This window comes from Botryllus schlosseri, chromosome 4 (assembly GCF_051294905.1).
Source record: "Botryllus schlosseri isolate E-star chromosome 4, Bs_hap1, whole genome shotgun sequence".
Classification (NCBI taxonomy): domain Eukaryota; kingdom Metazoa; phylum Chordata; class Ascidiacea; order Stolidobranchia; family Styelidae; genus Botryllus; species Botryllus schlosseri.
The window spans coordinates 26722819-26844011 of NC_137239.1; the positions used below are offsets into that span (position 1 = coordinate 26722819).

A 121193-nucleotide genomic window follows, 5' to 3' on the forward strand; every position below is an offset into this window, starting at 1 on the left:
GTTACTTGAGTATATTGCGGGTCTGCTGTTTGGCGCTGCGCTAAGGTCGCAAGGATTTGACTATTGGGTGCTTCGGCCAACACGCGTCAATCAATTTGTGCTTATAGGTTTCATCGTCGACGGTCTTTCTGCGCGCGCAAACGCAAGGTCGCATGTTGGACGACATTTTGTCTCGTAATTGCGAATATAGTTACACTCGAACTGGTACATTATGCGTTCTTTCATTTTCAGGGGAGGTGTAACAATATATTAAAAGCAAGGAATCGAGTGAGATCATATTGCGGGAAGCGGGAAGAAAGTTACACTTTAGATAAATCTACCGCAGAATATCTTGCTTTATTGTGATGTACGAATATCTACCAAAATGCGACTGGCTTATGGATCTGCCAAGTGCCAATGAGTCGAACTGATATTTTAGTCGTCACATCCCAAGTGTTGCGGCCAGACTTACCAAATCTTTGGTTAGTCTTGCAAGTTCACAATATGGGCAAATCCATTTTTGATAATATTTCGAAAATTACCTCACGGGCCAAACGAGGCCCGCGGGCCCCTGGTTGGCCGGCCCTGCTTTAAAATATATAGATTCATTGATTTAGCTATTCTCGTTTAAATCATACTAACATGTGACTTACAAATGACAATATATATATATATATATATAAAAAACTTAAAATGATGATATCAAATATCCTGATTTACAATTAGTAATATACCAACATGCAATAGAATGGCAAGACATCGAAGACGTTGGATACGGCGCACTGCCTATACAGGCGACATGACGGAATGCCATCCGCGATCTTCTAGAAATGGCGGGGGGTTCCGTTATGGTAGCTCGATGTCAAGGACAATGCCAGAGTAGTAAACAACATTAGTATTCGGTAGAAAATAGCCGTGAAGTACTAGTAGATTTTCAATATCTGTATGCCCATTACGTAATGCATCTTTTGACACAGCTTGCTTCTCTTACACTCAACGCAATTTAGTACCATGTTTTTAACTTTCTGTAATCGTTGCTGCTGTTCGGTATAATGAAATCTGTCGTGTCTGGATGGTGAACAGTTGGAGATTGAAATTGTAACGCTGCAAAATGACCTACACCTCAAAGCCCACCAGGCTGCAGCAAACTTGTCGTCCCTTGCTGACATGGAAAAGTACAGTGTTGTATGCGCAGCAGCTATGAAGGTTGCAAGCGTGTTTGGTTCAACTTATCGTTATGAATCAGCCATTTCGGACATGACCTCCGTCAAAAACAAACACAGAACAGAACACGCCTCGCTAATGCACATCTGGAACACTGCAGTGTCAAGTTACATACCAGAGTACAGTGCACTTTGCACTAGTTAATAGCATACAATGCCAGGCTTCTCACTTACTTATATAGTAAGGTGACCACATTTTGGAATCGGGAAAGGAGGACACTTTTTCAAAATTTTCAGACTTACAATACTGGAGTAAAATCCGAATAAAATGGTAAATTTTTCCCGACTTTGTGGTTGAAAAACAAGGTTAATTACTCGAAGCGCATTTAAACTGCACAGACAGGCTTACCTCACAAATTTACCCACGACGAATTGTGAATTAGCAGCTGGTCATTGGTCATTGAAACACGATAAATCAAAGCGAAATGAATCTTGTAATATGTAAGCTGCTGTGTAATTAGAGTTTATCTTCATTACTTACACAATTACAGAGACTGTAATCATGATTTCCCGCGAATCGAGTTTTATTGTTCGCTGATTTCATCGAGACACTTCATGACTCAAGTGCATATACTTATGGCAATGCTAATCTACGGCGTTATTCTGCGAAATATCGCTGTGAGTAAACAATCTGTAACTCGAAAAATAGCGTGTCATCGATGATATGAGGAATTATATTGTGGACTCGACAATGGATAGTATTGATGGTATATTCATGGGTGGTATATCTCACACGGGTGTAGGTAGATTAAGATAATAATTATGGAACGATAGTTTGATAGTCCGAGAACATGTGAGTGGACTTTGCAAAGTTTTATATCCGCATGTAATGGATTATGTGGTTCGAGCGATAGTATGTTTCTTCTATTTAAATGGCCTTTTCACGATTGCCCGACGTCGCCTTACAAGTCTTTTTGCTGATTGCAGTTTTATGAAATCTTCCGCATCGAAATATCTGTACTTTCGCACTCTGATTGATATGAAAACCAGATTTGTTTACCTTAAAACCATGCATTAGTCACACAGTTCCGATATATCATTGAGCATATGACAATACGTCAGTTTTACGGAGCACACGTTGTTTATGACAGTGATATTGACTTTACACGACAGAAAAAATGCAGTTCATTGAAGAAGCAAGTAAGAACATACACACAATACAAAAGCATAAATATTTTCCTCCCTATTAACTCTTACTTTTGACGGAAAATCGTACGACTTCGCCAACAGTGACGCCAATAATTCGCGACATACATGACCCATGCTATTCTAATTAGGTCAGCGCAATCGACCAAAATATGTCAACCAAGCAGCAAGTACTACGTGAAAAACATCAGTCCGAAGAAATGCGACTTGGACATAACGTGGTTTTCAGGTTTTGTACATCAATGTCAGGCTATTTCGCAATACGTTGAGGCGAACTGTAGTTCCGCAGTAGGAGTCTGTACTCTGTACTGCTCTGCCATTGCAATTCGCTGATGAGAAGCATTTGCTAGCATGACAGTGTATTGCCCCCCCCCCCCCCCCGCCGCGGCATGATTTCTTCACGCTATCGAGTCCGTGGGTAGCACTTTCGACTGTCCATCCAACGTGTGTTCTGATTCCGGCCTCTCTTTTCGTCTGACTTTCCACGGCATCAATCGCGATTTCCAATCGGGAAAAGACATCACGGTGCAGAATGCGTTGAAAACTATATTCACATCGCATACAAACGTTGACATAGTCACCGCGTCTCTATCCGCAAAGAATATCAACAGCGCAAAACCGATATCAGTAGCAACACTCAAAATTGTAGTGACAGTGGCTCGTTGCATAAGATGGATGATAATGTCGTTTTTCTTAAAAGCAATACTGCGCCTTACGCCTCTCTTGTGTTTAAGTAATGGGTATATAAAAAGTGCTAGTAAAAATACTTGAAATACGCTTGTGCACCCTATTAATATAATCCAGCGATACGAGGTAACCGGACCTTGTATGGTACACCCCGTCGTAAGCCCTGCGTATTTTCCAACGCCCAAAAAGATCACAGAAACCGCCAGCATTCCGCAAATCATTACAACACATATCGACCAACTTACGAAACGAATAAATTTCGAGCTTAAATGTTTCAGTCTGGGATGCTGATAAAATACGCGTTGTCTCAACCACGACACCATGTATATACTTATAAGAGATAAAAAATATATTGCGAGCTTGAATTTGATTGCTAGATTGCATCCGAAATCGTTATGGCGCCCGTAAAAGAGTCTTAGATCGATTCCAGCTTGTAAAAATGCGCAGACAGCACCGAAGGCGCTCATTGAGTTCAGAATCACAGCGTTATTCTTCAAGGCTCGGCGGGTCTTCTTGCGTGTTGAAGGGCCATTCTTTCGCCATTTTGAGGAGCTATTACATCCGAAATATTCCTTCTCGAATAAGAATATGATTTGAGTGACGCTGAGATACAACGCCCCCAAACTTAACGGAACGCAGAATCCTGTATACACCCAGAATTCCAAATCTTTGTCAAAGTATTCTTGATCTGATATATTCCCGTACATATTCAACGTTTCCCGTCGTCCTCACCTCACCTATCACCAGTTACCAATTCAACCTGGCGTCGAAAATGCCCGATTTTTGCTATGCAGCTATTTTATTGTGATCAGTCGAAAGCTACTTACGCTCACATTTCTCAGGTCAAGATGCCTGGTAACCATTGCTCATAAGTGAGAGTGGATTATTCTCAGAAATATCGAGTTTTGGTGAAGTGCAGGGATGTCATATCTATCAGACGATGACATCAATTACCGCCAGAGGGCTTCGATCGCGAATGCTTGAACGTGCCAAAGCATAAGAGGCACCTATTTACTTGGAAAAACAAAACGAAAAACAATGCACTATAGACAGGATCAGAGGATCTTGAACTTTACTAGCCCGCGGAACATTTACGCTAATCTGGAAGCCATCGCGGAACCACAAAGTCCTGAGTCATGAGAGAAAAATCTGCAACAATATACACACCTAATACATTACTACTACCCCCGCCCCACCCCCCTTGCGTACATCACCATGCACGACCTCTGTCGACCTACCAACACAGTAGTCACAATTCGGCATGATCATGCCTAATTACCTCCAACCAATGATGGCTGTGACGAGCGTATATGACTTCAGGTTAAATTTAAGAGTTGAGCGTGTTTCTTGACCTCCAGTGAACCCCGAGGCTAGTTCAGGGAACACCTCATGTTCCATGGACTACAAGTTAGCTCGTTTTACCAGCCAAATTGCCAATTGACTGGTACTGACACAAACATATTGCTGTTTAGAGATGTTTTGTTGGGGTTTTTGAATAAATTTGTTTGCAAAAATCCGTTTTCTCCTGTGATAAACATAACCGGTATTCCAGAATAGCTTCTATATGTCTTCTAGAATCTAGATAGAAATGACTAGGCTGGACGTTATATTGGTGCCATATATGTTGCTATAATTCCCAAAGATGTTGTCTGTAGCGTAACGCGTCTCCACGAATAAATGGATTGTCGGCATTCGTTCATTTCAAATTGACGGCGCGTATATTTTCAAGACACGACCGTGTATTTCAAGAAATCCAACTACATTTTTCGCTTTGAAATAATAAAGTCTTACCAATTTCTACAAAAATAGTATGCCGTTATTTTCAAAACAGTTCATTTTGTTGCTGTTTATCACTAGACTACAATTAGTATTTCCACAAGACAGATGACAGTTGCACGATAATAGAGATGAATTTGAACTAAAACTTGGGGGTATGCGGCGGTCCGTGACGATCCAAAGGGGTCCGCGAAGACAAAAAGGTGGAGAAACACTGGACTAGACCTTAAACAACGAATATATGAATACTTACGATGTATATGACATAAGATTGATAAAACTGATCTCGCAACGAGTTCAGAGGTTTGAAAAATATTTATATCACATTTAACACTATTTTGCCGTGCCTGTCTCGAGAAGTACACACACGGCACACACCCGTGTCCTCTAATAATTATTGAGAACTCGTGAAAGGTTTTAGTTCACGCTTCAGTAGAGAATTCATCATGAAGTATGCTATATCCAAGTCTCGACAGTTCGCAAAATGACAAACATGATATTTTGTATTGTAGTCAAACATTGACACGTATAGGGTGGTGCTTATATGAAGCCAGAAGCATAATATATTTTATTTTCACCTATTAAATTCTACTTAGTGATGAAGTAGTTTCGCAATATCAGCCAAATCACCGGATGCTGTAGTGACATTTTGTGCGAAATTACTCCGAGTCATAAGTAACGACAACGGCAACAATTACCGGCACTTCGTACATCGATGTTTATGATACAGCTATCTTTATCAGCCTATCTATATTATACCGGCTTGTATTGAATGCGGTGTTTTCGTATTCTCCATATCATTAGTCATTGTATATCATCGTATTGTCATTGCTAGGGATGGTGTGAACGTGAGGTTCACGTTCGCGTTCTGGGTGTGAACCTCCTAAATTTAGAGGTTCACGTTCACAAACGAACCTTGGTAGGTTCTGCGCTGTGAACCTTATATATTACTCTCATATATTACAATTTTCACTTCATTATGCCATCTTTGATTGAAATTTATTGCATTTCAACTGTGGGCCACTCTATGCATGGCGTTGGCAGCATTAAAAAACCAACACTATACGAGCATGCACCTTGGCAACTGAGAAATTTTAGTTGCTTTGTTACAAAAGTTGGCTCGAAATATTTACGGGATCAATTTTGATTTCATTATGTTTATTGTATCATAAAACCCAAATCCATTCGATTGCGGTGTTGCCTACTGCTGTATATCGGTATTGAGTATAGAAACCCGTTTTACACTCCGCTCAATATCAACGTCGCCGGGGCCTGCGATATTCGTATGCTCCGACTTAGCAGTACTCAGACGCCGAATACACCGTTTGTGCGTAAGCTTATATTCCCTTGCAAATCCTCGTCGGAATTGTTGGCAAAGTGACGGAAGATCATGATTTTATGGGATTATTAGAGAGAGAGAGAGAGAGAGAGACATGATATTTTTTTTTCGCCTGCACCATCGAGATGCTTTGACGACGGAGTTGCGATACGGCCCCATGAGGTCATCTAGTCTGCGCCCCCGTTTTTGTCTTCTCCTCCATGCTATCCGTGATTGCTGAGCGCCTAGCAGGATAGCTGCGGATACCAATTTTTGAGTCTTTGGTATGACACGGCCGGGGATCGAACCCACGACCTACCGCGCGAGAAGCCGGACGCATAACCATTACACTATCTCGCCCGGTCATCATATTATATCATGTGATTGCCCAAGTTGATACATTTGACGACGTTTACAACGTCAATATGTACTTCAGCATTGTGGCATTATGCGTGGCGAGTCGTGGGTAGGTATAGTGACCATCACTTCACTGAAATGTAGGGTTAGAATTATAAATTTGACGTCACGTGACGTCATGACGTTCGCGTTCGCGTTCACACAGAACCTTTCAAAATGGTTCGCGTTCACACGAACCTGAACCTTTCAGAGGTTAACACCATCCCTAGACTCATTGCCATGTAAAGTCGGATATCGCCAACCACCCCGTCGCCAAGTAAATCACGCTTCGCTTACAATAGTAATACGCAGCAAAATATGTTCATATTACCAAATTTATTCCACTCGCGGCTTTTCGACTGACTATATCATTAGGAGCGAACGTCAGTGAATGCGGATAATCAAGCTCCAAATATAGAAAGAAATTTCTCGTTATGGCAAGTACACTCGAGTCGCGAACGGCATATAACAACGCAGTCGCACATAGTTATGGTAGGCATACAACAGAGATGAATTAATCTATAAAATAACTGAATAACAACACAAGTAGGACAAGACATCCGACATATTTATACATATATCAAGGTCTCGGCCAACATGCGGCGGTTATTTTCAGCCAAGCTTTCGTCGCCTCTGATGTTTTGGCAGCACACTTTGCGGAGTCTCATGTTGGTCGAAACTTTATATGTCCTGAAGTGTCGTGGGGAGGGCATTCATATTAAAATCAAGAAATACAGTGGAATTAAATCGCGCAAGCCGCTAAGAAAATTTTCAAGTTTAATGATTCTATCAAAAATTACTATGAATTTATGTTTATTTACGATACGTAATAATGTTTGACCCACTTCGATCTCGCCTCCCCGAATTGGGGGTTTTGTGGTGCAGCAGCTACGGTCATGGGTAAAACAATGAGATAAATATGTATATTACAGGGTCGTACACCGGTCATGCGATGATGTGATTTTCTCCACCTTGTTTTTGTGATAATGAATAATATTGATTCCACTTCATAGTATTACCGAAAGGAAAATGTCTGGTTTGGGTTACTACACAGCCTGTCGTGGCCGATCGTGAAATTTACCCTACCGTAACTGCTATACCGATGCAGCATCATTCGCTTCACTTCTTGCCTGTCCGTTGCTGCCATCAGCTTTCTCTTGTATTCACCAGGGCATTAGTCTATCCCTCCAATTGCGAAATTACATTACCGTGCAGAAGACATTGAACACCATGTTAATGTCATACAAGAATGTGTACAATGTGACTGACATTCGTGGCATGGCAAGCGCCAATGCGGCTAACAAAATATCAGTCGTCATGCATAAAAACGCTGACACCATCGCTCGACGAATGAGAGGGGCAATAATATCGTCTTTTTCATCATCTGTACTCTTCACGATGGATCAATGTTTAGCAAGCGGATATATGAATAGGGTTAGAAGGCAGAGTTGAAATATTGTGGTGCAAGACACAATCAATATCCAGCGAGCAACTCTGAACTCCTTGTCCTGACACCCGTTTGGCGATCCAGGGTAATATCCGTAAAAGAACACCGCCACAGTTGTATACCCAGAAAGCACTACTACCACTATTCCCCAACTAACGAATCTGATGAATTTTGTACTGAGATGCTTCAATCCAGGCATCTGATAAAATATCCTCTGTCGAAGCCACAATATGAAATAGGTACTGGTGAGAGAGAGCAAATAGTTGAACAGCTTGAAATGTATGGTCAAATTGCAGCCTGAATCAGTGTTCCTTCCGAGAGTTAGTCGAAAGTCTGCAGCCGCGCGAAAAAAAGCGGACGTAGCTGCAAATGCGCTCACCACGTTCAGAACGTGGGCGTATTTCTGCTCAATTTTACCACTATCATCACGAGCGGTTTCCGTTTTTTTCGTGTTGGATTTGCCATAGCGTCTCTTGCGACGGCAGAATACGATTTGAGTGATGCATTGATAAAGGGCGACAATCGATAGTGTTATGCTGATCCATGTGCACACCCAGAACTCTAAATCATATAGTCATAACCGCCTCCTGAAGAATTAGATGCGCTCACTGTGGCGTTTCCATGATATTCCATGCGTTGTGTTGCGTTGTTGGCGTTATGTTGACTGAAGCGAAAAGTAAGAATATAACCGGAAAGTCCAGTATACTGCGTATATCCCACTATATACATACGATACACATCGTGCAACCACTATAAGCTGGAGTGAAGCTGGAATTGTCAGGAAATACCCAGTCCTTACTGTACGAGACATTGCTCGTGTTTCGATCGCGTCGCTCATAAATCAATAAAATCTCAGAGCTACAGCTGTATTCATAGCACGAAAAGTACATGTATAGGATTATTGAGTAGACCCGGTATCTACGCCAGGTCCTGAGTAAACCAATACACTATATATATACACGCTGTCGTCACATAATAAAAGATTTATTCAAAATACCCAGTCTTTAGGTCTTATAAGCATTCTCACTTCTTTCAACGATGCTTTTACTCTCCAAGTATACCAGTACATAGCATATTCTCCATACTGCCGGCTTTCTGAAAATGATTTTGATGATGAAATTATCAGAATAAAAAGAGGAGTACACGGCACTGAGTCGACACCAATAATATTCAAAATGGTCTAGTGATGTGGCCCTAACCTTAACATCAACCCATAGAACTGTACTCAATTACCAGAAAACTTCGCATTCAAATTTGCGTCGGTACACTGGCGATGCCACCATGCCGCGCCGGTCAGTTGGGCACAATTGTCCTCGATATTTCTGTCCCGGTCGCTGTCTCTCGTTGTGAACTAAAATTGATCAAGATTTGTGAATATGTTGGTCGAATAGTATATTCATATTGAAACAACCTCGAATATTTTCGGCTGATACTCGTCATCGTAATGCGATTGTTGATATAGTACATAGCCTACAATGTCAGCTGAAAATATCCGGGTTTATTTCAATATAAATGTGCTATATTCAATTGCATATTTAAGTTCTGTACCTCCGGAAAAACTCATCGAATCTGTTGGTGTTATAGATCCATAGTCCATCATAGTTGACTTATAATATCACGCAATATGATGTTTACTTTAAAAAAGTTTCTGCGGGTACAAAACTCGGCCTACTGCTAATAACCTGTTTCGGACAATTACGGGATACATGTCAAGGGAATTACCTTCAGTATGCAGCTTTACCAATACTTTTCATGTGCGTTATTTTCTATATCGACATGATTTATGTTACAGATAGCTTCACAAGAGCTATCCCTCGCGCAATACTCCCACTCATACCAGTCACCAATTTAATTAAAATAATGATTTAATAGACCTCTAAACGCCGTTGGTCTTTGAACACTTTTCAAAATATGTGATACAACAAATCACATGATTAATTAACGATTGAGGTAGCCTGATACTTGGAGGTGGGGCGCTTCGGTTACCTGCATGTCATTGGACGGGGTCAAGCTATCGCCAGCTTCCAAATAGCCCTCAGGGAGCTGGGTGTCGTATTCTGAAACTTTCATTTGGTATCCCGTATCGCGCGACTCGACCTGGAAGTGTTTGTAATGGGCTGCTACTCTGAAACGCTTCTTCTGATCGTAATTCCAATCGGTCATTAGAATCTGAAGCACATGAACATTGAACAATATTGTACACAATTGGAATTGTCCTCATGGTCTGACTCATGCAGTCACTCTTCGGCCATCAAAAACGTTTTCTGTATAGTAAACTTACCAAAAGAGATTGCGCATTTGCTTTGGAAATTAAATGCAGATTTTCAAGGCCCAGCCAATAATCTGCGTCGGGAGACCCGAAGTATTGTTCGAACTCTTCAAAATTCCGATAGAAGTCAGTCTTACCGGATACCCTGAAGCAATAACAGCGATTGAAATGTTGATTTGATACACATATACTAATAGCTGCATTCACTGGACAGTTGAACACCTCAATATAAGCGTGATTGTTTGAATTAAAATCTGAATAAAATGCTGTTTAAACATGATAGTCACGAGAGCATTACAGTTTTGGACCATACGCTGCAGCCGGCTCGCAGATAAATGCATCATAGGCTATCAGGCATGGTATAATCGTGATTTGCAACCTTCTTAATCGATTACGACGTTACATCATTTTCAGGCAATCGAAGCGATTACATTCGATAAGATTCCAAGATAATACTACAGTAGCAATAATATATTTCATTTTGCGTGATCGGTTACCTTGTAAATGTGCGATAACTAAAAATTTTAATTTTACAGGAACTCTATAAAATATATTGAAAACTGAATAGTGCGATGTATCAAGTTAGGGATGGGAAATCAATTTTGTGAACCGCGCTGCTCGCTATGTCTCAAATAATACTTTGTTATGCTATTGATTGCGTCGTAACGAATTGTCCACACGCAGTCACAGTATAGTCGCAGTCCGTATAGGTAATCTTGAGGTGAGCTAGTATGTTTAGGTTTAGGACAACCTTCTTTCTGTCTTGTTTCTAGTAACAGCAAGCACGGCAAGCTCGTAGATTCGAGTCCCGCTACTTGCACGGATATAGGGCAGGTTACCTTGATTGTACGACTGTCCAACCTCCGCCCATAGTCGAGTCGTCGCAAATAACCGGGAGAGGTTCAAATGTGCGACAATTCACCAGGAGATACGTTCCATCTTCATTGGGTGATGCGTTTTCTCGAAATAAATTCGCGCAATCTCGGTCTTGCACTGCCGTTAAAATAATCGTGTTAACAGTCTGTGTGTATATAGAGCACAACACAATGTATAGGAAGGAAATTAATGGGTAAAATAATCGATGATAAATTAGAATTACCATATTTTGAGATCCTAAAAATGGGACATTTGTTATAAATTGTGAAAGCTCCAAGAAACTGGTGATTTTGAATATTTTTCGACTGATAGTACGGTCTTGACTAAAAAAGGTCATCACTTTGACTCGGCTCCCGATTTACCCGATTTTTTACTAAAATCAGACGTTCGCTGCGTTAGAGTCGCATTTTCAGTGGCATTTTAATCCTTTCCAGAGAAAAAGAGGACAAATTCCCCAAAAACAGGACATTTACGCGTCATCTAAGGACACTTTCAATTTATTGAAAAAAGAGAATAAATCCTCTTAAAAGAGGGCATGTGTAAACCCTAGGTAAGATACTACCGTAAAAGGTGGGGGTGACGAATATAGGAAAGATATGTGCGTTAAGAATCACCGCATCTTGATCGATACCTTCACTGCATTGCACCTCGACGCAGGTTAGCGTCAAGATTTCTTCCTGCTCCATATTCCAATAGCCAGAGGCTAAACAGGAAACAGTCAATTTCGGCATGGGACGATGCCACTCCTCGCATGACAATCTGCAAGTGATCCCTGATTTGCACCTTTCTAAATTGAAACGTGCGTGTTATAGATTTGGGGAAATCTATTTCACATCCATGCGTATATAGCCTTTAGCCTATAGCCCGATACAGTCATTTCGGGTTGTGTTCTGGCCTTCGAGTAGGCCTACACTTTGTTAAACTTATTCTGCAAGAGAGCAAAAAGAAAATACACGGTACGTATACCGTATACCGGCGATATATGACGAGAGAGAGGGAGTAATCACCGCGAAGCAATAAAGAAATTAAGACAAATTGAGGTATGAAATGGTGAAGGATGTGGATAAGCATTGACAATTGAAAATATAGGGTAAATATAGCTCCTTTGACGAGATATCTGTACTATTAATGTTGAACTGCTAATGTTGCGGGTTCCAACCATCCCATATCGATATACGTCGGATGTATTGGGTGTTAATTGTCCGTAGCCTCATACAACATGTTTTTTGGAAAGTATTTACATAATTATAGCATAATTTTTCAACTTAAAAAAACGCAATTTTTTAGAAAGGCCTTTATTTAAAACACTGTTTAAAACATGTTTTTAACAAAGCGTTTTAAAACACCGTTTGTTTTAGATGCAACCCTAGTTGTTATAGTTGCAGAGAAATGCACTTGATAACCTATATCTAATATGGAAGATTTGTCACACCTGATGAGTCGCAGGAATTGTCGGGGCAAATAAGGTTGATCCCGTCCGGAGGCTCAAAGAGTTGACAGTATACATCTTCTTCTGGTACAGTTATATTGTGGCAAGCTGCCAGGATATTTGTATAAGCTTCAGACTGCATGTGACGCACAACAGCTGTGGAAAGCAGATATTGGGTCTGGAAAATGAACTCTACAATCCTACTGGAAATTGCAGTTTAGAATTGCATCCCATTTCTTGTCAGAAAGGTGCTGACAAATTGGGTATAGTCAAGAATGAGTGTAGCGGCGTTCTGAGGCTGCCTTTCACCAACTAATATATGCTACAACTAGCATGAACATGAGGATATTCATTATCTGATATTAACAAAGTCCACACAAGTTTAAATATAGGTTTAGGACACATTTCCAATGATGTACTCTACTGAACTGTACTCTACTGAACTGTAATGAATATAGTTTCAGAATCTGCATTCACTTTGACTTACCCGTAATATACTGCAGGTGAAAAAGGTGATAAAAGATGACCCCGTAAGCGAACAGAATGACCACGAATGGGAATAGCGCGAACACAAATTTGGATCCGATATGCAAATTTAATCGTGGCGTTTTCTTGGGCTGGATGATCTCTTGCGGATCGATTACGGAGCTCGTAACGCTGAGACTTTTACCGAAACGTTCTCTCCGATTCGTCTCGTCTACTTCGGATATATTTTTGAAGGACTCTTTCGGTTTCTGCAACGCGTTTGCTTGGAGAATATCAAAGGTTACGTATTTCACGCTGTAAAACTTACCGCCGGCTGCGACACGCCTTTCGGTGAAATAACAGAAGTTGTAGAAGGCAGCATCATAATCTTCTCTCCAGCTATTTATTGAAATTATGGATATTCGTTTTAGGTTAAGCGTTCACGACCAGCAAGGAATATCACTCTTTGTCAAAGAGTCTTTGATAGAAGTATCAAGTAGGCTATGGTCAAAATAGTCAGCGTTGAACCTCAAGTGGAAGTAGAAATGACGCCTTAATTTCTGATGACAATGAAGTAAAAGTGTATAATTCCATGTCATGCCAAATCTACTAAAGTAGAGCTAGAAACGAAGGCGTGAAAAGTACTCGAGTACGTAGTTTCAGAAAGTAGAAGGCAGTTAATTGTAGGTGGCTACTTCTAGAACTTCAAGATGCGTGCTCGCGGCTATCGCTAAAAGATTAACGACATTGTAAATCGATGCAATTTCCAAGAATATATTCAGATACTGCGATGCGTGGGTTGTTTCGCTAGTAGTTAAGACGTTTTCAGTCATAAAATGAACGCAAACACATCCCAAAACTGTTTTCTACCTTACAAAATCAAAGATGCAAAAAGTAAGTATACTTTGCCTAAAAAGCTGAAGTGGAAGTGTCCCATGAACATGACGACTTGAGATAGTGATGCCAGCACAAGCTAAACTTATTCTGAAATATTAGAAGTACTTTTTTACTGATCACATCTGCCTTTTTACGACAAAACAACATCAAGTATAGCATAGGTCTGCTACGACACCATTTTTCGAAACAATGCTATTTCCGTCCTGATCATCTGTGCTTTTGGTAGTTAACTTGGGTAGGCTATATAGGGAGCTTTTAATAGTTTAATTCTGTATATAGCAATATTTGATGCTTTACTGAGAACAGAATGCATAACGTAACATCCATTCAGATGACAGAACGATCATTTGCAATTGCCGCGATTCGTAAATCGCAACTTCGTTTAAGCATCTATACAAAGGACTATACCATACGTCCTCCTATAGGAGGATTTGTCTTCCTTTTCAAAGAAATCGAAAATATCCCCCGAGGACTCCCTAATGTCATCCTGTATGGCAACTCATCCTCCTCAATAGCTTTGACAGCCAGGCGATTGTACACTGTACTTGCATACATGTACGGCAGTAGGGCTGTTCAAAAATAACCTTTTTTCCGGATTCCAGCCATTCATTGATTAAATTGTCAGGTTACCCTGAAAAACGCTGCACACCAAATTTGGTTCAATTCGAACAAGTATAAGCCTCCACAGAACAAATTAAAAATTTTAATTTATTAGGGAAAATAAAAAAAAATCAAATTTTTCTGTCAACCCCATCAAATTGTTGGGTTGTCTTCAAGGACGATGCAAAACAAATTTGACTCAATTCCAATTAGCAGAAGCGGAGTTATTGAGCTTTTTCTTTGATAATTCTCGGATTATCCACCAATCAAAGATTAAAAGTTATTTTTGAACAGCCCTAATGTACAGGCACAAATAAAAATCACCGTAATTGACGCATAATCTGGATTTCGACGGCAGTGACTTAAAAATATGGTCACCCACAACCTTATTTACGCTGGAGCCGGACTTTCGGGAGTGAAGCTGGAAAATTGAACTTTTTTTTATTCATTTTTTAGTCAACACAACATTATTTCCCGACAAAATTTTCAAATAACCATTTATAACTTTTGTGATTTTTAAGAAGCGTCCTCTTTCCGAATCTCAGAATATGGTAACCCTAATTCATATTGCCAGCGATAGTTCAGATTTTAGTACCCTTCTGAAGCATAGTCGTGAGTTCATCCAATCCCGATGACTCGCGAATCGCTGATGTCGTGAATTCGATCACAACGTCTTGCATTGACGCTGTTTGAATCTCCTTGTCGTATTTTGTGAATTGCGGATCAGACGGCCTGACCTGAATCAAATAGCTGTGATTTTCAACCCCGCCGTATCACTATTGAATCTTCACAAGGGTAGCTGACAAATGTAGCCAAAGTAGTCAAATGCCGATTTCTAGCTAGATCTGGTTATCCAACCGTGCAGTCACGTGTTCCGCATCTATCCTTAAGTTAGTTATCTATATTGAAACAGGCGCGTGGATTATACCTGAACTTTTTTCCTCTTCACGTCCTTCCGTTTCGCGAGTATCTTCCGCGCACTCTCCTCCTGTGCCTTCCGACAGATTCCTATGCCGAAGTCTACGTAACGTAAACTCTTTTTCATCGCGTCGACTTTCTCGCTCATGGACTCATTTTCGTTGATTAGCTTTTGTAGATTACGCGCCATTGCCATTACGTGATCGCGGAAGTCGTGAATAAACGCGCTGTCTTCGAGTTCTGGGAATTGCACGTAGCTCTCAGCGTGGATCCCGAGTCGGTTGTACAGGTCGGAGTTGACATCTTGTATGAAGCCTGAAAGACAATAATATAACTTCACTGTAGCGATCAGTTTATATATGAAACATGACATCCGTTGGTGACAAACGACTGGCAGGATAGATGATGCAATTCATTGGCATTGGCTATACCCGCATGCATCCAGTGTTCCATGTGCTTTTGTATTGTGCAAAAATGCGCTCTAATAGACTAGAGACAAGGTGGAACTACGAAATATCGTTTACTCAACTGGTTTCGAACTCTATGTAACATGCCGTTTCTATACCTGCCTGGCGTATCGCCCTGTCGTCCAACGACGATGCATCGTCTTCCGACTTAATTACGTCACTGGCAGAAATAGTTTGTTTTGATTTTGATTCACTGGAACCCATCCTGAACGCTCATTTGCCCAGGGAAGGAATAAATATTGAATGTTACTGGCGGTCTTTTACGAACATCTGAATGTTACGTCATAATTACTCAAAATAATCTTCGGTTCAATCACGGAGAAAGGATACTTGTTTATTCCGATGCCAAGGAGACGTTATAAAACAGGGGCGGGCAACTTCTGCAGTCGGCGGGCCGGATATAGGAAAATTAAGTAGGCCTACTTGGAGGGCCGGATTGATGAATCGATACATTATTCGTCCATTTATCCACGTATACAAGGAATAAATTGTATGAATGAACTTCATCGACAGCAATGTCACTTCAAAGTCATTTCTCGCCGATAATGACGAAGACAATGCGGATTTGAGAATAGTATTGTCACACAGGCGCCGTCAAATGTGCTTCCAGCTGATCAATGAACACACGGTGCAAGGTGCAATCCTTAATTAAGACTTCAAGGCGTTCGATAAGCCAGGTACCCCAAATTTACCAGGATATCAATATAGTAGGGTCGAGTAGGTGACGAGATAGCGTCGTTGTTCAACTGCGTGACCTAATTGTTTGTTTGTCTCTTTGGGTATTCATGGTGTTTGTCGACTACCATGGTCATTTACACCAGGCCGATATTCTTCTTATTTTCCGTAACTGCCGACTTATAGCACGGCCCACCTCTAGGCTTTTGTAAGACACCGCTGACGCGGATGAGGTGGCGAGGAGGAGCCTAGGTAAACCTCCAACACTTAGGTATCAGAATTCGGAAGTCTACCTCGGTCGTGGCCTAATTAATATTGATGTTGAATTCTTGCGGCACGCGTCCTCCACGAAATTTGAAAAGTGGCCGCGACCCGTTTCGAGTTGGCGACGCCTGGCATAAGCGATGTCTTACGAAAGCCTAGAAGTGTGCCGTGCTACAAGTCGGCGGTTACGGATTAAAAAATAAGATATACCAGCCTGGTGTAAATGATCATCGTGGTCGACAAACACCGTGATTACCACAAACGACATTAGAGCTGAGTACATCGTAAATGCCGATAATGCAAGTCTGCTTCTCGCTTCGACGAACTTTCGCGTGAGCTCCACTCTCGCACGCTACGGATACACGCATATAATAACATACAGTCACTGAAATTTGACGTAGTAAAGCAAGTAATGGGGAATCTCGGCAGACTGGGGCTGCGGGCCACATTATCATGTAAGACGGAAAACTGTCCGCTGCCCATGTTATAAAAGCATGGAGGACACCAATAAAAATCTTACGGTTATTTTTGCATTTTATTGTCTGACAGTGATTGCTTACAAGGATGGCGTTATATTAGTATGGGTACTATCATATTATGTCCTATTTCAGGAGGATTTGTCCTCTTTTATCAAGAAAAGTAAATGGTCCACGGAGTACGCCCAAATGTCATTTTTCGCTTGCGCTTGTACTTTCATCGCGACTTTTATGTTGGACCTATTAGACAGCGTTTTGACTATTACACGGCAATGACTACTCGAAGATACCGGAAACTTTCGTGCTTATCTGACAGATACGAATATAGTCTATTTAAAAATAAGTTGGAACTTATTGTTTTCGTGTCTTTATTGCCTAGCAAAGAAATGTAAACCTTCATCAATCTCAAACCTGACAATGCTACATTCGTTTTAATTGCCGCAAATGTAGGCTACTCTTTTTGTGTTCTGACAATATGGTGGGCCTAATAATTACGGTTACGGTTATTCACAAATCGAGGTTTGTATAGAAGTGAAATAAAGTGGCACCACGTGTCTGTATAGACGAATTCAATAGGTCGGCTTATCCCGAACACTGACTAGATCAGTAAAAATTGCTTGGATTTCGATTTGAATGAGGACTGGACAAGGACATGCTCGACGACTATAGGATCTATAGCCGGTGATATCTTGGCAATTTCTAGTTACGTCATATCTCGTAGGTCTAGGTCAGTGATTCTCAACCGCGGCTCTCCGAGCCGCATGCGGCTCTCGACTGCTCTCCGTGCGGCTCTCACTAACGATGTGAAATCATTGATGCTTCTACGGAAATTCTAATTATTCATGATCATAAATAAATCGCGCCTTCAACACAACAAATGTACGTTTATGTTCACGTTTACTGACGCGAAGGTCATTCCCTGATCACAATAGAATCCTACGTAATACAAGTTGTACGGGTTGTGACGTAACATTACCGATAGTAATTTCGGTAGGCTTTAAATCCGAACCTTTACTGCTTTACTGAAGGCTCTGACCGTCTGACCTAAGCCTAATCAGGTGTCTGTAATGAGACGGGCGAAGTTTATTTCGCTCGAGACGGCGGCTCATATTAGAATACGGGTGACAAGAGACTCGGTCAATAAGACAATCAACGTTTGGGGTAACTGCAGGTACTTTATTTTCTTACTCTTTGCTTTGATCTTGATAGCGTTAGAAAATATCGGAGACTTTGGTTCAATGATAATGTCAGGTTCAGATCAACCTGCAAAGAAATCTCGCACCCTTGTGCAAGAAAATCGGGCCTTTCAAAGTGAATGGGAAGAGGCGTATTTTCAAATTGAGGAAAACGGCAAAGCGAAATGCCTTCTGTGCCCTATAATAATAAACGGTGTAAAATCTTTCAACGTTAAGAGGCATTATAAAACACATGCGGGAAAATACGACGTCTATCAAGGTGAATCAAGGAAACGGAAGTTAGAATGTCTGAAAGCAGAGCGTAGCAAACAAGGAAAAATGTTTTTAAAAAAAAAAGAACCCGAAGAGGTAACAATAACATCATATAAGATCAGTCATCTATTGGCCAGCAATATGAAGCCATATTCTGATGGCGAAATTACGAAGCAGGCTATTGTTTTGTTTACCGAAGACAATTGTTCTCCTGCCATTCAGCAGAAAGCTAAAAAATTGCAGCTTAGCAATGATACAGTAACGCGTCGTGTCGATTGCATATCCCAAGATCTGCATGAGCAACTTATTCACAAGTCGCAAGATTTTTCTTACTACTCGCTTGCTCTTGACAGCACTAACGACATTACCGACATAGAGCAATTAGCTGTATTCATCCGGGGAGTCATGCCAGATTTCAAGATTTGCGAGGAGTTTCTTACTTTGCGATCTATTCATGGCACAACGAAGGGAACCGACATGTTTCGTGAATTTCATGCTACTCTTCAAGAAGCGCATTTAGACCCATCGAAATTATATTCATTGGCGACAGATGGCTGCCCAGCAATGCTCGGCAAAAATCTAGGTCTTCAAGGACTCGTCAACAAATGGCGTGCTGAACAGAATCTTGACGCTGTGACTTGGCAACACTGCATTATACACCAGGAAAGTCTTGTTGCTAAATCATTAAAGATGTCCAATGTGACAGATATAGTAATATCGACCGTAAATTGGATTCGAGCAAACGCACTTAACCATCGAAAATTCAAGGCTTTTCTCACCGATATTGATGCTGACCATGGAGACTTGATCATGTTCACCGCTGTACGATGGCTAAGCCGAGCTGCATGCCTCAAAAGATTTTACGCGCTACTTCCTGAGATTAAAATATTTGTCGAAGGAAAGAAAGACATCCCTCAGTTGGGAAACGAACACTGGGTTGCTGACTTGGCGTTCATGGTGGATATTACCTCACACCTGTCGTCACTAAATCGGAACTTACAAGGAAATAACAAGCTCTGTCACGCCTGGTACGGGACAGTGTCTGGTTTCATTGAGAAATTGTGTCTTTGGAGAAAGCACCTAGAGGAGGGTGTTACGACACATTTTGTAACGCTTTCAAACCACCGACAGAATGGATCATTCAAAACATATGACCAGGTTATTAGTACCTTGATTGACGGGTTTAAACGTCGAATAGAGGGAATGCATCATTCCGTACCCCTGATGAATATATTTTCAAACCCAATGGCAGTAGATGCCGCCACTGCCCCTGATATTTTTCAGATGGAACTGCTGGACTTGCAGTCCGATATAGAATTGCGACTGTTGTTTCAAAGCAATGGACTCCTTGAATTTTGGGGTGCTGTTCCTGAAGAAAAATACCCCAACCTGATAGCTAACGCATCGAAGAATGCCTGCATGTTCGGTTCAACCTATGTATGTGAAGCCCTTTTCAGCAAATTAGTGAGGATCAAAAGCAAATATCGCAACCGATTGACTGATCGTCATCTGAAACAGCTCTTGTGCACAGCTTCCTCCACGATGAAACCTCGTTATGACAAACTAGTGAAAAATCAAATTCAATTTCAAGTTTCGCACTAAGTTGCAAAATAGATAGTGATCACCACAGATTTAGCGTCACGCCTTGTTCATCCAAACTCAATTCACATGCTCTCGGAACTCAGAAAGATTGTGGATTAAGTCTCAATAAACATGTTGTGACGCTAAATCTGTGGTGATCACTATCTATTTACTATCTGGAAGAATGTAAATTGTAAATCATCCGCAATCGGCTTCAACGGTGAAGGGTATACCTCGGTATACCATCGGTGAAGGGACGTGGCTGGGTAACGTCGTTTCGGAAGTTGTCCGTATGGGGAGTGCCCGCTGTCACAGTGTCGTCTGGGGAAATTGTCGTATTTGTTTTGGCCGTCGCTGTTTGAGCCAATCGCGGTTTTGGCCGTCGCTGTTATGGCCGTCGCTGTTGTGGCCAGTCGGTGTTTTGGCCGTCGCTATTAAGGCCGTCGCTATTTTAGCCGTACACCATTTCGTTGATACCATTTTTGATGATATTTTTCTATTCTCAATAAATTACGTTATTCGTGCCATCATGCGGCTCCCGACAGAGTTGAGGTTCATAAAATGGCTCCCACAGTGAAAAAGCTTGAGAACCACTGGTCTAGGTCCATTGAATTGAGAATTTTTGGATGCACAATGCACATCATCATCATTCTTTGGGGCCCCTCTCAATGGATCAGGTGCATTCTCGCCGTTAGCAGCCCCGGAAAATAATGCCATTTGAAGACTTGTAGGTATCAACCAGTGGTGGCTTTTGGGGTGGGCGAGGTGGGCGGTCGCCCGGGGCCCCCCTGGTCGAAGGGCCCCCCTCTTTGGTTTTACCGCTTTTTTCAAGGGTTGTGGTGAATAGAAGTGGAAATCCATGTACCAATCAAGAAGATGATTACGTCCATATGAATAAATCATCAAATCTCCGCATTTGTTATTAAGTCCCATATCACGACAATCATGAAGTCTCTGCATGCCTGTTAAGCTGGTAGGCGAAAGGGTGGTCTGGGGGGCGGAGCCCCCAAGAAGCTGCGATTACATACTTATAGGGGGCCCCGGAAGTCTCGCCCAGGGCCCCCAATCGTAGGACCACCACTGGTATCAACATAATCCTATATGACAGGGAATGAATAACACGCATAAACAGACTATAGCCTGGTAAAGGCTATAACGGCCCCGTTCCCTGATAACTTTTGCGTATAGGCTATTTGAGGGGTGATGAAAGACTTAGAAAGCCCTGCAAGGCTATATCTGCACCTTCCTTGTCCAGCGGCATATGCCCATCATGCACTCATGGTATGCATATGCAATGCACAGATCGTGAGTATATGTATCTCATGAGTCGGCGTATATGCCGCAAAAACATCAAGGGCAAAAATCAACTACGTCCTTTTTTCCTTTCCTGCTAGTGACATAATTCCAGTTCAGTTCAGTTTATCATCAAATTTTCACCCAATCAATACACCACAACATTGCGATAAAATGAAAAGATAGGATGGTGCAGAAAAGACCTGAAGTACTCTTCAAGGCAGACACCCACCGAGGCCTAGAGAGCATTTAGATTAGAGACATATACCCTGTACCCATCTCACCTATCTCGCAATGTATTAACGCCAAAGATGAATCCAGCTGCAACAGCAGCAATTCACGTTTCTTCATGTTACCAAACGATCACGATAAACGAGATAAAATGGAGTATTCTAATTAAACCGTGAATGATTGACAGGTTCTAATCATCTTCTATGATCAGATGATTTGGCGCGAACAGCACCATGCATAATATATTTTGCAAATGCCGCTGTTGTCTGTAAAGTAATGTGTGTTTGTTCCAGAGATGCCACTCCTGGGTTTTTCCACCCAGATCTGGGTTTTTTGAGCATCACCTGGGTTTCTGGGTTTTTATCCTTGAAATCTGTTTTTTTTCAACATCCAGTTCGCCAGGTCAGTTTTACGCTCGAAAATTCAATGTTAGATTAGTATGGTCGCAATAATGTAAAATGCACGCACTTCAGTTCGCCATTGTCGATGGATTTTGCTATTATTGTTACGACAGAGTGTTGAGAATCTATTTCACTACTAAAATGAGAGTCTTCGGCTTGATGCGATGGAGCTTCATTGAATGGTAACTTCCAAATCGCAGAAAGTCATCTTCATATAGGACGATTGCCTGTAGCGAACTCGGCACTTGGTGAACTTATGGTGAACAATTCGGCATGTATCGATGAATATCATGTAACTGTATGGTATGCACATTGCACAAGCATATGAACAGACCATAGGTGATGATCCGACTAATATAATCCTTATCCTACTGTTATCTGAGTATATTTATAGTTCCACAGGGACACTCAGAGAGAGAGAGAGAGAGAGATAGAGAGAGGGTTGGTTAGTTGGACACCACTTGCAAGCATTGGTTATCAGCACATTCGAACCCTAACCCTAAGTCCCTTACCCTAACCCTGAATTTCATGATTTGACAGTTATTTATTTCCACTATACATTGGTCTGTGATCATTCCAAATAAAAGTGATTGTCGTAAGATTAATCAATCGAAATCTACTTTCAATCTGTTCAAGTCGCTGAAAATAATGGAAATCATCCTTAGAAATAGGGAATGGATGGCATTGCATTGAACTTTCGCAGCGCGATGATATAATTAGTACCGGCACACCATCATCAACTATTCACGCTGCGCCCCAATTATATCATTGCGATGTGTCGAGAGGAAAACAGCATGTTTTTTGTGCGATTCGCAGTGTTAACCAAGCAAAATGTGTATTATGAACGGTTGTAAATTCACTATCAAAGGCTTCAATGACTGTATGAGTGTATTGGACGGCTATCAGGCTCCACTTTCACAGCTATCTCGTGTCTTTTGCGTGAAATATAGGATCTGGGTTTTTCTGGGTTTATTTCGCCTCTACATCTGGGTTTTTCCGAAATATCCCAGTGGCATCTCTGGTTTGTTCTAGTTACTGGAACTGGTATTGTTATTGCATTGCAGAATACAGTTAACTTCAGCATTACTGCCTATCTAGTCTATTTCAATATCATAATATATTATATAGGCCTACCTCACATTGTTAGGTGTCTTATCTCGTTATCTGTCATGTTATCTTTTATTATTTATTTCATCTTATGTTACTTTTTATTCTGTGTGAATTCCTTCTATATACATCGACTTGACTCAGGTCAGGGTGAGTGTCTGATTTCAAAGACTACTCCAAGTCGTTTCGACACCTTCCTATCGTTTCGTTGTATCAGTCTTGTGTTGTGGTGTATTGATCTTATAAAATTTTTGATAATAAACTGATCTGAACTGAAATGATGCATCAAATAACCGGTATTTTACTAGTATGGGATTTCACTATTGCCTGATAGTTGAGACGAGTTAACTCGACTGAGAGCATGTAATATTGACTTGAGATTGACCAGGAATGATATGATGAATTCTAAATGTAATTATGTAATCAACTTTCTAATTGGATATCTGTAGATATGAAAATTGTAATTGTGTAGAAGCGTGAGGATATTGAATATGAAGGGTATTTTCAAATTTGAGGTCATCAAAGTTATGCATATAAACTTGGCGAACTATCGCTGTATTTTGGTAATATGTGCCCCATACCTTCGCCCTCCCCCTGACATCAAACAAAGATATTCATCGCCACTCTACCAGTCTTTTGCAAAATTCAATCACATTTATTGATGTAAAAATATGGAATAACTTACCGTCTGATCTTGGTAATTTACCTTCATGTGAGGTCAAAAAACAATGCTTCGACCAGTCTCTGGCCAGTCTCAGCCATCTAGCTACTGCTAAAGTGTAGGCCTATTTGCAAAATTCTTATCTCATACAAATTTTTTCTACGGTGTTGTGTGTTTTTTATTTTTTTGTGGTTATCTAAAGTTATGAGGGTCAGGACTTCTGTAGTGAGGCGCTTCAGGCCTGGACGGCTCGGGTTAGATCGGGCTTGCCATTTATACAAGGCTTGCTGTTTATCGTATTTAGCTGAATTGCATGTTTGTATGTATCGTATGCTGTTGATTGACAAATAAAGATTCTCTCGTACTTATGAGCACAATCGTAATTGTTAATTCATTAATAATCTTCTTACAATTCCCTTTTTGTGTTAGTTATTGCCACAGCATAAATATGGTGAGAACAAAAGCAAACTGTGGCACTACAAGAGCCGTGGCTGAGAAGGCAACGCGGAAAAACTTGGGAGGTTCGTCGAGTCGTGTCGATCTCGGCTCGCCATCATCAAAGAAAGATAAAATAATTGGAGGAAATTCTGCTTTCCCACGGCCAACACCAACTTGGCAGAAACCAATCAACAGTTTCTTTGCCACACCGAAAACAGACGAAAAACATGACGGAAATAAAGAAAATGCTAGCAGTCCGTCTAAATCTAACACTCCCGAAAGACCTTCCACTTCTGTTTTTAAAAGTAAGCAAAATGGTGCTGTCGTGACTATGGAGGATGGCATTTCAGAACTTGATTGATAATTCTTCAATTCTGGGACTGTATACATTTGATATCATATGTTTGCTCCAGTGATGCTGCACCATACATGTCCACGTCAACTATGGTGTCAAGTGCCAAGACTAAGTCTCGACATCTGGACAGCCTAATTTTGAGGAGATCTAATACATTGCAGGTACAGCCTGCGCCGCTTTCAAAATGAGTATTGGGTGCGATTGTGTGACCTTTTTCGCAATGTTGATAGATTAGCAACAGTGATGTTTTCTGGCTCTTTGCATTATGTTTGTTGTGTAACCTGGAACTATATCAAGTTCACTGATATTTTGATCATATCTTGATAATGCATAAAACATGCTCACAACTCGGTTTACTTGAAGTCTAATAATATCAGTACGCTGAATTAATGTTTGGAATTTATTATAATAATTTTTTGCCATAATACCACAAGTTGCCTAAATGTCTGATTTCATCCGGCAACATTGATCTTGGATCCCATTTGATTGCAAATTTGCAATATACTAAATTCAGAATATCTCATAGCCTATTAATTAGATTTTTTGGATTTGGTAAACATCATCAGTGATGCACACTTGCACAGTCTCAAATACTACTGTACTTATGGGTGGTGGTGGCAATGAATGATCTTATATACAACTACACAATTTGTAAGAATATTTCCAATTTTCTGTTGTTTGCCACGTACATCAGTGCTATGCGTATTCGGGAGTTGGCTGCCAATACAATCAAAAAGCAGCAATATCATTTTAAGACATGAGATTGCTGAATGATGATTGACAATATGCTTTAAATAGATGTTTTCTGGTATAATTTATTGCATCAGTTTATCTTGGTAATTTTTTGTGAAGTTTCCTGTTCATTTGTTAATGTGTCAAATATGTTGCCTGCATGGTTTGAATGTGTACCATTTTTTTTCAATTCATGTGAATGAACAATTTTATAAATTATATCTGGCCGAGTTCGCACTGCACAATGTAAATCAGTTGAAGAGCTGTATTGGGCAGTTTAGTTTTACTATTTTCATTACCGGGTGCATATATACCTCCCAGGGTTGTAATGACTCAAGTCACGATTTTTGGTGACTCTACTTGACTCGAGTCATTTTTTCAAATGCGTAAAATGACTCGACTTGTTCTTGAGTCATTGTGCATACCTCGAATCAAGTCATATGACTCTAGACTTGGACGGCCAAGACAGACATTCCATTGCAACTTCGAAGAATAGTAAAGTCACCACCACATTATTGGTATTTCGTCTATCAGTCCTTATACTTGAAAAATAGTGCCTAACACTGTTTGGAGCTTAGGATTGAGGAAAATTACGATATTGTGAATGCGAGTTATTCTATATCACTCGAGCAGAGTTGAAAAGAGTGGCTTGAACTCAAAACTGGGACTCGACCGTCTACTCACTGACTTTACTCGAGTCAAAACTCCAAAAGTGAGATTGACTTGTGACTTGGTTACAACCCTGATACCGCCATCGGAAACTTACAATCATAATTGATTCTAGAATGTGGCTACCAACCATATAGGCCAGTGAGTGGTTCCCAACGTGGGCAATATCCCTCTACAGTGGGCGATTTTGAGAAACAAGGAGGTGAAAATGTTAGAACCTAAACCTATAGTGGTATATGTATTTAGATAGCATGGTAAAAAATTGCACGTGGCGACGGCTTATTCTGCATATCATGCGAAAAAAGGCCAACTCAATGGAAAATAGACGCGGAAACGGGTTTTCCAAGCACCTACCTCGTCGAAAACATTGGCATGAGTCGAAACAGGTTGTGAACCACTGACATAGACGATCGTTATAGGTATCTCATCAAGTAGGAGTAGCAATTTCCAAGTATGTAAAATAGTTAGTACTGTAGGCCTGGTTTTGACCACTGAGCTATATAAGCACTAATCAATGCAGAGAAGGGATTTTGGATGGTTGTCAACCGGTATTATGAAGTTTATTTACCATTAGTCGGGGCCGGCCGACTAAGTTCTGCCAGAAATATTTGAGACTGCGACTTGACTGCCGGCGAAATCCCGGCGTCATTTGTGTCTATGCGTACAGTCAAAGGAAGACGAATTGCCAATAGCCCTCTGAAGACATTTTCGGTTTCTTGAAAAAGGAGGACAAATCCTCATGCGCTTTTGATTCTACCCCATCCGCACTAAATATTTTAATATATATATAATTTTTCTAACTGAGCATACCTCTTACTTAGCCTACCCAACTTATGACAATAGTATATCAGCAAAGTATATTATGACATCATCTAGTAATAAAATATATGATTAGTGACAAAGTATAGATAACTAACCTACCGTAGGTTAGTTATCTATAGACAAAGGATATGGTTAGATTACTGACACCTTCGGCATCGTTGACATCGGCAATATATATCCACGCAGTAAATTGGTAAAATCTTGTGGTGGTGGCCGGCGAAAAGCTTCCCGGCTATTTCGACGGTTGCCCGACATATGAGCATGCGACACAATGAAAAACGACAGTTTAGCATGCGACGCTATAGCATGAGGACACATTAGCATGGTAACACATGAGCATAGGGACACATGAGCATGGGGACACATGCGCATGGGGACATATCAGCATGGTGAAACATGAGCAAGGGGACACATGGGCATGGAAACATATTAGCATGCGACACTTGAGCATGGTTACACATTAGCATGGGGACTAATCAACATGGTTACACATGGGCATGGTACCGAGTGAGCATGGGGGCACATAACCATTGGGACACTTCAGCATGTTGACACTTGTGCATGGTGATATATGAGCATGGTGACATGTTAGCATGGTGACAAATGAGCATGGGGACACTTGCGCATGCGACACTTGAGCATGCGACACTTGATCATGCGACACTTGAGCATGCGACACTTGAGCATGCGACACTTGAGCATGCGACACTTGAGCATGCGACACTTGAGCATGCGACACTTGGGCATGCGACATTTGGGCATGCGACACTTGAGCATGCGACACTTGAGCATGCGACACTTGGGCATGCGACACTTGAGCATGCGACACTTGAGCATGCGACACTTGAGCATGCGACACTTAAGCATTTGTCATTTCTTAGTGTGTAGTTAACTAGCGTCAAAATCATGGATTTATACCAGTCCGAAATTGATATATCTCCCCTCCTCCAACCCTAATATCCCCCCTCCCAACTTTGATACCCATCACCTTAACCCTAATCTTGGGATACCGTAACCCTAACGCAAAGCCTAATCCTAACCCTAACTCTAACCCTAATCTTGGGATACCTCAACACCTTAACCCTAACCCTAACCAGCCCTAATATCCCTCCTCCCAACCCTAATACTCAATACTCATCACCCCCAACCCTAATGTTGGGATACCTTAACCCTAACCCTAACCCTAACCAACCCTAATATCCCCCTCCCAACCCTAATACTCATCACCCCCGAACCCTAATCTTGGGATACCTTGACTCTAACCCTAACCAACCCTAATATCCATCCCCCCAACCCTAATCTTGGGAAACCTTAACTCCAATATGGACCCTAATCATAACCCTAACCTAACCTAACCCTAATCCTAACCCTAAGCAAACCCTAATCTTAACCCTAACCTAACCCTAATCATAACCCTAACCCACCTCCAACCCTAATGTCCCCCCTACCCACCCACGGCACGTAAAACTAAAATAATATAACAAGTCCCGTGTCGAAATGCGAATTTGCAATCGCTTTCGTCTCACAAAAGGATATATTCTTTTAGTTCGTCTGATACGTGTTATGGGAAGGTGTGTCGTCTGATAACCTGCTAGAGTTGTAACCTGAGTCCCACGTAATGTGTGGCTGGGTAGATATACTTAGCTCTTTTCGTAGCAGACGCACGTCCCTGCGTTTAGTCCTTGATCTGACAACTTCAACGTGAATAAACGACAGGATTGCCTCAGATAGATATATTGGTCGAATATGCATGGAATATATACAGTAGGATATCGCAGATGAGTCTAGCTTGTAAAATGAGATGCACGAGCTGATAAATGGCAAGTCACGTGGTAGCGAGAAGAAAGATATAAGTCACGTGATATACAGATATGGGCGATGTTCCGATGTACCATAATGATGTTGTATCTTACAAAGTGTATGAACCGTGAGAGGGCGCAGGGCGTCCCACAGTGTAAACGATTCCAATATATGTGGAGCAATGACAACCTTTATCGCTTTACCGTGATATTTGGAGCTTTTCAGACAAATCTATACGGTCACATGCTCAAGTGTCGCATGCTCAAAAGTCGCATGCTCAAGTGTCGCATGCTCAAGTGTCGCATGCTCAAGTGTCGCATGCCCAAGTGTCGCATGCTCAAGTGTCGCATGCTCAAGTGTAGCATGCCCACATGCTCAAATGTCGCATGCTCAAGTGTCGCATGCTCAAGTGTCTCATGCTCAAGTGTCGCATGCTCAAGTGTCACATGCTCAAGTGTCGCATGCTCAAGTGTCGCATGCCCAAATGTCGCATGCCCAAGTGTCGCATGCTCAAGTGTCTGCATATCCACGTGTCGCATGCTCAAGTGTCTGCATGTAGACGTGTCGCATGCTCAAGTGTCGCATGCGTACATGACCCCATGCTCATGTGCACATTTGCTCTTATGTCCCCATGCCCATGTGTCCATATGCGCATGTGTGCCCATGCTCTTGTGTACCCATGCTCATGTGTCGTCAAGGCTCATGTATCGCATGCTCATGTGTCACCATGCTCAAGTGGCACTTATTAAATTGTCACCATGTTGACGTGTCCCTATGCTCACGTGTATCCATGCTCGTGTGTCCCTATACTTATGTGTCCCCATGCTAATATGTCCTCATGTTAATATGTCCCTGTGCTGATATGTCTACATGCCCACGAGTCGCCATGACCAAAAGTCGCTATGCTCAAGTGTCGCATGCTCAAGTGTCGCTTGCTATTGTGTCGCATGCTAATATGTCCACGGACCTATTTCGACATCGCGTGTTCTGGCGTGCCGGCGCGATTTGATTTAAAAGCAAATAGTAATGTGGTTACACGACACCGTTTTATCGGGTCATATATATATTCTTCTTCGAACCATTTGAACTACCCCGATACTCATTCATGTTGAAGGTATTTTATATACGTTGCGTTCATGTTGCTCGACGACAGCAACACGTGCTATAGATCGTTCGGCAGGGCAAGGGCAGCACCACACCAGTGACGTTTTCTTGTTTTGTAGCGAAAAATATGAATCCAGGGTTGATGAGATTGAGTGCACAATAGATACATCTCGCTCACAAATTCCAGATATGCAGAAACCATTACTTACTTTATTGAAGTTTCGTATAAGTAGGTAGTCTGCTTTAAACTTCGTGTAAAAAGTAAATTCGTTATCCTCCAAGTAAGGTAAGACAGAATATTTGAGATGTGTTCTCGGCAGTTGGCGCTTGCCACTTGATATACATACTGCCAAGCAGGAAACTGCTCTAGACCTATATAGGCTACCGTGTTTGTATATCAGTCTCTGATTGTCAGACAATGTGCCATTTCACAAGTACGTTTCGCTTTAGGGTCCGGATGTACACGTTTATTTACGATGGGCTTTGTCCTGGTTGATTGAAAGTACATATTTTCAAAGGCTCCGTGATGCATGGGTTAAAAACCACTGGTCAAACAATAGGCCGTCCGACATTTGAACATGCTACATAATAAAATAAAAACAGCTGAGCGTGTGACTTCAAAACCTTGGGACGAACTCTAACTTCGACTTCAACCCACATCATTTATAGTGTCGCATGGTCGTGCATGTTCATTGTCTGTGCCCGCAGTTTAATCTTTCTTGTCAGATTTCACACATCAACTATATATAATATGTCATCCAGCTCTAGTATTAGTCTCTAGTCTGTTGCAAAACCAACCGTCAAGTTCAAAGAATTCTAATAACATGCAATTAATTGCTGGCGGAGTCATCTTTCGAAGGTCATGGAGTTTTAGAAATTTCAATAAATCTTAAACTTCAACAGTTATTTATCATAAGTAGGCTGTCTGGACTGAGAAAATCTAATTTCGTAAGCTCAAGATCTCATTTCTCTAAAAAAACGTTGCCAAGGAGAACTCTGGCCTACAAAATAGCGCTCATGCCGTGAGTAGAATATGTCAATCAGAAGTGGTCGTGGTAGGGTTGCGACAAGACATTGCCATTACTTTACAAATAATGACAAATCTTAGATAAGGACGTTATGGCAACTCTGGTTTTATTCCATACAAGCTATATGCCCCACTGAAAACAGCATCATATTGCAAGTGTAGAAAAGCCTGCCCTAACATAATCCCTTTTCCAATTGTATCATGCCGTTGCTGTGTTCGCATTACAAGGTGTATGTATGAAACGTTTGTCCGAAATAACAAATTATGTCAGAATTGACTGGTTGCCCAAATCTATACACACTATGCGTAAGTGTCTATGGTTGCCTACATGTGAACAAAGTGAGCAAACCGAATTGTGTTTACTACTTAAGGAGAGTGAATTATACCAAGATTTGTTTAAGACTTGTAGATACAAGTGGTATATTTACACGTCATTTTTTATATATATATAAATACACCGATGCAAAATTTATGCCCAAGGACGGAGTAAAAGCTCACATGTATACGAATTGTATAGCAGGATACAGTAATAACGGAATGTACTTTGATTGTTGGAGGCAACCAACTAGCCATGCCCTATCCAAATTGAAATTGCCTAGTGTCATATAATTTTGCAACATATGATTATAATGTACGATATTTTATATTCTTTGAAAATCAATCGATTCAGTACAGAATTGATTACGATATTCATATTGAATATTTTCGGCTGACACTCGTACGAAGGCCTACAAAGTTCTTATGAATTCTCCGCACTAGTTGTTGACAATTGTCCCTGACGAGTGTCAGCCAAATATCCGGTTCAATTAAAATAAAAAGTAAAATAGAGTAAAATAAAAAGTAAAATATAGATGTTACGTACGTAAATCATGCTATTGGGGTCCTTTTTCATCAATTGTTCCATGTCGTTTCTTTTGAATGTATTCAGAGAACTATAAACTAATTACACAAAGTCTGAAAACATGGGTATTCTCGGCTTGTCGAAGCTGATCTGCGATAAAGCACCGTCGTCCGTCAAGGAGAACGACATAAAAAATTATTTCGGCCGCAAAGTCGCGATCGACGCTTCCATGGCCATCTATCAGTTCCTAATCGCAATTCGTCAAGACGGTAACCAGCTAACTAACGACGAAGGTGAAGTGACGAGCCATCTGGCCGGATTATTTTACCGCACCATCCGAATGCTAGACAACGGAATAAAACCGGTGTATGTTTTCGACGGCAAACCGCCGCAAATGAAATCGGGAGAGCTCGCTAAGAGAAAAGAAAGAAGGGAAGAGGCGCAGAAGAAACTGGATGAAGCTACCGAAGCCGGGGAAACGGTCGAGATCGATAAATACCAAAGACGCCTTGTGAAAGTCACTCCAGCTCATATGGATGACTGTAAAAGACTTCTAACATTGATGGGTATTCCTGTAATTACCGCACCGAGCGAAGCAGAGGCACAGTGTGCCAATTTGGTCCAAGCCGGTAAAGTGTACGCCGTCGCCACTGAAGACATGGACGCCCTGACCTTCGCGACGACCAAGTTACTGCGACACATGACTTTCAGCGAAGCTCGCAAAATGCCGATCCAAGAATTCACGTTGGCGCGCGTGCTCGAAGAAATGGAGATGACGCAAGATCAATTCATCGATCTTTGCATCTTGCTGGGGTGCGATTACTGCAACTCGATCAGAGGTATCGGTCCCAAACGTGCCTACGAGTTGATCAAGCAACACAAGAACATTGAAACCATTTTGCAAAATATTGACAAAAAGAAATACACTGTTCCTGAGGACTGGCTTTACAAGGAAGCCAGGCAGATGTTTGTAAAGCCGGAAGTATCACAATCTGATAGCATTGAATTAAAATGGAGAGACCCTGACGAAGAGAAACTCATTGAATTTATGTGTACCGAAAAAGGATTTAACGAGGAACGGATTAGAAATGGCGTTAAAAAATTGGTTAAGAGCAAAAAACAAAGCACACAAGGACGTTTGGACGATTTTTTCAAGGTCAAAGTGTCGACTGGCACCACCGTCAAGAGAAAGTCGGATCCAAAAGGAAAGTCGAATTCGGCAAAGAAACCAAAGAAGGAATTCAAAAGAGGACGCTAATTGATGTGCTGCACGTACTTGAACCGCGATTAGTTTCCTGGCGTTATGGCACAACAACTGCATAATAATTCGAACTGCTTTCAGGACTTTGTGCATATTATTAGGTGTTTGCGCATACTGTGGCTAATTTGTGTTGAATAATTGGGTAATGAAACCTTTGTAGCTCATTGAGATCATCTCTCTTCGATGCACCGGTCTATATACAAGCGTTTTGTAATAGTCATGAAAAGGTTCTCATTTTCAATTTGTACAGTTACATTCACTTTGTTTGGTTTGTGTCTTACCTGAGAATTTAGGATGTTCCTGACAATCCAGACATTTGATTGCTGGTCGCTGACATTGATTTAATAATAATGTTGTGTGTCCTTCAATCAGGATTGATGATTTTGTTTCTTGTGATGATTCTGCTCTTTTCTCTTTTGTTGAGTTATTCCCAGACTATGTCTATTGAATTGATATATCTACAGTAGTTAGTGTTGCTTTGAGTCATGGCATAGAGACACTGGACTTATTTTTCCTAATGAAGCATCGTGACAATTCAATTGTAGCAGCCACAGCTTTCGTGGTGAAGATATTATAGTCCAATTTGCCGAGGCATCACTGAGATTTTTTGTTATCTGTCTGTACATGCAAATGCTAAAGTGAAGTATACAGATAATAAGCAATTAATGATTGACAACTTCTACCTGGAGTGCGTAGGATGTAGAGTAGACATTTAAAATATGATTCAATATTAGTTATGTGTAGAATGTGATTTTTAGACAATGTGTAACTGTAGTCAGTGTAGTGGTCTGCATTGGTCACTTTCAATCACAATCATCCTGCCAAGACAGTAAATGTACCTATGAATTGCAATGTTGTAGAACCGCTTTTCATTACTTTTGACCATAGTGACTGTTCCAGTTAGCTGTTTTGAAGTATTCTTTGTCACGATAGTGGTATTGAATTATTGCAGATTTTTGTGCATATGTAAATGCTGCAGGCGTTGTAGTAGTTGTATCATTCTTTGTAGGAACTATTTTTTCCATAGTGGGAGTCAGAATTGAACAATTGTCCATTATTTGACGATGTTGCTTGTTGACACTACAGCCAGTAGAGGAGTGTGCCTGCAGTTTCTGGAAATCAATTAATATTGCTGATATTGCCTTCTGTTCATTCATGCTGTTGTGAAATGTGTTATAGTGTCACTGCCATCTATTTCCGTGCACGAATGTTGTATGGTTACAGTTTGTTTGCCACTGCCTTTCTGTTTGGATAACACTTTTGATACAATTCATGTTTTTTTTAGATTTACCATATAATTATTGAAAATCTGAGACAATATGAAAAATATACCGAGCAAACTACCTACTGACGGGGTGTCCTGTCCGTCGCAACTCATGGATTCTCTTGTGTACAAATACTTCATGGAGAAGAACATGACCAAAATGGCCAACGAGTTTCAGAAAGTGACCGACGCTAAGCTGCCGGACGCCAACAGTCCTACGGTCCAGGATTTAATGCACGTTTGGAAAGAATCCAAAACTGGGAAAGGCAAAGCAAACGGAAACGGATCTGTTGTCAATTCGAAAAAGCGTAAAAGAGCACGTCATCCTGATCCGAAATCCAGTTCGGAAGGCGATTTTTCTTCTGAAGATGAAAAACCGCCGAAAAAGGTCCAGAAACAAGATTCTGAATCCAGCGAGAGTGATGATTCTTCAGATGAGTCGTCTGACGAGGAAGACACGAAAACTGCAGTTGTGAAGAAGGCGGAATCATCGAGTTCGAGCGATAGCGAATCATCAATGTCCGACGAGGAAATGTCGCCAGTCGCTAAAAAGGTGGAGCCGGCCAAGAAAAATACAGAGTCATGTAAGAAAACTGCAGAATCATCCAGCTCGGACTCGGATAGTGAATCTGAAGACGACACAAAGAAGCCAAAAGCTGCTCCAGCCAAAACCGCAATGAAGCCTGTGTCTGCGAAGATAAGTGCTGAATCGTCGAGCTCGTCAGAGTCAGACAGTGACTCGGCGGAAAAGGCAGTGAAGCCCGTTCTGAAATTAGATCCCAAGTCAAAAGCGAAGAGTGCCCCGGCTAAAAAGCCCGCGGAATCGTCCAGTTCAGAGTCCGAATCAGACAGCGAATCGGAGAAAGAAAAAACGAAATCGAAGCCTGTGAAAACGGCACGCAAGGCTAAAAAACCTGCGGGGGCGCCTTCCAAGAAGCCCGTTGCGGCGAAAAAAGCGGAGTCCTCCAGTTCTGAATCGGATTCCGATAGTGATTCAGATGAAGAGCCCGCTAAACCTAAATCTGCTCCTGTAGCTGTCAAAACACAGGCCAAACCAGCACCAGCGAAGAAGGCCCCGGCCAAGAAAGAGGCAGAGTCTTCCAGTTCTGAATCTGATTCCGATAGTGATTCAGAAGAGGAGCCTGCTAAACCCAAATCTACTCCGGCAGCCGCCAAAACACAGGCCAAACCAACGGCAGTTAAGAATGCGCCAGCAAAGAAACAAGCCGAGTCTTCTAGTTCTGAATCGGATAGTGATTCAGATGAAGAGGTTGCTAAACCCAAATCTACTCCTGCAGCCGCCAAAACACAGGCCAAACCAACGGCAGTTAAGAAAGCGCCAGCAAAGAAACAAGCCGAGTCTTCCAGTTCTGAATCGGATAGTGATTCAGATGAAGAGGCTGCCAAACCCAAGTCTACTCCTGTAGCTGCTAAAACTCAGGCCAAACCAGCGCCAGCCAAAAAAGCACAGGCTAAGAAACCTGCGGAATCATCCAGTTCTGAATCCGATTCAGATGAAGAACCCGCTAAACCCAAATCAACTCCGGTGCCTGCCAAAACGCAGTCCAAACCAGTTAAGAAAGTACCAGCCAAGAAGCAGGCCGAGTCTTCCAGTTCTGACTCTGACTCCGACAGTGATTCTGAAGAGGAGTCTGTAAAATCCAAACCTGTTCAGGTAGCTACCAAAACGCAAGCCAAACCAACGGAAGCTAAGAAGGCACCGGTAACTGCCAAAAAGGCTAAACCAGCGCCAGCAAAGAAGACCGCAGCCAAGAAACAGGCCGAGTCTTCCAGTTCTGAATCTGATTCCGATAGTGATTCAGATGAGGAGCCCGCTAAACCTAAATCCGCTCCTGTAGCTGTCAAAACACAGGCCAAACCAGCACCAGCGAAGAAGGCCCCGGCCAAGAAAGAGGCAGAGTCTTCCAGTTCTGAATCTGATTCCGATAGTGATTCAGAAGAGGAGTCTGCTAAACCCAAATCTGCCCCGGTAGCTGCCAAAACACAGGCCAAACCAGTGCCAGCGAAGAAGGCCCCGGCCAAGAAAGAGGCAGAGTCTTCCAGTTCTGAATCGGATTCCGACAGTGATTCAGAAGAGGAGCCCGCTAAACCTAAACCTACTCCGAAAGCTGCCAAAACACAGGCCAAACCAGCGCCAGCGAAGAAGGCCCCTGCCAAGAAACAGGCCGAGTCTTCCAGTTCTGAATCTGATTCCGATAGTGATTCAGAGAAGGAACCGGCAAAGCCTAAATCCACTCCTGTGTCTGCACAAACACAGGCCAAGCCTGCACTAGCCAAGAAGGCCCCAGTCAAGAAACAGGCTGAGTCTTCCAGTTCTGAATCAGATTCCGATAGTGATTCAGAAGAGAAGCCCGCTAAATCCAAATCTGCCCCGATAGCCGCCAAAACGCAGGCCAAACCAGTGCCAGCGAAGAAGGCGCGGGCCAAGAAACAGGCCGAGTCTTCCAGTTCTGAATCTGACTCTGATAGTGATTCGGATGAGGAACCCGCCAAGCCTAAAGCTGCTCCAGTACCCGCCAAAGCAGCAGCAGCGAAGCCAGTACAGGCTAAGAAAGTAGCAGCCAATAAGCCTGCTGAGTCTTCCAGTTCTGAATCCGACTCTGATAGTGATTCTGAAGAAGAGACTGTAAAATCCAAACCCGCTCAGGCAGCTGCGAAAAAACCTTCCAAACCTACACCAGCCAAGAAAGGACCCGTACCTGCAACAGTACTGATTATACCAGTCCCGCCAGAGACGTCCAGTTCTGAATCCGAGAGCGAATCTGACGATGAAGCAGCAAAAGTGAAATCGGCCCCCGTAGTTGCCAAGAAACCAGTACAGGCGAAGAAGGCTCCAGTTACGAAGCAAGCAGAGTCTTCCAGTTCTGAATCGGACTCCGATAGCGATTCAGATGAGGAGCCAGCCAAACCCAAATCTACTAAAACCGCAGCGAAAGCCCCGACCAAACCAGCACCAGCCAAGAAAACTGTGTCTAAGAAAACCGCAGAGTCTTCAAGCTCCGAATCTGACTCGGATAGCGATTCTGAGGAGGAGACCAAAGCTTCAAAGCCCGCGCCGATTAAGAAAGCGCCCGCTACGCAACCCACTAAAAAAGCCCCGGTCAAACGAAAAGCCGAGTCGTCCAGCTCGGAATCGGACAGTGACTCGGCAGAAGAAACCAAGCCTGCTGCCAAAAAAAGCGTCACGCCAAACACCAAGGCCACCAGTAAAGCTGCAATGACGTCTGACTCGAGTGAAGACTCGTCTTCGGATGACTCTTCTGACTCTGAGAACGAAAAGCCGAAAAATGTTAGCATCAACAGCTGCATGCGGACACCAAAGCCTATCGCGAATTCGACCCCGTCTAACGTGGCTGGTTTGAAAAGAAAAGCAGGCGCTGTTGGTAAGGGAAAGGAAAACGCGGCGTCACCGGCGACTAAGAAACGCAAGGTGCAGAAGAATAAGTGATGCGAGCGTTGACGCATTAAGCTGTAAAAATGCTGCAATTTGTGATCGCGACGGCGCTGATATGTGGTCTGGCTCGCTTCCGTGCTTTGGAAAGAGTAGGAAACCGATTGCTGGCTTACGAATCAAAATCTTTCTTTCCCGATAATTATTTTTCTTGATACCGTGGGTTTTATGGATTGTTGCATTGCTTGTGTTGTTTATAATGTGCTAGGTTTTCTTGTTGCTGCCAATCGGGTCCATGAAAACCAGGGCTTCCCAAACTTCCAAGGTCGCGACCCCGAATTTCGATTTGAAACAGTTGCGCGACCTCACCTCTCAATTTGGCGTGCTGGTTGCTAATAACTGGTCAGCACCTTCGCCCAAACCACGGCGTAGGTGTGAATTAGGAACTAGTCAAACTATGTCCTTTGGTTAAGAAACTCAATCGAGACTATAGCAGCGTATATAGGATAGGTCTTCTGGAATGATTCTATAGATATTTGATTGAAGTATGGGCAAGTGCTGCTAAGTGAAATATAGTGTCATGCGAGATACAGATAACGATCCGTAAGTTATTGGGCCGAGCGTTTGTTCTGTTACCACATACCACGACAGGTCACTCGTAGTTTTCCTGGAAAGAAAAAGTACTGTTTTATTGCATTTTATTATGCTCCAGACACTTTAATCTTCATTGCGGTGGCCAGACACCCGCCTTATGTTATAGTAAGTGAAAAGTGACGCTTCAACTGGTGCCTTGTTTACTGGGTTCGTATTCCTCAGAGGTTGTGTTTTCTTCTATTTTGAAAAATGAACTGAAACATTCAGAAATGAGCTGCCGAAAGTATCTGCTTGATTGGCATTCTTCTAATAGTCATTAGTGTTCAAATTACGTCTACAAGACCCCAGAAAATAGGCAAACGACTCCAGTGGGGTCGCGACCCCTAGTTTGGGAACCCCTTATGAAGACTGAAACTTTGCTTTACGTACTGCCATGATGTATTGCTGTGTGACTGCATACTATGAATCATTCGGGGCTCAGATCTTCACAGTTGCACAAAACAATTTGTTCATAATGTTAATTTATTCACTGAAAGCTACTGAATGACTGTCACTGTCATCAGAAATAAACATCAGTAGTACTGTGAATCAAATTCAAAATGTAGGAAATTGTGTAATGTTGGTACCGTACCACGCTGTATACTAGTTGTTTGTTTTCGTTATTACGTCACGCAGACAAAATATTTCCTACATTTTGAATTTGATTCACTGCATTACTGACGTTCGCTACCGATGAGATTCAGTCGAAGAGCTTATACTGAATAAATTAACGATATGAAGATTATGAAGATATTGTGTCATGTAAGACTTGGAATTCAGTGTCATGTGCAAAGGAAAGATATTATAGCGCTTTTCTTCTTTGTTGCTTTGCCGGCGAAGCTGGTATTTGCGCTATTTGAAGCTTTTGTCAGCATTGTTTGCAATCATGCACCAGTACTGGAAATTATTAGCAATATTTTTCATGCAATATTTGGTGTGGTGAAAAATCGGGTATTTTGTACATACATGAATTTGAGTGCTTGGTTCTTTTTGGCTGATGCTTTTGAATGATTGATTGTACGGCTCCGGGGTTGGCTGGATTTTTGGGTGTGCTAAATTGGAAAAAAATTGTTTCTCGCTATCGTATCAAATGTCTTCATGCGCACAACGAAATTTAGTAGTGACGTCAATCAGATTTTGTCCACGCACGGTCAAAACTTCTGTATATTATGTCTGAGAATCTTTTTGTGTGTACGCTTTTGTAGTCTGCACCAACAATAAATTACTCCTTGTCCCTGATTTTACGGCAATGATGGATTACTCGTTACATTCACATCCTCTCACAGCCCAAACAATTGTTGAATTTTGCAGTCGGAAGCAATCTTTTTACCTGCTGCCAAATCACATCAATATTACATACACATTGTATCCCGCGGCACAGTTGAGTTACGGAAATGAATTTTTCAGTGATTCTTCGCAAAATATCACAGTATGCCTCCACCGGTCGAGTGGTTGTTGAAAGCAAGGATTTGACCTCTAAATTGCATGGTAACAAGCTGCTGGACGATATTTCAGCTCGTTTGACAGCATCATTTCGAACATAAGATGCAGGCCTATTTATAGATGGTATCCCATGTTACAGCCAACAAGAAGGAATAGTTACATTTGTACTTTTCTTCGTGATCTTGAAAGCATTTTGTAAAACGGTTAGCTTTCTTTGCTATATATAGTATCTGTATGTGGCTGTCTGCATTTAGACTTCTTTTAAATCAGGATTTACTTGCAACACGACGGGTAATTTTTGGTATTGGTGAATTGTAAATTTAGAACGTTCATGAAATCGCGTGGATGGATCGATTGCATTCTTCATGTTACCTTGCTAATTACTAGTACTGTTTTTACCATTAATTTTCGCCTCTGATGTACAAATTACCTTGCGAGTTACCCTGTTACAGCTACATCCAACCATCCAGCAACGTTACTACTAGTACTACCGCCCCGAAATATGCGTTGTCTTTTTGTGTGCGCCGTAACGCAATCTTTCTGTGACATTGTTTAGGCGTTTCCTTGTCTAGTCTAAACTGATAGTGACGGCAAGATGTTTGGCCGGAAGAAGAAAAAGGATAAAAAGCACAAACCGGGAATGACAGATGCGGAATTGAGTAAGCTAAATGAAGTCGCGGAAAGGCGGGGATTCTTTAACGTGAAGAAGTCTTCAAAACACGAATCTCACAAAAAGAGTGAACCAACGGTAATGATGAGAATAGACTTCATCATTTTTTTAATGAATTCATCACCAAGTATGTACGCCAATTTGACCCTCTAGTTGCACCGTAGGCTGCCAGAATCCAAGCAAAGAGATTCCAATATCATGGGTTCACTGCCTTGATGTTTCGTCAAAAGACTGCAGCCAGTGTATAGCACGTTTCTGAATGAATTTCAAAGTGTATGGTGTGATTTCTGCATAATGCCAATTGGTCAACAACTCCATTTGTATTTGTAATTTCTATATGAAATATATCTTGCTTTTAGACGTCGAGGTCTGCTGGTCAGACACGAACATACTTCAGAGATGAAGATCATTCCAATGGAAAGACGGAAGCTGAAGAGGTAAGCTATGTTAGTTAGCTGTAAATGTTTTGCACATTTTAAAGAGAAGGATTGCTAGGCGAAAAATAATTTTGCTATCTGTCTTTATCATTTCATATTGAGATCCTATTATCACGGTTGTGATTAATCCAAACTGAGTGTGGACATGGACATGCTTGATGAACACAGCGTAGTAGGTCACACTCACACATACTTTTGATGATCGAGTCAATTTATGTAGCTAGACCTGGTTCCAGTGTATTGGAGCAAAGAAACTCCACATTGAATTGCGCAGTTACTGACAACCTCCAGTTATCCTAACTTAATTTGCAATGTTTTCTCTCTGAATCTGGTAGCTGCTGATGAAACGTCATAACAATATCCTTGGAAAGTCCTGGTTGAGTCGTATTGCTTAAAAGGCTTCAGTTCAAACCTTGATCAAGCAAAGTTGGTGACTTTACATGTCGGCGTTTCAAATATATCACATAATATATATTTTCGAGCAATTTAATGTATTATGATTAGGGTGATTCTTTTTACCTAAAAAACATAAGATTTTGACCTTCAAAATCTTAATTTCGACCAAATTTGACCTAACTTAACTTGCAAATTTTCCCACACAATGTTAGAATTTTAGTACTTATCTGTTATCTTCATTTCTGGTTGGAACTCTCTGTCCTTACGAAGTAGTTTAGCCTGAAAAAGACTTTTTTGCCTCAAAAACTGACAAATTTTTTCATGAAAAAACTTCATTTTAACAAAATCTGGTCCTGTGAAGAATTCCCGTGTAGTTACATTACGCATCATGGTAGAAATAATTAAAAAAAATTTGTAGTACAACGAAAGATACTTTCCTACATTCTCGGGTAGAAAGTGTCTGTCCTTACTTAGTAGCTTGCCAAGAAATGAGATATAACGTTCAACAGCAGCAGTTGACAACACTGAAGTTGTGCGTAAACTGCTGGTGACAAACCGTGTTGCTTCATTCTGGCAATGGTGTCTACATCACAATTTCTCATCATGCGCTTTTTGATATAAGAACCATGCAATGCCCACGCAGACTTGCTTGAGTTAGGATATTGCGGTACGTTGAGCATTACACCATGTCAACCGATTTGTTTCATTTGAATGTTTAGGATTCGAAATGGGCAGACAATGGGCCGTCTGCTACAAGCTGTAAAATGTCAAATGATAAGTTCACCGACAGTGCAAAATCTACGATACAAACGAAATGCAGGTTGCAAAATAGTCTCAACTTTGTTAACGATTTTGACATTTTTTGACCTAACGCTACAATTTTGTCCTAATTTTGACTTTTTTGACATGTCAAAAAAATCGCCCTAATTATGAATAATATCCTGGGAATATTTTAATCTTTCAGCAACGGAGTGTGTTGGAGAAAGCCGCCATGTACGGAGATTTAGTGTCGCGCAACTCGTCCATTCCGAAGCAGCAGGTGCCGACTAGAAGATTGAAAACCGCCGTGGACCAAACCCACGGCCACCCGGTCCCGCCCAGCAGAAAAAGAAACCCGCAATTAGCGACGGGGCAAGAACCCAGCCCCTCAAACTCGAGGAAGTTACCGCCTCTCGGTAGTTCTCTGGAGTACTTGCAGTCACATGGGAGTTCGGACTCTTTCTCGAACTCGTCGCCGTCGAGGAATCCGCCACCCGCAGCAGAGCCGGGATACTCGGTGCCTAGTCCCTGGGTGAAGCCTTCGCGGTCGTCGGACAGAGGATCGAACGGCGCCCAGTACGACTATCCCAACAGCCCGCCGATGGCGTCGCCCATGTTCAGTCCGCCGAAGTCCACAAAAACGGTGAGATCACTCGTTAGCCTTGTGGGTTCGTAAATTTTCATTGTCTGGCGCACCAGAGGTGGTGCTCCAGCAGATTTTGCATACTTGCAGTACTTGCATGAGAGTCTGTGTTTTTGGGGCTGCTTGCACTTCTCATTTACAGTTATTTTTTGGTAGAATTACTTGGTTTTCACAGTTCGAATTTTAAAATGTACAACATAGTATTGGGTTCAGTTTGTATCACTTTTATGTGTGAAAGAACCACGTGGAGTAGCTCAGGGCTGAATCAATATCCCTTATGGGCACGCAACATACGGCCCGCAGACAGTTTTGGGTCTTGCATGATAATATTGCCTGTGGGCCGTGGCCACGGTCTGCTGCAGTCCTCCACTACCTGCTTACTACTTCAAATTATAGTGACTGTAGGCTGTTCTTTTGTTTTCTTTGTGTTGTACGTTTATGCATCGCTGAATGAATCCAAGTTTGCCAACCTGCAAAGATGGCCATGAAGCTACTTGCTCTGTTTGGGTCTGCGTACATTTGCGAGCGTAAATTTTCGACATGAACATTTACAAGTCAAAGCTGCGTTTCAATCTGATTGCTGTTCACGTGCATTCTGTACCAGGGTTTTCTACCTCCGTCATGCGGCCAGAGTTCAAAGGAATTTTTGACAACTTTTATCGACCACAGTTGTCTCATTGACTTTAACAGCTCACGACGTTAAAGGGGCACTGCACTCTAAAAATGATGTAGTCTCAAATTGAAGGGTAAAACGTTTGCTTCAGAACGCCAAGCTGTAATGGAGCTGCAATGTATTGAAATTTCCAGAAACACATCACGCTCCAGCAGTCACGCAGAGATCGAAATTTATATAGTTTTCAGCCGATGTTATGAAGGAAATATGTCGTACACGATACGCTAGGCCCGATTCTGACATAAATCTTCTGACTGAACATCTTCCGTTGAACGCGGTATCTAAACCACCTTGGCGTGTACAACATATTTCCTTCATAACATCGGCTGACAACTATATAAATTTCGATCTCTGCGTGACTGCTGGAGCGTGATGTGTTTCTGGAAATTTCAATACATTGCAGCTCCATTACGGTGGCGTTCTGAAGCAAACGGCTGCGGCCAAAATTTTTTACGTTTTACCCTTCAATTTGAGACCACATCATTTCTAGAGTGCAGTGCCCCTTTAATAAATTCATTGAATGCTGGTTTTCATCTTTATGCCTTGAACTTAAAGTTTACATCAAATTCGATATATTTCTAGTATAGGTGGATATGATACGCCAATTACAGTCATGTTTAAATATCACTCGAGCTTATCAAGTCATTCAGATGATAGTACTAGCTGTAACTTATTAGACTTTCTGCTCATCGTCATTTCACCATTACACATTCATACACCAGGTGGTGTTACGAAAACGGCAGTCTGGTGATTTCGGAATGTCGTTAAGAAGATCATCTGTCATAGAACATTCGGCAGCTGGAAGTATGAAGAGAACTGTATATTTTGCCGAACCCGGTAAAGTATTTTCGACGGCTATTCTATATCATGAGCGGGATTACCTACACAGGAGACAACTTTATGCTCCACACTGGCACACCAGTTGCTAAGTGGCCCATTGAAAAGTCGTGGCAAGTGGTATAAACCAGGGTGGTCTAAGTCGATTTCGTTGGTACTCGAAGTAGAAGTATCGGTGTAAATCTCCCCTCAAGTGCAAGTAGAAGTATTACTTTCCAAGACCGTCAAAACTGATTTAAATCAATGTATAAATTGGAGATTAAATTGTTATGTAGTCGCCGTCGGCACATACTTTTGGTAATTGATCGAAGGTGGCTACTTTTAAAATGATAGATTGTGTCTTCACGACTAATGCAAGATGCATATATTCAGTTACCATCATAATTATATGGTTATTTCACCCAGTGTCTAGAGAAATTTCACTGATAACGTGATGGAAACATTTCAAAACCACCTTCTACTAACAAAATCCCAAAAGTAGGCTAGGTAATTTTGCCTAAGAAATCTGTTAATTTAAAGAGCAAATCAAAAAACGTAAATGATTGAGTTAGTAATGCAATTAGGCAGAACCCTTCTGTAGAAGTACCTTGTTACTGAGTCTGACCACCTTTGGGTATAACTGTACATTTACAGCGTACACTGTGCTCACATGAAGGCAAGAAGTATTTGACTTTCCAGCTTCTACTGATCAGTGGGCCCCCTTGAAGTACAGATTGAAGTATTTTTCTCCTCCAATGCAATCTGCAACTGCAACGAAGATCAACTGAAGTGCATTACCCCAGATACAAACTTATCAATGTAACTTTTTCAATCCGGCAGGGGCCGCTATGGAAGCCAGCACGGAAGCCGTCCCTCTCGCAAAGGGCGATCGTCTCATAGCTATCAACGATAGAAATGTTGAGAATTCTTCCCGGGAAGATATCATCGGACTCATAAAATCCGCTAAAGATCAAATTACTGTTACCGTTCAGTCCATTCCAGAAGTTTCCGAATCCAGTTCAAGGTAAGCGTCAGTGGGTTACGATTGCGATTATTTTCAGGGTTAGGGTCAGTTTTGGGGTTATAAAGTCATCGTCGCGGTGGAATCGAAGTAGCTTATGTCGACTTTTCAAATTTTGATATCCATTTTTATAAATTTATAGAAAATCAAGTTTTTTGTAATAATTTTCATTTGTTTTTCGGCCATACTTTAGCCATTTTATGTTTACCACATCGTTTCAAAGTTATTCATGGCCATGGCCAAGATAGGGCCAAAAGAAAATGTATATGTAACATGAAGGTAATTTTCTCAAAATGTGTAAAATGGACGTAAGCTTCTTTGATTCTGCTGCGACTGATGCTTAGGCACATCGTGGTGAAGTGTCGCACGCTCGGCATTGTGTCGCATGCTGCTCAAATTCCATGCAACCCAACGAACCTTCCCGTCGCCTGTCTATAGGCCTACCTGCAGCTGATGTAACTTCAAATGACAAAAGGACGCAGAAAAGATTGACCTACCCCAGTACGGGAATGTTTGTTTAAAAAAATAATTGTGATATGAAATTTACTATGATACAATGGTAGAAGCATACGCATGAGGTATAGTAATTGTGATATGAAGCTGCAGCAAAGCGTTCTGGTGGTCATCGAGTCTAGTACAGCTGTTAGCAGTACTTCGATCTATACTGTGTACATTGAGGCTATAGCAGAGGACATGTCGTACTATAGAGGGAAGTTGCATTGCTTCAAGTGGGACTACGACATATCGGCCTTGTCTATTACTTTCTCCGTCGAAAACGCACAATGAACATTGCAATACACAGGACTCGACGCGATGTAATGAACAGATGGGATGCCGAGATGACAAGCACGGTCTTCAATCAAACATCCATCTCGACCTAATGCCCATTGTAACTGTCTTTGATCTTGATCTTTAGGCTCCTTTTCTTTTAGATGCTTTCCTCTCTCTTTTCATTCGCTTCCTTGTATTCGCCATTCATAGGGTCTTTCACATGGATGTTTTGTAAGCGACACAATGGAGGAACCCAGATAGACCTCCAACACTCGGAACCGTGCTAATGCTGAAAGTCGAACCGCTCCTCTCTTGCGCCGACGGCGGAGGATTGTTCGATTATGTCGCAATATCGACGGCTGCTCATTACCAAAGTACTTCTACTTTTTCAAATACTTTAGTAGGTTTTGCTTTTGGACTACTGCTTTCCTCGACAGTCTTCGTTTTTAAGCAAAACTAAGCCTACAGTACTTGGTTTTTACTCTTGCTTGTACATAGTCGATAGTTGACGTTACCTCTCGATCTACTTGATTACCAGCGATGACCACGTTGACGACCTCCGCATATTGGTTATTGAATGCTTTTGTTATTTCTTATCTCTGTCGTTACCCCACTAGTCCTATTTGTGCAAGCCTATTTGTTCTCCGGCTGACATCTATTTGCCTTACTTCCTTTTTATTGCTCCTTTGACAGGCTATTACGTTCCGTTGTTTTATCTCGAAAGTTTACTACCGCAAGCAACGAATTTTGTGTAGACGGAAGTGATGAGATGTGAGTCAATATCATTACAATGTAGAATTGCTGTTTTAGAAGTGACAGGCTAAGAATTACTTGAGCCAGAGAAGTGAAGGTACAGGCAGCATACTTGAAGCTCTAGCTTTGCAGAGGAGAATGCAATCTGCACGCATCGCTTTGTGAGCTGGTAAAAAATCGCCGTGACTCCATTCCCAGAAGCAAACTGTCCATGCTACTTCCTGTATGGAGTGGCGATGGATCCTATTATATCAGTTGAACATCGAAATGGCGGGATGTTATTCAGCACATAATTTTGACAGCTGCTGTAAAACTAATCTCGTGATAGCCTGTGTACATTACCGGTTGCCGCATGACTGTGTTAATTTCAGGGATATTAGTTGCAGTATTATCTGTGCTAACATTGTCTTAGAGCAGTCGTCATTGTAGCAATGTTAGCACTGTTATTGTGTTTCTGTCTGACTAGCCTTGACTCGATTTCATGTGGGTGATCTACTGATCTTATATTTGGTTGAGGAGGAAGTTCTTTGAAGCTAGTTGCAGTACGCTAGTGTTAAACCTTGGGTTTTCGATGTGATTGTAACATCGGACATGTAGGATATGCGTGTGTACCATTAGCTTAGTTATTACCACTGAAATTGTCCGAGATGTAGACATTACCTGAATCGAACCCTAATCCATTTATAAAACTCTGGTCTGCAATTTTTGTTTGAACTTGCCGAACTTGAGCATCAAATTATTCCACTGATAGGCTATATTACAACAAAATAACCGTCAAAGTACCGGTTTCGCGATGACAATACCCTTTATCAAACATTAGATCTGGGAGCATATGTATTTTGCACCCCACCAATCTCTATACTCATGCATCCGTCACCAAAACACCTGGTATCGACCCGCGAGAAAAAAACTTTCTGCAAACCGACATGATTAGTGGTTCTCAAACAGGAGGCGCGCCCCATTGAGGGCGTGAAAGCATCTGAAGGGGCGCGAGGCTGCGGTCATCTGAAAAATTTCCGCGCGATCTAACTCTCATTCGTAGTTAATGCTCTGTGAATCATTTGAATTTCGTATTTGAGACTTCTCTCATCCACCGTCATAACCTTCCATGCCATCAAACTATCCGCTGTTATTACCCGCATTCTGGTTGCATTTTGTGATATGACTACAAGGGGGCGCGCAAAATTTCACTGTCATCAAGGGGCGCGTGTCTAAAAAAGTTTGAGAACCACTGGACCAGATAGCGTAATGGTGGCGTCCGTAGCGACAGCATGGAAAGGTGGCGCAAGACTTAGAAAACATTGCATGGCTATATATGTACCTTCCTTGTCTAGTGGCATATGTACTCCTGGTGTGCATTATGTACAGGTCGCATGTGTGTTGTGTATATAATGCATCGGTTAATATACCGCAAAACAGCAAGGACATAAACATATAACGTTCTAATTCTAAACGAGGTATCTAGCAATGTCGGTGCAGTCGGACTGCAACGGAACATGAAAACAATTCTGTCTAATAACTGACCTGGCTGCATCCTTTCATATTTATGGTTGGGTTTCTTAGTGAGGGTGCTTGAAAGCTGTCCGATTTCTTCAATTTCCTCTAGATTTTACATTAATCCGAGATTACATTTATCGTTAGACACGCTTGATGTGTGCGAAATTCATTGTAATGCTACCCCCGTGTCGTTGAATTTAGGCCTATGTTAAAAGAGCCTTCCCGGGAAAAGATGGCGCCGCAAAAAGAAGAAAAAGGGAAGACGGACCAGCCCAAGGTAATTAGTTTGAACGCAAATCTTGCAGCAATATTCATATTTTGATTCACCGTATAAGGGTTAGTATTAATGAAGACACACATTAGTCGCATTCCCATTAATAAGGTGTACAATGTACATACAAACAAGTACTCTGTACGTACATGTACTGTACAGCGGAAAGGTACAAAGCTTCGCGTGTTCGTGGAACTGACATTTCTGTCACTGTCTTGATCCGACAGAAATATAAGGTCGACATCATGGCGTGTACCTGAAATATTACTTGCGTTGCGGGCATGAATCGTTAAGAACGTTCGTGCAAGCTGGTGTCGTAAAATCCCAGAGTCTCGCGTTAGCCATAAGATGGGTCACCAAATCGGTTACACTATCGGTTCTACACAAGGGTCCTGTTGGTTACACCCAATCAGATTTTAGCACGACTTTACAATACTCCAAGCCGTCTTATCACAGACGCGCGCCAATATCGCTGTAGTTCCGCGCAAGCCGCCGGCAGACCGGGATTGCAATCCCCTGAATCTCGTAATTAGATGTGTAGCGTCGCATATGCCGCGATAGTCTTCTGGCACGAAGTGAAATTGCAATGTTCACAACCCCATCATTTGTTGCGGATTTTTTTAAGCTCCTTATCCTTAGTTATAGATCTAGTTTGAGTTTTGCAAAGTGAGTTGTTCTAGTTTACTTCTAGTAGCGCATTTTGAGATCAGTATTTTCTCGAATTGTGACTGAAACAGTACCGTACAGCGTTATGGCGAAAGTTATCGTGTAATATATTAATTGTATGTCGCGGTGATGCTTTTAAGTTCTTATCAACACGATAGTCGTGGAATAATTACGCGAGTTCGATTTACGAAATTTCGCTCTGAATCTTTTAAGCGTGCTGGCAATCCATCGAGCAAATACAACATTATTCAAAGATTAGCGTTCGCGCGGCCGTGATTAGCCTCGGCTCTGCAGGCCGTCAGCTTTATCGCGGCAATTCGTCGCCGTCGCTAATGTTCCGGGCCTTGACACGCTCGCCATTTGTCCCTTTCCGCGCGCTGAGAATGTCATAGCGCCTTTTCCCCGTAATGAGTCATCATCTAAACTGGGGCGCGCTAACTGACAGCTTTATCTCCTGTCATTACTCAGTCGCAGGCGGGCTGCAGGCGACCTCGGGTCGAGCAGTGGACTACGCTACGCGGCTTGTCTGTTATCGCGTTCGCACGGATTCGCAGGCTTACGGCAGCACGCGGTGTAATTGACGAGCGACGCTGATCACATTTGAGCAGTTCTATCCTAACGAATTCATATGTACTGGGTTTTATTCCAGTTACAATGTATGCAGTAGCCTGAGGTCTAACCGGCACGTTTAACTTGTTAGCTTCGATGCGAGTGGCTTTACGAATGTGACGTCATAATGAGGACGAGGCGCGGTTGTTCGAAATCGCGAAGTTGTAGCAGACGCTGTTTTTAATTCCCATGTGTTGTGATTGGACAACTCTAGTCGCGTAATTACGCTGATTGGAGCGTAATGCCTGGAATCTAAATCTTAGACTAATTTTTGAAATGTTTCTATGCACGAATTTTAATTATAATCGAATTTCTGGTTTTCCCGAAAATGATATAGGAGAACTCTATAGTGCGAAACGAGGCAAGCTTTCTGTACAGGCATTTGGTTAATGTAATTTAGAAACAAACTGTAGCTTCTTTAATTTTGAAACTGAAAATTTTCTAGTTGTCAACTCTTTTATGATCCAGTAAATATGACTCATTGATTGTGTGGCCGTGACCCGTGATTAGCCTCCTTTTGTCTTCGATCTTTTCAGTCTTGATTTCAGTAATATTCTTCTTCTATCTCTTTCTGTTCAGCTTGGTTTTACTGTAGGTTTCTATCTGTTTCTTCGCGTCGATGTTTGGCTCTAAATTCTCTTTCTGGGAGCAAAAGGAAAGTATTTCTCTCTGTCCATTGCGTTTCGGAATGCCCTGCGTTGCACCAGGTTCTTGTTGCTGGTGTGCTGCAGAATCCATTGCATTGTGTGCCGTGTTTGATAATTATATGGCATTAGGCTTGGGAATGTGTTACAAAAAGACAATTAGTGTTTTAATATTGTTAAAATCGGTGATATGTATAGTTATGATCATTAGTTTTATCATTGCTTCTTGTGGTGTGGTAGTTACAGAGAATTCAGTCATTTTAATACTATTCCTGGATAATTCAGTCATTTTAATACGATACTACACCGGCTGATACATTTCATATTTTGATTAATGACTGACTTGGAAGTAGTATTCGAGCAACTGTTGACATTGTAGGCTAAGTCCGGTAATAATATTAAGTAAGCCAGGCTTATGCGAAGTTATTTGTATTAGGCCATCTTGTAAAGAACATTGTTGGCTTCGCCTACCTAATATCAATAAGATGTTGGTCGTGTGGTGATTGTGGTCTGGATGATTGCATCATCATTGCATTTGCATGAATCAACGCACTTTGACAAAGTCTTATTACTCTGTTGTGAAAAAAAAATTTGAAAAAATATTCGTAGATGCGTGGGACCTCTGAAGCATGGCACTGCACTTACCAGGTTCATCATTGCTGGATGTTAATTTCTCGTTGACTTTGATCATCTTGCTGTCTCTCTTAGTGATTTATTTCAACTGCATGTAAGAACAATAATGAAGAGTGGAGCTAATATGTATGAAGTCTTTATATATGTTCTGTGACCGTACTGTCCTGTCGTGGGTGCATAACAGGGCTGTGGAGTCGGTAAATTTTACCACCGACTCCGGCTCCGACTCCGACTCCACACATTTTCAATATATCGACTCCGACTCCTGTGTCTTTAAACGTACCGACTCCGACTCCTGGGTCTTTAAACGTACCGACTCCCGACTCCGACTCCAGCATTATTACCAATTTACTTCGAAAATGATATGCCACATTGTCGGTTGAATGACTATCATACAACCATTAAACCTATGCAGACATATGATTAACGGTGGCATGCTAAATTGTTTCCTTGTGGCACAGTTCGAATTATCCACTATGCAATTAACATGAAAGGAAGATTTGCCAAATATCCTTCCTTTTTCAAGTTTTTATAACATGGACTCTCTAATATCCTGAAATGTATGAATCATTCAAATATGGCAGATATCCAATCCTGTATAATAAAAATGTAGATAAAAAAATCCTAGTGTAGCTCTTGTGTATGAGTCAGCAACTAATAAAGAGATTGAACTTACTAATTTTGTCATTGCACACTATCCTGATTACAAGCACACACACTCTTATTACTAATAGACATTGGTCAATGGTCATAGATGGAATTTAGTTAAGTAGTCAAAGACCATAGCCTATGTCTAGTCTACATGTACTTAATCAAGTATTCAAGGATTGGGACTTGCAGTCTTTCTTAATCATTTGTTCGACCCAAACAGCTAAGCTACACTACAAATATTTTTAATTTTGTAATCGGGAAGCATCGTTTGGTCATATTTACATCATTTTTACAATTTTACAAAACCAGCCGATGCATTTGCTCTGTCACAGTGTCATGGTATAATTCAAAAAATCGCATCAATTCTGACTGCATCGCGAAAACTCATCTTACGATTTTCTGCCCCTCTGCAACTGAGTTGTAATTTGCAAGTAATGTCCAATTTTATCTATATCAGGGGTGGGCAACTTTTTCGGTGAAAGGGACACCTGAGATTTACGAACCATTGCGCGGGCAACTGGAATGTTGATAACCATTTTTTAGACGTCGATAGGAGCGAACCGAATTAGGTAACATTACGAACAATACTTATATCAATACGCTCTAAAATTGATAACAATATGTCATGCAACTTTGCAGTGCGCAATCAGACCCTGGTCGCGCGAAGCGACTGAATTATGCTATATCAGCGGTTCTCAACCGGGGGTCCGCGGACCCCTAGGGGTCCGCGAAGCAATTTCAGGGGGTCCGCGAGACCTCTAAGTTTTTAAAATGGTTGATGACCTAATTTTTATTTTATTTTTTAATTTGAGAAAGCACGAGGCAGCTTCGCACCACAACTGCTAAAACCTCATGACTCATATCATCATAATAATCGTCTGACATGGACTATGGTAGTGTGGAAACTCATTTTCATTGCCAGTTTTCCAATAACCTGCTGATACAAACATATTGCTGTTTAGAGACGTTTTATTGGGGTTTGTGGAAAAAATAAAAATATGGAGGTAGTAACGTCAATCAGGGTGACTTCGTAATGTCTGCGAAACCTTATCGATTTGAAGTTGTCAGTCTCGTCAAATTAGTGAACAGTCGTTTGAAATAAAAATTTCTGAAGTATTTCCATAATTTGTCCCAATGCAGAGAACAGCTTCTTGGATGGACAGAACTTTAATATACAATTGCATAGTATATTCATATTGAAATGAACCCGAATAATTTCGGCAGACACTCGTCATGTAGCCTTGTCTTGTTTGTTAATGTGCAATTGTTCATGGTCGAAAATGTTGGCTCGTAAATATATATGTGCAGAAAAAGTCGTCTCATGACAGTCTTTCTTTTGTAGGAAAAATTGGATCCATTCTTTGGAGCATAAAATTTGTCTATAATACTTTTAGATTAGGATTTCACTTTGACGGTAGAAACTCTCTGCAGACCGATCAAAATGCCGTCGCGGGCTAAATCCGGCCCGCGGTCCTTATGTTGCCCATCCCTGCGCTAGATCCTGGACGTGATATGTTCATCAAATATGTGTTTCTTCATTTCGGTGCCATAAATGTTGCGATCACACCAAAAGTATCGTCGGAGGCGTTATGCGTTAATATTGCATTAGCCTCCATCTATCTTTGCGGAAATGGTTTTCGGCACTCCTCGTTCATATCAAAACGAAGACGCGGATTATCAAGACACGACCACGTAGCCTACTTCAAGAAATACAGCAGCAAAATTAGCTGTGAGATAATAAAAGTTCACCAATTTCTAGATAAATAGTATGATGTTATCTTCAAGAAAAATCATTATTTTGCTGTTTATCACAAGCCTACAGTTCATATTTGCACAAGACAGATGACGGTTGCACCATAATAGAGCTAAAATTGAACTAAAACTTGAGGGGGTCCGCGAGGGGTCGTGACGGTCAAAAGGGGTCCGCGAAGCCAAAAAGGTTGAGAACCACTGGGCTATATCAATAAATATGTCGCTAACATACATTGGGGGTCGCATCTGTATACTACTGGGTTCATTTGGCAAGGACAGGATTATTCGACGTTTAGACATAGCAAATTCGACAGTATCAGTGAACATGCCCCTATCATTTTGTGCAAATGTTTTGTCGACGATCTCGCTGCAAGTGCACAAGCAAAGCCGCATGTTGGACGACACGTTATCTCCTAATTGCGAATAGTTAGACTCAATTTTGCGAATAATATGTATTTATAATTTTCAGAAGGGGGCTCAAATACTGAATGCAAGAAATCTAGTGACAATGAATCATGCGAATTACCGAGAAAAATTTCAAGTCAAATAAATCTGCTATGAAATATTCTACTTTATGGTCATATACGAAGATCTGGGATAAATGTGGCTGACCCCTGGATACGTCAATGCGTCAGAACTGTTGTTTTAGTCATCATCAAATTTCGCGGTCATGCTAATCAAATTTTGGTTGGCCTTGCAATTGTATCTGATGTCATAAATAAGTTCGAGAATTACCTCGCAGGCCACACCTAACCTTCTCATGTGCCAAATTTGCCCTGCGTGCCACAGGCTGGCCGCACCTGATCTGTATGGTTATTAATAACAGTAATTGGTGGTATATAAAAATTATATTGAAAATACTTTGAAAGCAAATGTTTTCATGATAGAGAAATTGGAGTCAGAGTCGAAGTCAGGGTCATTCTCACAAACTCCGACTCCGACTCCGGTCAGTATTTTCCCACCGACTCCGACTCCAGCTATTATAGTTTTCACGACTCCGACTCCGACTCCATCAAGCGAAAATTACCCTGACTCCGACTCCGACTCCACCGACTCCGACTCCACAGCCCTGGTGCATAATACTTATATATTTCATAATGACAAATGGATGTTATGCAAATGAGCCTATTTTACTGCAATTGGCACTTGAGTGATGTTTAAGAGCATTTGGCTTGCTTTTACAACATTAAGATTCGAGAGTATTTGACTAGGTCATACTCCAGCTGTGTTTACCTGACTCTTACTCCTGTTTAGACTCGTAAGGGTGTTACTAATTTCCGGAGACTCGAACTCCACAGCTCTACCGGTAGCCTATTTGTGCCCAACGTTATTGGCTTGGCAGAAACTCACTCCTGCCTAATTTTGTCTCGAGATCTCTTTTGAAGAACTTGAATGTACGATTGAACAATAGTATATCCATATAGAAATAAATACGGCTGACACTCGTGCAAGGTCATCGTCAGCAACTAGCAGAGAATTGGAAAGAACATTGTTGATACGATTGTTGGTATGCAATGGTCTTTGCAATTCTCTACTAGTTGATGGCGATTACCTCTGACGAGTGTCAGCCAAAAATATTCAGGTTTATTTCAATAATACTACGGTACACTATTAGAAACCCTTAACAAATTAGTCAATGGATTTCCATCCAATCTCAATTTCTTTGATCATAACTGTGGCTTAATGTTTAGGTGCGAGATGACTCCTCGCCTAAAGCACCACTACCCGCTCCTATGCTCGTCACACGAGTAAGCTTTCTTTCTCTCTCTGTGTTTCTCACCCTCTATCATCTTTGTGAACTCGCTGATAGGACAAAAATGTTCAAAAGTCTGAAAATTCCACCAAAACGAAACCGGAGAAGTCCTCCCGCTCGAAAAAGAAACATCGTTTGTCCGTAGAGCCTGCTGACATTGGAAATTCAAGATCCGATTCCATCGCGACTTCAAAGCAAGATGACTCGAAATCCTCTGGAAGAACAAAAGTACCGTGTAACGGTCACAGTTGTGATGCAATAATAGTTGGTTCTGAACGGGTTATCAACGGGGAAGTGGGGAAACCCAATTGCGACCCCATCGGTGTAGATTGTCCCGAATATTTGGAGATTCCAACAAATGGTGATGTAAAGTCGCATGATCCTGTGCCCAGCACCGAAGATGACTCCGCCTCCCATAATTTGACGGAGGAATCCGGTTTGAACCCTGTTGGAATTGAAAATGGTATCGTGAGCAATCATGATGTAGATCTTTACAAAGACACCGTAGACTTCAAATGCTCGGTTGACGGTTCAGCAGTGGAATTTCAAGTTGGTACTAGTGAAGGTCCAAGGAATAGCGAAAACAGCTGCGATATCGATGCCGACTCACCAGAATCGAGTTCAAACGACGCTGAAGACTCTCAGAATTCGTTCTCGTGTTTGGATCTCGAAGTCGCGAACTGTTTGACATCTGATACGCGTGAAGATTCAGAAAGCGTTGGAATATCTTCGGGAAATATGGCACTGAATGGGGATGATCTAAATCACTCTGTCGAATTGTTTGCGAAATCTCAATCCTCTGAGGTGTGTCTTTTCTCTCCTGTACTTTCTCTTCTATCTTAAATTATCTCTCCTAGATTCTAACTCTACCTGATGTACTTGCAACCTCTCTTCTCTGAGTACTACCTTTCTGAAGACCTTCGGAGTATTTGGCTGTACTAAGATAGTGGTCATTAACACTGGTCTATGTTTACCTTGGTTCACCAAACATCTGAAAGTATGAAATTATATCTTCGGAGAGTGAAATGGGACGATTGTCTAGTCGTGACATAAAAGTAAGGTGTCAATTGGTTTGGGATGATATACAATTGAATATTATGTTCATAATGAAATGAACCTCAACAATTTCGGTTGACACTCGTCAGCAACTATTAGAAAATTGGTCAGAACATTGTATATCAGCAATCATATCTCTGAATATGACGTCACTGGCATGATACCAAATTAATGTTTCATAACAATTGATATAGGTGAAAAGGACATATTAACATCGTAAAGTTTTCAGCGTGAATGATTTACTTGCATATCTTAAAGAAAATAGCCTACTATTCAAAATAGTGAAGTCGACCTTATTGCGCTTTGGAAGTATTGCTACAGCTTATGTAGTATGTTGTGACTCGACAATACCGGATCTGAAACTACCTTATGACAACTTGGCATTTTTACAGCAACACGTAAAAGAGAGTGTCCCGTTACCTGTAAAAGTTCCCGAGCAGACGGCTCCAGTATTTGACGAATCGCAGTGGGAGAAAGGAGAGAAAGTTTGGTGCTTACAAGATGGTGCCTTTTCGCAGGCGTTTTTACTCAAATTTGGTGAGTGTGGTGGTAATTTTTGTCAGGGATTGGTATTTTGTTGCTACAAGTCGTGACTTGTCTGTAAACTTGAAATGCGACTGCTCGTTCTCATTTACTTACTCACACTACACGTTTTATCAATTGTATATACTCCTCTAACTCTTCAGTTCAAAAGTGTGTTGTCACAAAGTCGATGCCAATGACACGAAATATTTCTGAAAGAGACTGCATGCTACTACTTATGTTTTACACTTTGAGAAGTCTTGGGATTAGTTTTGTCATGAGTTTCAATCACTTTCACCATTAAAATTGTTATAAGAACCGAACCGCTTGAAATAGCCCTTGCATCGTACTGGGGTGGCAATGTTGATTACTTCTACATTACTTTGACATTTCAGTTGGTGCCGATGGCCAAAATGACTTGGAAGAAGGTAGAGTTCGTGTCAAGATGGCCAGGTCTGATGACGTGGTCATAGTCGATGACGACTGCGTTGAGAAGGTTGGTTTTTTCCGTTTATAAAAACTAATCAAAAGTCAGATAATATCGGACGGTTCTACATCGTTATACACACGGTTTCCATCAACATGGAACAAAGACTAAAGACAGCTAGAAACGTGTAAGAAGCGTAACTGTCACCATCTTCTAGCCCTAATTACGGCGTCCTTGCTGAAAATAAGACAAGCTAAGGATACAAAATTCAGTACAATGTACATCTCTAAGACATGGCCCTTTAGAGCAAGACAGTATGGCAAGTTGGCAACCCTGGGTATAAAGCATTTCTTCAGAAATACGAAATCAAGTCCATACCTGACCACTTCAATATCTCGCGATGCAAATACTAATTTTAAAACTCACATTGTCAGCGTGGGATAATTAACGCTCTCAAGTCAGACGTAGCCAATATTTATGAGGCAAAATCATTGTAATTGTTATTTTCACATTGAAATGAAACCAAATATCTTCGGTCAAAACTCTTGCGTCGGTTATGTCATATTTGATATATGTTGATTGTTGATATACGAAGGTCTTATCAATTCTCTACTACTTGCTGACTAATGTCAGGCCAAAAATATTCTGGTTTATTTCAATATCAATATATTTTTCAATTGTACGTTGAAGTTGTGTACCTCAAAGAGTCTCTTTAAATTGCTACTTTGTGTATGAAATTAGGCTGTTGATTTTATTACGGAAGATACTTTAACTGTTTATTTTCCGCAAAGGTCAATCCAGAAGAGCTGGACAGAGTCGAGAATGTTTCTTCGCTACGCTTTTTGAACGAAAGCGGAGTTTTGAATGTTTTGGGACAGCGTTACGGCGACGGCCTCCCGCACACGTATGCGGGACCTCACCTTGTTGCCGTCCGGAAGGATAAAAGCCAAGATACCATGGTAATGATTGTATTGATAGGCCGCTGAATTGACCTAGCGTACATTTGTGGCTCACAGTTTTTGTATCCTTTTTTCTTAATCCAAATACATGATAGCTTACCACCCGCGAGCATTTGCTACATGAGCCAAATTGTAACCGAAATCGATTTTGAGTTCATTGAAAAAAGTTTGTTCGAAGTCAAAAATTCTTCTCAATCTCATCTCTGCGATTCTGGCTTGCTGACATATTTTGTTGAAAAAATTTCAAGCAAGTCTTCTAAACCAAACAGATGACGTTCTTCAAAACAGAGCCTCAAAGGTTGCAGGCAAAACGACCTAATTTTTTATCTTGAATTTTGAAACTTTTGGAGTATGTTGTCGTCACTTAAACGAGTGAAATTGTCATTACGATTTTTCGTGTTAGCCCCTAAATGACAGTAACTGAACATATTTCTGGAAATTCCATTCAGTTGTATCCAGGGGCGTAGCCAGGGGGGTAGAATTGAAGAACGTTCTACCCCCTTCCAGGCTCGATTATATCCCGAAAATCCCAAATAAACGCTACTGCTATAACAACATTTCTTCACGATATCGCCTAATTTCAATTTGCTACGCGCGGCGCCGATTGCCGACGCTTATTACATGCCTTTTTCTCGTCGATCTCTCGTCTACGGAAGCGCGTCTATGCAAGCGTGAAAGGGGCATTGTTACATTTTTCTCTCGGCGAGTCAAGCTTAATCCCTTTCATTCTGAATGCAGTCGTCGAGCAATAATAACATTTGTCGCGTCGTTCACGCATTGGTTTTCTCATCAACAGTTCATTGTAAACGATAACGAACATTGATAACATGAAAATGACAACTTATAACTGAATTAAATCATCTTTTGAAGCAATAGCATCTGATTCGTGCTTTGCCGAACTCAAGCCTGTTCCCAAAACAGCGTGAAGACACAATACATTCGATTCGCATTTTATTTTAGACGCCATTGTTGTGCCTTGTCTTGACCTCAATGACCATGTATACGTCATACTAGATTATGCCTTTCGTGATCGGTATCCCACCGGGACGCATTGAGCCTTCAATAGCCGCGCCGAAACTTGTTTGCGATTACTTCACTTTGCGAATAAGTCATTATTCACGCGCCGATACAATTAGTATATGCGCCATGTTCGAAATGAATGGAATTGAAACGCCGAGCAGACGTTACTCTTACACGCGAATTGAATCATGTCAAAATTCATGAAGATATAACAGATTCTGCGCTGTATAGATTGTTCGTGTGAAATGTTGTTCTTGTATTGTTTCAAGGTCCATTACTTATTTGAATGCAAATAAGATCTCCTGCACTGTAACAGGCTGAGCGCGTGCGCATCATAATATGATCCCGTGCAAGTTGTTGATTGCTCACTCGCTTTCAGTAATTAGATCCACCAATTAGTTAGGCTCTCTAAAGCGTACGGGATACAGGAGTCGCTATCGCTAAAGGTATGACGCATAGAGGCTCATTCTGCCCCCTTTATTCAGTTCTACCCCCTTTATATCACGGCTGGCTACGCCCCTGGTTGTATCTATCGGTATTGGTCATTACTTGGTAGGCTACTTTCCATGCCTTTATTTTCTTGAAATAGTTTTGTAATTTCCTGAAAATCACTACTACCTGTATTGAGTGGAAATTTATGGCGCTACTTGCCTACCAATCCTGACTACTTTAACCAATGACCATCTCTGTACTCATTTTCCATCAGTCCTACTCAAAGCGGATGTTATTTCAGCCTATGGAGAAGTTCAAAGGATGCCGTCAAGCAGCATTACCGCCGCATGTGCTGTCTGTGGCTCAAGAAGCTTATGCCGAAATGATATCGTCCGGCAACGATCAGTCCGTACTTCTGATGGGCTACAGCGGATCGGGAAAGACCTCAAACTTGAAAAGCTTGCTGTCGTACCTAGCCAAGGTCGGCGACAGCAAGACTCATCGAATTTCCAGTAATTTGTTGTTTGGCAACAGACTTGTACAAGCTACCAAGCTAGTTAAGTTTATGGGCAACTAGCTACTGGTTTTTTGAGTAGTTTTAGCTCTGGCTGAATTTTGAAAAATGAGTAGTTCTAGTTCTAGTTACGTAGTTTTGGGTGTCGAAAATCCATTTCCACAAAGATAGGTGGTGGTGAATGTGATAATAACGTGTAACGCTACTGGCGACACCCTTGGGTATAATCGCAACAGATATTGCACTGAAATTGATGAACAGATTTTGTTGAACATATATTATAACCCCCAGTCTAGTTATTTCTATCAAACAGCTCCTCTTGGAGTTATTCTGGAACGACAGTTAGGCCTATGTATATCACATGAGAGAATGGATTTTTGCAAACAAACCTTTTCTGAAACCTTTATAAAACATCTCTCAACAGCAATGCGTTTGTATCAGTAGGCTATTGGCAATTTGTCAATTAAAATGAGTTTGTACAGTAGAATATTTCATCTCAGACGCACATTCTGTTTAAGTGAGTTCTGAAGTTTTAGCAGTTATCAAGTTGAACCTGCTCGTGATTTATCTGATTAAAAAACATACAAATAAGTTATCTGCAACCATTTTGCAAATTTGGAGGTTTCGTAGACCCCTGGTTGAGAACCACTGTTCTATCTAGTTACAAGTTTTGAAGAGCGAGTAGTTCCAGTTGCACATTTTAAAAATCCTGTAATTTGTACAAGTCTGTTAGGTACGCACAACAGTTAACCAATTGATTTATCCTTGGCGACGTTGTTTCAGCTGATAAATTATCCGCTGTTTCGAAAATACTCGATTCATTTTCTTCCGCAAAAACCTCAATCTGCGAAAGCTCGTCCAGAAGCGCCAACATCTTCACTTTAGGATTTGACCGGACCGGCCAAATGGGAAATGTTTCTGTACAGGTACAGCAGATGCTTCTCTAGTATATCATGGGCTCGTAGTTGGGAGGTACTGAACTTGAATATATAATTGAATAGTATATTCATATTGAAATAAACGTGAATATTTTTGCCTGACACTCGTCAGGGGTAATCGTCTGCATATTGTCCATGGTGCTGCTACTCTTTTTATCAATCCTTTACACCCTTAGTCAGGGTTGCTGTTGCTGTACCGCCCTTACTTGTAAGGGCCATGTCTTATTAAACTGCATAGTCTTAATTTATAAGATTTGTACTTAACTTCCTGTCGTATTTTCGGGACCGTGATTGAGGCTGTGCGAAGAAAGCGATCGCCTATTTTTAGTCGAAAACAGCGAGTAGCAATAAAGATTATGTGTCGGCAATTTTGATTTTGTTCCAGTGTATGATATTCGACAATTACCGCGCCGTGAGACGACCTAAGTGCGGGGGAAACTTCAATGTCTTTTACGAACTCGTGCAAGGGGCCGACTCGCAATTGAGGTGAACGTTTCTTTGTGATTTGTTTTGAATAAGTCTAAATTTCTGTTGTTACGACCAATCAGGGATTAATCATATGTGCTCGAATGCGGATGTTCAAGCATAACCATTTTTCAGATTTGTACGGTTGTTAGCTAAAATTGTTAGGTTGGATAAAAAAACGTTTCACACCAAATTTGGCTCAATTCCACCTGATAGAAGTGAAGCTTTCATAGTTGAAAAATTCTAAATTTATTGTTAAAAATTTGAGTAGTCTAGTAGAACGATACTCCGATAATATGGCTCAATTTTAAGTGGTAGAAGCAAAGTTATTGGAGTTGAGATTCTTGGATTTGAAAAAAAATCGTATTTACTGTGGGTAATCCATCCATGTTTTTTTCAAAATAGTCGGGAACTATTCATCACAAAAGACGAGCAAAAAGAGAATCTGTGCTTGTACGATCAAGACTTCGAAATGGACCAGTCGGATGCGGCGCAGTCTCAAACCGAGAGCTCCTTCAAGAGATTGAAGTCGGCGTTGGAGCTGATGGGATTCACGGCCGACGAGACGCGCGTGGCTTTCAGCTTGGTGGCCGCGTGCATGCACTTACAAGTGGCGGGGTCCCAGAAAGGTTTGTGTCTGAAACTTGATGGTCACCGGGTGTGACTGCTCAAAATTGAGTGTCTGAGTGAATCGATCCCGTATTACGATTATAGTATCGTTTATTATGACATCATGACAGTTACAAGTTTTGAAATGTCAGCAGTTCTAGGTTACAAGTTTTGAAAAGTGACTAGTTCTAGTTCTAGGTTACATGTTTTGAAAAGTGAGTAGTTCTGGGTACAAGTTTTAGAAGGTTAGTAGTTCTAATTACAAGTTTTGAAAAGTGACTAGTTCTAGTTCTAGGTTACATGTTTTGAAAAGTGAGTAGTTCTGGGTACAAGTTTTAGAAGGTTAGTAGTTCTAGTTACAAGTTTTGAAAAGTGACTAGTTCTAGTTCTAGTTACAAGTTTTGGAAGGTGACTAGTTCTAGTTCTTGGTTACAAGTTTTGAAATGTCAGCAGTTCTAGTTACAAGTATTGAAAAGTGACTAGTTCTAGTTCTAGGTTACATGTTTTGAAAAGTGAGTAGTTCTAGTTCTAGTTCTAGTTACAAGTATTGAAAAGTGACTAGTTCTAGTTCTAGGTTACATGTTTTGAAAAGTGAGTAGTTCTGGGTACAAGTTTTGAAATGGGAGTAGTTCTAGTTCTAGTTCTAGTTACAAGTTTTGGAAGGTGAGTAGTTCTAGTTACAAGTTTTAAAAAGTGAGTAGTTCTAGTTCTAGAGAAGTGCTCGCCATTACCGTCGTAAATTAGTGTTCCCTGTGAACATCGCCGAGTGCGACTACTTTTACATGGCCCCGCTGTAAAGCTCAGTTTCAGACATTCACAAATTTTGCAGTCGGCAGCGGCCGGTACCAGTTCCTGAAGCCGGACGCTGCGCAAAAGGCGGCTTCGCTTCTCGGATTTTCGATCGAAAACCTTTCGAGGATGATATTTCAGCCTTCGAGCAACCCGCGTCCGATGGGGTCTCCTACACCTCAACGTAGCGGTGCCTTGCAGAGATCAATGAGCAATTCTTCAGTCTCGGTGAGTAGGCTAGGCGTTGTCTTGGCACGGGGGTTGTTTCATCCGGTTTCGCTTATAAAATGGATTCTTTCATATTCAAAAATTACTTTTTACTTTACAAAATCGTACTGTCTCGTCTCGAGTCAAGATTTTCCGATGACTCGACTTGACTCGAGTCATTTTCTTGAAATACGGAAATGACTCGACTTGGGTCAATCTGTGTATTGACTCGACTTGGACTCAAGACTATGCGCATGACTCGAACCGAGTCATATGAATCGAGACTTAGACGAACAAGACTGACATTTCATAGTAATTTCGAAGAATATTTGAGTAACCACACTATTGGGATTTTGTCTATTGGTATTGTGACCAGAAACTGCTAAAAGTGAGGAAAATTAGTGTATTAATAATGCGACCATTCTTTATCACCAAACAGAGTTATAAAAAGTGGGTTACCAAGACTTCAACTGGAAACTGAGCAGTCAACACAATGACTTAGACTCGAACTCGAGTCATAATACCATGACTCGGACTCGACTTGACTCGAGTCAAAACTATAAAAGTGAGATTGACTCGTGACTCGTAGCCTTGTGACTTGGTTACAACCCCGAGTCAAAGTCTGAAAACCTGTTTGATTCCACAAAAAAGTAGAAAACTTTTTTTATTGACCATCTGTGCGGCTAATTCCTCATGTGTAATGTAAATTGCTACCTGTGATGCACTAAATCACCTTCATATTCTGAAATGAAATATTTTTTATCATGAATATGTGTTGTTTTTACAGAACGACAGCTTGGACGGCTTCTCGTCCTCTAGTCAGGACAATTTGGACGGATTCATCGTGGGCTTGTATACAGAAGCCTTCAAGCTGGTGATGTCAATTGTGAACAAGTGAGCGCATTTTTGATGTATGTGTGGAAATACGGGCTTACGTTCTTTCGTGAATATATTTGTTAGTTCAATTCGAGCGATCTCTCTTTGAGTAGTCTGCCTTCGTATCTTTGTCTATACCAGCGTCTGTACGTCATTTTTCTGAGCCTTCGCTCTCAATTGCTTGACCTTTTTTTAGTCAAATTTCGCGGTAGTGACAGAATAACCCATTTTTCACGTGATTTTTTGGCTTTGTCTGGTTGTTTGTTGATCGAATATATGTCACTGAACGATCTGACATTTTCGCCCCTCAATTGCTACTTTTTTATTTTTGCCCTCTTACTTCTCAAAATGGGAAAAAAGGTCAATCCAGATTTGAGTAGAACACGTGCAATTCACCCATTTCAGATCTCTATCGTCGACTAATTTCAACGTAAAATCCTCGATACTGGTAGTCGACGCCCCGGGCATGCAGTGTCCCAGTCAGGCTGGCACAGGAGAGAAATCGGAAACTTTCGCCACCCTGGAAGATCTCTTTTTCAACTACACGCAGGAACGCTTGCAGCTGTTGTTTCATCACAACGCCTTCACCAGGCTGTACGATCGGTATATGCAGGTATAATAACTGTCCTATGTGCCCTACAAACATGCGATCTGCCACACGGAGTCGTATTATCGGCGAGATTCGTCTATGCGCAATGTAACGCGACCCGATCTCCCGCTGAGATGATCGCGAAATAAGTCATTGATTGCTGCACGCTCGGCAATCCTCGTTGGCCTTGTTTATCGTGTCTCCAACAAGCCTAGTTTTGCTGGCTTGAAGACAATGCCGTTGAGTGTGTGCAGATCAGCGATTTTGATGAAAGAGCGACATCGCGAAACTGAATGACTTCGAATACCCGCAAACCTGTGCGTGCGTGATTGATTTTCGCTAATACTTGAACATAACCGTCACAAGATGTGTGTCAAGGCTTGAGTCATAAAACACGAGAAAGGTTTGAAACACCTGAAATCGGTGCCGTTATAGAACAGATTCCGTAACTACTCGGACATTTTGACTTGCCCATTTGTTCACGAGAGATCGGGGAGTTGACAGCACTTCCGGACTCGTTGGCAAGGTTATCATACGCATTAATTATATACTCCTTTCTTTAAATCTTAACATGTTTCTCCAAACAGATAGATAGACCTTTTCTGGGCCTATTTATCAAGTATTGGGCCTGATACAAAAGTCACAGAATGTCTCGGGTGCAAGGGGAGTCAATACACGAAGCGACTTGAGCCGAGTTAACGAAAAATTGACTCGATTCGTTACAACCCTGCCTAATACATCGGAGTTATCGAAGGATCAAGTAATCCAGCATATAGCATAAAAAACACGCTGGCTATGCTCTGATTAACTGCCGACATTTTGCAACATGTTTAACGCTTCCTCGTTTTCAGGAGGATGTTAGCTGCGATTTCGAGCAGTTTGAGGACGACGCCAGCGCTGTCGTTGACGTGATGGACCGGCCCCCCGCTCAGGGAAGGATGGGCGGGTCCAACCTGCTCACTGACGCGAAAGGGCTGTTTTGGCTGCTCGACGAGGAGGCGCTCATCGCGGGCGCCTCCGAGGAAAGTTTCATCGAACGATTGAACATGTTCTTCGGGAATCCATCCAAAGATCGTAAGTCGATTGAAATTGCCCCTGACTGAAAATATTTGAGAAAGAACTTCCGATCTCCGCAATATAGCCTAACCTGATATGATGTGACAGGCTGCATGAAAATTCGAATAATCGAGGCTTCATCTAAATGTACTCTTACTTCAGCTTTTCTGAATAAGATTAGAATTAGAATTTTAGCAACAGTTTTTTCCAAATTATACTAGAATTAAAAAATTATACCAAAAGTTTTTTTCCAAATTAGATTCGAAATATTGATATACATTTTTTTCAAATTAAATTAGAATTAAAATTGAACATCTTTTTGGAGGTACAGAACTTCAATATACAATTGAATATATACTATTCAATTGTAAATAAAAATTGAGTATAGAAACATTTCACTATAAGCATTCCAATTATATAACTATAATTATCTGGCTGTCCAAGTCCACTATTCACTGCAAAATATTCGACCCTTCGACCGAACTTACTTTTCAACTGCTTGAGTGCTCTTCGGCCGTTTTCTACTTCCGTTTGAAGCAGAGCTCACACGTCTTGGAAATTGGTAGTTCTAGATGTAGTTGTGTAGAAATTCTAGCGTTATCTCTACTTAAGAAGCAAATCCGACTACTCTAGGCCTATCCAACTTCATTAGCTAGTCACTCCGTGATCAGAATACCGTTGCGCGAAAGTGCGATATGACAGGATATGTTTTTCGCAGGCCCACAGATCATGAAGAAAGGCGCCAAGAGAAATCATTTTCTCATACGGCACATGATGGGGACTTGCCAAGTGGAGTACGACACCACGGACTGGTTGAAATACTGCCGAGATCATCCCTACGCTAAGTCGGTCGCGGACATGCTCCAAGACTCCAAGAAGTTAGTAGGATTGACTAGGGAGCTGGGTTGGGAGCAGAGTTTACCGGCAGTTTTTCCAAATTAAACTTAGATTTAAAATTAGAAGAGCAGAACTTCAATATAAAATTGAATAGTATATTCATATTGAAATAAACCCGAATATATTCGGCTGACTCTCGTCAGTTGCAATCGTCAGCAACTAGTAATGAATTGGAAGGAACATTGTGTATCAACAATCTTATCGCAAAATGTGATGTCACCGGCATGATATTTTGAATAATCGAGACGAAGAGAGCACTTCGGCTCAATGTAGGCCTACTATTTTCAGATGGTACACGAACTCCTGTTGACACACATTATGATAAACGCCCACTCCGAGGCGCGCATTTGTTGTTTCCAATTCTCTAGTTGTCGCTGACGATTGTCGGCAGAAAATTTTCTGGTTATTTCAATATGAATATACCATTCTATTATAACTAGAATTGTAGGTACACAAATTTTCCAAATTAGTTTTTTAATTAAAATTATTGAATTTGCACAAGCTTGGAAATTGAATTTAATTCCGAATTAGAAACAAATACAACTAAAAGCAAGTATAGCTCGTATTAAGTCATTTTTCATATCCATAAGCACGAGAATGGCAAATGTTTGTGCAGCAAGCTTGGCTTGTTTCGCACTATGCAGTTCTCCCGTAGCATTTCTAGGAAAACCAGAAACATTTCGCAAATTAGATTACAATAAGATTACTAGCATTTTAGTGTAATTAGATGACTTGAATTACCTAGGTGTCCAAGCCTGATTAGTATTGTAGGTCTAATCACTGTCTCTTTCAGGAGCTACATTAGCGCGATAATCTGCGGCCGTGCCAGCACGGGCAGTTTCTCCGGCTCCGTTGTCGGACTGGACACGTCAGGCAGAAGCCTGACCCTGCGACGCGGACCCAGCATGAAAAGGGTGTGGAACGCCTCAATGACGACCGTCAACGTAGCGGTGGCCGCCAAGAAAAAGTCTGTGCCCATGATTAAGAAGCTACAGGTTAGGTTTGTTTAAATTTTACGGGCTGGTTTACAAAATGTTGCGTTACCTAAAATAACGCTGTGCGTCAAATTGTAGTGTGGATAAGTTTGAATTTATTGAACAAAAAAAATGATGCATAGCAAATCTGACTTGATTCCAACCCGTACAAGCGATGTTTTGGAGCAGAAAATTTTGGATTTAAAAAGAAAGATAGGAATAAAGGAGGAAATTTTGTCGTAAATAGTAAATAGTGTTTTTTGGTCAACTCTACCGCAGGTGAATAGCTTGGTCGACGCGCTGCAACGGACGCAAGTGCATTTCGTGTGTTGCGTGAACCCTTGTCGGTCTGCTTCGAATGGCAGTTTCGATTCGAGGTTGATTCGCGAGCAATTGAGAGGCTTTCAACTCGTTCCTGCGACAAGGGTTTATAAACAAGGTATTTTATCTGGTTCTTTATTTGTTATTATGCGATTTGCGTGCCTCCTGAATTCTAGTTAATTTTGTGTCTCGGTGTGTAAAACTTGGCGGGCGGTCACCTATGTAGAATTTGGCTGTTCAAATTTTTTTTCTAATTTTACTGGCTGCTTTATAAAATTGTTAGGTCACGTAAAAGAATGCTGCACACCAAATTTATCTCTATTCTTTCCTCAATTCTCTGCGCTTCTTTGTTTTACGATCATGACAAGCCAGTTTTCCCTCACGGCAACAACAAATGTTTCCCATGAACACATCAAAATGTAATAACGTCAAAATAAATTGTTTTCTTTGCCTTTGGAGAGATGGATATTAGGGTTGGGGGTGAGAGGGTATTAGGGTTGGATGTGGGATATGTAAGGGTTGGAGGTGGGTTAGGTTTAGGGTATCCCAAGATTAGCGTTCGGGGAGGGGGATATTAGGGTTGTGGGAGGGGGGATATTAGGGTTGAAGGAAGGGGGATATTTCGGTTGCCGGAGGGGGTATAATAGGATTGGGAGAGGGGGGTATTAGGGTTGCTGGAGGGATTAGGGCAGGGCCGGCCAACCACATATTGATACATCTTCGTACACTACAATAAAGCAAAATAATTTGTGATAGATTTATCAAAGGTAAAAACTTCTACAAGCTTGGTGCAACATGTTGTCACTCGATTTCTTGTTTTTAATGTTGTTGCCCTTTTGTGAAAATGGAAGAATACCTAATGTATCAGAATGATTCTAACTATATTCGCGATTACGAGAAAAAGTGTCGTTCAACATATGCGACATTGCGTTTGCGCTCGCAGTAAGACCGTCGACTATGAAACCTATAGGCACGAAATGATTGACGCATGTTGGTCGCAGCTTTCGATATCGATATGTCCAATGTCCATGCGCCGAATAGCCCAGTCCTCGCAAACTTAGCCCAGCGATATACAACAGGTCGGCAATATAGTCAAGTGACAATATTATTGACCTATGAACTTCAAAATATTTTCGCGCTTGGCGCGGCTAGTGGCCCGCGCAATAGTTCGTCAATCGAATGTGGCCCTTTGGCTGAAAAGGTTGGCCAGCCCTGGATTAGGGTATCCCCCAACCCTAATATCCCACTCTCCAACCCTAATATCCCCCCTGCTACAACCCTACTATCCCCCAACCCGTCTCTCCAAAGGCAAAAACAATTTATCTCGACGCTTATATATTTTGACTTGATCATGGGAAACATTTGTTGTTGTCATGGGGGCACACTGGCATATCATGATCGTAAAACGAAGAAGCGCACAATTCTCTACTAATTTCTGACGATTAAACCTGACGAGTGTCAGCTGAATATATTTGGGTACGTTTCAACACGAATGTGTTATTCAATTGTGATTTCTCTCTATAGGATATCCGGAACACATGGCTTTCTCCGAGTTCAGACGCTGCTACGACGTTCTCTGCAAGCAAGTCGGCGCCGACCCGAGCGTCAAGTCAAACGCACCTCCCCAGGACATGGACAACAAGGACGCGACCGAAACAATTTTAAAAACGTGCGATATCGAGCCGTCGCACTATCGACTCGGAATCAGTCAGGTCAGTTGCTGGCATTGACTGTTTAATGACGCTACTGTCAACGAAATGAAGTCTTGAAGGGTTTCCGTACACTACACTGGGGCTGTTCAAAAATAGACTTTTCCTTCCGATTTCACTGGCTACTTGATAAAATTGTTAGGTTGGTTAAAAAAAACGCTGCACACCAACTTTGGCTCAATTCTAACCAGTAGAAGCGAGATTCCTGCAGTGGAAAGTTTTGAATTTATCATTAAAAAATTGAAAAATAAAATTTCAAAATTTTTCTGCCGACCCCATAAAATTGTTAGGCGGTCAGTAGAGATGATGCACACCAAATTTGGCTCAATTCCAACCACTAGAAGCGCAGTTATTGCGGTAGAAAAATTTGGATTTGAATAAAATAGTATTTACGGTGACCAACTCCCTAATTGTTTATTTATAAAATTGTGGAATTAGACATTTTTTTACTGCAATAACTTCGCTTCTAGTGGTTGGAATTGAGTCAAAGTGGGTGTGCAGTGTTTTTTTAACCAACCTAACAATTTTATCAAGTAGCCAGTGAAATAGAGTTTATTTACTGTGATATAGCCAAGTGGAATTTAATAGTTAATTCAGCAAATTGTATATATCATGATCAGGCGCGTAGCCAGCCGAAAAATAAGGGGGGGTTTGAAATAAAAGGGGGGGGGGTTCGATTTTTTCCGAATTTAGTAACGTAGCATTGACTCATTAGGGTTAAGTACATGCGATGCGTAAATAACGATTATACAACATCCCCGTGTTGGCGATTATAGGCGTATGATAAGCTTGTCGACGAGTCCGGAAGTGCTGTTAATTAGCGACTCCCTGATCTGTCGTGAACAATGAAATACGCACGCGTCGAACATTTGAATACGCGCGCTTATCAACGCGCTGAACAATTAAATTCGCGCGCTTGTCAAATCGTCCAACAATTGAATACGCTCGTTCATCAATGCGTCTTGCGTCTTACGTAGCCTCGGCGACGATTTAGGCAAGTATAAATGTAGGAGTTTTAATGGAATATGTGCTATAATGACGCCGATTTCAGGTGGTTCAAACCTTTACCTCTTATAACTCAAGCCTACTGGACTATAACTGAAGACTAGTGGAAATCAATTACGCATGCACGCACGCGTCGCACATGATTGCGGACATTCGATGTCATTCAGTTACGAGATGTCACTCTTTAATCACAATCGCTAATCAGCATATACTTGATAGCATTTTATCTAAGCCGTCGAGAAATAGGAGCCAAAGCATGGTAGGCCCAAGACGCGGTAGTTAGGCTAGCGATATCTTTAGTACTAGGCCTATTCCAGATGCGATTGTGTAGGCCTACAAAGATATCGTGCACACCAAGCCAATGCAGATGTGATTGTGAAGGCCAGCAGTGACGATATCGTGCGCCGCGGGCCTATTGCAGATGAGATTATTCAAGCCAGCGGAATTAGGCTTGTTGGAGACGCGGTAAATCAGGCTAGTAATGATTGCTGAACGCGCGACAATGAATGACCTGATTTCGCTAATCATCTCAGCGGGAGATCGTGTCGCGTTACATTGTGCAGTGCAATGCGCACAGACCAATCTCGCTAATTAGCAACACGTCTTTCGTTAATTGGCCGCGCCTTTCGTTAATTCGCCGCGCGCAATACTGATAATATGACTTATTGAATTGCAAACGAGTATTAGCGTCAGAGCGGTCATTTAAAAAGAGCAAGGTTTCGCGTTAAAGGAGGGGGTTTCGCGTTTCTAAAGGAGGGGGTTTCGACCCCCGAAACCCCCCCCCTGGCTACGCGCCTGATCGTGATGTATCCAAAGTCATGATCTACTTGAAATTCCGCATGCCTCACTGGTAGCACTAGTACCTCTGCTTTTATTCCTGGTAATAATAGCATCAATAATGTGGAAAAAATTCATTTCTGACGTTTCCAGGTTCTTTTCCGGGCCGGGGTGTTGCTTCAACTGGAAAAACGACGGAATGCCAAAATTTCCACCATCCTCACCGGCATTCAAGCGCACTGCCGAGGTTACCTCGCGAGGAGATATGTCGAAAAGAGAAAGGTATGCGATAGCTGACGTCAAGTTTACTGTGTGTATGTATCACTCATTATAGCATAATAACAATGTGAAAGATGTGGAGAGTTCTAATATGTCTCTCGCTATTTGGATGGAATCATTAGAATAGATACTTAATCATTGTGCTCCGGAGCCCTATTGCCTACAAGACTTGAGATCGAAGAGAAAAAAACAGGCCCTGGAATAAGGCTGGCCTGTGTGATTTCTGATCCTCGTATGCGAGGTCGTTGGCGTGTAGCCGATGTCGGGATTGGGAATAGCGGGCTATGTCAACATTTTTGTAACATCATCGATTGCCGCGAACTGATGTGACATATGTTACCGGCTCGTGCGACAGCCTTTAAGTAAATATTGCCATTTCTAGTGTAAAATATGGCTCGTAGCTATTTGGATTTGCGAAGCCGCTAAGGTCGGAAGCTAGTGCTTGGAAATTTTTGTTTTAAAGTTTGTGAAGGGGTTATAGTTCCGTCGATTGTGTTCTAGAGTGTACGTGCCATTTCTAACTTGTCAAAATGAGGCTATTTATGACTATTGCGATGCCGGTGCATTGCAATATAAGTTTTAAAGGTTGTGAAGTTGTCTTAGATTGTGTTCTGTGATATGCGTGCTGCTCCCAAACTTATCAAAACAGTGCTGTGTATCACTATTACGATGCTCGCTCATTAAAATATGGGTTTCAACGTTTATAAAGGTGCAGTGTTGATTGCAGTGATCTGGGATGTGTGTGTTTCATCCCACTTATCAAAACATTGCTACTTATTACAATTCCCATACTATGATTGAATGATTCCTTGAACTATAAGCTTCATTCTTTAGCTTTTTCTGGCAAAGCATTTACGAATAATAATCATATCTCTACACGGCTAGGATTTATCTTAATGTGATTATATGCTCTCGTGGAAATGAGCCTTATTATATAATTACATGTCGCTGATCACAAAGTGATATGGGAATATTTCGTCCTGGTCTGATATAGAGTGCGTTGAGGGAGAGCTTTCATTTTGTAGTGGTGTGTTTGCTGTTGACTGTGTAATGGCAGTTCACGAGTGTGTAAATAGTATTTGGAGCCTGTGTGACATGTTGTTTTTGGAGTATTTACTATTGTTTGCATTAGTGGGCCCTGCAATGTACTGCGATTACTGTGAGTAGGCCTACTACTGATCAAACTGTGTAGTTTAGTGGTTTATGTTGCCACTCGTCCTGTTTCTCTTCTGTCGAAGCTGTTATTTTATGCTGGAATAGTTGCGTTTGTGGAAGCTAGGCTCTAATTCAGTGCCTAGGTGATGTGTTGCAATTTTAAAACTAGTTTCGTCTAGGGCAGACGGTGTAAACATTAGTTTGAGTGTGGCAGAATCATGAAGTAGAGCCTACTTGAGATGTAAAAGGGTTATCTTTTTAGTACTCTGTAGATAATGCACTTTTCGTGTTGTTAATGTCATGCCTTGTGTTGAATAATACAGAAGATTTTGTATGCTGGACCTTTGACACTTTGCTAGCGGGAAAATTATCAATTATGCATTTGTATGCCGTTGTCCATATGTCAGTATGAAACATTGTCAATATTGGACAAATAATAGTTGTGCATAGGGTATTGCTGGGATTAGAGAATTATTCTCCAATTCAGCACCAATGTACCTTACAGATTCTATTCTGGTTACATTATCAAGCCGCACCATTCATATTCGTTGGCCATTGTACAACGTACACTGTACAGTAGGGTTGTTCAGAATTGACCGACTTTCAAAAAGTCGTGGTTTTCAGTCCGATTCCCATGCCTTATACCATAAAAACATATTCTAGCTACTTTTTTTCGTAATTCATCCCTTGCATCCGTGTGCATTTTGAGCTGGAAAATTATCGGCTAAAAATAGGGGATTCCCCTAAAATTTCAGTGTCGCCATTCGGACTAGGCTAGTAAACGTCATATATAAGCTGGGTTTATGCAGCTATTGCGGTTTGGAGTGCTACATAACCTTATTATAGAAAGTATTGCCGGTTCAGGACACCATTTTCATGTCCTACACTCCCTTAGAACTCCTCAAAACTGCCTAAGACTGATAGTCATGTTGTTGGATCACATATCCTACACTCCTCAACCCTACCTGAGATTGTCCATCAATTTCCGGGATCACCATGTGCAACAATACAACTGTGAATGTATCATTCACTCACAGCCACATTTTAAACATCACATTGTTCAAAGGAAACGAAACAATAAGGAAAAGAAATAGATCAACTTGACAAATACTACTTAAATCAGGTGGATGAAATGGTTGCTTTAGAGAAATCGGCATATCTGTTCCCGTGATCTTCCACGGCTTGTAAGAGGCTAGTCCGCTGTTCTTTGTCATCTGTTTTTAAAGCATCAAAGTCGGTATTCAATTTTACCAAACGCTTTTCTGCGTCTTCAACTACTTCAACACTACTCACAAATTCTTGAGCAGTCACAAAATGCGGATCTGTATGCCATTCCGAAACTGGAAGACTCAACTAATCATGTTCGGCATGTATAGCATCGAATAGAAACCATGATTCCGGTCCAATTAAAGCAATCATACTCATTGACTCAGAGACAGAGTCAGAGATTAGACTCAGAGGTATACCTCTGCGAAATTGTTCAAGAATTGGCATTTGCAGCAATTTAGCAGCCATCGCTTCCTTCACTTTGTCAGGAATCTTTGGTTTAGCCGAGAACATTGTAGATACCACCGTTTCCTCGGTGAGATGCCAATGATGTTTTCACATCTTTTTATATGCCACATCAGCAACTGTGAAATCGCATGATGTAAAGTCTGTCATGTCATGAAGAAATTTGAGATCATTACTCTGTGCGTCACATGCAATATTAGTTTTAAGCTGGGACAGAAAACTGGGCAATATTTATTCCTACCAACTTTCAAATGAACTCTTCAGAATAGCCCATTTGCTCACTCCACATGAACATTTTTTGACAGTGCAGCACTTGACTCGTCCATCCAGCGCTATAGTAGCACCAGGCTTGCGAAAACGATTATCAACATATTGGTCATCTAAAATCACCAAGGCGCCTGTTGCACAGTCTCTGTAGTCATCTCTTATCAATACTTCTTTCTGCTTTCCATTATATGGCTTAATCAGTGGAACTATTCTTGCTTTGCTTCATCAGCTTTCATCGCCAACCCGCTGCCTTCATCAAACTGAAGTGTTTTAGAGCTTCTTAATTGATCAATATCTTTCCACTTCTTGGAAGGTATTAAAATCTGTGTTTTCAGGGCCTGTGGTCGCCGATCCAAATACACACTTCACTTCCAAATCTCCCGGATGACTAGTTCATGAATATGATGGCGACAAGACTGTAGCAAACTTTCCTGTTTATCAATTCTTCAAGTAACAGAACAATGTTTTCCATTGTTTGAGGATGTTGTGTCAAACACAAAAGCTCTGACATTCTTTGTTAAATTATATAGTTCCAGCAGTTCAAATGACGGATCAGCCTGTGCTTTTCCTGTAGCACTCTCCAGAGTTCGAATGCCAAGAAGTTTGCCCTTCTCAAATGCGTTACAACACGTAGACGATGCCAGCACTGCCAAGGCCTCAAATTGCTCTCCTAAACGACTCCCAGTGAGATTTCCATTCCAGTGCAATGTGATGTGCTTTGGTGGATCGTTTGCTATTTTTTCAACAATAGACTCAGAAATTTTAAAACGATTTGCAATGCGTCGTCGATAGGTGCCAGATCTTGAAAGATGAAAGTCATTAGGGTCACCATCGCAAGCTTTAATCAGTGCTGCAGTTATCATGGTAGCAGCATTATCGCTGACTTTCAAGCGATCGGAAACCTGGCATATGTCTTTGTCGTTGAACAGGTTTACAGGCGCTTTTAGAGTCACAAATTTAAAGCAATGACCCGATGTCGACTGCGCCACTTCAAAATCACTGCTGTGGGAAGTGTCATCTACCTGCGAAGATATAGATGAGCTCTCTGTAAATTCACCTTCGCTACTTGAAGCTGGTGCACTCTCTCGCACTCATGGTCCGTCTCTTTTGTTGCATGGTTTTCACTTTCAACACTGTATCTTTGCCACCAATCGTTGCTAATCACGGACCCCTTTGATCCTGATAAAATGTTTTGTATTCATGTTTCTTATCGCCAGAGAGAAGTGTACTTGCTTCAATTGTCGTCATCGCGTCAGGAGCTCCTCTATGCCCATAGCTTACTCAACTTGGCTTCAAAGTCACTTTGTTTTCTTGATACATATTGCTGGCCTTTAGTGACAGCCATTTGGTTTCTGTTTTCACACTGTCTCTAATCTTTCAATGGCATTGACTTGTGTGATGGTCTTTGTGGCAGCCAGGAACCCAAAACCTATTACCGTACTTCATCTCCTACGTCCTGGATGTGTAACTTTACTGGTTCATTTTTCGCATATGAATGCTCTCTTAGGTGTAACACATACTGCATAACTTTCCTAAGAGTAAGCAGCTTCGATCTCGTAATGTTTCCTCAGAGGGCCCAGCTAGGAAATGCTGTGTCTGCGACCGTGATCTTCTAGTTTTCTTTGATACTATATCACTAGATGGCAATTTTCTTTTTTTTAGACATTTCGCACTAGAGCTAATCCTAGAAAAATAAATATACATCAACTCAGTCAAGCAACAAAGAATAATTGGAAACATTTCAGTTCTCTCAGGTCAAACACATACTGCACAACTTGAGCAAGAATAGTCGGATTAGATCCAGTTATTGATTCTGGAAGATAATGATTCCTAAATTGGAAATACTCCGACCAGTATATTGCTATCTTAGGAAATAACATAAAATTCAGAGCAACCGATTGGCTGTTTTCCACAGTCACTGGAAAAGACATTTACAAGCTTTGTTTTCTATCTCAGTAGACAAGAAAGAGTATCAGGTCCATTAGATCGAACAATTCAATACTGCTACAATACTATAATCACTAATCCTGCGCTAGACTCGCTAACAGCATGAGTTAAAAAGCTACCTGGTAAGTCCTGCACCTCAATCGTAAACACAGTTCTTCAACAACAAAGCAGCAAAACACCTGAGTAATCAATGATCCCCATTTCACTGCCGTGCCTAGCGCGTCATCAACGCTAGAACATCCGCTTCACGTCAATGAGAACACATGCGATTGCTGTCGAGTAACTCACAACGGGGGAATCCCCAAATTCAGAAGAATTTTTTTGGTGCATGAAAAAACGGCAAAATGCACACGAATGCAGGGGATGAATTACAAAAAAAAGTAGCCAGAATTTGTTTTTAAGGTATAAGGCATGGGAAACGGACTGAAAACCGAGACTTTTTGAAAGTCGGTCAATTCTGAACAACCCTACTGTACAGTACAAGCTCATTGGAAATATGTTTTGAAGTAGCTGTGAAATTTTCTAGATAGAGTAGGCAGACAATGTTCTACTAATGGGTCGTAAAGCAATCTTACATATTTGTTTGGCATTGCGAATTAAAAGAGGCTGCAATGAGTGGGGAGTATTTGATAGGGCACAACGATTTTGTAAGAGACTATTTATTTTACTGTTGAAATTATATGAGTTAATGTTAGAATATATAGTAGCTACATTATCAGTGAAAATGACGGTATGATTTTGGTACTTTTTGCAACCCTTGGTTGGTTGTATCGCAGCATTCAAAACTTGTAGACCCCTGGTTTAAAGCTGAGTAAGTTAATGGGAATGACATAACTATGAAGAAGTGATTAACCCACAGCATTGTCTTGTCACAAAGTACAATGAAATATGCATGGTCGAGAAATACCAAATTATCTTTAATGTGATGTAGAGCTGGCAATTTTTTTTTGTGTGTAGCATAGAAAATATATATTTTAACTTTACGTATCATTCGTAATGCTGAAATCGAATCACTGAGGCACGTTATTTTGCCCAGCGATAGTGTTTTTCCTCTCAACGCTATCCTAGACTAATATCGCAGTTATTCATATGTGATATCTGGTAGAGATAGCAGAAAATGCCGTCTTACGACTGGATTTCCTCAAACGACGACACGAACTCCATATCGTCTTCAAGCGATGTCACCTTGTCTTTACAAACGGATTCCACCGAATATGATACTAAATTAAGACGCGACAATTCTCAAAACGTACTATCCCCGAGACCTACGTCTATGCACAGAACTATTTCGTCTCCTACAAGGAAGACGTACCGCTCTGAAATCAGTGTTTATATCGAGGACCCGTACGTCAGATGGACTCGATACGACGGGCGCAGGTTTAGATTTCAAAGTTACGCCAGCGGGATTTACACAAAGCAATCATACCGTAGACACGCGACCACGCTTAATTTAGGCGTAGTCGAAAAATCGAGAGCGTATTTCAAGAAAAAAGAATCAGATCCTACTCCCGTCGAGTATTTTACAAAGGACGATGTGTTCTCAGTTAAGAGAATAACGGAAGATTGGGACGTAGCCTATTTTCATTGGAGACTGCGGGATAGAAATGTATTTAAATGTATTTATTTTTCAACTTCAGTTATATGTAGCCTGATACTGTTATAGATCGGTCTGCAATTTTTGTATAGCGGCGTTACCATATGTGTGACTTGACCGTACAATTTGTAAATTTGGCCCAATCAATGTGCATCTATGGCAGTGTTTCTTAACCTTGTTCTAGCGCGGGCCACTAAAACTTTTTGACTGGTTGTGTGGAGTGGACCTTAATTTAATCTTGACAATCGGGAAGCTGATGACTAGAAAATCGCATCACTTCCGTTATGGCTTCATCTCATAGTACCATCTGGTCCAGTTGTTGCCTAAAAACTTCTTGACGACTATTAAAATCAGACAAAATAGGGATGTGAATCAATATTAAGGCCATATGTTATCAACGAAAAGGTAGAATTATAGTTGTAGCTCGAACGTTCGTCGTACTGAAACCCTCAGAGCTACTGAGGGATCCGTGGATCCCAGCTTCAGAACCCCTGAAACTCTGAACGTGACCCACAGAGGTAGGCTACACAGCAAATGCTCACAAAAACCTTGTAACGGGAAACTGTTGTCTGCGTTTTGCACGTGCATTGCCTGGCATAATAGAAATCACGCATTTAACAATGAGAATATTCCACTACCCCATGAAGAATGTAGGTAATATTATAAGCTATTAATTGCAATTATTCCCCACTTTTCTGACACTAATTACACTTTACTGAATATAAAATGCCCGATTAATACTCTCTACATCCAGTCAATTGAGAATGGGCTTGAAATATTTCACCTTAAGAGCTCGGTGGTCCCTAACCCTACTCTGGCATTTTAATAACATATTTCATTGTTTACATTTATTGTCGGTAATTATAAGCCTTCCATCTGGTATAATATCCCGCCCATTGACGTTCATAACTCGTCCTTTTCAGATTCAAGTGGTCGCCATCCGATGCATTCAACGGAACATACGGAAGTTTCTGGTCGTGAGACAGTGGCCCTGGTGGAGACTGCTCACGAAAGTTCTGCCGCTGGTCGAAGTCCACCGGACCGAGGAGGATTTGAGGGAGAGAGAGGTGAAATGATAATTTAAAAAAATAGCGTTCACTTGAGATTCCCCCCTTGACAATGTAAGCCATTTCAAGTGTGGTCATAAGTGGTCGTTTGTGCGGTCGTTGAGAGGCAGATAAGGGAGTTTAAAGCTCAATTTAGTCGCTGATTAGTTAGGATTTAGCCTAGGATGGCTTACTCTATCTACCCATGCCCATGTCATATAGTATCGCATTTATTATTGATGGGACTCCACTATATAGTGGTTCTCTTGACTGTGTTTCTCGGATAGGTTTGTGAGGGTAATGTATAATGCAGTGTAATTTCTTAAGATAACACTTCGCCTTTTGAATTCATGTCTTACCTCGAACGTAAACTTTACCCTGTAACAATAGGGTTGTTTCGTGTGATTGTTTGGTTAGCGTAAGGTAAATTTGACCGGGAATAGTTGAAGTCAGGTGCATCATTCATTGGGAATTATTTGTTATCAATCAATGTCAAATAACATGGAGGGTGCTGTAGCAATATTATTGGGAAATTCATAATATTAGTATGAATGTTTCGTTAGTCAGCTGATTGTTTTGCAACCTTTGTATGCTGTTTTGATCAGTTTAATCCTGGATTTAGATTGTCCTGTTCAAGAGTTGAGAGTTTAGTAACTATCTGCTCTGTTCAGTTAACAGGAGTCGCTTGAGTTCATTTATGAGCCCCTGAAAAGCTTTAGGTAGTATTTTTATGTAACTTTGAGTGAATGCAGATGTTCAGCCACCACGGTCTTGGCAAATCAGTGGTAGGATCAAATGAATTTGTATCTGAGGTGGTATACGGTAATGGCAGTAACATGGCATGACTTCTAATGATGGTTCTCTGACTCGTTTAAAAGTACTGTGGACATTAATAGCAAGTACACTCCAGCCTTGGATTAAGAGAGAGTGGCAGTGTTGATCAATGTGATTAGGGGTATTGATCGTAATTGAAGAATTAATTGAAGGTGGCAATAATCCATTGGGCTATATGTCAGTTGCTAGATTTTATAGTAGGATTCGCAGAGTTTATGACAGCTGAATCTGAGAAGAAAACAGTGGGCAGATTGATCATCAAGTAGTGCCAATTCATAGATGGATTGATAACGTAGGCAACACAGATTAAGCAGTTTGAAACAGGGGATGTGACTTAACTTTGACTTAATTTTCTGTGTAACCATCAATCCAAACTGATGGAATGAATGTATCTCGGGGTTTTCAGTTTGAAAGAATAGATAAAATTATTGATGAGTGCTGTATATCTCAATTCCGGTAATATTGTTTTTCATGCAACGCAACGTTTGTCATCTAACTTGGGCATGATTAAAACCGAACCAGCAGGACTCGCCCTTTCTTAGAGACCAGACTGATTAGGAATATCTTCACGTATTTTCTGTGGCAAGCAACCGATATCAAGTTAGTTAGGCCTACTCATTTGAAGGTTAGTAGAGTCACTAACGTGTGTTGCAATGTCAGAATATCTTTTCGTGCGCATGTTTAGTGTGATTAGGTAGTAGAACTACGTCAAGTCTTGTTCTACATGAGTCAATACTGCCTTAGTGCCTTACTTCTCTGGAGTGAGGAAGATTGGGAATCTTGTATTTGCCGAACCTTGTTGATTGCGTCTTATGGTAAACACTGACTGTTTACATAATAGAGATATTATCTGGCTTGGTCGTTTAGAGTCCGTTGTGTTATACGGTTGTACTCTGAATAGTGCTGTGTCCTTGACAGTTATCTTCGTAAAGCAAGCTCAGACATAATTTAGTTTAGCTATACGTCAATGAATTCTTGACTTGAATTCCGGACTTGAATTCCTGACTGAATTCTTGACTTGAATTCCTGACTTGTACAAACTAACCAATCCTAGTTAGTTGACGGTCAATTAACTATTGTTATTTTAAGTAGTTCTAGAGTTCTAGACGTGGATTTTGTTGAACAGCTAAAAAACACGTGTCGTGATACTGGTGTTCTCTTGTGCGATGTTCATGTGAAAAACCGATCCGGTTCCGATAAAATAAAAATTAATCGGTAGGTTCGGAATGGACTCTAGTCAGTTGTGTTTGATTACCGGTAGTTCGTTAGTTGAACATTTTATATTTTACTGGCAACCCCACGAAGTTTTTAGTTGTCTAAAAAACGACGCACACCAAATTTCGCTGAATTCCAACCGGTTGAAGAAAAGTTATTGGTGTTCAAAATTTTGGATTCGAAATAGTAGTATTTACGGTGGGTTATTGTATAATTAATAATGAAGCAAATTCCCCAAATGCAAACTTTTGTACTCCAATAACTTCGCTTTTACTGGTTAGAATTGAGCAATATTTGCTATGCATCTTGTTTTTTTTTGGAAACTTACCAATTTCATTGACTTGACAGTAAAATTTGAAATAATTTTTTGATATATATAGAAAAATTTAACCCTAAAAGCTCCGCTTCTTCTACATGTTGGAATTGAGTAAAATTTGGTGTCCAGCATTTTTTTAGCCAACCTTTTATCGAATAGCCGGTAAAATTTAAAGGATATTCATGTCGAAATGAACCCAAGGTACCTCCAAGAAGCTCTTCAAAATTTAAGGAAAAAAGTATTTTTGAAAAACCCTATTGCGCATTTTGAAAATCCAGCAACTTGTACAAGTCTGACTGACAGTGATGTTTTCGTTTTCAGTAGGCCTAGTATTTAATCTTTTTGATTTCCTACTCCGTCTCCCAATGTGGACTTCGGGGATTAAAGTCACTGTGGACGCTCCGTGCGGCTATATGCCGTTTACAAAGAATGACTCCCACGCGAAATCTGCGCGGATATACACCGGCGCTCCGACGCCGTACAGAAAAAAGATGTACCCTCGAACGTATTCCTTTTCGAGTATAATCAGCAGCCCGCGGAGGCGCGAAAGGACTTTGTCTACTGACAGCGATTTATTGTGTTGCGATTCGGCCAAAGTTGACAGCGTAGATGGCAGTATCGTTAGTACCACACAATCTACGCAGACTACTGATATATTTTTCGAGTTACGGGTAAGGACTTGTCGGGATGCTGGTCGACAGAATCTCCGTGAATGAATTTGCCACTGCAAAGATCAAGTGTTTAAAATCATAAATTTGGATGATGCTTGACTCTATGCAGGCATGAACCCTTTAAAAAGGGTTGTGACTACTTCCAATCTTATTTATCGTTCTTTTGGGCAAAACTACTTGCCTTTTGCAATATTGATTTTGTAAAGATTATCTTAATTTTGGAAAAAGTTTGCATCGCTTTCGTAGTGAAATTATCATAAGTTCACATGAAATAGCCCTTTTGTATCACGGTAACTGGATGTATTTTCGAAGATTTTGTATATTGAGAGCAGAGTTGTAACCAAGTCACAAGGTTCCGAGTCATAAGTCAATTCCACTTTCATAGTTTTGACTCGAGTCAAGTCGAGTCACTTTCAATTCACCACCGAGTCAAGTCCGAATCCGAGCCAGCTAGTAGTGACCCGAGTCCAAGTCATTATGTTCATGGTTCAGTTTTCAGTTCAATCAGGTTCTCCCCTTTTTTTTCAACTCTGCTCGAGTGTTATAGAATGGCTCGCATTCATAATATCGTAATTTTCATCGGTTCAACAGTTTCTGGCCCTATTTTCCAACTATCTGGACTGATACACGAAATACCGATAATGTGGTAACTTGACTACTCTTCGAAGTTACAATGAAATGTCTGTCTTGGCCGTCCTAGTGACTCGAGTCATTCCAACCATTATTGACAGTGTCATAAATCCTTCTGCCTTGCATGCTGCAATTTCGACGACGTTACCGCCTCTACCAGTAGTGTTCTTTCCATTTTTCTGAAACATACCAAACATATATTTAACTGTATTTCTCTTTCATTCAGGCCGAACTGGAGCTTCTGAAATCGAAATACGACAAAGCCATCGCAGAACGAGACGAGCTGAAAAGAGAGAACGAACGGCTTGAATCGCAGGTAATAAAATACATTCGTGATCTCACAAGCCCTACTGGCAGTCTTGGAGTCGAGGCAGCGCTAAAAGTATACGGCCGCGATATAATCTACGTTTCAAAACTACTTGAATTATTTTTCATACCTCTCATTTTCTACTTCTTTACGGCGTTTTTTGTACTTAAACTTTAGTAGCAACACTAGCTACTTGGAAAGTAGGCCTACTGTCAGAAAGTGTCTGTCGCATTATAACATTATAAAGCTACGACTGTATGGTTATCGGAGCAATATTTGTGTACTCAGTTCAACGATGTCATCGGCGAGCTGTCTGAAGAAAGGCAAACGGCTTCGCACGCTTCAGAGATGCTCGATCAAGTCACCAGGGAAAGAGTTGCTCTTGAAAAACAAGTCGAAGGTAGGTTCGAGTTCCAGGTGCATTATTATCGATTAGGTGAAAAAAAAAATATTTCAATGTCCGATTTGAAAGTGTCATTTTGATCATTTGAGTGGTCAACACGTTTGAAAGTGGTGTTTCCAGTATTTGAGTTGCACCAATAAACTAGTTTTGAGCAATCTGAGGCTGAACTCTAACTTGTATCATTTGTCGCTTAAATGAAACTGACCGTTCATAATTTGAATTATATCAGCACTGTCAATCCAGCAAAAACTAGCCCTAGTTGTGAACTTGATTATTTGGTCCCGAAATCTGAAGCGACCATCATCGTTTTGTCACTCTGATGGAATTCTTCTACCTAACCTGGATCATTTGTCACTCGAATGAACTGTGAAGCCTAACCCCCGGAAATTTTGTGGCCCTTGTTGATGTATAAGTGTGAACCAATCGTTGAAACTGTGGGCGCGAGTTACCTTACCACGTTCTAACAGAGATGCAATCGCAAAGCCGGCATTTACGTCAAAAATGCGACTCGTTGGAGGTGGAAGTTGCCGAGCACAGACTTCTGCGTTCAAATCAACGGCACAGCGCCTACGACAGCAGCGACGAAGAGGCAGATCGTATGTGAATTCGTGGGATTTTGTTGGTTCTTGTGATGTTACGCGGACTCGTTCTCTCAGTGTCTGAATACCGGATGAAGTTTGACGCGCAGCGGAGAGAAATGGAGTACAGGCACAAGAAGGAGATTCAGGATCTGGAGGAGAGGTTGGACGAGGCGCAGGCCGACAAGAAGCAGGCTGATAAAAAGGTGGGATGATTTGATATAAGTAGAAATGAAATGTTCGGAGTGCTATTCATTGGAGAAACAGTTAGGTCGTGTAGTCATTCACCATGATGTATATTCCAAAAACTTTTACCCAGCGATACGCAGAGGTGCTCGGTAACGTAGGTGTACGGTAACGTACAAATTTCACAGCTAGGGCAATGGATAGGTGCAACTGAAAATCGGCCTAAATGCCGTGAAACAGGTGATGCGGGCGTTCGAACGGGAAATTCGAAAGTCGAATCGGAGTGATCACCTTTCTTTTAAGTCGACGCCAGAAAATTAACGTAAAAATAGGGTAATACGGGATTCGAGTCGAAATGTTCAATTTTTATTTGTTGTTTTGGACAACACCACAAAACTGACGTGAAAAAGCGGGTAATTTGGGAGTCTAGTTAAAATGATACTATTTTTTTAGTCGATTTTTAGTAAATATTAAAAATCTGCAGTTTTCAATTTCGGTCAACTACCTTTTATGTTTAGGTAAAAGTGTCCTTCCCTGAATCCAAAATTCGGTAATCCTAGGAACACTTCATTTTGAGGGTACTCGAGTGATTTTTGCAGACTTGTACTACATGCTCGATCGGTTACGGTTTAAGACTATTTTCGCATCTGCGTAACAGATTTCAAGGTCTACACTACTTACTTTTCTCTTTGTAGAAGTAGACAGCAGTTTTGGGATACGCTTTTGTCTATAATATGAGTAGGGCAATTTTTTTTTGACATGTCAAAATTGTAGCGTTAGGTCAAAATTTGTCGAAATTAATTGTCTACGAAGTCAAAGTTTTTTTGACCTCTGCATTTCGTTTGTATCGTACATTTTGCACTGTCGGTGAACTTATCATTTGATATCTTACATCTTGTAGCCTACCGTTGTAGACGGCCCATTGCCTGCTCATTTTGAATCATAGACGGTCAACTGAAGCAAATAGGTTGACATGGTTTTATGCTCAGCGTACCGCAATATCCTAACTGAAGCAAGAGTGCTTGGGCATTGGTTCTTATATCAAGAAGCGCATGATGAAAAATTGTGATGTAGACAGCATTGTCAGACTGAAGCGACACGCTGTGTCACCAGCAGTGTACGCATAACTTCAGTATTGCCAGCCAACAACCGCTGCTGTTGAACTTTCTTTCTCCAATGTGGGCAAGCTGCTTAGTAAGGACAGACACATTTTACCCGAGAATGTGGGAAAGTATCTTTCGTTGTACTACAAAAATTTTAAATGTTTCTACTATAATACGTGATGTAACTACTGGAATTCTTCATAGGCCCAGATTTCGTTAAATTACTAGTTTTTTCATGCAAAAATTTGTCAGTTTTCAACTACTTCGTAAGGACAGTCAGTTCCATCCAGAAATAAGATAAATAGTATAATGTTTACATTATGTGCGAAAAAACCTAATTTGCATACGTCAGGTCAAAATTCTGTCACAGTTCTGTTTTTTAGGTCAAAAAGAGTCAAAATTTTGATTATTTTCAGGTCAAAATCTGCCGTTTTTCGGTCCAAAAAAATCGCCCCAGTTATGAGAGATATGAGATGAATATGTCTCCGAAAATTGCACCTATTTCTAGCGTCACGCTTTTTCAGTTCCACGTTCTGGAAGAGGAATTCGACGAGCAGGAGAGAATCGCGAACCAGAACAAGAAAAAGGCGCAGAGAACGCTGGCCGAGCTGAACGACACCCGCGTCCATCTCGAGGACACCAACGCCAAGCTTCACGAGGTGGAAAAGAAACAGCGCAAGTGAGACGGGGCTTTCGATAATACTTGCTCAAAAACTAATGTTATGTCCATGCCATTCGAATTGTTGTGAAGTCTTACTGAACAATGCCTGATTCAGAATCAAATCTATCTGGTACCCGATTTCGCCCAGCAATATTGCGACGCAAGTCTTGTCATAACGACACGGAAATCGCACACCCTTAGTATTATTGAATAGAATATTCATATTGAAATGAACCCGGATATTTTCGGCTGACGCTCGTCAGGGGTAATCGCCTGCCGTCCCGTTTTCGAAGGTTCGACAGCGAGATATACGCAGTACAAGCCGAGCTCACAGAGGTCAAGTTAGCCAAGGACAAGCTGCAACGCGCGAAAGACGCTCTGTCCGTGGAGGCGTACGATAATAGGAATCAGCTCGACGAAAAATCTGCGGAGGTTGAAGCTTTGGAGAGGAAGGTGGAGAGGTTGGAACAGGAACTCCAGGAAACCGAGGCGAAAGACTCGGAAGAAGGACAGCTGGTGTGTGACCCCCCTAGTATTTTTCAAACCGAATCCTGTCCTGAATCTAGAAGTAATTTATATATCCGATTACTGGTGAACTTGGCATTAGAATTGAAAATAAATGTTTCTCTGAATATGGGTTTGAATTATGGTAGGGTTACCACACGTCATTCTTTTAGGCAATTTGTTCTCCTTATCTCTTTTTTCTAGTGATAATCTCAAAATCAGTTATTTTCACTTTCCTAAAATCAACACTTTATGATTTTAAAAAAGGTGTCCTCCTTTCGGACTCCAAATTATGTTAACCCTAAATTACGGTACACGCCACGTAGAGTTAGATAAAGTTAAGGGATGCCAGGTGTCAAATTCCCTGGTAGCCACATTTAATTAATAGTGATTGATTGATATGGATAATGATAGAGTTACCCACCGTAAATACTATTTCTCGTCCATAATTTGGGACTCCAATAACTTCGTTTCCAGCAGTTGGAATTGAGCAAAATTTGTTGTACATCCATTTTTTGGACGACCTACCAGTTTCGTGCGGTATCCAGTATAATTTTAATGATAAAGTTATTTTTGAACAGATCTATATTAGTACGGTTGTGTCGGTTCACGAATAAATCCGTCTCGATACAATTGTTGATACACGATGTTCCTTCCAATTCTCTACTAGTTGCGGACGATCACCCCTGACGAGTGTCAGCCGAAAATATTCGGGTTTATTTCAATATGAAGATACTTTTCAATTGTATATTGCAGTTCTGCACCGCCAAGAAGCTCTACCTATCTCCGTGATTCGGTTACGATAAAACTTGTGGTTTGCTTTCAGTTGAACTCGTTGAAGAAGCAGCGTCGCGACCTCGAGGCCAAAGTCAAGGACCAGGAGGAGGAGCTTGACGAGCAGGCCGGGCAGATTCAGATGCTGGAGCAGGCCAAGGAGAGGCTGGAGATGACCTCGGAACGGACCAGGCAGCAGCACTCCAAGGAAATGGATTCCAAGGAGGACGAAATCGAAGAGATGAGAAGCTCGTATCAGAAAAAGGTAGTCGCAGTTGAAAAAAGTAGAAATGATGCAGTAACTTTGTCCTTTAGTAGAAATTGAAGTAGCGAAACTCGAGACAATCTGTATTGACTCGACTTGGACTCGAGTCATTGCTCATGACTCGAACCAAGTCATATGACACGGGACTCAGACGGCCAAGACCGACATTTCATTGTAATTTCGAAGAATAGTGAAGTAACCGCACTATTGGGATTTCGTCTATTGGTACTGGCGCTTGAGAATGCGACCAGAAAATGCTAAAAGTGAGGAAAATTGTTAGGCCTACATTATAAATGCGAACCATTCGATTTCACCGAACAGAGTTATAAAAAGTGGGTTTAACAAGACTTTCGCAGTCAACACAATGACTTGAACTCGAGTCATAATACAATGACTATGACTCGACCCTCTGATCGCTGACTTGACTCGGTGGTGAATTGAAAATGACTCGACTTGACTCGAGTCAAATCTAAAAAAAAGTGAGATCGACTTGTGACTCGCAGCCTTGTGACATTGTTACAACCCTGGTTGGTACTAAATTGAAAGCGGCAAATCTCTTGAAACGAATTCTTGCGAAGGTAATTTTCGGTTGAATAAATCCGCCCAAAAATCTTCTGTACTTTATGTTGGTTTGCGGAATAATTTTGAGACCTAAATGAATGCGTATGATTTCACACTGCGTCTGGCGCCGTCAAGGGGTCCGTGCTGTATGTTCCTGTTCGATGTCTGGTGTTTTGACTGAGGGTCTTGCGCAGGTGAAAAATCTGGAAGCTCAGCTCGAAGAAGAAGAAGAGGAGAGAGCTTCGATCACAAAGCAGAAGAGAGATTTGGAGCAGCAGCTTTCCGAGCTTCGGAACAATCAGCCGTTGGCGAGGAGAGACGCTGACACAGAAAAGAGGTGATCATTAATTCGCGATGATTTGGGATTAGATTTTAAGTGATTTTAACTTTTGTGCTGATTTTCCACAAATTTTAGTCAATACCATAGCGTTTAATAACTCGTGGATATGACTGGGTGAAGTCGAGTCGATTATTAAGCTTCGAGTTGAGTCGACTATAAGAGCACTAATCGTTGTGACATCACACATAGCAGTGAAGTTGAAATATGTACCTCTTATGCGACACTTACGAAATATTTTTGAAGAGCTTCTCGGAGGTACAGGACTTCAATATATACGATTAATAGTATATTCATATTGAAATGATCCCGAATATTTTCGGCTGACACTCGTCAGGGGTAATCGTCGGCAACTAGTAGAGATTCGGAAAGAGCATTGTTATCGAGAATCGTACCACCAAATATGACGTCATCCGGCATGCAATTTCGAATAATTTGGGCGAAGAAAGCGGTATGCTCAATGTACTATTTTTAGATGATACATAAACTCCTTGTGTCGATTCAGAGACACCCAAATAAAAGTGTTAACGGCCTCTCCCGACAATGCAAAATCTGTCATCTTGATAATTATTCGCACAAACCAAAATAGGAAGTATAGACAATGGGGAAGCAATTAATTTGCAGAAACAATATTTCGACGAGCATATGCAGCTAAAGTCTTCCGTGCTTGTATCGAAACGATAATTCTCTCGTTGATAAAATAATTCCTAGTAGCCGCGTTTCCTGTTATCCGCGCTCTAAAAAAACCTGGCCCTTGAATGAAATGGCCATTTGTTGTTCGTAGCTGATTGCCATTTATCTCTGTGTTTGGTATGCAGGCTGCGTAAAGACGCGAAACGATACAAGGCTCTTCTGGACGACGCGCAGACCATGATCGATCATTTGAAGACGGACGCCGTCAACAAGCAACAGCTCAAGCAAATACGGGTGCAGGTGTGGTGCACTGTTGGTTGCTGTCTGCAAATGTGGTCGAGGAATATTTTTAAAAGTTTCTCAAAAATCTTCAGTAACTGGAGTCCGGGTCCAAAATATTGTGTTGACTGTTCAGTGTTCGGTTTTGAGTTCAATTCGGTTCGACCCGCCATTTTCAACTTTGCTCGAGTCAAGTTGAGTCACCAACAATCGTGACTCGAGTCATTACCACCCTGTTTTTTTTGTTCTGTTGAATGCCCGTACTTCAAAGGCTAATGTATTTGCGCTCTTTCTCATGCCAAGTCTGTTCAATAGGGCTGTACAAAAAATATTATGCAGGTTTCACGGGCTACTTGATAAAACTGTTGATTCCAACCAGTAGAAGCGATTTTCTTGAAGTAGAAAGCTTTGAATTTATCCTTAAAAAACAGAAAAATGAATTACTAAAAATTTTCTGTCAACCCCGTAAAATTGTTAGGCTCGTCAGTAGAGATGACGCACACCAAATAACCACTAAAAGCGAAGTTATTGCAGAAGAAAAATTTGGATTAGAATAAAATAGTATTTAGGATTTACGGTGGCTAATCTTTAAATATTTATTATAGAATCATGGAATTGAGCCAAATTTGGTGTGCATCATCTCTGCTGATAGCCTAACAATTTTACAGGGCTGACAGAAAAATTTTGTAAATTTATATTCAATTAAATAGTATATTCATATTGAAATGAACCCGAATATTTTCGGCTGACACTCGTCAGGGGTAATCGTCAGCAACTAGTAGAGAATTGGAAAGAACATTGTATATCAACAATCGTATCACAAAATATGACGTCACCAGCATGAAAGAGAGAGCGTTCAATGTACTATTTTTAGGTGATACACGAACTCCTTTTGTTGACAGAGTTTTGGTTGGTGTATTTTGATAAAAGTTGATTCCAAGGCACACAAATGGAATTGTGAACGGCCTCGACCTACGATTCGAAATCGGTCGTCTCGATAATTATTCGCACAAATCGGATTATCCAACAAATGTTTGCCGATGGCAGAATTAATTGCCTTTGATCGATCAGCATCAATCTTAAGTGGATGAGTTAAGGGTGAGCTTTTCACATCGCGTGACGCACGTGTTCTGATAAATCTGGGGACATGTTGGTTTATGCGGTCCTGCAGACGTCTTGACGTTCTTCCCACGTAGCCACAATCACAGTGGCACCTATATTCGTACACTACATTACTTTGTTGAAGTGCAGGAAGCACGTCTTTGCGTGTTGAAGGGAGCAGTTGTGTTGTTGTAAAAATCACATTGGTTTTGACTGTATCGTAACATTTACCGACAGCAGAAATCAATTGTTTTTCAAAGCGGGTGGAAATGGGGCCAATCCAAGGTAGATGGATATAAACATCTTTTATTGTTCGTGCGGTGGGCTCTGTTCGTTTTTCTGCGTTGAATTGCGTTAATTTCCTCTCCATGCCGCGGCTGATGACGTGTTCAGGGTAACCATTATCAAGTAAGATTTTTCGGATGTAGTCAAGTTCTAAACTCAGTTTGTTACCCGAACATATCATCAACGCTCTATGCACGAGTGTGCCTATGAGGTTAATTTTTCTGCGCCGAGGACTAAATGAATTCCAGCGAAGGTATTGGCCTGTGAATGTCGGTTTTCTGAAAACAGACGTTTCAAATTTGTTGGTATTGCGCTTTTCAACTAATACGTCCAGAAATGATAATGAGTTATTGCGTTCTTTTTCTATTGTGAATTGCAAGGCCGGGTGAAGCGAGTTTAAGCGAATGAGAAATTGGTCACACTCCGATTCATTCCTGAAAATAACAAATGTATCATCTACGTATCGGCGGTACAATAGTGGTTTGGCGGACTCACGCTGGGACAGAAGCTCGCCCTCGTAATACCCTACGAAAATGTTGGCCAAAATGGGTCCCAGGGGACTGCCCATGGCTAAGCCGTCTATTTGGCGAAACATGACCTCGTTAAAGCTAAATTCCACGCAGCAAGTTGCCGCTTGTAAAAGTTCAACAAAGACGTTACGCGGGATTGATGGTGGCGGTAACTTACCACCGTACAGCGCGTTGGCACAAATATCAATAGTCTCATGCAGCGGAACATTCGTAAAAAGACTAGAGATATCAAATGAGCTCAGAAACACGTCTGGATTCGGCAAATCCAGGTTTCGTATTTCACCAGCGAACGTGAACGAATCGCGAACACATTCCGTGCCGTACAATTCCCGAACCGGTTCCAAAATGTCAATAAGCCATTTTGCCAGCTGATGGTGAGCAGACCCGATCATGGAAAGTATAGGTCTCACTGGGACATTGTCTTTGTGAGTTTTTGGCAGTCCGTACATGCGTGGTCTTTGCGATCCCGTCGGTCTGATGGCGCTGTATGTTTCTGCCGTTAGGACACCGTTTTTCTTCAATGTCAGCAAACGGTTGGTCAGTCGTCTTTCAATTTTAGGTGTATTATCAAATTCCGAAACCGAACCAAGCGAGATAAATTTGGTTTTGTCATGCAATATTGATTCCATTTTCGAAATGTAGTCAGCTTTGTTCAGAATGACAACACCGGATCCTTTGTCTGGTTTGGTGATGTGAATTTCAGGGTTGGATCGCAATGCTTTGATGGCTAGGAAACACTCTTTGTTCATCAGGAAGTCCGCCTTGTCGACCGGGCATCCACAATACGAATGCGCCAAATCTGATAACCGAGCTTTGAGAGCAGGTATACCCTCGTCTGATTTAGGTTCGTGGTGTTTTAATTGGCCGAGGAGAACTTCAAATTCCGCAAATACCTCCTCATTCTTGACAGTGGTAGGCGGCAGGCAAAAATTGAGCCCATGGGATAAAACAAATTCTTCAGTCGGGCTTAGCTTATGATCTGATAAGTTGAGTATATTCTTTTTGCTTGGACTTGCATTGCTACCGAATCGCTGGCTAACTAAGCGGTTAATGCCACGTTCGTTCCTTCTTGAATTCTGCTTTTCTTTGATAGTATCTATCGATGCCAAATAACGGCAGAAGCGAAATAAGTCGAAAAACGACAGGATTGAACGTACTTCCTTCTGCAGCGATCGACAAACACGGCGGAGAGTAGCAACCAACTTCTCATTCTTCCCAATCTCGTCATATAAAAACGCTTGTTCCATTCTAGGATTGAGGCGGGCGCGTGATTTTTCTATCCTGCTTTTGATAAATGCTGGTAACGTCTTTTTTGCGATACAAGCCTTCAAAAAGGCTGTTGTTGATACCGCAGTTCTCAATCTTCCCCTAGTCTTTATCAGCTGGTTTAGGATACGCAACTGACTTTCACTGTACCGCTTTCGGAAATATTTGAAGAGCTTCTTGGAGGTACAGAACTTCAATATACAATTAAATAGTATATTCATATTGAAATGAACCCGAATATTTTCGGCTGACACTCGTCAGGGGTAATCGTCAGCAACTAGTAGAGAATTGGAAAGAACATTGTATATCAACAATCGTATCACAAAATATGACGTCACCAGCATGAAAGAGAGAGCGTTCAATGTACTATTTTTAGGTGATACACGAACTCCTTTTGTTGACAGAGTTTTGGTTGGTGTATTTTGATAAAAGTTGATTCCAAGGCACACAAATGGAATTGTGAACTGTGAATCAATATTGCATGACAAAACCAAATTTATCTCGCTTGGTTCGGTTTCGGAATTTGATAATACACCTAAAATTGAAAGACGACTGACCAACCGTTTGCTGACATTGAAGAAAAACGGTGTCCTAACGGCAGAAACATACAGCGCCATCAGACCGACGGGATCGCAAAGACCACGCATGTACGGACTGCCAAAAACTCACAAAGACAATGTCCCAGTGAGACCTATACTTTCCATGATCGGGTCTGCTCACCATCAGCTGGCAAAATGGCTTATTGACATTTTGGAACCGGTTCGGGAATTGTACGGCACGGAATGTGTTCGCGATTCGTTCACGTTCGCTGGTGAAATACGAAACCTGGATTTGCCGAATCCAGACGTGTTTCTGAGCTCATTTGATATCTCTAGTCTTTTTACGAATGTTCCGCTGCATGAGACTATTGATATTTGTGCCAACGCGCTGTACGGTGGTAAGTTACCGCCACCATCAATCCCGCGTAACGTCTTTGTTGAACTTTTACAAGCGGCAACTTGCTGCGTGGAATTTAGCTTTAACGAGGTCATGTTTCGCCAAATAGACGGCTTAGCCATGGGCAGTCCCCTGGGACCCATTTTGGCCAACATTTTCGTAGGGTATTACGAGGGCGAGCTTCTGTCCCAGCGTGAGTCCGCCAAACCACTATTGTACCGCCGATACGTAGATGATACATTTGTTATTTTCAGGAATGAATCGGAGTGTGACCAATTTCTCATTCGCTTAAACTCGCTTCACCCGGCCTTGCAATTCACAATAGAAAAAGAACGCAATAACTCATTATCATTTCTGGACGTATTAGTTGAAAAGCGCAATACCAACAAATTTGAAACGTCTGTTTTCAGAAAACCGACATTCACAGGCCAATACCTTCGCTGGAATTCATTTAGTCCTCGGCGCAGAAAAATTAACCTCATAGGCACACTCGTGCATAGAGCGTTGATGATATGTTCGGGTAACAAACTGAGTTTAGAACTTGACTACATCCGAAAAATCTTACTTGATAATGGTTACCCTGAACACGTCATCAGCCGCGGCATGGAGAGGAAATTAACGCAATTCAACGCAGAAAAACGAACAGAGCCCACCGCACGAACAATAAAAGATGTTTATATCCATCTACCTTGGATTGGCCCCATTTCCACCCGCTTTGAAAAACAATTGATTTCTGCTGTCGGTAAATGTTACGATACAGTCAAAACCAATGTGATTTTTACAACAACACAACTGCTCCCTTCAACACGCAAAGACGTGCTTCCTGCACTTCAACAAAGTAATGTAGTGTACGAATATAGGTGCCACTGTGATTGTGGCTACGTGGGAAGAACGTCAAGACGTCTGCAGGACCGCATAAACCAACATGTCCCCAGATTTATCAGAACACGTGCGTCACGCGATGTGAAAAGCTCACCCTTAACTCATCCACTTAAGATTGATGCTGATCGATCAAAGGCAATTAATTCTGCCATCGGCAAACATTTGTTGGATAATCCGATTTGTGCGAATAATTATCGAGACGACCGATTTCGAATCGTAGGTCGAGGCCGTTCACAATTCCATTTGTGTGCCTTGGAATCAACTTTTATCAAAATACACCAACCAAAACTCTGTCAACAAAAGGAGTTCGTGTATCACCTAAAAATAGTACATTGAACGCTCTCTCTTTCATGCTGGTGACGTCATATTTTGTGATACGATTGTTGATATACAATGTTCTTTCCAATTCTCTACTAGTTGCTGACGATTACCCCTGACGAGTGTCAGCCGAAAATATTCGGGTTCATTTCAATATGAATATACTATTTAATTGTATATTGAAGTTCTGTACCTCCAAGAAGCTCTTCAAATTTATATTCTTGTTTTTTACCGATAAATTCAAAGCTTTCTACTGCGAGAAAATCGCTTCTGGTTGGAATTGAGCCAAAGTTGGTGTGCAGCGTTGTTTTCACCAAACCAACAGTTTTATCCAGTAGCCAGTGAAATATGAAGATAAACTTATTTCTTGAACAGCCCTACTGTTCAAATATAGCATCAAATCTCTTGATATTGCAAAAAATAGTGATGTATTCGGCAGAAAATATCAAAATTCTCCTACATTTTGGCCGGAATCTTTGATTTTTTGCGGATCCAATTCCAAAGCAGTCTCCGATACAGCAAATAATACACCCTGTAGTCCGGCGACAGGGCCGCGCTCGGTTTCAGTTATCGAGGGTCTTCATCTGATGTTTTTGCGCGTATTTCCAGCTCGAGGAATCAGAGTACGCGTGCGCCAACGCAGTAAAGGCCAAGAAGGCCATCGAACTGGAATTGGACGACGTGCAATCGCAACTGGACGAGATTTCCAAAGCGAAGCAAGAGGTATGATTCATCGACCGATTAGGAGACGTTAGCTTTTGCTCGGGTATAAATGTCGCTTTTCTAATGTAACGCGAACTGACTGAATCATGAATTATTTGTGGTAGGTGGCGGGGCTGGTAAATGACAGTATTCAAAATGTTTCTTCATTATCCGACGCTGAGCAATTTAGTAGAAGTAGTCTGAAATGGTAAGCACTCACCGTTGGTGCTCGAGCAAATAAATTTTTACCCGAGTACAAACACAAGTAGCGATTTACCAGTAAGAAAAAAAGTTATGCCTGAAATACTGATAATGATCAGTCATCCTTGACAAGTAGTAGTGTGATAGGGAACTGTGTTGCAAAAAGACAGTATTTTAAATGCTGCAATTTACGGAATATGCTAGGCTATGTGTTCATCTCGATTATTCGAATTTTTTATGCCAATGAGGTCATATTTGGCGATGCGACTATTGATTTACAAATTTCTTTTGAAATCTTTGCTAGTTGCTGACGATTACCCTTGACGAGTGTTGACCGAAAATATCCGAGTTTCTTTCCGTATGAATATATTATTCAATTGTACATTGGAGTAGGTATTTCAACAAATTTCTTCAGAAATCTCGACTACTTGCTGATGATCATGACCTCTGACGAGTGTCTGCCGTGTATTGATCTCAAAACGAACATGTTACTCAACCATGACTCTGTTCACAGTCGGAGGCTAAAGTGAGCCAGCTGCAGCGCGAGAACCATCAGCTCAACTCGAGGCTTGAAGACGAGGCGGACGACGCCGCGGAACTGACGAAGAAATACAAGAACCTGCTGGGCAGGCAGAGCGAGGACAGGAAAGAGATTGTGGAACTCAACTCGCAGATCGACGATCACAAGCGGGAGAAGGAAATGTTGAACGAAAAGGTTTAACGGATTTAATGTTTTCGGATAGAATTAATTCCTTCCCGTGTCTGAATTTGGCGATAGCTGAAAATTGTTCGGAAGTCACATGAAAATCACAAAAAATTAGAAATTTCATGTCCAAGCACCAAGTTCATACTAGGGCTTGTATTTGTGGCTGGTCAAAGTGCTTGGCGATGCATTGATGTTGATAAAATCGCCATCACTGCAGATTTTAACGATGCAAAGCCAGCTGGAGTATCTGCAGGAGAACACGACCGACAAGTCCAACGTGACGCGGCTCGATTCGAAAGTGAGAGACCTGGAGACGCGACTCGATTTCGAGAAGACCACCACCAGACGACTCGAGGTAACTGCGCACCGGAGTACTCGATTACATAGTGTTTTCATTCTGAATTGAGTATCAGACGGTACAGTATGTATGATGTGGATAATTTCAAATATGCACCTTTTATGTGACTACAAAGAAGAAAGTGCCAGGTTTGCATCAGAGGATTTTGTGTTTTGTATTTTATGCGCAGCCCGGGATATAGCCAGAAATAAACCGCCTTCACCGCGACTGCTGAATTAAAAGGCACGGTGTGTTTGGTAGCTGGTCATGTCATTTTTTAATTTCTCCCGCAGGCGCAGGTCGGTCGTTTGAAGGACTCGCTGGACAAGCTGCAGAGCGATCGCGACTCGCAGGCGGCCAGCGAACACAGAGAGAAGGAACAGTGCAAACGCTTGCAGAAGCAGCTGCGAGACGCCAAGGACGAACAGGCCGACATCCTGAAGAGGGAGCAGGAAGCCAAGCAGCGTCAGAGAGAATTGGTGGGTGTGGTCTTACGCGCAGCGTTTTGGTGCATTGATTTAATGGTTTTTTTCCCCCAGACGGTCTCTAAGTAGTCAGCGTTTGTACTGTAGTAGACGTGGGGGTAACATCGTCAATTTTCACTCAATTACAGTTAGAATTAGCAATTTATGAGAGCGGAAGTAGAAATTGAAGGTCTGGGTTCTGTGTAAACTGAAATAGAAGTAGTCATCGTTGGTACTCATGTAGAACTAGTGTAATGTAAATTCCTACTCAAGTACAAGACGAAGTTGGAAAAGAGAACTAGAAGTAAGATGCTTTAAAAAGTGGACTTGGTCGGGGGGGGGGCGAATTCTTTTAGCTTCTGATCCAAGGCGGCTTGTCGCGAAATCGCAAGGAGCATCTTCGTGACTAACCAGGGTTGTATTGACTCGAGTCGCGTTTTTTTGGACTCGACTTGAGTCAGTCATTTTTTCAAATGCGTAAAACGACTCGACTCGAATCAATTTGTGTATTGACTCGATTATTGGCTGGAATCGGAAAACATGGCGCTCGACAATGGAGACTGACCTAGCGCAACGCGGGCTGTCGCTTGAAGACGCCCACGACCGCCTACGTTGGAGACGCTTAATACGAGCCTAAAACTGATTATCTTGATGTTTTTTGTTTCCTGTTTTCTTTTGCCCTTTTCATTTATTTTATCTAATTGAAAAGTCGATATATATATATCGATTATTGCTCGGGTCATTGTGCATGACTCGAACCGAGTCATACGACCCGAGACTAGGACGGCCAAGACAGACATTTCATTGTAACTTAGAGGAATGGTAAAGTTGCCAAATTATTGGTATTTCGTCTATCAGTTCTGATACTTGGAAAATAGGACCAGAAACTGGACTGAGAAAAATTACGATATTATGAATGCGAGCCATTCTATATCGCACGAGCAAAGTTGAAAAATGGAACTCAAAACTGAACAGTGAACGCGGTCACTTGAACTCGGATTCGGACTTGGTGGTGAATTGAAAATGACTCGAGTCGAAACTGTAAAAGTGAGATTGACTCGGGACTCGGAACCTTGTGACTTGGTTACAACCCTGCGACTAAAACAAAGGGACTAGCAACCTATGCAAAGCTAATCTCTAAAAAAAGTGTTCAGTAAAAGGGAAAGTATTGCAAAATCGTAGCCCCTTGAGTGCAAAAATTGAAGATTCTGTTGTGGGTTAATGTCTTTTGTATACAATTGAACATTACGTATTCGGGCTCATTTCAACATGACTATGTAGCAGTACTTTGTTACCGGGTACAGCTGCCGCGACACATTGTGCTCGAATTTTTATCGACTTCATCTTATATTTCCGGATGGAAGTTTAGACGATGGCGTGTGACGGTTTTTGTTCCGTTTCAGGAAACTGAATTGTCGGAATACGTGAGCCAAACGGAAACGTTGCAGGCCGATCTGAAGTTAGCCTTCAAGAGGATATCGGACCTACAGGTAACGGTTTAGCGGTTACGCTGTAGACTGTGGTGTTCTATCACTTCAGCGTTACCTGATTTGTGGGATTCGTGCGTAATTGATTTCCGCTAATACTTGAACATAACCGTCGCAAGATGTGTGTCTAGGCTTGAGTTGTGAAAGATAAAGGTTTGAACCACCTGAAATCGGTGCCATTATAGAGCAGACTCCATGACAACTCGGCAGTGTTGGGATCAAGTCACTACCTTCGAGTCAAGTCAAGTCAGTCGATTTTCAAAGGTGACTCGAGTCAAGTCAAGTAACTCAATTTTTGGAGGTGACTCGAGTCAAGTCAAGTCAAGTCACGAGTCAAGTCACATTTCAAGTCAAAGTTGCCTTTTCGATTTATGTATGAGGCATGATTACGTCATTGCAATTTGCTAGCTGTCTGAAATACAGCTTGAGTGGTCATTGGTCATTGATTCCGAACCGATGAACAAATATATACCGTAGTTAAATATACACGCAAGAAGGCGCTTTATCGCTCCCATATACGTAGAACTGTTAAACTACGTAATTGTATAGCCTCAGTTTATAGTTACCAGCCAAAAATAGAGAATAGGGAAACGAATTGATAAGATGCAATACGATACCCATTTACAAATAGATATGATACCATTCGAGCCTGTGCCAATGGTTGAGGACCATATTAACTATATTCGACTTCAATTTAAATAAAACAATCGGTTTTGTTAAGGTAAGATGAGAACAGAAATAGACATTATGCTATTCTATTACTCTACCACTAGAGTTACGACAACGTAAGCTTTAAGCTTCGATCACTTCGTTTGCAGTCAATCTATCTGTGAGAGAACAATCGAGGCTCGGTGAAATGCACGCTTATTGAATGATTGGTCGCTCTCGGTCTCACGGGTTACACAAGCGTTTCGCGAACAACCCGAACATATCCAAGATACAGTGATTTTTATCGACACCAAATTACTTGATGACTTGAAATTGACTCGTGAATTTTGCTCCGAGTCACGAGTCAATCCACATTTCTGATACGCCGAGTCAAGTCAAGTCATTTTGGCAAAGTGACTCGAGTCAAGTCAAGTCATGCGAAAAAGGTGACTCGAGTCAAGTCAAGTCATGCGAAAAAGGTGACTCGAGTCTGACTCGAGTCAAGTCATGACTCGAGTCATCCCAACACTGCAACTCGGACATTTGGAATTACGCTAACCGCCGCGTCGATAAGCGCGTATTTAATTGTTCACGATCAGGGACTTGAATTTATCAACGAAAATTATAGTTTCGATGCTATTTTGCACTGTGGAAGCCTTGAAACCGCGATTGGTCGTATCATACCATGCGGTACAAAGATCGCATGTTAGTGAAAATTACATATCTGTGATGTAGTGGTCGGCCCGCGGCATTGTCGCAAAGTACAGTGAAATCTGCCTGGTCGGAAAATATCAAATTATCTTGGATGTGATGTAGTACTGGCTTTATATTCTTTGTGGCAGCATATGTACATATTTGAATTCACACATCGTGTATAATGTTATGAAGCCGGCGCTCGCTTTGTATTTACACACGTGTAATTTGACAATGAAAGAAAATGATACAGTATTATGAGGTTCGTGCGGGCCTTAGTAGGCTACTCTGAATATTCTCCACGGCTGGTCTAACCCGATTGTTTTCATGTAGATCGCGTTTGAGGAGTTGGAAGACTCTGATTTGGACGGGATGTCCGGGTCCGACGGTTACGATTCTGATTCGGACGACGGCCGTGCCTCGTACAAGAGAGGCGGCTATTCAACGTATAGAAGCGGGCTGAGGTCCGCGTCGGGATACTCCGCGAGACACAGTCTCACGTCGGATGACGACGTGCCTTCGTATCGGTGAGGCTGAATTTTCTGTAATCCGCATTGCTTTATTAGTTCCCTTGTAGGGATGGCTCGCGATTTCGTAGAAATTGACATGAGTGATTTTGGGTAAAATTGAAAGTGATTTGAAATTCCGTGTTTCGTTACGTACGAAATCATTAAATGTGGCATTCAAAGCCTAAATTTCTATTTTGATCCGGAAAAAATCTTGAAATCTGGCATCTAACGTAAAATTAGTCGTAACCTCTTCGCTATCCTCTCTCACTTTCATCTTTTTCTTTTTCCGTTGCCTCTCCTCTCGTTTCCGTCTCTCTCTCTCTCTCTCTCTCTCTAACTTCTGCTCGAAAAGAGAAAAGAATGCCGCGTCGCCAGACGAGAGTAAATTCTCGGACAGCAGCGCGTCCACAGTGCGAAGCTTCAAGGGAGACAAAAATTCACGAAAGAAGAAAGCCACGAAAATTAGAAATCGATTGAAACGGGAAATGCAACAGGCCAGGTCCGATCGGCAAATGGACCTTCCTTCGATGACGCAGCCCTGCCGGGACGGTCCTGGACTGGTGAACCGTTCGAAATCTCTTTCTGGAGACTCTATGCGTTATGACTTTGACTCGGTGAGCTTGCGAGACCCGAGACCTCATTCTGTTATCGGCGGGGCACAGTATAGCCAGGACGGTCCCAGACCGGTGACCCAGTCGAAATTTGATCGCGACGCCTCGCCGCTTTACGGAGGTTTTGACTCTGCAAATTTTCGGGACCAAAGACCCCATTCTGCGATTGACATGGTGGGAACGCCCAGGACACAGTCTTGCCGGGGCACTCGTGGTTCTAGACCGGTGACGCAGTCGAAATTTGGTCACCAAGATTCATACTCTGCAAGTTTGCGGGACCCACGACCCCATTCCATGTTTGGCGGTGCAGACAGGCCTAGGGCTCAGTTCAGGAAAAATAAGGGTGGTAATGGCGCGGTTAAACCGGAGTTGGACCGCGCGAGCATGTCTCTGGCCGACGAAGACCCGTCCTTGCTCTTGTACTCGAGCGCGGCGGACATCTCGGGCAGACTCGGAGTCGGGAAGAGCAAGTCTTTTCATGCGCTCAACGATAAACTGGCGCTGACGAAAGCTCGACAAAATGTGCCGGAAAAAGAACGGATGAAGCGTAACATTTCGAACAAAATTGAAAACGATATTTCGGGCATGCGTCAGGACAGGGCGGTTGAAAGGATTGCAAGTAGACGTGGTAGCAATAGTTTTTCGACCAGGGACACGTGGTCCGGTCGGGATGATGCGTCAGAAGACGATGTGTCCATCATGTTATCTCAATCGTCGGGGTCGTGGGGTAGTAGCACCGATGACTTATTACCATATCGCCACCCCAATGGTGGACATGCCATGGACAATAGTGACCCGGTGTTGACGTTTTTGAGGTCGGACACCGATAGCGGCAGTTTCAAGATGCCCATGCGGCAGCGTTCAAGCTACAATGGTGACGATGACCAGGTCAGGCGACCCAAATCGCAAAATCGCGCCGTAGATTACCGGGACAATGTCAGGCCCCGGGCCGGCAGTCACGATTTTGACAGTTTTAAGATGCCCACGCGGCAGCATTCAAGCTACAATGATGACGGTGACCAGGTCAGGCGACCTAAATCGCAAAATCACGCCGTTGATTACCAGGACAATGTCAGGCCCCGGGCCAGCAATCATGATTTTTCGAGACGTCCTGAAAATTTTGATGATTTTCATGATGGCTTTTACCCTAGTCCAGTCGGACTGGCGGGGTACCTCCGGTCTCAGACCGGGTCTGTGGCCGGACGAAGAGATTCTGCGATGTCGGACGAGTATTACGATTCGAGATCCAGCCGTATTTCTAATCAGCCACGGCAGAGCCGGCCCCAAAGTGGTGAGATGTCTCGACGTGATTACGTTACGATGGCGCAGCACATTCAGTCTCAAACGCAGGATTCAGTGGACCGCCTCAATTTTCATTCTGAAAATGGATATAGGCGAGAAATGCCAACCAGGGAGGGTGTTTTTGATCATGGGGTGGGCACCCGATCGTTACCGAATGAATACAATAGTAGTCAGTCGCGTACACGTGAAGAAGATAGTAGTGTACAAGAGTACATTCGAGGCCGGTCTAGATATTCGCGTAGAGACGGTGCCCCGGGTCAAAGGTTTCGCAGTCACTCGGTTGATGTCGGTGGTGTGCCGGGCTCGGATCAGCGGCGGCGCGATTTAGCGAGACCCCGGTCCGTGGATCGCGAAGATACGGAGCCCATCGAGAACGTGATGAACAAATATCTGTTCAAAGTGTAGACAGCGATTTCTTTCTCTCTGCTCTGTTGCCTTATTCTGGGCTCAATTTTCTTGGTGTCGAACTTTCGTGTCTCGGAACGTTTGCAGAAAGAACTGTTTCGCTCGCACTCGCGCGTGTTCTTTGATGTGACAAAGTAACTGCCAGCTTGCACTATTTGCTTGAGTGGTAATGGTTTTTGGCTGCTTTGAGTAGAGAGTGGAATTGTGTTACTTTTTTGGGTAAAATTATCTTGACAACCGGCCTTTGGTAACCAAACTATCCAAGCTGGATATTGTACAGTTAAAAGTATTTTTGGGGATAGACTTTTGTCACCTTTCTGAGTAAAACTGCCTTAAAAACTAGGCGTAAGAGCCCGTGGGTCAGGGTAATTGTATATGTCTTCGAAGATTGCGATAATTTGTAGTAGATGCGGGAACGATTGCAACACTGAAACATCAAAATCCAGGTATCTTTCAACTCGGAACAAGCTAGTTCAGAGGTTACATAAATTTTTTCGTAAACGTGTCATGGACCACATAACCGCAAAATTTGGGAATCTTATACATATCAATTCCATACAGTCCTAACCAAGGCCTGATTACGAGCTGCAGTGTAGATGTGTATGTGTGGCTGTTGTGACCTGTTGTAAAATAAGGATTGAATAGTATATCGGTACTGAAAATATTTAGGTTGACACTCGTCAGGGGTAATCGTCAGCAACTAGTTGGAAAGAACATTGTATATCAACAATCGTTTCACCAAATCTGACATCACTGACACAATGGCTTGGAGCTCAACGTACTATTTATGGATTTTACACATAGTCCGTGTTAGCATATTTTGATAAAAGTATACGATGATAAAGTAGCTTTATAGTTGTATTTTCAGCGTTGATTTTTCATGCACCCCTTAAAACTAGTCTGTGGACCCCTTAAGAACCTGTACACTAGTCTAACCGTGTGGTATGTTTTACCCATATAATTTACTGTCAATAATTTACTATTTCTGCATCGACGGTACTTTGGAATAAAACAAGACCTTTTATTGAAGGAATTGCATTTTCTTTCTTTGTCAGGTTTAGAAAGTATTCGTCGGACATTTCCTCTGTAAAATCGGAAGACAAAGCGAAGCCAAGCCTACGAGAAAAGCTCGACAGCAGCGATGCCGAATCTGACCTTTGAATCATTTCCACTGCGTTGACGAGACACAGTCTAGCACTGTACCTGAACTGTACGACTAACACTGCTCACAAATTGCTACTTATCTCTTCTTAACCGTACCTTTGCGACCAAATAACAGATTTTTATAATTGTGAATATTTTAATCTACATTGCTGATTATCATAGCGCTGCGTACCTTAACAGAGAGATGTAGCAATATATTATTTTTTCATTTGCGTACGTTCAATGAGTTTCAACTTTTTTGCCCGCGGGTTGCCTTCGTGTGTTTTAGATCGTCTGGTAATAAATGAATATCCCAGTCTTCTACGGTTTCTCCTGTAAGACGAGTTGAAGCAAGCTGAGATGGACTAGAAAATTTTCAGCCGTTTCAAATTGGATTAGAATAAGAATTATAGCTACACAGTTTTACTTAGGTCACATTGGAATTAGTAGATTTCTAAAAACTTGGATATTCAACCAATTTCAGTTTATATCAAATCTTATAAGCATGAGAATGGTAAATGTCTGTACAGGAAGCTAGTCTCGTTTCGCACTGCACAGTGCACAGTAGCATTTCCATAAAAACCAGAAATTAAAGTAGAAGTAAAATTTGAGCATACAAGCATTTCGCTCTAACTAGACGACTAAAATTATCTGGTTGTAATGTACACAGTCTGGAGGCCAGATGTGTTAGGGTGGTGAATGGTGATATTTTGTTTCACTGCGGTTGACATGTGAAGGCAGTGCAATCCGTCTTTTAAGTGCGTACGTATTTCGTTCAAGAAGATTAAGTGGTGAACTGACATTGGACTCGTTTAGCTACGAGCTGTGGAAATTGGTCAACTTGCATTGCATGTTGTTTCTTCAGTGGGCAAGTACCGAGACATGCGCGAATCGATTTTCGTCTCTCGTTGGGTTGGGTTTGATTTGGTGATCGTGATTTCTACCATGACGGGAACTCAACTTTTTGGCTTTGTATACAAGGGCTATGGTATGAGCAGACATGGGGTGATTACTTCATGAATGTAATCGATTACGATTACTTCTGAATGACGCGATTACGATTACAGCAAAATCAGGAAGTAGTCGATTACGATTACATTGGAAAAGTAATCACGATTACATTTATTTTGCATCTTAGAAGCTATGTTGGAAGACAATATATGGATTGCGCTGAAAAGGCCTAATGAGATAACGAACTCCCTTTGAGAAAGATGCTTCATTTGTTTGTTACGTCATAATGTATCCATTGCCCATTTTCACGGAGGTCAATTTATCGCGCCCAACGATTTGCATTCTAGCCAGGGCCAAAACTCCCGCACCCCAAAATTTCCAATAGGGTGGAGAACGAGCTCAAAGGGGACTCAAAAAGTATTTCGTAAACCGACATAAGTTATAGAGTATTTTCGAGAGATCTAATTACCTTGAAAATCCTCTCTAGATCTATGTTCGCCAACCGCGGGTCCGAGAGCTGCATGCGGCTCTCAGCTAGCCAACTTGCGGCTCCCCTTGACGTTGGAAAATCCGACAAAAATAATAAAAAATCAATCTATAACATAAAAAATGATATTCAAAAAGTTCACTTGCTTTGCTTGGAATCTGGAGTTTATAATTTAGGTGAAGACCAATTCCTTTGGTGTCGAGTAGCGATTCTCTACTCAGCAACGATTTCGTTACTCAACTCACGTCAAAAAGTATGCTCACACTCAAATGCGTCTGGATCGGCACTCAAATTTAAGTCTGCTCATCACCAGACTTAATTAAGTGCAGGTGGTGTTACAACACGTTTCACAACGCTATCTGACCAGCAAACCAATGGATTATTTGACTTGATTGTTAAGTTCAACGGCCGCATTGAATGAATGCTTTTTAACCATGATGAAATGTTTTCAAGTCATATTGTAGTTAATGTGGCCACTGACCCTATATAGTAATTTACAACTTGAGTTGCTAGACATGCAGTCAGATATAAAGACATGACAATTTGTTTATGCGTCTCACGAAAGTTTTTCTTTTAGTCTGCTACGTTTGAGCCACTACAATATCTTTTGATTATATAACAAACCGGAGGTCACGAATTAAGAACATACACTAAAGCAGTGCTTTTCAACCTTTTTGAGCTCCATTCGCACTTTTTTTATAAAATAAATTTCATTCGTACTAACCGAAAATTGTTATACAAAAAGTATGAAGATATTTAACAACAACTTGTTCAGATGTGCAACAAATTGGCTACTATGTAGCTTAAGCTATCATTTGTGGCATTAAAATGGCAACTTTTTTCGCTCGATTTGATTTCAACTACTTCACTAAAACCAAACAAGTTGTTGAGTTTTGTACAAGAACGTCTACTAGTGCTTGGATGGCGAGGTCTTAAAATCTGTTCTGCGCGAGTATATAAGAGCAAATAAACTCATGATACTGTGTGTTCGGCTCTTTAGCTCAATTTTACTTGAGAATTCATAACAGTTTAATAACCTTAAAGCAGCTTTTTAGACTGCCCACAAAATCCGAGTTTTTGTGCTATATCGCAACCCGAGCCTCACCCACGAAAAGGAATTCATTTTTAATATTACATTAGCATGCTACGATTTTGCGGACATGTAAAGTATGACATACAGCACAGAACGCACACACCACAATTCTACCCATCACAGCCCTCAAAACATCTGACGCACGCGATTTCAAAAAATTCCTCTACGTGTCGCATTTGTACTACTGTCTGCTCAGATTGCAAGAACGGGACTATTCCGTGCCGACAACGGAGCATATAACCATATCGAAAGGTTTGGCCCACCCAGCATCGGTCATTTTGGACAAAGTTTTGTCGCCGCTTATGTTTTTGGCACCGCATTTATCAGCGGTTTGATGACCAAAACTTTACGTCTTCATGTGCCCCGACGCAGAAGGGATTGTCCTCGTATTGAATAAGTCTCATATGCCGGAACCCTCTCATTGCACACCCATACACTATAGTTCATCCCAACGGTCTTCGTCCATGTTTTCCAGAAAAACCTTTCGGACAAATCGCATCATGAATTTAAACCAAAGGTCGGCAGATTCTCATGATCAAGTCATCTTTCTGCGTGTCTCGCTTTTTGGCTACAGTACCCAGCACAGTGACCTTGGATATGTATGAACTATCGCAGGATTTTTTGCAATAATTTCAACAAATATTACATATAGATATTAACAGATGGATTTGGCACCGTGTCGACCCAAACTTATACCCTTTGCGGTCCATACTTCAATAACCCCAGAAGAGGTTGAAATTTGCGTTACAGTAACAGTAATCAGTAATGATGGTATTCTATCCTTGTACCTCGCGCTAATCGAACAGCTATTACAGCTTGGCGAAACAAAGCATAAAGTTAGTTTAATGTCATTTTTCCAGCCTGTCACAAGCTCAGACGGGCTGATATACTGTATATCTGCCACTAAACCAATTCCCAAACTAGGCGTTTGGTTACGTAATAATTATAGTGCAAAAATATTAATTCACTATGGTATGTGAGAGCTACGATTAGTGGTGCGTCGTAAGTTAAACAAGTTACGATTGCGTCGCAACTACAAAAGTTACACTGCTCTTGAATTTCCTATTAGGTTTATTTGAAATATTTCAACGTCAGAATAATGAACAAATATTCGTCACGATTTTCATTCGCACTCATCCGGATTTTTCATTCGCACCATTCGCACCACCTCCGTCATTCGCACTGCAATTTTTTTCGTTCGCACCAGTGCGAACCGTCACACAGGTTGAAAAGCACTGCACTAAAGTAATTATAACAAGAAACCAGAGGTCATAATTATGAATTACGTTGCCCCAGCTCTACAGGTAGGTAATTGTGTGGCGAGATAGCGCAGTGGTATAGTCCACGGCTGCAACACCAATGGGTTGCGGGTTCGAGTCTGAACGCGGTCGACTTCGGAATTCCTACCTAAGTGTTGGAGGTTTATCTAGGCTCCTCCTCGCCACCTCACCCACGTAAGCGGTGTCTTACAAAATGCTTAGAAGTGGGCCGTGCTACAAGTCGGCAGATACGGAATCGAAAATGCATAAAATCGGCCTGGTGTAAATGTCTATGGTAGTCGACAAACACCATGATTGCCTCAAACAAATAAACTTTACAGGTATATCTGACCATGGCGGGCTGAGAGAGGATTAAACATTAATAGTAATATATTGCAATTACTAAATTTCTTGACGAAATTCAGTCTTCAACTTGAGATTACCACCCTACGGGGGCCAAAGACCAACAACGTTTGGATTGGCGACGAATTGCTGTTTTGGTCCTGGTTCCAGCTACAACCCACGCTAACGTGATATATAAGCCCATGGCCATGGCGGTAGGTCCCAATGTTGAATAAAAATTATGAAATGACGATAGGCGCCCGTTTCAAGTAGAGTCATATGAGAATAAGACGAAGCGAACATAAAATTCTGCCTTCAATTGAATACAGATATTGTACTGCAAGCTGCCGTTACGAGAAATGGAAAAACGGCTCGCTTATGATATATATATCACCAGCTGTTGATTTTTACTGTTTCGTTGTGGAAACCGCAATGTTTTATTTGACGAGTACAAAAGTTCAAATCTTTGTCCGGTGTACGTACGTACTGGATAGGCCTGCAGCAACGGTCAAACTGCGTTTAACTAAGCATAAGCATAACCAAACATCAACACATAAGGTACTATTTTAAACTATAGGCAGAGCGGAGATAAATGATACTGCTGCGAGGTAGGGGCGTGTGGAACGCGTTGATAACCTGATATACAGCACGGCGGGTGTTCTTAAAATCAGACTAATGGACGACGTAGGTACATCGAATATCTATTTACTGTGGATACTTCTTACACAATGACGCGCAAAGCTAATAGGCTGCTTCTGACGTTTGTGCTGTCACGAACCTGGTATAACATATTTTCCTTATTCATGAATGTTCAGTTTATGTCATAGTCCTCGTACAAATAAAAAGTAATCGTTCTTTCACAGAAAAATCGATTAGATATGGGAAGTACTCGATTACGATTACGATTACTTCGGAATTTTTTCGAATGTAATCGATTGCGATTACGATTACTTGAAAATGCTGTAATCGTCGTAATCGATTACGATTACTAATCATGATTACCCCATGTCTGGGTATGAGTATGACATATATAAACCGAAGAAGGAATAGTAGGCCTACAGCATATCACGTTAATGACAGTGACATCGGGTTTGTGAACCTCATTGCGATATTATAACGATCAGCTCTGCTATCAAATTAGGTCGTAATAAAATATCTCCACGCATTATTATTAGCTACTCAGAGATATATAGAACTGTTTTTTTCTACTTGTGTTTCGCAAATAATCATCCGCTGTTACACAATAAATGTGCTAGTTTGACGGTAGTATATGGATGGCGGAACAAATACGTTAAATTTCGCAGAATTTCATAGCGGTACGTATATTCATTAACACCAGCTCAAGTTTCAGTAGGAAAATCCGACCTTCAAAGCAATTTCGAAATACGGTTTTTGTCCGGCTGAGCTAAAAATCGATGTAATCCAAATCGTGATCATTTCCGATCATGATTGCTTCGCAATTCAATAATAATAGCCTATATTCTTTTAGGCCAAATTATGGGTCTACTTGGAAATCGCTACTCTCACTTCTAGGCCACCAAAGCTTGAATAAAATTTGACGACGCAAATGCAATTAATCAAGCCGTTCTCTGCTTTTAACTTTGATTCGGCTGTGTTGTCATTCTAATAATTTCATTGGATCAAATCATTGCATGAAGGTTTGAGATCCAATAGTAATCTTACTACCTGACGATATTTAGAGACATTAGAGTGTCATACAGCATGAGGCCTAGTTGTTACCGCCCCCGATGATGAAAAAGAGACAAATATGCGTCAAGTGGTCTGTTGTGAACCGGCTGGGAAGATATAAATATCGGTGATTAAAGGAGGTAAGAATGATGAATGTGGTTCATTCAATATTGTAGTCGACTGCTTCTCCGACGTCGGGGATTTGATCATGAAAGTCGTCGAAATTGCTGATGATGAGAGGGAATCCCGAAAATCTCGGATTGCATTACAAAATCCTTTTCAAGTATCATGTTGAAAGAGGCATACACAATCAATCGTCAGATTATATTTTCATCTGAATAAGACACACAAAATGTACGATTCGATAAGACAGAATGCGATGTAATGAACATATAGGAGGATGCCGAACGACCAATTGCGGATGCAGTATCGATCTCTTTAACTGGCATCGGGCCTAGTCCCCGATTTCACAGTTCCTTCTTTCTATTCCGCGGCTATTTCTTGCTCTTGTGAGCGCATCGGGTCTTTATCTGGGCTTTTTTGTCGCCGTAAGAACAGTGATGTGGGGGAAGAGGAGCCCAGAATAACTTCCGACGCGGAATCGATCCCATGCTGCCTGGGCGGCAGACGTACGCTTTATCGTCACCACTACGCTATATCATTTCCGTTGCGGCAGTTCAGAGCGGCGATAAGGCACGTAAATGGAGATAAAACTGGGACAGAGTGGTGACGTGACATCCGGTATATTCAGTAGTACTATTGTGACGTCACAAAAGCTTTCGTCGTTTTATGCGAGATTCGGTCTCGCCTCGTGTAAAACTCGGATGTCAATTAATATATACCCAAACCCCCACGTAGCCTACGTAACTGGATGATTCTCATGTTGACGTAGCCCAACTGGTACCACATCAGTGAAGTTAGATATCGTTTATGACCATTACCTTCACAAACGCTGAAGTCAATGGTGGGACCATAGCAATCTATATTGCTAGTTGTGAAAATGATTTTTACCAGCGGATCTGCATTTCTCTTCGTTGACACACTATCAATTTTTTCTAGTTTGTAACCTAGTTTTCCGACAATTATGAACCGCCAAACAGTTTTTGTTTGTGCAAAACCGAACGAAATGACCTATGAAAGTTACGTAGTGTGCGCCAGTTGTTTATAGTTGTGCATCTCTCTTCACGTGGAGCATCGCGTGCTTCACTTTTTTTAACCGCCGCGCAAGTTGGTAAGTCATCCTGTTTTTGGCTTTCATTTAACAGTTTATTGGTACGGTTGTCACGTCGCATTGAGTAGAATAGTCTAGCGCCAATAGGAATTTTGAAGAATGCATTAAAATGACTAGACGTTTGTGCTGATCAGGTCATACCGGTGGGGGTCGGGTGGCATTGTCAATTATGGCCGATACGATTCATTCCCGTTCAGCGTTCAACTTCCATTCGTATTATGTGTGTGGTCCCCGACGTTTCCTCGTTGCCTGGAGTAAGTGATAGCATGGTACAACACACCCTGGGGTTATTTTCGACATTGGACCAGAAGCGACATCACGTTCTGTAAGCTATTGCTAAAAATGGCATCCAATCTAGATTCATCTGTCGAACATTATTATCTATCAAATCATTAATGACGTTATGCTGTGATCTGAAATCCGCAGAAATTCTCTTGAAGTACCAGATTGAATTCCCTGATGTTTATTTATAAATAGCTTCAGCCTTCAGATTAATTCGCTTACATTGTCGCAACTTCTGGTTATATAGCTATAAATCATGATCAGCGATTCTGCTATTTTCATCTGCCGAAGGCACACAATATACAATGCAATGCACAAGACATGATACAAAGTAATGAACAGATAGGACCAATAGGAGGATGTTGAAGCGACCAAATGCAGAATCTGAAATGTCCACCTTGGCCCAATGTCGATGTCAGGAAGTAATAGTGTTCGATTCTGATCATTAGGATGCCCTTCATAAGAAGCTCTCCCTTGCTCATTACAATGGCTCTCCTTGTATGTTATTTGTCCTTTATCAGGCTTCTCTCGTACTTTACTGTAGAGACGTCGCCAGAACAGCGATACATGGAATGAGGATAAACTTCCAAACATTTCAAAACCTATTCTCTCGAACCTCATACGAGGGACTCGTGTGCATGTAATCCGCGTCTGAAATTTCTGGCTCACGATCTGATATATTGACCCTTCCTTCGAACACCTGCTACTTAATCACTTGCGTTTTAATATAATTCTATGTTAATTGACATTCAGTGTGCAATGTATGCATGCCTCCTCTTTGGATACTTGGTCAATGTGGGTGTCTTGGTTTCAAAGATTGCACCAAGTCATTTTGACGGCTTGCTATCTTTTTGTATTGCGATAGATGTGATTCTTCAAATTGATGATATTGATAATATATCAAAGTGAAGAACTAACACGCTGTTTTAAATGATCATCATTATATGAAAATATGCTGTGGGGCGAACTCCCATTACACATGATCGCACGCTAATGTATCCAATTCAATGCACAAAATATGCTGGCAGCAGAGGTGCTACTGCATCCGGTAGAAAGACTGGCATTCAGTTTGTTATTAAAAGAGACTTTTTGGGGTACAGAACTTCGATATACATTTTAATAATATATTCATATTAGAAATATATTGAAACCCGAAGCTTTTCGAGCCAACACTCTTCAGGGGTAATCGTCGGCATGAAGAGAATTTCAAAAACTTGCATATAACTACATTGCATACAGCCAATTGTGACGTCATAGAAACAAAACAACATCAATGGCAGACAAACCGCGAGCACAGCTATAGTGGCCAATTTTTAGCTGAAGCAAACGTTCCTTCTGCTGGCATAAGCGTGGTTGATGGATCTTAATAAATGTCGATTCCAGCGCGGACAAGTGGAAAAGTGTGCGGCCTCTACCAAAATTGAGAATCTGTCGTCACTATAGTTATTAGCGCAAGTAGTTAGTTATTAAAACCGCGCCTTGAAGCTGCAGTCGAAAAATAGCTGTAACAACTCTCATGCTGATTATGGCATATATCTTGCATATGCTCCATTTTGAATACATCTGCGTTACGACCAGCTGAAAGTAATCTTTCGTTTTACTCGCCTTGATTATTCCATTTTTAAGTCAGTGACATGTTTCGTGATAAAGGTTGTTGTTGTAGAAATGCTTTCAACTTCCTTATTTGCTTGAGATTACCCCTGACGAGTGTCAGCCAGAAATATTCGGGTTCATTCAATATGGAAAAATTGTTCCATTGTGTATCGAAGTTCTGTATACCTCCAAGAGCTCCACATCTGATAACAATTGTACTCGTATGTTTCAGCAGTTGAAATCGAGCTCTTTTCTCAAATTATTCCTTAGTATATATAACTCTGTCATCATGTCGGATAACGATGGTTGGGATGATGAAGATTTCGGAGGAGTCTCGTCCTCTTACAAATCTGCCGCACCATCTTCGAGCGGATTTGGTGGCTTCGGAGGCGGCGGCAACGGCGACAGTTCAACTTTCGGAAAAAGTGGCTCATATTCGAGAGCATGCTTCAAGTGCGGCCAAGAAGGGCATATGTCACGCGAGTGCCCTGAAGGCGGGGGCGATTCGAGACCCAAGGGGTGTTTCAAGTGTGGAGAAGAGGGGCACATGTCCAGAGAGTGTCCTAACGGAGGGGGTGACTCTAGACCCAAAGGATGTTTCAAGTGTGGAGAAGAGGGGCATATGTCCCTGGAATGCCCGACCGGCGGAGGAGGCGATTCCAGACCTAAAGGGTGTTTCAAGTGCGGAGAAGAAGGGCATATGTCGAGGGAGTGTCCTAACGGTGGCGCGGGCGGTGATAATGATGACAGGCCGCCTCCTTACATACCACCACCGCCCCCTGAGGATGAAGAACTGATTTATCAATCTACACAGACTGGAATTAATTTCAACAAGTATGACGCTATCAAAGTGGAAGTGTCTGGCGAAAACTGGCCGAATCCGATTACTTCGTTCGACGATGCAAAGTTACCTGATACTGTCGGTCAAAACGTGTTAAAATCTGGGTACGAAAAGCCTACTCCGGTGCAAAAGTACAGTATTCCGATCATCAACAATAACCGGGATTTGATGGCGTGCGCTCAGACTGGATCTGGCAAGACCGCTGCCTTCTTACTTCCCGTGTTGTCCGGCATGTTCCGTAACGGGTTGAAATCCGCGGATTCTTTTTCCGAGAGCCAGACGCCGCAAGCCATCGTAGTCGGGCCTACCAGAGAACTGGTGAACCAAATCTACATAGAAGCTAGAAAATTTGCGAGAGGCACTATGATTCAACCCGTGGTAGCTTACGGCGGTACGTCTGTACGCAGTCAGCTGGCTAATTTAAGCCGTGGTTGCAACATGTTGATCGCGACGCCGGGTAGACTGTTGGATTTTATCGACCGCGGTAAAGTCAGCTGCGAATGCGTCGAATATATCATCTTGGACGAAGCAGACCGTATGTTGGACATGGGGTTCGAACCGGAGATCAGGCGTTTGCTGGGAGCTCCCGGAATGCCTGATAAAAACACGAGACATACTCTCATGTTTAGCGCTACGTTTCCGGATGACATACAGAAGCTAGCGCACGAGTTTCTGCGTGACGACTTTTTGTTTTTGACGGTGGGACGCGTTGGTGGCGCCTGTTCCGATGTGACTCAGGCTATGATTCAAATTGATCACAGCGAGAAAAGAGACAAGTTGATGGAGCTTTTGAGCGACGTTCCGACAACCAAGGCTCGCACTCTGGTCTTTGTGGACACCAAAAGGAACGCAGACTTTTTGGCTACGCTCCTGTCTCAAGAGAATTTGCCTACTACCAGTATACACGGAGACAGACAGCAAAGAGAAAGAGAAATGGCTCTGGTTGATTTCAAAAACGGGACTTGTCCTATACTGATCGCCACCTCTGTGGCAGCTAGAGGCCTTGATATTCCTAAAGTGGAGCACGTTATCAATTACGATTTGCCGTCAGAAATTGATGAATACGTGCATCGAATCGGCAGAACGGGTCGTTGTGGAAATTTGGGTACCGCTACCTCGTTTTACGATGATTCCAAAGACGGCACTTTGGCTAGGTCGCTGGTGAAGGTGCTTTCCGACGCGCAGCAGGAAGTGCCCGATTGGTTGGAGACCTGCGCGCTGGGCGCTGTGGGCACGCATCACGGTCCGAAAGGCGGTCGCTTTGGTGCTAGAGACGCCAGGACTGCCGGGGCGTCTGGGGGCAGGTCCAACCGCCAAACGGGTGATTATGATTACAACGATGGCGGGACCTCGGCTGGTAATGCGACTCAAGGAGGTGGTGCTTCTGGCGGATTTAGCGATGATGAGTGGAATTAAATATTGCAAACTTGGATATCATGTTATCCGATGTGAACTCGTATTTCTTTTAGCTGCGCCGCTGGTTTTTGCACGGTTTCTTGACGTGTTGTTACTTTGCAGTGTTCAGTGCCTAGGTATCAGTACCACATGCTGCTTGGCTATTAAGTCTAACAGCTGCTATGGGGGAATTAAATGGGCGCTCACTCATTAGTGCAATTGTAGTGTCCTCAACGCGTGTGTTGCTTGCCGGTTCCAATGGTTATGCCACTGTCGCCTTATTATTCCGTGTGTTCAATCAAACGTTCCTGCACATTAAGTTTCTCGAGGTCGCGTTTATGGCGGCCGCCCTCGAATGATTTTGTTTCTTGCTGCACTCTTGTCTGATCTTTGTTGAGTTTCGTTGATACATTTCTGCTGTATATGAATCGTGTCTTTGTATATTTGTGCTGGGGAAAATCGTACGTGTTGGGTGGTGGGTTGTTTCGTGAAACGCAGGAGGCTTTTGTTTTAGAATGGATTTGAAGCAATTGGTGTCAGGGAGGACGACGGTTCTTCGGCTTTGAAACAGGTAGATTCGCGCTCTATTGACAGCCTTCCACACTTCGTAGTGCTGATGGCATAAGGTAAGGATGACAGAATTATGAGTTACTACGCACTACGCAGTTCTTCCATACTGTAAAACAGGGGTGGACAAACTGCGGCCCGCGGGAGTCTAAAGAAACCTGTTGAAATATGGCGTATTAAAGATCTAATTATTGCACGGACTTGATTAAACTTTTTCTTAGTGATAATTTAAAGGCAGTGGTTCTCGAAACTGAGGGGTGCACCCCCTTGGCGTGAAGCTGAGCTCGACTGAAATTTTTTTTCGCGCGCGGCGTGATTTATATCCCATTCATAATTATTGCTCTGTATTTAGTTTGAATTTAATGTTCTCTCATCCACAGTCGTAACCTACCATGCCATCAAACTACCCGTTTAGTTTGTCAGCATCCTGGCTGCGTTTTCCTTTTGTGATATGACGATATCAGGTGGAAATCTTACCATGATAAGGGGGGCGTGTCTTAAAAATTGTGAGAACCATTGTTTTAATAGGTAAACACTTCCTATGTCATTTTTTATGTTTAATTTCCGGCGCGACAGCCCGATCTCAAGGCCTACGCAGTTTGAAAGGCTTTACCTGCTCAACATCACAGAAATCCTAAACGAGTTTAACATATAATTAATTTAGATCACGATCTAGTATGATTTCAAATTGGCCACTCCAGTTTTAATTACGGTATTTCAGTGATGTGCTTGAAAAAAAAAACGATTGACGCGTGTCTTAGGTGGACTCGTTCTCTGTAGGGCAGTGGTTCCGGACCTTTTTCCACCCACGTACCATTTCGAGGTTTTATGCAGTGCTCGCGCACCACTTACATAAGTTACGCGCGTTTCCACTATTTATGACGTCATTATCACGTATTTGGCCTATGCAAGGTGTAATAAGACTGATAACAAATTCCATCAAACTAGGCCAGGGACACATACGGGCAGAGGTGGTCAGCAACGAAGTACTTATACTTTTTCGAAGTACCCAAGTAGTTTTCCTCTACTTCTGGTACTTACTCAAGTAGATCTGATTTTAGCTACTTCTACTTCTACTTCGTAATATTTTGTGATCTACTTACTTACTTTTCGCTATTTTCAGTTTGTCAAGTAGAAGTAGTTCAATCTTCATCATCATCATCATTGGTTTATTAGCAATTTTATCAGTTCAATACACCACAAAAATGCGATACAATGAAAGAAAGGAAGATGTCGAAGCGACTAGGTTGTCTATGGAATCTGACACCCACCTTGGCCTAGGCGATGTAAAGAGAATGCATGCACACTGAATGAAGGTAACGAAGATAGTATAGAAAAAGAATGCGACAAGAAATAGGGCGGCATGTCATGGGAAGCGAGATCGATAGGTCAGTCGTGGTCCGGTAATCTTGAGGATGGACTGTATTTATTTAGTAGTAATTGCTTGTATTTCGACTTGAATGTGGACATGCTCGCCGACTGTCGGATGGCCGGCGGGATACTGTTCCATACATCATGTCCGGCATATTTGATGGAGCGATGATCTTTTCGGTCGATCATATGATATTTGGACGACGTGGACGCGCGTGTGTTGTACTTGTGCGCTTTTGATTCAGAGGTAAAGAAGTCATTGAAATATTCGGGGCAACGACCGCAGTGAAACTGATACATGAACTTGGCGATTTCTAGTTTCCGCATATCTTCTATGTTTAGGACGCCGAATCTCTTCAGCAGCGACTTATTGGATGGGCAGCCAGGTCCCTTTGGGGCCCTAGCTATGATTCGGAGTACTTTGTGCTGTAGTTTCTGCAGTGGCTTGAGTGCAGTTTTACTGGCAGCCTCCCAACAGAGGATGCCATACTGTAACTTCGATTGGATTAAGGATTTGAAGAGTATCAGAAGAACCCATGCTGGCATGAAGCGCTTAAGGCTGTAGAACAGGCCGCACTTCGGTGATAATTTAGTTTCTAGGGACTGAATATGACTCTTCCAGGACATGTTCGAGTCCAGTAAAACTCCGAGATATTTGGCATTATCTGTGTTGGAAACGGGCTGACCAGCGATATTAACGGTTAGGTTATTTTTTGAATTTACTGTCAGCAATTGCGATTTCGAGGCGTTTATGCAAAGGTTGTTCTGGGCCGTCCACTCATGGACTTTGGGCATTTGGTCACCAGTCAGGGCATCCAGCTCTGTCGTCGATGATGCGGAAGAGAGGAGGTGAGTATCATCAGCGAACAGTGTGGTGTTCAATGAGGAGGTTTCAAAAATGTCGTTGACATATAAGGTGAAAAGGACCGGTCCAAGTACTGAGCCCTGGGGCACACCACAGGTCACCGGGTGAGGAGAAGACAAGGTGTCTGAGATCGCAACCATTTGTTGGCGTCCAGTGAGGTAACTTTTCATGAGCTCAAGTTGTGGGCCCCGAAGTCCGTAACGCGCCAATTTCGAGATGAGAATTTTATGATCTACGCAGTCAAACGCTTTTTTTAGGTCGAGAAAAATGCTACATCCCACATTTCGCTTCTCTGAGATATCATAGTACTGTTCGGCCACTGTTAGGAGGGCATGAGCGGTTTGGTGTTTGTTTCGGAAGCCAAATTGTTGAGGGGAAATGACAGACATTTTGGCGAGGAATGAGGACAGGCGGGTGAGGAGCAACTTTTCGAATACAATCCCGATGCATGGGAGAACGGATATCGGACGGTAGTTGGTGACATTAGTTCTATCCCCAGCTTTGTGTACAGGGACTACTCTGGCTTTTTTTAGATAGCTCGGGTAGACTCCATTTTCTATCATGAAGTTGAAAAAATGGGCCATATATTGACCGATATGCAGGCTTATCATTTTTAAAAACCATGATGGGATTTGGTCATAGCCGTCGGCCTTGTGCGATTTCAGTTTGTGGATGGCTACTTCTACTTCGTATTTGGTCGTAGGTTCAAGCACAATTGACTGGGATATCGATCTCACCTCTGACCTGGCCGACACAGGTTTAGTAATAGAAGAAGCAATATTTGGGCCTACGTTACAAAAATACTCATTGAAGTGATTCGCGATCGCCGCCGGGTCTGAAAGTTTGTTTCCGGTATCCGAATTCACAATTTCCGAAACAGACTTATGGCCTTTTTTTCGATGTAGGAGAGAGTTAAGTCCTGACCATGTTTTTCGAGTGTCCTTTATGTGTCTGTTGAAAAATCTCTCATTGTATTTTGCTTTTGCCTTGGAAATAAGATGCACGGTGCGATTCCTGAAACGTCGAAATCTTTCTCGTTCATGTTCTGGGCAGTTCTTGGTGTCTATTCGGTTATTCCACCGGTTTCGTTTACGGATAAGTTGAATCAGCTTTGTGGTCATCCACGGATTTCGCTTCAATTTTCTTTGACTTCTCGAAAGGCGCTATAGAGGTGCAAATTGTCCCAGCAGTGATTTGATAGCAGACATAAACTCAACAAATTTTTCGTCAAAGTTGTTTACCGAGATGTGGGGGATGGCTGATGTTTTAAATTGATTGAATGCGGCATCATCGAGCGCTTCTTCGTCCACTAACTCTCGTCGTCTGCAGAGGTGATATGTTTCGGGGGGTGTCCTTTGTTGTTCTTGTGATAGAAAACCAATATGGTTCTGGTCACTGATTTTTGCCGAAATGACAAATGGAATGATTTCCATGTCTCGCGAGTTGGTATATATATGGTCGATCAAAGTCCTTGACTTTTCGGTTATGCGTGTAGGCTCGGTGATCATTTGGTAGAGACCGGCGGATTTGACGGCGTTGGAGTATGCGTTCCCTTTGTGTTTTAGAAGGTTTATGTTAATATCTCCCGCAATAAAACACATCTTTTTGTCGCTGTTGACTTTGTCCAGTGAGCGCTCCAACGCTTTTGCGAATTGGTTCATGTTTTTCGTGGGATGTCGGTATAATACGGCCACAAGAAAAGATTTGTGAATTCCAATTGGGTGATCAACTTCCAGCCATAGCTCTTCGCAATCTTTGACATTCAGATCGTAGTCCGTGCAAATTTCGTAAGGAATTTTTTCTTCAATGTAAAGACCAACACCTCCGTAAGATTTCTTTGACATCGGTGCCGGAGTATACTCGAAGTTGTAGCCCGATATATCAACGTTTTGCGTGGGTTTGGTTGAAAAGTTTATTTCTGAAATTGCTACGAAGGTAGGTGACTTCAGGTCAACGATAAGGTCTTTTAACTCATCATGGTGGGAATTAGATTGCAATCCTCTGATATTTGTATGAATCAAACTAATTTGTTTACCCTTCGGGGCTTGCAGAATTGATGCCGTCTCGTTGATCGATATTGAGTTACACTTTCTGATCAGTGGGAAACTATTCTTATTCGTCATGATTCCGAGTTGACCCAAATTCCCATGTTAGCTTGTCAGTGAATGGAGATACTTATGCGTTCGCGCAGTTCGATTCGCGTCACGCAACGCTGGCTTAATCCAATTATGAGGGCGAAGAGCGCTACAAATAGCGATTTTACAGTAGCATATATCGAAATATATTAGCACCAAACCTTTGGATGAATAATATCAAGTAGAGTTTCGGTTCAAAATTGCTATGTATTTTGTCCAACGGTTGGCGAAGCTGGGTCCAAATCGGTATTGGTAGTCTGACGGTTGGTGAAGTATTGCAGCCAATGGCAAATTTCCCGATGTAGCAACCACAGTTCTGTTCAGTCTTGATATCCTATCTCCAAATGATATATCCAGTTCATCAAACTTTTTGCGTCTTCAACCGATTTCTTGCTGTATCGTTGGTGTATCAATTTGGTTAGTGAAAATTCTGTCTATCTAACTCGATAAATCGACTTCTTGTCTTCTAGAATCCTGGATTTTCGCCAATTATCATAGCTACATTTACGGGAGCGCTGGAAACGCGTCCGCTCACCACGACGCCTACAATACCAATCTTACAATCAGGAAGATAGCCTGAGGAATTTCCGGGCTGTTTTTACGAAGAATCAACATTTAATTTTCATAAAAGTGTAGTAAAACCCAGAATTTTCGTCGCGCTTCGCGCGCAGTGGATACGGAGTGACCGGTATGACTTCACGAAAGTATCGGTGAATATAATTTAGGTAGAAGGTGGGCGTGGTTTCATTCACACCACATTGTCGCCCATAACCCATATGAAATAATTCATCACAGTATATATGGCTCGCCATAATGTTTGAAACTGATGTTTCGCAATCTAGCATTTACTTTTCATATCGTAATCTAGCATGTCCATGGCGTGTCCTAATCTGGAAAAGTGGACTCTGACTTTTTTTTAGTTTTGGAGCTGTTTTAGCATACCACCTTTGAAGTTTTCTGGACTAAAACATGAAATACATGTTCTGCTTTTAGAAGTAGTATTTATATTTCACTTTCAATTCCCATTATCATATACTTTGAGTTATAATTAATATCAGTTCTTTTGTCTAAATAACATACATGTTGAAGTATGAAAGCAAGTGTAGTAATGCATTTAATTT

General features: G+C 41.7%; 6 protein-coding genes, 1 long non-coding RNA gene and 1 pseudogene across 9 annotated transcripts; 4 read left to right on the forward strand and 4 right to left on the reverse strand.

Annotated features, from left to right (window-relative positions):
* Positions 1 to 2193: 2193 nt before the first annotated feature.
* LOC145438370 (uncharacterized) lies at positions 2194 to 4268 on the reverse strand. The gene has a single exon (XM_080315776.1). It carries the CDS (start codon positions 3740 to 3742, stop codon positions 2747 to 2749), a length of 996 nt encoding a protein of 331 aa, XP_080171902.1. The 5' UTR covers positions 3743 to 4268; the 3' UTR covers positions 2194 to 2746.
* A 2065-nt stretch (positions 4269 to 6333) lies between these two features.
* LOC145437964 (uncharacterized) lies at positions 6334 to 8543 on the reverse strand (annotated as a pseudogene).
* Positions 8544 to 8940: 397 nt separating this feature from the next.
* LOC145438352 (uncharacterized) lies at positions 8941 to 16148 on the reverse strand. Of its 2 annotated transcripts, none has more exons than XM_080315749.1 (12): positions 15992 to 16148; positions 15437 to 15741; positions 15104 to 15245; positions 13340 to 13410; positions 13034 to 13280; positions 12550 to 12702; positions 11749 to 11904; positions 11081 to 11234; positions 10254 to 10386; positions 9959 to 10141; positions 9206 to 9323; positions 8941 to 9063 (listed from the first exon to the last, which is right to left on the reverse strand). In XM_080315749.1, exons 1-12 carry the CDS (start codon positions 16095 to 16097, stop codon positions 9017 to 9019), a joined length of 1815 nt encoding a protein of 604 aa, XP_080171875.1. In that variant the 5' UTR covers positions 16098 to 16148; the 3' UTR covers positions 8941 to 9016. The 2 variants fall into 2 exon arrangements, with proteins under 2 accessions (XP_080171875.1, XP_080171874.1); XM_080315748.1 differs by having other exon boundaries at positions 8941 to 9067.
* A 15715-nt stretch (positions 16149 to 31863) lies between these two features.
* Positions 31864 to 34365, forward strand: LOC145438366 (flap endonuclease 1-like). The gene has a single exon (XM_080315770.1). The coding sequence runs from the start codon at positions 31940 to 31942 to the stop codon at positions 33074 to 33076; it is 1137 nt and encodes a 378-aa protein (XP_080171896.1). The 5' UTR covers positions 31864 to 31939; the 3' UTR covers positions 33077 to 34365.
* A 32-nt stretch (positions 34366 to 34397) lies between these two features.
* On the forward strand, positions 34398 to 40387 carry LOC145438346 (uncharacterized). The gene has a single exon (XM_080315740.1). The coding sequence runs from the start codon at positions 34399 to 34401 to the stop codon at positions 37810 to 37812; it is 3414 nt and encodes a 1137-aa protein (XP_080171866.1). The 5' UTR covers position 34398; the 3' UTR covers positions 37813 to 40387.
* Positions 40388 to 40422: 35 nt separating this feature from the next.
* LOC145438343 (unconventional myosin-XVIIIa-like) lies at positions 40423 to 104292 on the forward strand. Of its 2 annotated transcripts, XM_080315734.1 has the most exons (39): positions 40423 to 40579; positions 40861 to 40938; positions 42299 to 42736; positions 44132 to 44246; positions 45066 to 45249; positions 48469 to 48544; positions 56695 to 56839; positions 57220 to 57320; positions 58043 to 58210; positions 59964 to 60174; positions 60960 to 61102; positions 61500 to 61600; positions 61985 to 62208; positions 63018 to 63205; positions 63972 to 64078; positions 64466 to 64673; positions 65501 to 65723; positions 66424 to 66583; positions 67396 to 67597; positions 67856 to 68015; positions 69422 to 69609; positions 71542 to 71670; positions 79066 to 79209; positions 83081 to 83170; positions 83450 to 83561; positions 84032 to 84160; positions 84221 to 84348; positions 85956 to 86110; positions 86386 to 86608; positions 87423 to 87635; positions 88391 to 88533; positions 89352 to 89466; positions 95373 to 95486; positions 96181 to 96381; positions 96590 to 96727; positions 97003 to 97188; positions 98577 to 98663; positions 100335 to 100528; positions 103884 to 104292. In XM_080315734.1, the coding sequence occupies exons 1-39, from the start codon at positions 40427 to 40429 to the stop codon at positions 103987 to 103989; spliced, it is 6180 nt and encodes a 2059-aa protein (XP_080171860.1). In that variant the 5' UTR covers positions 40423 to 40426; the 3' UTR covers positions 103990 to 104292. The 2 variants fall into 2 exon arrangements, with proteins under 2 accessions (XP_080171860.1, XP_080171861.1); XM_080315735.1 differs by lacking the exons at positions 40423 to 40579; positions 40861 to 40938; positions 42299 to 42736; ... (1 more) ...; positions 45066 to 45249; positions 48469 to 48544 and adding exons at positions 55212 to 55241; positions 55304 to 56050.
* LOC145438388 (uncharacterized) lies at positions 73814 to 76888 on the reverse strand. Its single transcript, XR_013914925.1, has 2 exons — positions 74101 to 76888; positions 73814 to 74014 (listed from the first exon to the last, which is right to left on the reverse strand). It is a non-coding gene; the product is annotated as an uncharacterized LOC145438388 (long non-coding RNA).
* A 6655-nt stretch (positions 104293 to 110947) lies between the features above and the next one.
* On the forward strand, positions 110948 to 115562 carry LOC145438350 (putative ATP-dependent RNA helicase DDX4). Its single transcript, XM_080315746.1, has 2 exons — positions 110948 to 111023; positions 113131 to 115562. Exon 2 carries the CDS (start codon positions 113188 to 113190, stop codon positions 115153 to 115155), a length of 1968 nt encoding a protein of 655 aa, XP_080171872.1. The 5' UTR covers positions 110948 to 111023; positions 113131 to 113187; the 3' UTR covers positions 115156 to 115562.
* The last annotated feature ends 5631 nt before the right edge of the window (positions 115563 to 121193 follow it).

Excerpts from the sequence above, each read along its gene's own strand:
- LOC145438370 (XM_080315776.1), bottom strand. The coding sequence starts at position 3,742 with ATGTACGGGAATATATCAGATCAAGAATACTTTGACAAAGATTTGGAA.
- LOC145438352 (XM_080315748.1), bottom strand. The coding sequence starts at position 16,097 with ATGGGTTCCAGTGAATCAAAATCAAAACAAACTATTTCTGCCAGTGAC. Across the intron at positions 13,281-13,339 it reads AAGGCGTGTCGCAGCCGGCG|AAACCGAAAGAGTCCTTCAA; the intron begins GTAAGTTTTACA and ends AACGCGTTGCAG. Across the intron at positions 12,703-13,033 it reads TCACCTGCAGTATATTACGG|CTGTTGTGCGTCACATGCAG; the intron begins GTAAGTCAAAGT and ends TGCTTTCCACAG.
- LOC145438366 (XM_080315770.1), top strand. The coding sequence starts at position 31,940 with ATGGGTATTCTCGGCTTGTCGAAGCTGATCTGCGATAAAGCACCGTCG.
- LOC145438346 (XM_080315740.1), top strand. The coding sequence starts at position 34,399 with ATGAAAAATATACCGAGCAAACTACCTACTGACGGGGTGTCCTGTCCG.
- LOC145438343 (XM_080315734.1), top strand. The coding sequence starts at position 40,427 with ATGTTTGGCCGGAAGAAGAAAAAGGATAAAAAGCACAAACCGGGAATG. Across the intron at positions 71,671-79,065 it reads GATATGTCGAAAAGAGAAAG|ATTCAAGTGGTCGCCATCCG; the intron begins GTATGCGATAGC and ends CGTCCTTTTCAG. Across the intron at positions 97,189-98,576 it reads AGCAGCGTCAGAGAGAATTG|GAAACTGAATTGTCGGAATA; the intron begins GTGGGTGTGGTC and ends GTTCCGTTTCAG.
- LOC145438350 (XM_080315746.1), top strand. The coding sequence starts at position 113,188 with ATGTCGGATAACGATGGTTGGGATGATGAAGATTTCGGAGGAGTCTCG.